This window comes from Sarcophilus harrisii, chromosome 4, assembly GCF_902635505.1.
Source record: "Sarcophilus harrisii chromosome 4, mSarHar1.11, whole genome shotgun sequence".
Taxonomy (NCBI): domain Eukaryota; kingdom Metazoa; phylum Chordata; class Mammalia; order Dasyuromorphia; family Dasyuridae; genus Sarcophilus; species Sarcophilus harrisii.
In genome coordinates this window covers 359961136-360082388 of record NC_045429.1, presented here as the reverse complement: position 1 = coordinate 360082388, position 121253 = coordinate 359961136, and the positions used below count along the sequence as shown (strand labels likewise).

At 36.0% G+C, this 121253-nt stretch overlaps 3 protein-coding genes across 5 annotated transcripts; 2 read left to right on the top strand and 1 right to left on the bottom strand.

Annotated features, from left to right (window-relative positions):
* Nucleotides 1–17870: 17870 nt before the first annotated feature.
* On the bottom strand, nucleotides 17871–50921 carry LOC111720942 (Fc receptor-like protein 4). 2 transcript variants are annotated; one of them, XM_031966825.1, is made up of 11 exons: nucleotides 50745–50921; nucleotides 34110–34355; nucleotides 32382–32636; nucleotides 31794–32078; nucleotides 30443–30730; nucleotides 28883–28990; nucleotides 23023–23050; nucleotides 22216–22295; nucleotides 21406–21474; nucleotides 19901–19932; nucleotides 17871–19818 (listed from the first exon to the last, which is right to left on the bottom strand). In XM_031966825.1, exons 1-11 carry the CDS (start codon nucleotides 50770–50772, stop codon nucleotides 19708–19710), a joined length of 1530 nt encoding a protein of 509 aa, XP_031822685.1. In that variant the 5' UTR covers nucleotides 50773–50921; the 3' UTR covers nucleotides 17871–19707. The 2 variants fall into 2 exon arrangements, with proteins under 2 accessions (XP_031822685.1, XP_031822686.1); XM_031966826.1 differs by having other exon boundaries at nucleotides 19901–19929.
* Nucleotides 50922–57336: 6415 nt separating this feature from the next.
* FCRL3 (Fc receptor like 3) lies at nucleotides 57337–86411 on the top strand. Of its 2 annotated transcripts, none has more exons than XM_023504026.2 (14): nucleotides 57337–57871; nucleotides 61488–61508; nucleotides 62662–62901; nucleotides 66708–66986; nucleotides 67314–67598; nucleotides 68868–69155; nucleotides 69877–70155; nucleotides 74365–74643; nucleotides 75250–75357; nucleotides 81257–81284; nucleotides 81862–81926; nucleotides 82981–83139; nucleotides 85651–85682; nucleotides 86058–86411. In XM_023504026.2, the coding sequence occupies exons 1-14, from the start codon at nucleotides 57634–57636 to the stop codon at nucleotides 86187–86189; spliced, it is 2433 nt and encodes an 810-aa protein (XP_023359794.2). In that variant the 5' UTR covers nucleotides 57337–57633; the 3' UTR covers nucleotides 86190–86411. The 2 variants fall into 2 exon arrangements, with proteins under 2 accessions (XP_023359794.2, XP_023359795.2); XM_023504027.2 differs by having other exon boundaries at nucleotides 57338–57871; nucleotides 83005–83139.
* A 4143-nt stretch (nucleotides 86412–90554) lies between these two features.
* Nucleotides 90555–121029, top strand: LOC105750602 (T-lymphocyte surface antigen Ly-9-like). The gene is made up of 4 exons (XM_012550213.3): nucleotides 90555–90558; nucleotides 116999–117340; nucleotides 118768–119097; nucleotides 119682–121029. The coding sequence occupies exons 1-4, from the start codon at nucleotides 90555–90557 to the stop codon at nucleotides 119972–119974; spliced, it is 969 nt and encodes a 322-aa protein (XP_012405667.1). The 3' UTR covers nucleotides 119975–121029.
* Nucleotides 121030–121253: the final 224 nt, after the last annotated feature.

Here is a 121253-nt window from a genome sequence, read left to right as displayed (position 1 = left end):
CATCCAGAAATCACCTAGCATGGGAAATCTGTCTCAAAGATTTACCCAGGCCAAGATTTAATCATATTGTAAAAGAAATTTTAAGTTTAGACAAATGGATGGATTCCTGTTTATTGGGTTTACCCAGATAGATCTGGAAAAATAGTGATTCTCCCTTTTGTCAAAGATGTATTATGGCAATTGATAAGTCTCTTTGACTAAGATTTGGATGATCCAAATCACATAGACCCTCGTTGTCATATAGCCCACCCTCTTATTGTAATATTCAGTATCTCATTAATTGTTAACCAATCAGAGTTCATTGCCTCCTTCAGGAATACTTACTCTTCCAAGGACGTATAAACTCTGAGCCCACCACTATGAGAGGCCCTTGAGAGAGACAACCAAATTACCATCCTTTTATTAACAAACATGATGCCCTTAATTCTAAATTTTTATTTAGCATATTATTTGCCCCAATTACATGTAGAAACATTTTTAATATCTGTATTTAAAACTTTGGGTTCCAAATTATCTCCCTTCCTACCCCCCCCCATCCCTCTCATTGAGAAGTCAAATAATTTGATATAGGTTATATATGTATAGTCATGCAAAATATTTTCATATTAGTCATATTATAAAAGAAAATGGACCAAAAAAAACCAAAACTTCAAGAAAAATAAAGTAAGAAAAGTATGTTCAATTTGTATTCAGATAGCATCAATTCTTTCTTTGGAGATAAATAGATCTATTATCATAAGTCCTTTAGAGTTGTTTTAGATCACTGTATTGCTGAAAATAGCTAAGGTATTCACAGTTGATCATCTCACAATATTGCTGTTACTTTGTGCACAGTACATTTCACTTTGCATCAGCTCATGGAAGTCTTTCCATGTTTTTCTGAGAACAATTTCTTTTTCATTTATTATAACACAAAGTATTTCATCATAATCACATCTCACATTTGTTCAACCATTCCCCAAAAAATGGGCATCCTCTTAATTTCTAATTCTTTGCCACCAGAAAAAATAAAGCTAATATAAATATCTTTGTATACATGGGTCCTTTTCCCTTTTAATATATATATATATATTTATGGACTACAGACCTACTGCTGATATTGTTTGGTCAAATTCCAAATTGCTCCAAAGAATGGTTAAATCAATTCACAATTCCACCAACAATGCATTAATGTTTCATTTTCCCCACAACACTTCCAACATTTGTAATTTTCTTTTCCATCATATTAGCCAATTGAATAGCCATGAAGTAGTACCTTAGAATTGTTTTTAATTTGCATTTCTCCAATCAAAAGAGAGTTAGAATATATTGGATTACTTCTTGTCTAGGGAAGGGGATGGGGAGAAAGGAGGGAGACAAATTTGGAATACAAGGTTTTGCAAAGTTGAATATTGAAAACTATCTTTGCATGTATTTTGGAAATTAAAATTTACTTAAAAATAAGTGAGTTAGAGCATTTTTATATGGCTTTTGCTAGTTTTGATTAGTTCATCTGAAAACTAAAAATCGATCATTATCAATTGGAGAATGTCTCTTCTTTAAATTTAACTCATTTCTCTATATGTTTGAGAAATGAAGCCTTTATCAGAGAAAGTCACTTCAATTTTTTTTTCATGGTTACTATTGCTAACTATATTTTCCCCTCTATTTATTTTTTTCTCTTTCTCTCCTTTCACCCTGTCTTTCCTCAGAGTGTTTTGCTTCTGACTACCCTTCTCCAATCCCTTCTATCAATCATCCTCATGCTGGTCTTATTAATAAATATTTAAATTATCCACCTTTTTTTATCAACCTTTTAAAATGCCACGGTTTCAGTCTGTGGTTGTTTCTAGATAAAGAATTACTGTCATCTCAAATTTGAACAGCCTTCCCTTGGAGAAAGATTTCATAATTTAATGGATAGAACACTGGACTTGGAATCAGGCAGACCTACCTTTGTGCCTCTCCTCAGGTACTTACTAGTTCTCTGTTCTCTGGTAAGTAATTTGACCTTTCTGGACCTCAATTTTCTTACCTGTAAAAAGAAGGCATTAGCCTCAAAAACCTCACAGATACCTTCCCATTCTGAATCTATGGTCCTGTAATTAAATCTAAAGAAATTCTTAAAAAATAAAAAAATAATAAAAATAAATTTAAAAAAAAAAAAAAGAAATTCTTTATCTTTAGCTCTTTTTATTTATACCATTCTGTCATTACACTTCCTTCCTTGTGGGGGAAATTAATTTCTGCTATTTCATCTCAGCTTGCATTAATTTCATTTTAAGATGATCTCTTCCCCTTTTTTGCATGTTTCCTTCTTGAATTCATATGCAAATTCTTCTGGCAAATCAAGGCCTCATGCTCTTTCTTATCAAAATAGCATTATTTCCTCAATCACCCGGGTTCAAACCTCAGGATTTCTTTTGATCTATCCCTCCTCCCTCTTATCTCCCTCTCCCTCCCCAAAGCAATCAGTAACCAAGTGAAGCATCTAGGTGGAATAAGAAATTTTGTTGTTAAATTTTTTTAGTATCTGACTCTTCATGACTCCATCTGATGTTTTCCTGGCAAACATTAAAATGTGACTCTGAACAAATCAAAACCCACCCAATTTATAAGGAATTTAATCCAAGAGAGAAGACTACTGTGCTCTACATGACTTCGGTGGTGATAAATTCTTTGATTGTACTGCACAAGGTCTGGGGTTATTTGGAAGTAAATTACAGAATCAAAGTTCATTAGAATACATCCAGCCCCTCATTGTAATATTCATTCTTTCACTAATTGGTACCCAGTCAGAGTTGATTGCCATTCTCAGGAACAACAAATTTTCTAAGGGAATATAAGGTGTAAGCCGCAGCTGTGATAGTCTTTGCCATTCAAGAGTGCCACTGACTCCTTTTATTAATAACATGATAGCATTATTAATAAGATGATTAATTATTCAGAAATCATGACTCTCAAACTGTTTAAATGTCATACAAAGAAGAGGACACTGACATTCTCTCTTCCCAGTGATAGAGAAAACCAAAAGATAAGACTCTTGTTTGGCTAGGACAATAGCATCATCACTTGGTTTTGTTAGCAGGGCTCAAAGAACTAAAGAATAGAAGGAACTGGGGTAGGATACATGTAGAGTTATTGGATATTCCACTTAAGCCTGAGGGAAAGAGTTCAGCACCCATTTAGACGCAGTTCTGTTCCCCTAAAACTCACTTAGAATAAAGACTGAGGTTGTCAAAATATGAATTGCCTGCATGCTGTAAATTGAGACATATTAGAGGTACAGCAGCCAGGAAACCACAATCATAGGGGAAGGAATCAGAATGTAAGCAATAGAGGAAAATATGAAGAAAAAACTGAAATTGCTAACAATTTCAGGAAGAAAAAAACAACGTAAAGACCTTGCACATGAGCAAATGGACCAACAAGGAAGATATTGAGATGTAAGAGACTGGAATATATCCTTTAGATCATCATCAGCTAAATGACCCCAGATATCTATGAATAAATATTGCAAGACAAAGAAAAATGAATCAACAACTAATGAGGCAAGAGGGCTTATGGATTGCCAAGAAAGTATGAACCTATAGCCAAATATTTCTTAAGATATTAAAAGAAAATATGCAATGTGAAAACAGAATTTATGGCCTACATGAGAGAAATAATTGGCAAAATTAAAAAAGCAAAACAAAACTTGAATCAATGGTGGCAAACCTCACTAAAGAAACAAAAGAGGAAATACTTGATTGGGAACACAAATATATGGAAATGAAAGATAGTATCTAGAAACAAAAGTGTTAAAAGAAAATATTGTTTCCATCAGGCAAAGCATATTGATTTTGAAGACAGGAGAGAACTTAAGTATTATAGACTTCCCAGAAGAACAAGAAAAGTCAAAAAAAACCTGAGCACCATAATACAAGAAATAATAGAAGAAAAGTGCTTGACATGTCTGAACATAGAAAACAAAGCAACAATCAAAATAACTCAAGATTATTTCCAGAAAAAAATTCAATCTTTTCTGCAACACCAAGATATATAATCAGAGATATGTTGGAAAATAGTTAGCAAACATCTCATTTTTTTTTAAAACAAATGTACAAGGCATACTTTTAAGTTTAATGAGAATTGTTAAAACTTTCTTAAACTGACAATCCAAAAAAGAAAGAAAAATCAAGCCATTTATAGCATTTGCCATTTCTACAGTATAATCACCCAACAACAGTCAACTCTCTGGAGCCAATTCAAGCTAGTTTCAGTTGACTCCTTTATGCACACTTAACAATTACAATGACAAGGAGATCATAGGTAAATTTGACAGAGGGATTTCAGCTGAATGATAAAATCAAAGCTGGTTTTCAAAAGATTTAGAATTTAGTGGAGAAGAAATGGAGGCCCCTAGAGATGACTGCTCACTTAGCTTCCATCTCCCTTCATTCCCTATTTATCTCTTGTCTGAGCTAATGAACTGTTCTTCAAGTTGGTCTCTCTGTCTTCAATCTTTCTTCACTCCATTCCATTCTTAATTTTCTCACTAGAATTTTCTCATAGTGGGAATGTTCTTCGTTGGCTTCTTAGTTTCTGTCTTTCCCTTATTTTTTTTTCCTTTAAAGACTCAAACTATAGACCTTTCTTGATCCTCCTTAGCTGCTAGTGCATTCCCTCAGAGATTACCTTCCATCTGTTCTCTATAAACAGATAATAATTTTCTCAGAATAAAAACTCTTTACAGAAAGGCACTGATTTTGCTTGTTTAATTTTTCTTATATTACCAGTACTTGGCACAATGTCAGAAACATGGCAAACTCTTAATAAATGCTTGTTAATTGACTTACTCTGAATTTGTCTTCCTGCTTTCAATCTGCCCATTCTCCAATCCATTCTTCCTTTTTAAAAAATTAAATTGCTTTAATTTATCTTACTTTTAATTAGTTTCAATTAATCAGCAGTTTTCTCTTCCTCCTACCTCATGTCCCTCACACTGGAAAAAAAATGCTACATTTATACTATAATAATAGCATTTCTAAAATGGACTACTCTGAAAGATTGTTTGAAAAACTCTGGTAAGGATAATAACCCATCGTGTTTCCCAAAGCATTCATGATGAAGCATAATACCCATCTCCTAACAACAAGTAAACTTGATATACAGAATAAAAAAATATGTTTTTGAAAATGCCAATGAAGGAACTTATCTCATTCTGCATCTTGGGTTTAAATCTCTCTGTCAGGAGGTAAGGGAAGCAGGAGGTGATTTATGCTTGGTCTTCTGGAGTCATAACTGGACACTGCATTGTTCAGAGGTCCTAAGTGTCCACGTTGATAATGTAGTAGCAATACAAATTGTTCTCCTGAATCTACTCCCCCTGTGTTGATTGATACCAGGCTTCCCAGATTTTTCTGAAACTGTCACCATGTTTTCTTCCAACACAATAAGATTCCATTATTCTTTCTCCAATCCATTCTTCAGTTAACAGCTGAAAGACTCTAAGGCACAACAATGATGTAAATTGTGTCCCCCTGATCTTTGGGGGTGGATGGACCTGGGTTAGAGAAACCCTAAAAATCTCAACCTCTCCCAACCTTTGGGAGGGTCCCACCCTCCTGTTCCTAGGGGAAGCTCCACCTACAATGGATCTCCATTGAGGAGATCCCCACCTACAATAAATTGGAGATCTTGATCTTGGGCATAATCATCACCCTTTATTAAATTGAAAAATTAGTCCCTCAAATTCATTTGGACATTGCTCCTTAGCCTCAGGCCACAAAAAACCAATATAATCAAAGGCTGAACCCCAAATCTTTGCTAAAAATACTTTCAGGATTTGGCCCACTGAGAAATTGTTTTTCAATGTAATAAACCTTTTTTTTTTTTTTTTTTTTTTTTTTTTTTTTGCCACAAACCTCACCTGCATTCGGTACTATGAATTCTTTCTCAAGAACCTGGGACACTGGCCTGGGAATCTCTCCCCCTCATTTCTCACACCTCAACAACTCTCCTATTCAAAAATCTTCTCAGAAGCTCCCTATTACTTTTAAGGCAAAATATAATTTCTTCAGTTTGGCATTCAGTATTCCCCACCATCTATTTCCTACCTTTCCAGTCTTGGAATTCCGTGAATTCTTCCCTCATAGCAAAACAATATGATTAAACAAACTGATTAATTGAAAAGTGATGTGCTAGCCAAACTTCATTACTCCATGATTTTGCCAAACTATGCTCCTAGTTTTACCCGTCTGGGACAGTTAACACTTGGATGATCTGGTGAAGTCTCGTGGTATAGGAAAAAGAACACTAAGTGGAATTAGATGACCTTGGAATCCATCCTACCTCTGCTACTAGTTAGCTATGTGACCTTTTAGCAAGTCATTTCCCCTTTGGAGGCATCAATAGCTTTACCTTGAGGTGGAGAGGGAGGTGAAAGAGGGAGGAGAAAATGGTGTTTATATTACCTGTCTCACAGAATTATTGTGAGGAAAGTGCTTTACAAAGATCAAAGTGCCAAGTTAATGAGAGCTTTTGGTGAGGGTGTGGAGTAGGGGGAGCTTTGTTTAATGTCAGAAAATCAATATAGCTGATTTAGGAAATGCTCATCATCCTAAATTTATGCATTTTTATTATAAAAATACTCAGGTGATGGGTAGTTTTCAACCATGTAAAATTGGTCTACAAAGCTAAGGAGAATGAAATATGATCAAGTTGAGGGCGTATTCCCAAGGATAAAATCATGGGATTTTGAAATCCTAAGCAGTGGTTCTCAAACTTTTGTTCTCAGAATCTTCATGTTGTTAAAAAAAAAAAAAACTATCAAGGATCTGTTCAAAGAGTTGTTGTTCACATGGGTTATATTTATAGCTATTTACTATGTTAGAAATAAAAAATAATTTTGAATTTGTAGACCCTCTAAAAGGGTTCAGAGACCCCAACTATTCTTTGGACTACACTTTGAGGACCACTGTCCTAAAGGATTGCTGTCTTCAGAAATCTGTTAAGAGCACTTTTTGATTGTTTGGCTTGTCTCAAAAAACAACTTCTACTTCTGATTACATGAAGGGGCTCAGAAAGGGCTTTTCTCTTCTTTCTAGAATCAGACCAAAAATTGGACTTTGATCAAACTCTTGACTGATTTAATCTTTCTAAATTGTTCTTCCTTCTACTATTTAAGTGCCTAGGCAGGAAAGAAGGCAGCCTGCTTTAAGGGACAACAGAACGATCATACTAAAACAGGAGGAAAGTAAATTGCCTAATTATAGAATTATAGAAAATTAGGGCTGGAAGAACTTTAGAAGTCATCTAATGCAACTTTCACAGCATTCCATCTGTGATTTTCACAAAGACAACCTATAAAATAGAGATATATTTCCAAAAATTAAAAATCAAAGCTCTGAAGTTTAGATAAGTGAAATTATCAGGGACTACATTCACAGGGACTCAGTGTGACTAATTGGCATTCTAAATAAATAAATGAATGAAAAAAATTAGCATTCACAAAATTATCCATGAAGTACAGGGTTGTTTTGAGTCCCACTTCAAAGTATTATGAAACCTATTTTTACTCAAGTCTTTTCATATCTCTGTCTTTGTAAGAGATGAACTCATTTTGGGAATTCTTTCTGGTCCAAATGTTACAAAAGCAGCTCTTTAGTAAATTTCCATGGCATCTTCCTTCTGCAGCTGCCATATTGTGTTCCCATATCATATGCTCTCCATCAAAATCCCATTCCACTGTGTGCTATGACTGATAGAGCTCTGACACAGATAAGAGACCAGGAGGTGAAAATAAGTAATAAAAAAGCATATCAAATTAATAAATGGTTGAATGAATGAGAAAGTCCAAAAATATTCCAAGACTGTTCTATGAAAGACACATGAGAGGAAATGATAATTTTAAAATTTTGTTGAGGTAACTGGGTTTGTTTTTCAGGATTTCATTAGAAATTATAAAATATAGCACCTAGTTAATAAGAATAATTAGTTAAAATAGAAACCTACCATATGTATCTGAAATCACTACAGTAATTAATTACCTTTCTCCCTCAACTGAATTTTTCTTAATTACTTATAGTTTTTACCTCATGAATTGTAAAGATAATTTGAAGACATATTTCTTACTGTTTTACCCAAATGAAAATTACTAATTATATTTAGTAATGAACAGTGTTTTTGTCATCACTCAAAAAGCAGCCTAAATGCAGAGAAACTAAATACCAGAAACTTATTTGCTAAATGATGAATGTTTTTTGCCCATAAAATGTGTTCTCTCTCTCTCTCTCTTTATGTCATCTCCTGAAAATTGATAAAAATCTATGAGAATAATAATAGCTGACAAGTATATGGTGTTTCAAAGTTTTGTGGTTACATTTTATAGATGAAGAAACTAAAGCCTAAAAAGATTGTGACTTAACAAGAAACACACAATTAATGTCAAAGAAAGGTTGTGATTTAACAATGATTAGTGTCAGAGATAGGATTTAAAGCCAAGTAAGACTCTCTTAGCTCCAAGTCTTAAATTCATATCCATTTTGTCTCATTTCCTCCTTAAGCACTACAGTATCTTGCTTATAGATATTATATATCTCTCTATATACAAATATATCTTGCTTTTATGATATTGGGGGATTCTTTCTACTCTCCATGGACTTAGAAACTTAGGTTTTTCTCAAACTGTGAGTACTTGCTCTTCTCAATTTGATTCCTTCCCACAATTTAAGTGCCTAGGAAGACAGGAAGACAACCTGACACAGCCATGGAGTAAGCATCAGAACAACTGGATTTGAGCCCTGGTTCTGTCACACAAGTGCTGTGTGATTTTAGACAATTTTACATCTATTACTGGGCCACATTTTTCTATTCTGTAAAATGAGGAACTGAATTAGCTAATTTCTGTGAACCTCTCTATCTCTGACAGATTAAATATATTATCTAATTCTTGAAGCTTCTGTTTTCTAAGGTTTTTCCTCTTAAACTTCCTGAAAAAACCCCTGAGCAAAATTCTGTTGTGGGAAATGCAGGGGGATTTCCAGATCACCAAAGTACCTTGTTTGTTCTTGGGCATCTAAAAGCTCCAAGTCCAGGTCACTCCAGATTCTCTATTACCTGGTCCCCTGGTATCCTCTATTTAAATTATTTTATAATTTTAAAAAATAGAGTGGAAAGCATTTTAAATGTCATGTAACCAAACTTTCATATTTTACAGATGAACAAACTGAGAATGAGAGAGATCAATGACTTTCCCTGAGCTAGTTAAATAAAAAATTAAGAACAGTGTATACCAATAAATGTTTAACATCCATGTCTATGGGAAGAAATACATACACACAGAGAAAGCCCATTTTTAAGTTTAATCTTCATTATAAATATTTTCTCAATCACTTTCTAAAAGTAGACAATCAACAAATAGTAAATTGAGCACTTACATGTAGTATTTGTTGATTTCTGAGGTATACATGTTCACATTGAAAATTTAACAATCAGCTTTTCTGAACCTGTTTGAGCTAACTCCAGTACATCCCTGGCTAGAGTTTGAACCCAAGTCCCCTTGCTTTAAGTCCAGTATGCTTTCCAGTGCTCCATATCCTCTATTCTAGAGAGACTCAGAATATAGAACTGAAAATGACATTGTTGAAGTTAGGGGCACAGCACCCTCATGATCTGGAAAAACCACGTGAAAAATTTTGGCCCTCCCTTCCTACCCAAGAAGAAGGCTAAATAATTATGGTATTAAAAGATAAAATATATTGGTGTTCTATAATACCATACATATATTTTATGCATTTCTGAATTTCTAACTTTTTCTGTCATCTGCTGGCCTTTATGTATTCTCCGTGGCATCTGCAAAACTCCAAAAAAAAAAATTTCCCATTTAATTTCTTATGCCATTTTGTGATATATGAAACCATGATAGGGAAAATTGCAATGTGGAAGGGATGACTATTCCAGCTTTCATAGCAGGACCAGTGATTCAGATAATATGGGAGAAAGTGTTAGTTAATTGTTATCCTTCATTCTTGAAGAGGACCAAAATGACACCACTATGTTGGAGTTAAGTTACATTGTGTCTGTGATCAGTGCAATATGGGCTTAGAATGCTCTCTGCTGGTTGGGCACAAATAGTCCATGTGAACATTTGGGGTGGATTTTCTAACTTTGTGCATCCTGGGTTTCTTTCCAGCTATTTCAATTCTGCCTTGTTCACAAAGCACAGCACATTCTCTGATGAGGGCACGTCATGCTGGGTAGTCCTGTGCCAGTGTGTCCCATGTCATACAATCAGTTCCAAAGTTCTTAGACTCTGAGAGTATCCTTGTATTGTTTTTTTTTTTTTTTGACCACCATGTGAGCATTTGTTCTGTGTAAGTTCTCCATAAAATAGTCTTTTAGGGAGGTATATGTCTGACATTAGAACAATGTGGCCAGCCCAACAGAGTTATGCTCTCTGCAGTAGAATGGGGAATGCTGGGCAGTTTTCTTCAAGAAAGAATCTCAATATTTGATATCTTATTGATATGTCAGATGGTCTTCAGAATCTTTCTAAGACTATTCAAATGGAAGCAATCCAGCCTACTGACATGGCACTAGTATATTATTCAGTTTTCACAGGCATACAGCAATGAAACCAGCACAACAGCTGCATTGACCTTCAGTTTGGTACTCAATCTAACCCCTTCTCTCCCACACTTTCCTTCAAAATCTCCCAAGCACTGAGTTAGCTCCAGCAATGCATCTATCAACCTCATTATTAATGGGTATGTCCCTAGAAAGTATACCACCAAGGTAAGTGAACTTATCCACATTTTTTCCATTTGCTGTTATCAATGGTTCCACTTATGGATGGTGTAGTGCTGGCTGATGGAGCACTTGTGTCTTCTTAATGTTACAGGCCAAAATTAGCACAAGCAGCTGAGAATCAATCCATACTTCATTGCATCTCATCTTCAGAGGCTGCACAATTACATGCAAACAAGAAATCACCCACCAACACTTCCTCCATTTTAGTCTTGACTTGTAGTCTTTGCAAGTTGAAGAATTTACATCAGTACTGTAGCTGACCTTGATGTCATGTATGTCCTCCATGAAGACATTTGACAAAATGATTGAAAATATCATCCTGTGCCCATCAATTGGAGAATGGTTGGGTAAATTGTGGTATATGAAGGTTATGGAATATTATTATTCTGTAAGAAATGACCAGCAGGATGAATACAGAGAAGCTTGGAGAGACTTACATGAACTGATGCTGAGTGAAATGAGCAGAACCAGGAGATCATTATATATGTCAACAACGATACTGTATGAGGATGTATTCTGATGGAAGTGGATTTCTTCGACAAAAAAACCTAACTCAGTTTCAATTGATCAGTGATGGACAGAAGCAGCTACACCCAGAAAAGGAACACTAAGAAATGAGTGTAAACTGTTTGAATTCTTGTTTTTCTTCCCGGATTATTTTTACCTTCTGAATCCAATTCTTCCTGTGCAACAAGAGAACTGTTCGGTTCTGCACACATATATTGTATCTAGGATACACCGTGACATATTTAACTTGTATCGTCTTGCCATCTGGGGGAGGGGTGAAAGGAGAGAGGGGAAAAAGTCAGAACAGAAGTGAGAGAGAGCGAGGGATAATGTAAAAAAATTACCCAGGCATGGGCTCTGTCAATAAAAAGTTATGATAAAAAAAAAGAAGAAGAAAATGTCATCCTGGCAAGCCTGACAGCAAGCACATGACCCTGTTTCCACTCCACTGGTGACTAGGAAAGTACAAGAACATTGTCCATTATCCAGAACTCAGGCAAGCATGTCATCATGAAATTGATTTAAAAAAAAAAACTGATGAACTTTTCCAGGCAACCAAATTTTGACATAATTTTCAAAAGTCCTCTTGACTAACAGTACCAAAGGCCTTGATTAGATTTACAGACTTCTATACAAACTTGTATCAGACCTCTATTCATCTGGCATTTTTCCTGGAGTTGTCAAGTACCAAAAATTAACCATTGATCATTATTCAGTCCTTTCTGAAGCCATACTGACTCTCTAGATAGATGACAATCTTCCAGGTGAAGGATCAGCTTTTTTTTTTTTTTTTCCTGAGGCAATTGGGGTTAAGTGACTAGCTCAGGATCACAAAGCTAGGAAGTATTGTGTCTGAGGCTAGATTTGAACTCAGGTCTTTCTGACTTCAGGGCTGGTGCTCTATCCACTACACCACCTAGCTTCCCTAAAAGATTGGTTTATTAAAGAAGGACTCTGGCAAGAATCTTGTCAACAGTGATTAAAAGAGAGATCCCTCTGTGACAGTCACAGAACAATTTTTCCCTTTGTCTTTACAAAGATGAATTCCTGGAGGATACCCTCTTCTTGCCATACAACCCAGAAAACTTTAGTTCACTTTTGTATGAGCAATGGACCCCCACTTTGTAAATCTTAGCTGGAATAGGATTAGTTTCAGATGCTTTGCCACATGAAAGAAGCCTAATGGCATTAAAAACCTGTTCTTCAGTTGGAATTTCAGCCAAGGAAAGATCGACTTCAGTTTGAGGTAAATGGCCATTGGCTTTAGTATTGATTGATGGTAATCTGTTGAAAACACTAAGGGGGAGGATTCTGGCAAGATGGTGGAGTAGGTTGATAAATTTCAAGCTCTTCAGATTTCCCCTACAAATAGAACAAATCAGTGCCTCAGGGAAAGAAAATCAAGAAAATTTGAGGCTGAACAGAGGTCCCCCTGAAACAACCTGAGAAGTGAAGAAAGACCCAGGGCTGAGGATTAACCCAGAAGTGCAAACACCTCTACACTAGCTCCATAGAAACAGCTTTGGGGCTAGCTGGGTGTGACTGGAACCTCAGAAGGATCGACAGAAACTTTCACCTCCTAAACTGTTTGTGAAGTTGGGGTCTGAGTCCGGGAAGACTGAGTGAACCTTGGGTAATTGGGAAGTACCAGGCCCAGCTGTGCTGCTGGAATGTGGCCCTGGGTAAGAAGGAACCTGAAAACTGGGTGAGTGCAGAGGCAGGGGGAAGGGGGGCGGGGACACTGCTGAGTGTGGGTACTCTTGGTTTGGGTTCCTGTTCAGAGAAACAGGGTCAGAGAGGAAAAGTGAAGTGAAGGCAGAAGCACCACACCCTACTGACTCCAGGATTAGAGGGGCTTACTCTGATACCTCTTAATCAAAAATTTAAAAAAATGAATTGGCAAAGAAGAAAAACCCCACCACATAAACATACTATGGAAATAGAGAAGATCAAGGTTAATTGAAGAAAAAAAATTTTAAACTATCCAAGAAAAATAAGATTATGAAAAAATTAACCAACTAGAAAAAGAGACACAGTCTCAAAGATGAAAATGTTTTGAAAATTAGAATTGGGCAAGGGAAAGTCAGTGAAGCTATGAGAGATTAAAAAATAACAAAAATGATTATAAAGAATAAAAAAAGCAGAACAGAATGTAAAACATCTTGTTAAAAAAAAACAACAGATCCGTAAAACAGATCAAAAAGAGAAAAAATAATAAGCATGCTTTGAATTATCATGGTCAGCATAAAACTGAATTTCATCGCCTACTTACTGAGCCAAGAATCCTGCAAATTTCTGAAATTCACTTGTACTTTACTTTGAATGGAATTAAATGCTGCCTTCTAAGAGATGAATAAACTATCCTGCTGAAACTCCCTACGGAGTTCTTATTTTTCATTTAGTAGCTTCTGAAATTTTTTATCATTTTTGTCAAACGAGGCTTGATGTTTGCAAATGTTTTGACCCAGATCAGCAAATACAACACTATACAACAAACCTCTGAAAGCTGCTCACTGCTTTTCTGCTCCACTGTTGCCAACTGTGTATTGGCTCAACATTCTCTCCGACACAGAGAAATTCTCTAATTTGTTGGCATAAATTCATCTGGTAGTGTGGTATTGTGTTGTTTTGCCTTGGGGTTGCTACTAGTTTGTTTGGAGAGGATAAGTGTTTGATTAGTTCAACACTCTGGACTGTCAGCACTCTCACATCCTGTCTCCTGGCACTAAGGTGCTATTAAGAATTTTACTCCTCATGAGCCAATATACAAATGTTAATGCATACTATATAAGTACAATAAATATTTATTGTATACTATGTAGGTACAATAAAATAAATATTTAATTTATTAGGGTGTTTTGTTTCTATGATTTTTGTTTTCAAAAGGCTACCATTATATCAATTCAATCATCTGTATTAGAGGTGTCCATATCTGCTGTTAAGAAATTATATAATGACTATTCAACCGAAATTCTTTTTTAAAATTCATTTATCAGTTTTCAGCATTTATTTTTTTTATTCTGAAAAAATTTTTTTTACATTATCCCTTCCACTCACTTCTGTTCCGACTTTTCCCCTCCCTCCTTCCACCCCCTCCCCCAGATGGCAAGCAGTCCTATACATGTTAAATATGTCCCGCTATATCCTAGATACAATATATGTGTGCAGAACCGAACAGTTCTCTTGTTGCACAGGAAGAATTGGACTCAGAAGGTAAAAATATCCCGGGAAGAAAAACAAAAATGCAGTTTACATTCATTTCCCAGTGTTCTTTCTTTGGGTGTAGCTGCTTCTGTCCATCCTTGATCAGTTGAAACTGAGTTAGGTCTCTTTGTCAAAGAAATCCACTTCCATCAGAATACATCCTCATACAGTATCGTTGTTGAAGTATATAATGATCTTCTGGTTCTGCTCATTTCACTCAGCATCAGTTCATATAAGTCTCGCCAAGCCTCTCTGTATTCATCCTGCTGGTCATTTCTTACAGAGCAACAATATTCCATAACATTCATATACCACAATTTACCCAACCATTCTCCAGTTGATGGGCATCCATTCATTTTCCAGTTTCTAGCCACTACAAACAGGGCTGCCACAAACATCTTGGCACATATAGGTCCCTTTCCCTTCTTTAGTATCTCTTTGGGGTATAAGCCCAGAAGTAGCATTTATTTTTATAAGATTTTGATTTCCATTTTTTTCTCCTTTTCCTTCCCTTCCCCTAGCCAAAACAGCAGTCAATTTGATATAGGTTATACATGTATAATCATATTAAACATATTTCTACATTAGTCATTTTGAGAAAGAAGAATCAGAACGAAAGGGGAAAGCCACAGGAAAGAAAAAAAAAGTGAAAATAGTATGCTTCAATCTGCATTAACTCCATAGTTCTTTATCTGGATGTGTATGGCATTTTCCATCATGAGTCTTTTGGAATTACCTTAGATCATTGTATTGCTGAGAAGAATAAAGTCCATCAAAGTTAATTGTTTGCACAGTGTTGCTGTTACTGTGTCCAATGTTCTCCTGGTTCTGCTCACTTCACTCAGCGGCAGTTCATGTAACTCTTTCCAGGTTTTTCTGAAATCTACCTGTTCATCATTTCTTATAAAACAATAGTATTCCAATACAATCAAATACTACAATTTGTTCAGCCATTTCCCAATTGATGGGCATCTCCCTGATTTCCAATCCTGTGCCACCACAAAGAGAACTACTATAAACATTTTTGTACATGTGGGTCCTTTTCCATTTTTATGATCTTTTTTGAGCTCACCTCCGTGAAGATATATTGGCATTGGAAAGTGCCACTGATCTATTTTATCAATAACATAGTAGCGTTATTAATTAATTATCCAGAAACTATGACTGTCAAACTTTTTAAATTGGGATTAACATTTTAGCTGTACAATCTTTTTGACTTGAAATATCTCACATTTGAAGATTCATTTTCCTGAGTTTGAATCTGATCTCAGACTCTTACTGTGGGAATCTGGGCAAATCATTCATGCTGTGAGCATGTTTCCTCATCTGTAAAATGAGCCAGAAATGGCAAACCACTTCAGTATTTTTGTCAAGAAAAATCTCAAATGTGGTCATAAAGGTCACAGATGAACAACAATATTTGTTATTAAGATATTTTACTATTTTTTTTCAAAATGTTTTCCCATCTATCATCACATTTGATACTCAAAACAATCTAGTGAGGGAGCTAGAATAGATAGCATTAATAATGCTGTTATAGTTCCTCATATGCTTCTTCACAGAAACTTATATAGCAGCAATTGATTTGAAATCTCCCTCTGGTGGCCACAAATAAGCTTTGTTATTTATGTTATGTTATGAAATGTTATGCTAATTTCAGAATATGAATGGAATGGAATTTTATTGTACCATAGCAAATATTCTATGTAAAGAATCCAGAGAAATATGGAAAGATCTGATGATGTAATATATAGATTGAAGAAAATAAAACCACAATATTCAAAATGACCACAATCATGTAAATAATAACTCCTCTGAAAGGAAGCTAAACACTAATGAAATGGCACTAACAATTTTAAATCTTTAGGACTGATCATGAAATAACTAGTGTTTTCAGGAGAAAACTATGCCTGTGGAATATCACCTACAATTAGGCACAGCCTGTGTTTATCTGTGTTAGCAAAAATGGGGGGTGGGGGAGGTTTGGTACAAGGAAGGATTCATAGACTTAAGAGGAAATTATTTGGGGGTGAAATAAAAGACAAATATTTTTTAAAGTATGATATTATTATCCTTCAAAGGCCACCTGATCAATGTAATGAATAATCACCATTCCAGAGGAGTTGTGATGAAACTTATCAGCAGCTCCTGACAGAGATATAATAGAAACCTTTGTGAAGTTCAATGGCAATAAGAGAGATTTTATTTTCATTTACTATGCATATTTGTAACAAGTGTTTTGTTTTTCTTTATTTTTCAAGGAGGGAGGAGTGGAAAAGTAGAAGGGAAAGAAGGTAGATCTTTGTTTATTGAAAAAATTAACTAGATTCTTAAAATACTAGAACAAAAGTTGCCTTGACAGCAAGCAATTCTTGTCTATAAGATGGATAATTCCTCTTTCGCCCTAATATTTTCCTTTATAATAGGCAAACAAACACAACAAGCTATTCCAAGCTGCTTCTATTAAGCATAGCTATTATTATTATTATTATTATTTCTGAGGAATTCTTTCTAACCACAAGAGGATATTGTAATAGTAGGAATAGGGAGGAAGAGGATGGTAACGGTGAGCTTCTTTTTTAGTCTTGGAATACCTCTTCAGCATATTATTTCACAGACACATACACACACTTTCACTTTCCTGCTCTGTAAATTGGGTATAATAATATTCATATTTTTTTATTTCAAAGGGTTGTTGTGAAAAAAAAAAGCACTTTGAAACTTGGAGACCTATGGAAATGTGATTTATTGTTATCTGGACACTGGGAATATCTTGGAAGTCATAGAATCATAACTGGAAGAAAACTTCCAGGCCATCTTGTCCCACCCTCTCATTTCATTGATGAGGAATTGAAGCTCAAAAAGAAGTGACTACCCTAAAAACATATAATAACAGAGCTGGATATAATTAGATCCCTATCAGTGATATTTCCATTGAATCATTCTGTCCCTGAGGGATTATCATGGACTAAGTTGGTCTTCATTGCTAGCCCTATGCTTCTTTCATAGCATCTTTTCTAGATTTAGAAGGCTAATTCCATGAGTGACATCAGACTATTGATCAACAATTAATAGCAGGTGCTCTCTAAATAGATAGTTACTTCCATGGCACTAAAAGATGAAAGCAAATCCAACACATAACACACACATATTCTAATGCAGTTAAATGAATAATAAGTTGTATCAAAGGAAATAAATTATTAACTAATTCCATCTCAGGCATGTAGATGGCACAGTGGGGAGAGTGCTTATTTCTCCATCAGGAACTCCTGAGTTCAAATCCTGCCTCAAACACTACTGTGTGACCTCCAACAAATTACTTAACCCTATTTGCCTCAGTTTCCTCATCTGTAAAAGGAGCTAGAGAAGGAAATGGAAAACCACTCAAGTATCTTTGCCAAGAAAACCCCAAAAAGGGTTACAAAGAGTCAGACACAACTGAAAAACTACTAACTACAAAAGCTTCATCTTGAATAAACAGCAAGTCCCCAGAACATGAATGCTACAAGCTCCCTTTATTGAGTGCTTTCAAATGAGGGTCATAGATCTTTTCAGATTGGAAAGTTTCTATTTCTCCACCAGATTTTTTTAGACTAAATATATGAACTAGTATCTGTGAGAGGGTCAAAGGACCTGTCTTTGGCACCAAAGCAACTTGAGACTAGATTGTTCTTGTTTACAAAGAGAAAATGCGCAATGGCTGAAGTCCCTTGCTTTTCATTTGCAAGGAATTTGATCAAGTGTTCTAAAAGATTTACAGATGCTAATCGGCCATGGTACCAGAGCCTGAGCTAAAGGACACTTTTTGAAGGGTTATTAATTGCCTAGGAGCCTAGGACACTTACAGACTCACAGACTTCCCCCTCCCCCCCCCAGTCTTAATTAGTCTTTGTGGCAATCTCAGTCTAGACTTATATTTCCGATTCTCTGTGACCTCAGCTGCAGGCACTTGCTAGAGACCTCCTTCCCATAATTAACCTTTGTCTGTAATACAATCAGTGACTTTGGGATGATCATCTCAAGATTGTTTATCTGCTCTGTTCTAGAGCTAATAAATAAACTGAAAAGAACCTTGACAAAAACTACCATTACCTTAAGAATGGGGATAGGACAGGAATTTTTACATAAATCAGGAGAAAGAAAAACCACCAGTTACATTCTTGGAAAACAAGTTTATGAGACTATAAGCAACTGTACTTCAAAGAAAACTATTAGCTCAGAAAAAAAAAATTATGATAAACCATTAAAAATCTATAACAAAAGAATTCCAATAAGCCATACGTAATACAAATATTTCTTCTGCTTTAAAAGAAGGTTCCCAAAATGGGAAGGGGGCAGCATTTATACTTTTAGTATCAGTATACAATAAATAATCATAATACAATGATGATGATGATGATGACAATAACAATAATAAGATTGGTCATTATTTTTACAGTTAAAAATTCATACAGCAGTAGTACAGTTCAGATAATTACAGTAATTCTTATCAAAGTCAAAAGAAGGCAATGGTTGATTGAGAAAATAGTTACCCAGAGCAACACAAATGTGAGGTAGGGAAAATCTGAAAATGATTTATATATCTATCGATATAAATACTACATATATATGCAGAGAAAGCTGGTTTGAATTGGTAGAAGGAGTTTCCTAATTTGGGAGTTTTCTGTATCAATGAAGTTTCATATCTAGGCTCTATATTATCTTATGGTATTTGCTTATTGTTATATGTGCCCATATATAATATGTATTAAATGTGTATGATTCTTCTTATTATATATGCTGTTCAGTCATTTTAGTCATGTCCAACTCTCTGTGAGACCATTTGAAATTTTCTTGGCAAAGATACTGGGGTGGTTTGACATTTCCCTCTCCAGTACACACATATGTACACATACATATGTACATATGTGTGTACATATATGTGTGTGCCTTTGTATCAGTTTCCCCAATGTGAAAATGGAGAGGCATTTCTGCCTCAATGCCTTCAGTCCTTCAGGAATACAAGGGTTCAGATACAACTCATAAAAACATGAAATTTTAAAAGTCATGGGCTCTCTCTGGGATACTAGACCTCCTGCCTAAATTTTCCCATAACTGTGCCAGTTTCTCCATGAAATAAATAAAAGAATCCTGAAAGAACTGGTAAAGTAAAAGATCTCTAAGATCTTTAAAGAATATGCCAAGCATGAACACGAAGCTCTGGATGGATCAAGAAAGTAGGACATTTTAAAAGCCATCTGTAGTATCTCTATTGCTCTCATTCATAATCTGGGAACTCCCAGTTGAGTCTCCTTGAGTTTCTGTCTTCTTCACTACCAAGTAGATGACTGAGTAGTCCTGGGAAACAAAATACAAATGTAAAGCACTAGAGAAGAGAGAGAAAGGAAATGGGAATGGGAAGCCAGGGAATATGACTCACCTTGTCAAGTGGAGGCTTTTCTGAGGCATCTGCTATGGAAAGAAAAGGGGAGTTAAGAGTAATGTTCAACCTTAGAGCTTATATTTAATCATCCAAGAGCCCAGGCTACCCCAAAACTTTCCATTGGTCATTGTCATCTCTTTTTAAAAGACTATTCCTTTCTTCCACTTCTGTTCTTATTTCAACAGATTCAACTTTCTGGCTTATTTATCCTTTATCCTCCAGCTTCTTAAACTATAGGTTGCTACCCAATAAGTGTCTCATAACTGAATGTGGGAGTCTTGAAATTATGATTTATTATGAATAAATGTTTTGTTTGTATGCATATTTTATATATCCCTATATCTGGAGTCATGTAAAAATTTCTCTGATGAAAAGGGGTCACAAGTGGAAAAAGCTTAAGAAGACTTGCCTTAGTTTACCTTTTTCTAAGTCCTTGACAAGATTTCATAGAGCAAATCTTCCAATAAAACTAGCAAAGTTTTTCTTCTCACGCCTGATTTTTGCCTTCACATCTTAGCATCTTATTAATATGAACATGAGAATTCCCTAACCAAAGTCACTTTTGATTGTTGCCTGTCAGTGTTCTCTACTAAGAGTAAAAAAGGAAAGAAAAAAAAAAAAAAAAACACCCATGATCAGAAACTTTCCCTGAAGCAAATTCCAAATACTTTGTATTATTTAGTTTGCCCATTACTACAATTCTATGGAAAGGGACTACAGTGATAAGGGGACAAGTTTGATTCTCTTCAATATACATCCTAAAAAATGGAGGCTAAATGGGATCAGACAACTTCTAAGTTCTATAATAGTTTTCCAGGAAGACAATAAAAAAGATAAAGAAACCTATGTGTCTAATTCCCTACCAAAGGGACCTGGAGGGAGCTTCACAGAAGGTCTAAAGCAAAAAATTCCATATACTAGAATCAATTTGGCTAATATGCAAATATAGACTTCACGTGTATAATTGATAATATATTGCTTGCCTTCTCAGTGAGTGGGAGATGAAGGAGAGGAGAGAATTTGGAACTCAATATTTTAAAAAATGAATGTTAAAATAAATAAAGTATATAGAATGAAGCCAATTCCTCAACATAGCAGAGATGGGACATTATTTCTGCAGTTCTGTGGGTCAGGACACAAGAGAGCAGTGAACTTCAGTAGTCCAGAAAAGTAGCTCTATGACTACTCTGCCATAAGCTAACCTCATGTTGGTCAGGCAGGGGATTTGTTACTTGTTCCAAGTGATAGATTCCCAGTCTGTGCTATCACATATAGCTTTGGATGAAGGGGTGACTGAGGAAGCAGGGAGGCAGGTAGGGTGAGGTAGCCACACAGAGATTAGGTAGCTCCTCTCAGTGCAGACCTGAGGACAGTTATCACATGTTCACACCATCAACATCTACCACTTTGAGAATCAGCTGAAGGATGTCAATATCTATTTATATAAGCTAGTACTCTTAAACTCCAACAAAATTATTCTATTTAGAGTTCCAGTATCTCACCCGCCTCTTCTTTTCCCTGCTGTGTACTCCAGACTTCTGAATAGATCACATCTTCAACAACTGGAGTCTCTGCAATAGAAGATGAGATTGTCTAAGATGCTACTGACTTTTTCCAGCCAACTCCCTAAAAATTCAAACTTGAGGTGGTTAGAAAGACCGTACAAGACTTAACCTCAAATTCATAGACTCTTATGGTTGAACATCAGGGATGTCTTTTTGTCCAACCCTTTACCTAATTGAAATATACCAAATAATGCTAGAATGTTATCTAAATCTAATAAGAGGACATTTAATAGGAAAGTAAATTTTACACTTTACTCCCCTATTAAAAAATGATATGGTCTGCCTCAGGAATAGGTAGGGTAGTAGGTTCCATTCCATTGGATTTCCTCAAATAAAATTTTATGATCATTTATTGAGTATATTATAGATAGGTTTCAGATTTATATTAGATTAGATACTCTCTGATGTTCCTTGTAATTCTGAGATTTTGTGATGTCCTCCGATGATGGGAATGTCACTACCTTTCAAGAAAATGTATGTTATTTTCTTTATACCTCTCTAACAGGAAGTTTTCGTTTACATTGGCTAAAAATCATCCACAGTATGATTTCTGCCCATTGTTTCAGGTTCTATACTATGGGATTATTGTACATTGGTCAATACTAAATGAAAGTCTTTTAAAGAATAATATTCCTTTGTCTTCCCCCCACACTGCTCAAAAAAGTTCCTCAGTTTCCCTTTTCTTTTCCCCTCCTTCTACTCTCTGAGCCAACCTTAGGAAGATATTGCTGATTGTATTAGCCTTACCATCACTATGTATTTCTTGCAATTTCAACTGTGTACATGCATTTGATTCCATAGTTCCTTGGATTTGGATAGGAAGACTCCTGTGAGACACAGAAAAGCATGTCATTTTGGGAAACAGTGACAGAACTAAATGTGGAGAGGGATTCCTGAGAAAAAAGGAAAATGAGAGTGACACAGGACTTTAGGGAAACAAGCAGCCAAGAAGGCACAGAAAATTCTGAATGACATGAGTTGACAACATCAAGTAGATTTTTTTCCCTTCATGCTAGAACTGGTTGGAGAAGATCAGGCAGCTTGGGACTGAAAACTAGACAGTGTACACAAATACAATGAAGCTCTTAGGAATGAAAGGGGAACGCTTTGTGGAAAGACATTAACTCAGCACATGGCTGGACTTCATCCTTGGCTGTACATGTTTAGAATTAAATACAGATCATACCATGGGTGATGAAAAGTCCAGTGTAATTATAATATTCCATGTCTGAGTCACTGTCATGGACAGAATATATATAAATAAACAGATAGCACTATATAAACCAATGAGTTAAAGAAATAAATGTTATAACACCAGTTGCAAACAGAACCCAGAAAATATATGCCCCAGAGACTGAGTGGGGGTGAGGGTGGAGGAAGGTGAGTTCAGGGAACAGCTTTCATACATCTAGAAGGGTGTTAAGAACAAAACATGTCCAATTACTGAGATAAACAGTAACTAAATTCCATATTTCTGAAGTGTATACATCTTTAAAAAAAAAAACAGTAGCAAAAAGAAAAGCAGAGGTCTGGGGAAGTCTAAGCATATCTCACCTGGGCAGGTCTGTAGAAAAATTTTGCCCTGAAAAGCAAAGTAGAAGAATATATCAGTAGATGTCTCTTTCTCTGGCAGATCTGGAACTACAATAGAGGAATTGGGGCTTTTTCTCAATTTAGGGAGACACTGAAGAAACCCACATAGTCTGTCAAGGTTGTGCTAGGTGCTGAAATATCTATATGTATATATATATATATCTGTGTGTATGTTTCTGTGTATATATATATGTGTGTGTGTGTGTATGTATATATGTGTATAAAATATAATTGGAAGACTCATAAATCTACAATCAGCTGCTTTGTCATGGTTCAGTCATGAGCTGCTTTGATGGTTCACTGGGTCCTGAGAAGTTTACAAACCAAATGAAGTTCTTAAACTATTAATTATTATATTGTTCTCTAATTGTTTCATAATCCTGAGTCTTGTCTCCTCAACAAGACTTTAAGTTCCCAAAGGCCAAAGGCTAGTTGCTACATGTGGCAACAATCTGGACATTTGTGAAGAGCCTGCTAAGTGCAAAGCCCTGCCCTAGGCTCTGGAGGAAATGCCAAGTTTAGAAGATCACTGTCTCTGCCTTTATGGAGTTTGCAGTTTATTAAGTGGATATGGCACATATCTATAATACAAAATAGTACATATTGATTACATCAGAAAGGTACATAGTACTATGGGAAACACAAAGATGGAAAAGTCATTACTGAATGGGAAAATATGGGAACGCTTCTGGAGAAGATACCATTTAAGATAGGTTTTGAAGGATGAGCAAGAATTTAGTAGCCAGGGAAGAGGGTAGCACAGCATTGTTGTGCCACAGCTCCCTTTTATTATTCTGCCTCAGTTTCCCTAATGGTCCTGACTCAGTTTCTCAATTGTTCTGCCTCAATCCCCCTGGTTGCAACACCACTCCTCCCTCCTAAGCATTAGAACTGATATAATTTAGGGCAGGCTACATTAGATTATAAACTGTAAATGTTTAATCCAGATAAGGAAAAAGACCTTCTCTCTTAGGCATCATGACCCCAGACTTTCCCTACTTACTAGAATGTCTGGTGCCTCCTCCCATTCTGTTATTGTTCTTCTTGATCCCAACTTATCAGAATGTCTGGTGCCTCCCCCCATCCTGTCAGAACTGGATTGATAGTCTGCTCTCAGTGCTCTGACTCTGCCCTTGCCTCGGTCTAGCCCTGTCACTTGGAGCTGTGTGTGTGTGTATATATGTGTGTGTGTGTGTGTGTGTGTGTGTGTGTGTATGTGTATATATATGTGTGTGTGTGTGTGTATGTATATATATATATGTGTGTGTGTGTGTGTGTGTGTGTGTGTATACATACACACACACACACACACACACATATCACGGGAGATTCACATTAGCTGCTGGATTCTTGGAGATGAAAGTTTCATTCAGCCCTGGGACCAAAACATGGATCCATTTGGCCCCAGCACAATCTCTCTCTCTCAAATAAAATGTTAAAAACTCTTTAATCTCTATTTTGCCTCAGTTTCTCCAGCATTATTACTACTACTACAGCTACTAAATAGTAGCATGAACAAAGGTACAGAAACAAAAAGGCATAAGGAGTAGTTAGAAATGTCAAGCAATCCAACTTGACTGAATGTAAAATTCATGGCAGGAATTAATGTAAACTTATGTCCAAGCCTAAGGCTTTCTTGTCTAAGTCAGGAAGTACATTGAGGACCCTGCCATTAATCATGTCATTATCTCAGAACCCACTGGAAACAGAAAAGTCATATAGATGCCATGAAAGGGCCAAAGCTTTAGGGAAATAAATTAGGTGTCACCATCACCTCCCCACATTCTAGGATCCAAAGATAACAGCCAACCTCTTCCTAAATCTCTACTTCTCTTACTGGTTTCTAGCTCTTATTTCAGCTCCTTGGATTTTGGTACCCTGAAGAAACCCTACTGCCAACATTTCATGACCTTTACGTCTGTATTTCCTTAAATCCTGATTTAGATATTACTCCTCTTAACCCCAGAAGAGATTTCTATTTCTTAATGTTGGTGATAGATAGAAAGTTAGAATGGAACCAGAATGAGGAGAAGCCCGAATGTCAATGAAAACATATTTAAATTTTACCTAATAAGGAGTCATTAAGCTAAAGGTTTTGAGGTTGTTGGGCTTTTTGTGTTTTGTTTTGTTTTGTTTTTTGAGACCTAGTATCCCAGACAAGAAGCACAACATTCACTCACAGGTCAATCCCAACATTGATAGACATGTAAGCCTGATTTGTGTTAGGTTGTTCCTCCTCAGGCAGCCTCAAGATACTCTTTTTCTAGGGGTGTATCATATTGATGTCTGACTTAATGTGGTACCCAATTTGGTATTTAACCTCCTATAACTCAGAATTCCTAAACTCTAGTAATATGCCTCTCCCCTTATCTTCCCTAGCAGCAATGACCACTTATACACATCACTATTTCCAGCTAAATTTTTATATATGAAAGATTATTGGAGTAGTGATATGGAAAAAGAGATTAAGAGAAAAATGTGGGTAGGAAGCCTTCTGGAACCTATCAAAATCACAAGGCAAGTAAGTGATAATTAAGATTGTGACCATGGGTTTAAAAGTATTTCTCACATATTATCTCATCTGATGTTCTCTACAATCCTGAGAGCTAGGTAATGCAAAACTGATCATTCCTATTTTACTGATTTAAAAAAAGCTAAAGTTTAATAAGGTGGTTTGGTTGGCTCAAGATTGCAAAGTTAAACAAGTAAATAGTAGAACCTGAACTCAGACCCAAATCCTTGTTCTCAAATGTCAAATGTCCCATCATACTCCCTGTCCACACAAAGTAGGCACCCTCTATATGTACGGAAACTTGAAAATGAGAAGCTGTCAATTTCACTATTTTTAAATTTCTAAACATAGGTACTAGACTTTGTGATTTCATTGATGTAGAGTCAATTTGTAGTCTTGGAGAAATGAGTAGACTAGCTGGCATCAAACTCAAATATAAATGGATCCCTGTGGTCCCATATTAACTTAGAAAATCACAAATTCACATTATCCATTGTGTTGTATTTTTATTTTATTAAACATTTCCCAGTTACATTTTAATCTGATTAGGCCTCTCAAGAATTTTGGGGCCTCCCAGAGTTTTACCCCCCTGGCCCTAGAGCATTGAGGTTAAGGTCACACACTCAATATGTGACAGAAATCACGTTTTCCTGGCTTAGGCTTATCCTTTCAGCTAGTTTCATCACTATGTGGGAAACTGAAGAAAAAAATCTATTTGGTGTTATCACCCCACAAATCACACAAATTTCTCTGTGCCCTCTTGGCTAAAGACTCCCCAAAGCCTTGTGTCACTACAATTTTTTTTTCTCTCTGGGTTTTTTCTCCTGATCTTTGCCCCCCAAAATGGCATGTCTTTCTTTGTCTTATAATACTCTCTCATCCAAAACCTCCCCAAATCCATGGAATCAAATGCTCCCACTCAGTCAGAATCACAAAAATATATGGTGATGGTAAGGCTCACATCATCAGCAAAGTCTTCCCAGACTGGGTTCAGAGAGCAAAGGGAAGGAATAAAGACAGGGAAATTAAGGAGCCTTGTTAAGGAAGGTTGAAATCTCTTTAGTTTAGACTCATTTTGAGATTGTAGTCTGCTTAAAAACCTAGATCTCTTTCCACTCTAGCTATGCCTACTCCATTCTATATTTTTAAAGGTGATTACTTGATTGCAAAAAAAAAAAAAAAAAGTAAAGATGATTACTTGATCACAAATTCCATCTAATTAGACCTGGTTCCTCATGTAGCCTGTCATGAGCTCTCTTATCCAATATGTTAAGTATTCCACCTCGGTATCTTATCATTTGCAATTTGACAAACATGCCATCTATAACTTCTTTGAACCATAAAAGTGTCAACAGTAAATAACCAAACACACATCTTCTTAATTATGTTATCATAACTTGTCCAACAATTTCCAGTTTCCTCCTTCCTCACAAAAATCCATTAAGTTGCCTATATTACTCATTTAACTTTAGTTCCCAAAGTAGATGCTAATTTCTCATAAATTCTTGGAAAATATTGAGGAAGTGAATTTATATTGAGGAAGTGAAATTAACTCTGAAGAACAAACAGAAGTTCCCAGAAATGACTGAGCTATTTTAGTACTATCTTTTAAGATGCAAAAATATTCTTTCACACCTTGAGGCAGAGGTTACCACACTCCCCAGATGTGAAGATTTCTTATGCATCTCTGATAATAGCTCCTGGACTGAGCCTCAGAATAACCAGTATTATCACTCTTCCCTTTGGGAAAACTCTTGTTGCTTAACTGATCACTGGGTAATGAAATTAATTCTTTATAATATTATCAAAATTCAAAAACAACAATAATGTCCTAGTTAAATTCATATTTTTCATAATTTGCATTTAAATTTATAAAAACATTTCTCATTGGAAAATTGGGTTATTTAGCATGTAATCTTGCAGTCTATGTTAAGATTTTTTTTAGCACAGAGTAACAGAAATGGAGCTTACTGGACTTCATATTAGAAGAGCCAGCCCTCAAGACTGACTGTGGTCTTAGGTAAATAACTTTTCTCGGTTTCAGTCTTCTCATTTGTCAAAATGAAGAAGGGGATACTAGACTAGCTATTTTCCAATTCTAATATTCTTTTAAATGATCACATTACAAAAAGGGGAAAATTCAAACTTAATTACAACTTATTAAAGGGAAGGTGAGGCTTTCAAAGAGGAACATGTGTTAATTATCACAGAAACACCAAGGGGTTGAAAAGGCAGCTAGGTACACAGTAGATAGAGTGCCTGCTCTGAAGTCAGGAAGACCCAAATGCAAATCGACATTTACTAGATTTGTGACTCTGGGCAAGTCACTTAACTGCTTGTCTTAGTTTTCTCAAGTATATAATGGGCACAGTAGCACTCTCAAGGGCCTGCCTTTTAGGGTTATTGTGAAGATCAAATGAGTTAATATTTGCTAACCACTTAGCGCTATGCTTGGCAAATAGTAAGTACTAGAGTCAGGGGTTCTCAAACTTTTTAAATAGGGGGCCAGTTCACTGTCCCTCAGACTGTTGGAGGGCCGGACCATAGTAAAAACAAAAATTTTGTTTTGTGGGCCTTTAAATAAAGAAACTTCATAGCCCTGGGTGAGGGGGATAAACATCCTCAGCTGCTGCATCTGGCCTGCGGCCATAGTTTGAGGACCCCTGTTAGATAAATGCTTTTTCTCCTTTCCTTCACGAGAAGAGAAGAGAAGAAAAAAGGAAAGGAAAACAAAGAAAGGAAGGAAGGAAGGAAGGAGGGAAGGAAGGAAGGAAGGAAGGAAGGAAGGAAGGAAGGAAGGAAGGAAGGAAGGAAGGAAGGAAGGAAGGAAGGAAGGAGGGAAGAAAGAAAGAAAGAAAAAAGAAAGAAAGAAAAAAGAGGAATATTTATGTAAAATCTACTACTGTGGACCAGGTATTTACAAATATTATTTGTGCGTGAAACTTGCCTAGGGTCATATTTAAGTGTCTAAAGCTGGTTTTGAACTCATGCCTTCCTGACTCCAGGTCCAGCAATCTAACGAATGTGCTACCAACCACCTCCAGGGGTACTAATTTGTTAAATGGTAAGGGCACTACATTGTAAGGAATTGGCATGGCTCCAATGTAAAGGAGCTAGGATTTGGAGTCGGGATACTTTTCTGCACCTTACTTCTTTCATCTCTAGTCTAAAGACTGATCCAGTGCTTTCATTGATATGGGCAACTTGTAAGTGTCAGAGCTGGTACTTAATTAAACCCAGGGCTACTAACATCTAGTTACCACACTTTCTCTGGCTGTGACAAAGATGAAATAACAGAGGACAACAAACCTGATTTCCTTTGATGCTTGAAGTAAACCAGAAGAGCAACAGCAATAAAACCAAGGACACTGCCCAGAGCTACGGTGATTACTGCTATAAATGAGCCCCTTCCATTCCCTGTAGGCACAGAGGAAAGTAGGAATTTTAGAGAAGAGCAACCCAGAGTCTAGAATTTCCTGGGGCAAAAAACCTATTGCTTCATCTGGACTGGCATAAAAAGTGAAACAGCAAATCTAAAAAATAGGCCATATTAGGGTCTCTTGGGCTTCTTAAGTATCAAATAGAAATTGAAGAAGGGATAAGGTTCTTGTTATCTCTGCTGTCCTGACTGCCATTGGAAGTGTCCCAAAGATATCTTCAAGTGAATCTACAGAGGATGAAAAAAATCAATTTAGGGATTTAAAATCATCAGATGAAAAATCTAAGAGCAGAAGATTAGATTGTCCTCTCAAGTAATGCAGAGAAAAGGAGGATTGGTTGAGAAAACAAGAAAGTCAGTTCACTTTGGTGCCACTACCTTCCTTCATAACAGTTCAAAATCTGCTTTTAGTAAACATCGTCTCTCCCCTCCCCACCCCAGGCTTTCTCCAATGTTCTCTCTGTGTCTGATGAATGTGACACTCTCAGTGTTTCCTGTTTCTGTCCTTCTATGGCTTAGTCCTTAAGGTAATAGGTTTCTATGTGAACTTTAGAGATAGTGAATCTTGGAAAAACATTATCCAATCTGTATCTCTTTTCTTAGAATCTCTTCATTCAGCTTATCCCTTGGGAATAAAGAAATTCAGAAAATTGGAAAAAACAATTCAATCTGGACAGAAAGATGAGTGGAGACCTAGAACAAAAAAAAATGGACAGGAGAGTTTAGTGGGAGCCCAATTTGGGCTGGGAGTAGAAGCAGGGAAGGAGGAAGGAAAATGGAAACTTTTGGAAGAACAGGGATGGCTCTGGATCAAGAATGAACTTGACTGAGGGCTGCTTAACAAACTTTTTCTCCCATAAGTTGGAGTTTTGTAAGTTATTTTCTGTATTTGTAATTACCAAGAAAAAAAGGAAGGAAGGAAGGAAGGAAGGAAGGAAGGAAGGAAGGAAGGAAGGAAGGAAGGAAAGGTACTAGAGTCAGGGGTTCTCAAACTTTTTAAATAGGGGGCCAGTTCACTGTCCCTCAGACTGTTGGAGGGCCAGACTATAGTAAAAACAAAAATGTTGTTTTGTGGGCCTTTAAATAAAGAAACTTCATAGCCCTGGGTGAAGGGGATAAACATCCTCAGCTGCTGCATCTGGCCTGCGGCCATAGTTTGAGGATCCCTGATGAATGTGACACTCTCACATTCATTGCTGTCCTATGGCTTGAAGGAAGGAAGGAAGGAAGGAAGGAAGGAAGGAGGAGGGAGGGAGGGAAGGAAGGAAGGAAAAGAAGAAAGGAAGAGAGGGAAGAAGGGAGGGAAAGAAAGAAAAAGAAAAGAAAACAAAGAAAGAAAGAGGGAGAGGGGGAGAAAGCCATGAGAAGAGAGGAGAGGAGAGGAAATGAAAAGAGACAAGAGGAGAGGAGAGGAATAGAGGTAAACTTACTTTTTACAGTAATGCTCACAGAATTACTGGGAATAAGGCTGCTATTGTTGTCAACTGTGCAATAGTATTTCCCAGAATCATTCTCCCTCACAGCAGAAATTGTGAACTCTGCTACCAAAGACTGCTGAATCTTCTTCTCCAGAATGGCTTCTGTGCCTTCTTTGTACCAGGAGAATGTGATAGTTCCTGAGCCTTCAGCTACTGAGCAAAGAAGAACCAGCTTCTGCCCTCCTATCACATGCCCTCCATGAGGTTGCACTTCTATGTGAACTCCAGTGATGGGGATTCCTGGGTGAATATATGACTTGTGAGATAATCTTCTACAGGGGATTTGGGGTTAGGAAAGAGACTGAAATCAATATTTGAAGTGCTGAAATAAAAGGTCAGAGTACATGAAATAGGAAATGTTTCAGGATCAGATGTTGAAGAATGAAAATTGAAAATAATTCCAAACCACTCCTAGGAAGGAAACAATACCCTCTCTCCTCTTTAATCAAGTTTTTAAAAACTAGCTAACTTTCTAACCTAATGGCAATGGCATCAATTGTCCAAGATTAAATAGGATTGGACTTCTACATGGAAAACTAGTTCCTCCAACAGATTTTCCTCTACTATTTTTGAAGCATTGAGATTGGCCATATATCAAGCCAAGCTTCTCCTCTACTCCTCTTCTAGCTCCCAGTGATACCTTGATAGGCAGAGATATTTAATAAATGCCTGCTGAATGTTGAACCCACTTATTTCCATATTGACTTGACCCTTAGCATATACTCCTTTTTTAAAATAACTTCCCAACTAGATTGTAAATATATTGAGGGGAAAGAAATTACATTGTTTATTCCTTTTTGTATTCCCAGTGCTTATCATGATGTGTTTCATATGGAAGGTCCTCAGATTGTTTATTCTCATTATAATGGATGTCCCTTTCCTAAATGTCCTTCTCCATCAACCTACCATTCTGGAATTTTGCTCATCTGAATAATCTAGCGTAATCTCAGTTTAGAATATGTCTCTCTCCCTCTCATCACATGCGCACATGCACACACATACACACACACATACACACACACACACACACACACACATATGTTAGGGAAGAATGTGTCTTTGAGACATTGTAAACATTGTTTCCACCTCCAGAAGCAAAATGCATCCATTGCCTTGGATTCTTATGGTTTTCAATCCATTCCTAATGCTCCACTTAAGCAGCAGAGCCCCATCTCTCTAGTAAGAGTCTCATTCCTATACTATGGACAGAAAAAATCATATAAAATGTGATTTAATGCCAAAAGTGATACCATTTACCCAGCCTCCCTTTTCTTAATTCCAGATCTCTCTCCTTCACACTTACTTCTTGCACTCATCATTATTGGGTGACTTTGTTTGTAAACCTGAGGATACACAGTTTCTACCTCACACCAATAAGACCCTGAGTCTTCCTTCCAGAATTTTGAGATCTGGAATTCTCCAGCTATAGAATGGCTCAATAGCATGATTCTGGGATCTCTGAAGAAGGAGAAGTGAAGTTGGATGTTTGATTTCTGTGGAGGGATCCAGATTTCACACCTCAGAGTCACCGCACTCCCCTCTATGGGCTGGGAATCTGTTGTTTCCAGCACTGGATGTGAAAACAGCTCTAGAAAGAAGAGACCAAAAAAAAGTGAACCTTGTTTTTTTTTTTTTAAACACCTGCTGATTCTTAGTCAGACAAAGAGATATACCCATGCACAGTCACCTCCCCAATCCTGTTTTCTCTTCCCCTAGTTGCTTTAACTCCTACTTTTCCAACTTCCTAAAGAAGGGAATTAATGGCCCAGTCTGTTTCCATTAATGGTCAGTCCATAAGATGTTCTTTTGTCTTGTCCATCTCACTCTACCCAATCAGTAATCCTGCCACTGACTATCCTTATTTCCTTCCCCATAATAATATCAATCATACCATGGATGTGTAGAACCGCTTCATTTGAAATAATCTTCCATAATTTATGTTTGACTGCAGTACAGGAATATCGACCCCTATCACTTAATCTTGCTTGTGGGATAAAGACAGATGAATTTTGATTAAAAGCAGAAAAAGGTTTTTTATTCTTGTAGTATGTCACCTGGGTCAAAGTACTGTTATCTTTTTCCTGGCACTGAAGAATCAGACTGTCTCCTTCAAATACAGGGTATGGAATCCGCATGATCAAAAGAACTGTAAGACATACACACATTCATTAGTTACTTAATCATCTCTAAACCTTTTGAGGTTTAATATATTCATTCATTTATAACAAAGGCCATCCTGCAGAATCTATGATGGTATGGACTTCTCTGTGCACTCAGTAGACCAATATCTACTGAGTGCAATGCAGAAGGAAGGAGGACCAGGGAATCCTTGGTATGAAGCTTTATTGGGATGTTCAGGGCTTTCCTGGGTAGCCCTGTTTCCTGTTTGCTTAGGTTAGTTAAGATTAATTCCCTGAGACAATTTCCCTCCTCTTCAAAGTGAGATGACTTCTCGCAAATAATGTTTGTCAACATATCTGTTGAGCCTATAAAGGGCAGGTTCAAAATTTTGGATTTGTGGAGAAGGAGAAAAAGTGCTCTACTTAGAATCAGAGTGGCTTAGTGAATATATAACTTGGAGTTAAGCAGAACTGGCTTCAGATATTAACTGTGTCTTTTGGAAATTCATTTAATTTCTCTGAACCATCATTTCCCTACTGGTAAAATAAAGATGATATTAATACCTATTTCATTGATTTTATATGAAGATCAAATGAGGCAATATATTTAAGATTAGAGGCTGGACCTCTGATTTTCATTGGTATAAGAATCCCAGGTGAGGAAATTTTTTTTATCAAACATCAGCACTCTCTCTAAAGTTATCTTCTTAAAGAGTTGTCTAAGCCCAAAAGTAAAGTTATTTAGCCATATCATACAGCCAGTATTTATCGAAGGGGAAACTTGAATGCTGTTCCTCCTGACTTGAAAGCCAGCTAAACAACTATATAAAATGGAAAATACTATCATTATCGACATCATCATCATCATTAATATCACTGTTATCTCATTATTCTTATTTTTTTGACTGTGTTCAAATAAAAATGATCTGGTAATATCTTAAGAATATACAGACTATACCTCAGAGTTACTAGTTTCAGACCACTGCAATAAAACAAATCACACTTTTTAAAAAAGTTTCCAGAGCATATAAAAGTCATATTACCCTAAATGGTAATATATTTAATGAAAGCCTCCCCTCTCCCATAGAGATACACTCAAGATTTTCTAAACAATGAGTTGTTGCTTCTCCTGGGCAAGACTAGAATTTTGGTTAGATTACTCTTGCTATCCTCCCTACATCCTGATTTTTTTCCCAGGTGAAAAAATTCAACTCATGCTCAACATGTCCAAAATAGAACCAGTTAGTTCCCCTCCCAAACCTTTTCCTCTTCTCAACTTCCATTTTATTATCAAAAGTGACAATATCTTCACAATCACTCAGGCTATTAAGCCATTTACATTTCTGGTCCTAAACTGATGTTAGAACTAGAGGTAATAAGGTCTTGACTTCCAGACCTAGAGAAGAACTGAGTTATGGGCTCTGAGTCCTGGGATTCCCAGGAAGAGAAAAATAAAGTGAAACCATTTTAATGTTTTTTTAATTCACCTCTTTTCTTACCTGGAGAAAAGGTCAAGGTTACAGAGTCACTAAGGGGTGAATTGTTGGTCGTACATTTATATGTTCCAGAACTATTAACCCTTATGTTGTTTCCAGAAGTTTCTTGGAGCATTTTCCCCTTGTGGTACCATTTTGTCTTTCCTGGTGCATAGAAATGTGATCCATTGCATGTCAGAAGCACCTTTTCCCCTTTGAAGAAAGTGGTCCATGGAGGATTGATAAAAATCATGGGTTTTGATGAAAGAGCTGAGTAACAGATGGAAAAAGGAAAAAAAGGAAAGATATATGCTGTTCCAACATTCAAAATTAATATATAAATGATAGAAAAGGGATTGCTTCACATAACTTAGGAACAATTTTTTTCAAGCATAGCTCACCTATCTATTCTCACATACTAATTTCAAGCTTTTTCTAAAATCTGGGTCTTCTGTCTTCTTTCTGATTACTTTCTTTACTTACAAGGGACCATAGGGCTCAGTATTTGACATTTTCTGCTACCAAATGTGTTCAGAGTTTGTTTGTTTGGTTTTTACTTTATAGACCACAGAAATGTTGAGATCACTCTATGAGAATTAGCTTTGGAACTCAAGACAATCACAATCTGAGGTAAGGGTCATCTCTTGTAGTCCTGATCTATATCTTGCTACTGGACCCAGACTCCCAGAGGAGAAAATGAAACTGGTGATTTTGCAACACCCTCTCTCATTTAAATGAAATTTACTTGTCTCTCATGACATTACCTCTCTGAAGTCTTTGAGAATAAAGGACAAACAACAATAACAGTTACAACCTTCCACAGGAAATTTATTCTGGTCACACACACACACACACACACACACACACAGAAAAAAAAGCTTATTCTGATCATATATGCATACTTTTTAGTGCTCTTTTGCCCAAAATTATTTTGTCTTTTATATTTAATTTTCTATGTATATGTTGCTTAAAAGCACCATTAGAGTGAACACTTTTTCACTTTCGTGCTTCTAGCATTGAGCAGAGGGTTGACATATAATATTGTTGCTATTTTTGTTTAGTCATGTCCAACTCTGTGACTCTATGAATATTGTCTGTGGGGTTTTCTTGTATGTCCCCATTTTACAGGTGAGGCAAATAGGGGCTAAATGGAATACCCAAGATTACACAGTTAGCAAATGTCTGATACAGGATTTGAACTCAGATCTTCCTGCCATCAGACCCAGTGCTCTGTCCACTGCCTGCCTGTAGAACACATGTTAATTTTAATTAAATTAATCTAAACAGTTGGGATAGAGGAAAAAAGTAGGGGAAGCAAGACTATAGACTGCCCTCAATTCACTGTAAGTGCCTTCCTCACTTGAAAGTACCAATAGAGCCTCTGAAATATCCAGGACTATCAATGGTTAAAATTGCATGGAACATTAGTCCCTTCAATTCTCCCTTTATTCTGTAGGCATTCTTCCTTCCTGTCTTTGGACATGTTTTCTTTATATGGCCTCTAAAGCCATCCCCTATTCTCAGTTATTGCTTATCAAAATCCTACCAATTTTCCAAGAAAATGCTTCTTCTGTCAAAAAGCCTTTCCTCATTACCCCTATTATTATTTGCACTAACTCTGAGCCATCAGGGCTTGAATAATGACCTAATGAGGCCTGAATTGGGACTTATTTTTGACTAAAGTATGAGAGTCAAAGTGATTTGGGTTTGAGATAGACATCTTAAGAAAGACATCTAGCCCATAAACCCCAAGATGTCATTCAAGATTTCAACAATCAAAATTTATATTTTGCAGAGCACCCATAGGTAAGGATAAAATTTCCTGTGCAGACTGAGGGATGGAGAGAAGGAAGAAGGGAGAGAGAGAGAGAGAAGGAAGGAAGGAAGGAAGGAAGAAAGGAAGGAAGGAAGGAAGGAAGGAAGGAAGGAAGGAAGGAAGGAAGGAAGGATGTAACAACCATGCTAGCACCCAGGATACCCCAGAATCAGCCAGAGTCAGGATAAGCAAAAGTCCTTAATCTTTATTCTTGGTCCCCAGACACAGGATTGAACAGGATGGAAGGCAGAATCTCCGCAAGGGCCTTCTCCCTCGTCTACTGCTGAGAGTGTGTCCCTGGCTAGCTTTTCTCCACCCCCTAGTCCCTCCTACAATCCTCTATACACTAAATCATTGAGCCAGTATGGATAGTGGAAAGGACCGTTTTCCAAGCATATGCCCATAGAGTATTGTCCAATCAGTAGTTAGCCTCAAGCGCTCAGCAGTCCCAACCTCAGTGCATCAACCTAATAGTTTCAGCCCTCTACAGAAAAGAAGGAAAGAAGAAGGAAGGAAGGAAGGAAGGGAGAAAGGGAAGGAAGGAAGGAAGGGAAGGAGGGAGGGAGAAAAAGAGGAAGGAAGGAAGGAAAGGAGGGAGGTAGGGAAGGAGGGAGGAAGGGAGGGAGAAAAAGAGGAAGGAAGAAAAGGAGCTGTGTTGCCCAACTGGAATTGCCCAGTTGGGTCTTCAGAGGGACAGCTCTACTGCTCATAGGTTGTTGTTTGTTCTTTCTTCTCTAAGAGGACCATGTCATCAGGAAAGTGATGCCATGACTTACAAGTAAATTGGATTTAAATGAGGGCGCTCTGTGAACAATCGCCATTCTTACTTTTTCTTCCAGAGTCATGTGGGTCCAGTGACAAGATATAAATCAGGAAGATAGAGATGGTCCTGGAAGTAATAGGAATCTCTGACCTTTTTAAGTTAAGGTCATTAACAGGTCTCAGTTTGACTGAGGCAATACCCATTCAGTAATTAAGTCTAGGTAAGAAATGAGGCAAAGAATGACCTCTTTTAGCTACTCCCCCACCAAAAAAATTTTATCTGGGAGGGGAACACCCTGAAGGTTTTTGACCAAAACAGAAAGAATTGCTACTTACACTCACTGAGAGCTATCAGGGTCCAAAACAATGACTAAGTTTATACATGGGTTAGGACCTGTTGTTGGCCAATGAGAGCCAGGTGACTTTAGTTTAAGACATGATCCTTAAAAAGAAATCTAATTTTAAAACGCAAAATCTTATGAGGTTTTAGAAATCAAAATTTATATGCCTTTATACAAAGAACCCACAGAGCTCTGGAGGAGAGAGTGAGGCTGGTGACTCTGCAAAGTTTTCCCTCACAAAAATTCAATTCACTTGCAAGTCATGGCATTACCTTCCTGATGTCATGGTCCTCTTCACAAAGAAAGGACAAACAACAACCTATAAGCAGTAGTAGCTACCCTTCTGGGGACCCAACTGGGTACAACAAAAGAACAAATAAAGAAGGACAAACAACAACTTCATCATCTCTGCTATAAGTAGTGTTTCCCTCCTCAAGATTCCATAGTCTGTATTACAGAATTTTCTATGCATTCTGTATTCTCATACCTAGCGGTAAAGGCTATATGTTATTTATCTTTGTATTCTCCCTCAGAACTTAGCATAGTATTCATAGTATTATCCCGTAATATTTAGCTTCTTTCACAATGGACAAGAAATGAATAGATAGGTCAAGTGTCTTTATGCCCTCTCACTTCTTACCAACTACTCAGACCCAATATTAGAAGATACAGAATAATGAGCCACAAAACACATTATTAAACATCTAAATTCTTTGACCTAATAATTCCACTGATTAAACCTATACCTAAAGATCTAAGAAAGAGTAGGATTCATATTATCAAAAAATATATATTTATAGCAGTTCTTTTGTAGTAGCAAAAAAAAAAAAAAACCCACAAACTAAAAGGGTGCTTACCTATTGGGAAATGGTTAAGTAGTGATGATATATGAATGTAATAGGATATAACTTTGCCATAAGAAATGTTGAAGGAAACTCAGAAGGCCTCTATGAGCTAATCCTGATCTAATCTCTCTTAATTATAAAGCCTTCCCTCTGTTAATCATTTCCTATTTATTCTGTATATAACTTGCTTTATATATATTTGTACACATGTTGTCACCACCCCAGTACATTGTAAGGTCCCTAGGGCAGGAACTGATTTTTTTTTTTACCTCTTTTGGTATTCCTAATGATTAGCACAGTATCTGGCATATCATACATGATTAATAAATGTTTATTGATTGATTGGTTGATCAGAATGGATGAGCAGAAGTAAGAGAATAATTTACAATATGACAACATTATAAAGAAAAAGAGACAGAGCAAGAGACAGAGAAAAACCATCATGTCAGGATCAAAACTTATTAGGGTGATTAGGAAGGGTTTTTCAAAGAGGAACCTTTATGTTTGGAACTCTAAGTCCCTTTAGAGATTTATGTATTTAGATTTTTTTCATATGTAGATATATGTGTATATGTGTATACATATATATAAATATGTAAATATACACATACATATATCTCTTTGAAACTAATGGTTATTAGATTCAAAAGCCTATATTTTGTTCTCTTCCTTATTTTATTGTTTAACAAAAATTGTTAAATTGCTAAACAAAGTAAGGAAGAGTAACCATTACAGCGACCTCCTATAATGTAAGATTTATTCTTTACTTGTACTCTCATGCCTCTATACTGAGAAGAATTAAGAGCATTTTATCTTCTGTTCTTTGCAGAGAACCAAGACAACCCAAGACTGGTTGTTAAAGGTACCCAGAGTTCAATTGCCTTTTACTATTCTTTTTGTTTCCCTTAATATTATCTTCATATCTATTGTTTCCTTGGTTCAGCTTCCATCATTTCATATGCAGATTGGTACAATGGGAAGCATCTGTTGCATTTGCAGTCAGAAGATCTGACTTCTGATTCTGTTCTGCTGCTTACTACCTGTGTGACTTGAGCATGTAGCTTCTCTCTGACTTCAGTTTTCTTACATGAAAAATGAAGTAACTGGAACAACTGACCTCTCAGTGTTTACACATTTGTCCACATTTGGGGGGAGGGGAAGAGAGTCTTTGTATACACAGTGCCTCCCACACAGTAAGCATTTAATAAGTCTTTGTTGTTTAATTGTTGTCTCAACATTCCAAGGTAATATCGGGGACTATCTATGTTATAAACTACCAAAGGTTTTTGCTAAAAAGCCCTAAAAAAAGATGGCAAGAAACATGGAGCTGTCACCTCCAACATCATGGAAAATGCATATATCCCCAATTTTTATCTTTTAGTATTATCCTTTAGAACATTGTCCTACCATAAAGTTCTGAGTATCTTTTATACCATTCAGATACCTTTATACCATTCTCTCTTTTCTATATGGGCCTCCCATGTAATGGGTGCCAAGAGCAATGCAAGGGAAACATGAAGGGTTTTTGAATACCAGTTGGCCAGAGATAATGACTACAAAGCAGCTCTGACTTTTTGACATTAGCATCATTAAAAGCAGGTGCTATTTTCATAGCCCTCAAGTTTTCACTGAAAGAGACTGAGGCAGGCAAGGCTTTTTTCCACAAAAGATAACAAACAGATCTTCTGGGTTGTGGAAATTACACAATTACTCAGAGACCCTGAAGAGTAAAAAGAAGAGAAACTCACCAAATTTTCCACTGACCAGAGCTGCAAGAGAGAGACAAAACCATGGGTTGATTGGGGCAAAACTTACTTCAATACTCTAAAGAACCTATAGGTATTTTCCCAAAGTAGCTAACAACCCCTCCATACCTTACAAAAAAAGGAAAGAAACAAGAATTCATTAAAAACCTACTTTGTGACAAATACTGTATATATATTATCTTGTTTTATCCTCAAAACCCTGAGAAGACACTATTACCATTGCTATTTTACAGTTGTGGAAACTGAGGTAAATGGAGACCAAGTGGCTTGTCCAAGGTCATATTTCTACATGTATGAGGCTGAGTTTGAATTCTGGTCTTCCTGATTCTAGACCCAGCCAGCATTCTGCCACAATGCCACTAGTTGCCTCAGCTAACTTAAGCACAAGTTTTTCATGAGTTGGATCATGTAGTCATAGATTTAGGGCTGCAAAGGGCCTTCTAGTTTATCTCCCACAGAGACCTCATTTTACAGATTAGGAAACTGAGGCTTACAAAAGCTAAATAGTCATTAAGTAGCAGAACTGATATTTAAGCAGAAGTTCTCCAGTTCCACATCAAGTGCTGGTTCCATTCTACCCCACTGTTAGTAGGGGTTAGGAGTTTGCTCCTAGAAATGACCATCTAGGATGTGTCTTGGTACAATATACACACATTCATATATACTAGAGCTGCCTTTCTCTAAAAGGTAAGGGGTGATAAATAAGAACAGACATCCATTTGTATTCCCTTAGATTATGGCTATTCCCTCACCATTCACCAGAGGATTCCATCCATTATAGGACTCTTTAGTCAGGAAGCACACTCCATCCCAGTCTGTCCTCTCCCCTCCCGGGCATCACCAACTCATCCCTTTGCCTGAAATGTCAACACCTCCATCTCCTTTATTTGTGAGCTCTGACTTTTCCTGTCTGGATTTGCACAATTTCAGAGTTGGAAAGGACTTCAGAATCCACCTGGCATAGACTTAGTCCAATCACAAATTCTCTCCATAATCCATCTCAGTGGTCATCTAGACCCCATTTTAAAAATTTGGTTGCTATCCTGATGACCTGCCTTCTGGCATTGAATTTCTCTGAACTAAGGTAGACAAGTATTTGAGTATGACTGTTGTGATGCCAAGTTTGTGATCAAATTCTTTTCAGTTTGGGAGCACTTAGCAGAAGTTGGGCTGTATGACATGTCTTTCACCCCTTGAAATCATAGAATGATAAGACAGAATCATCAGTAAAGAGTAGTTCTAGGACTTCTGGGGGTGGAGCCAAAATGGTAGAGATGACACATGTTTCTCTCTGACCTTCTCTTCCAATCCTTAGACTAATTAAGCAAATCCAGCCTCTGAAATAGCTCTGCACCAGCAGAACCCACAGATATCGGGAGTGCAACAAATTACTAGCAGGTAATAATTTTGAAGATCACCAGAAAATGTCTGTTTCAAATGGAAATGGGAGGGAGGCAGCCAGAACAAAAAGCAGAGTACAAACATCAGCACAGACAGCACAGAGACCTGGGACAATGCAGATTCCATGGGCTGGTGCAGACTCCCTCTGGCAGAAAATGTATGGGGAGGAAACAGACCAGAAAAGGTCCATTTAAATGGGAAAAGGGATGGAGGCAGCCAGCACAAGCAGCTGAATACAAACACCAGTGCAGACAACGCAAAATCCCAGGGTGGTGCAGACTCAACATGGCAGAGAATCTATGGGGAGGAACCTACAGCAGCAGTGTTGGCTACTCTGCCCTGGCTGCAAGCTAATAAATCAGCAGAGAAGTTAGAAAACATCCAACTCAAACACAAAGGTTAATGGTGAACCCCAACCCAGAATCTCACAGGACCTGGCCACTCCCACCCAGCACCAGGAATGAGTCAACATTGACCTAGTGTTGCCATGGCCACTCATAGAGAAAGTTGTTGCTTGTAGAGGAAGCTTGAAAAACCTCCCCTACCCTAAAAACAGACCTTAACTTTTTTTTTTTAATGAGTAAAAAAGTAAAGAGAATTCTGATGATAGACAGCTTCTATGGTGAAAGAGAAGAACAGATATCAAATCCTGAAGAGACTAAAAGCAGATTGCCTCCAGATGAAGTTCCAAAAGGTGATATAATCTGGTCCCCATCACACAAGACTCTCCTAGAAGAAATGTAAAAGGATCTTAAAAGAGAGAAGAAAAATAGGGAAAGGAAATGAAAACTTTGCAAGAGGGTTTAGAAAAGACATATAACTAATTAAAAGATAGATTTGATAAAATGGAAAAAGAAAACAATTCCAAGAAAAACAGAATTTGTGAAAGAGAAAAGGAAAATAATTCCTTAAAAAAACAGAATTTGTGAAATAGAAAAAAATTCCATAGAACAAAACAACTCATTTTAAAAATTCAACTGGACAATCACAAAAAGAAGTTAAAAAAAAGTAAATGATGAAAATAATTCACTAAAATTCAGAACTGAAAAAATGGAAATGAATGATTCGATGAGATAACAAGAATCAGTCAAGCAAAACCAAAAAAATGAAAAAATAGGAAAAAAAATGTAAAATACCTAACTGGGAAAACAACTTACCTGGAAAATAGATCTAGGAGAGACAATCTAAAGATTATTGGACTCCCTGAAATCTATGATGAAAAAAGAGCCTAAACACTATTTTTCAGGAAATCATCAAAAAGAAATGCCCAAATGTCATAGAATCAGGAGGTAAAATGACCATTGAGAAACTTCACTGAATACCTCCTGAAAGAGACCACAAAATTAAAAACCCAAGGAATATTGTGGCTAAATTTTAGAACTATCAGACCAAGGAAAAAATATTACAAGCAGTCAGAAAGAAACAATTCAAATACCAAGGAGGCACAATAAGGATTACTCAGGACCTAGCAGCTTCCACTTTACAGGATCGAAGAGTGTGGAATATGATATTCTGAAAAGGGTAGAACTTGGAATGCAGCCAAGAATAAATTACCCTGCTAAACTGAAGAGTTTCTTTCAGGGTAGAAGATGACATTCTATGAAATTGGTGAATTACATTTATTTTTGGTGAAAAGATCAGAGCTAAACAAAAAATTTGACCTCCAAATACAGAAATCAAGAGAAAAAGAAAAAGGTAAAAAGAAAAAAAATTCTTGAAAACTATTTCTGTTATGTATATATACAAAGAGAATACGTGTATAATCTGATTTTACTGTAATAATATGAAAAAGAAACTAGAGGTGGAAAGGGGATTGTAAAAGAAAAAAAGGGGAAAGGGAGGTAAAATGAGGAAAATTCCATCTCAGGGAGAGGCAAGAAAACCTACTATAAATGAGAAAAAGAAGGAAGGGTGATGAATATTGTGTGAATCTTACTCTCATCAGATTTGGCTCAAAAAAGAATTTTAGATATATTTGGTTTTACTGAGAAACCTCTCTCACCTTATAAAAAAAAGTGGGAGGGGAAAGGCAAAAAGGAAGGGGGAGGCTAAATAGAAGAGAAAACAGAAATAGTAGGGGAAAGGTATAAGAAAGGGGTAGGGTGTCTAAAGGGGGAGGACTACTTGAGGCAAGTAGTGCTCATAAGTAAAATACTGGGGAGGAGGGAAAGGGAAAAAGGGAAGAGAAGAGTAAAATTTGGGGTTAATAAGATGGCAGGAAATACAGAATTAGTAGTTTTAACTGTAAATGTGAATGGGGTAAACTCTAAAATGTAAGTATATAACAGACTGGATTAAAAGCCAGATTCCTACAATATGTTGTTTAGAAGAAACACAATTAAAGCAGAGTGATATATACAGAGTAAAGGTAAAAGGCTGGAGCAGAATTTATTATGCTCCAGGTGAAGTAAAAAAAAAAAAAAAAAAAAAAAAAAGCAGGGGTAGCCATCCTGATCTCCGATCAAGCAAAAGTAAAAATTGATCTAATTAAAACACATAAGAAAGGGCACTATATCTTGCTAAAGGGTACCATAGATAATGAAGAAATATCAATATTAAACATATATACACCAAGTGGTGCATTCCCAAAGGAGAACTTAAGAGAGTAGCAAGAAGAAATAGATAGCAAAACTATAATAGTGGGAGATCTCAACTTTGCACTCTCAGAACTAGGTAAATCAACCCACAAAATAAACAAAAAGAAAAGAGGTAAGTAGTATACTAGAAAAGCTAAATATGATAGACCTTTGGAGAAAATTGAATGGAGACAGAAAGGAGCACACTTTCTTCTCAGCAGTTCATGAAACCTATACAAAAACTGACCATATATTAGGACATAAAGACCTCAAAATCAAATGCAGAAATAGTAAATGCTATTTTTTTTCAGATCACAATACAATAAAAATAACATTCAATAAAAGACCAGAGGAAAATAGACCAAAAAGTAATTGGAAACTAAATAATCTCATCCTAAAGAATGAATGGGTGAAACAGAAAATCATAGACACAATAATTTCACTCAAGAGAATGACAATAATGAGACAACATACCAAAATTTGTGGGATGCAGCCAAAGCAGTAATAAGGGGAAATTTTATATCTTTAGATGCTTACTTTCATAAAATAGAGAAAGAGAAGATTGATGATTTCAGCTTGCAACTACAAAAGCTAGAAAAAGAATAAATTAAACCCCCCAATCAAATGCCAGACTTGAAATTCTAAAAATAAAAACAGAGATCAATAAAACTGAAACTAAAAAACTATTGCATTAATAAATAAAACTAAGAGTTGGTTTTATGAAAAAAATAAATAAATAAATCTTAAGTTAATTTGATTAGAAAAAGGAAAGAAGAAAATCAAATTGTTAGTCTTAAAAATGAAAAGGGAGAACTACCCATTAATGAAGAGGAAATTAGAGCAATTATTAGGAGTTACTTTTCCCAACTTTTTGCCAACAAATTTGACAGACTAGGAAATGGAGGAATATCTACAAAAATATAGATTGCCCAGATTAACAGAAGATGAAATAAATTACTTAAGTAGTCTCATTTTAGAAAAGGAAATAGAATAAGATATTAATCAACTCCCTAAAAAATCCCCAGGATCAGATGGATTTACATGTGAACTCTACCAAACATTTAAAGAACAATTAACTCCAATACTATATAAACTATTTTTAAAATAGGGAATTAGAGACTTCTACAAAATTCCTTTTATGATACAGACATGGTACTGATACCTAAACCAGGTAGGATGAAATCAGAGAAAGCAAATTATAGACCAATCTCCCTAATGAATATTGATGCAAAAATCTTAAATAAAATATTAGCAAAGAGATTACAGAAGTCATCCCAGGATAATATATCATAACCAAGTAATATTTATACCAGGAATGCAGGACTGGTTCAATATTAGGAAAATGATTAACATAATTGATTATATCAATAACCAGATTAACAAAAATCATATGATTATCTCAATAGATGCAGAAAAAGCATTTGATAAAATCCAACACACATTTCTAATAAAAACACTAGTGAGTATAGGAATAAATGGACTTTTCCTTAAAACAATCAGGAACATCTATTTAAAACCATTAGCAAGCATCATACGTAATGGGAATAAACTGGAACCATTCCCAATAAAATCAGGGGTGAAACAAAGTTGCTCACCATCACCATTACTACTCAATATTGTATTAGGAATGCTAGCTTTGGCAATAAGAGGAGAAAAAGAGATTAAAGAAATTAGAATAAGTAATGAGAAAACCAAATTATCACTCTTGCAGATGATATGATAATATACTTAAGAGAACCCCAGAGAATCAACTAAAAAACTATTAGAAATAATCCACAACTTTAGCAAAGTTTCAGGATACAAAATAAATGCACATAAAGCATTTTTATATATCACTAACAAAATCCAAAAGTAAAAGATACAAAGAGAAATTTCATTTAAAATAACTGTCAATAGTATAAAATATTTGGGAATCCATCTACCAAGGGAAAATCAGAAAATATATGAGCAAAATTACAAAACACTTTCCACACAAATAAAGTCAGATCTAAGCAATTGGAAAAATATCAAGTGCTCTTGGATAGGTCAAATGAATATAATAAAGATGACAATACTCCCTAAACTAATCTATTTATTTAGTGCTATGCCGATCAGACTCCCAAGAAACTATTTTACTGACCTAGAAAAAATAACAACAAAATTCATCTGAAAGAACAAAAGGTCAAGAATTTCAAAGGAATTAATGAAGAGAAAAGCAAATGAAGGTGGCCTAGCTGTACCAGATCTAAAACTATACTCTAAAGCAGCAGTCATCAAGACCATTTGGTACTGGCTAAGAAATAGAGAAGAAGTTGATCAGTAGAACAGGTTAGTTTGACAGAACAAAATAGTCAATGACTATAGCATCTAGTATTTTACAATCCTAAAGGCCCCAGCTTTGGGGATAAGAATTCATTATTTGACAAAAACTACTGGGAAAAATGGAAACTAGTATGGCAGAAGTAGGCATAGACCCACACCTAACATCATATACCAAGATAAGGTTGAAATAGGTTCATGATCTAGACATAAAGAATGATATTATAAACAAATTAGAAGAAAATAGTATAGTTTACCTCTTAGATTTGTAGAGGAGAAAGGAATTTGTGGCCAAGGAAGAACTAGAGACCATTACTGATCACAAAATAGATAATTTTGATTATATTAAGTTAAAAAGTTTTTGTACAAACGAAACTAATGCAGACAAGATTAGAAGGGAAGCAATAAACTGGGAAAAGATTTTTACATCCAAAGGATCTGATAAAGGTCTTATTTCTAAAATATATAGAGAATTGACTCAAATTTATAATAGTTCAATCCATTTTCCAATTGATAAATGGTCAAAGGATATGAACAGACATTTTTCAGATGAAGAAATTAAAACTATCTGTAGTCACATGAAAAGGTGCTCCAAATCACTATTGATCAGAAAAATGCAAATTAAAACAACTCTGAGATACCACTACACATCTGTCAGATTGGCTAAGATGACAGGAAAAGATAACAACAAATGCTGGAGGGGATGAGGGGACATTGATACATTGTTGGTGAAACTGTGAACAGATCCAACCATTTTGGAGAGAAGCTTGGAACTGTGCTCAAAAAGTTATCAAACTGTGCATACCCTTTGATCCAGCAGTGTTTCTACTGAGATTATATCCCAAAGAGATCTTAAAGGAAGGAAAGGGACCCACATGTGCAAAAATTTTTGTGTCAGTCCTTTTTGTAGTGGCAACAAACTGGAAACTGAGTGGATGCCCATCAATTGGAGAATGGCTGAATAAATTATGGTATATGAATGCTATGGAATACTATTGTTCTGTAAGAAACAACCAGCAGGATGTTTTCAGAGAGACTTTGAGAGACCTATATGAACTGATGCTAAGTGAAATGAGTAGAACCAGGAGATCATTATACACGGCAACAACAATATACGACGATCAATTCTGTTGGACGTGGCTCTCTTCAACAATGAGAGGATTCACACCGGTTCCATTTGTTCAGTGATGAAGAAAGCCATCTACACCTAGAGAAAGAACCATGGCAACAGAGTGTGGAACACAACATAGCATTCTCACACTGTCTGTTGTTATTTGCTTGCATTTTATTTTCTTTTTCAGTTTTTCTTTTCCTTCCTTCTTGATCTGATTTTTCTTATGCAGCAAGATAACTGTATAAATATGTATACATATTTAACAATAATTAGACTACCTGCCAGCTAGAGGAGGAAGTGGGGGAAAGGTGAGGAAAATTTGGAATAAAAGGTTTTGCAAGAGTCAATGTTGGAAAAATTACCCAGGCATACGTTTTTAAATTAATCAACTAATTAATTAATTAATTAATTTTTAAAAAGACAGAGTAGTTCTATCCATAGAAATAACAGAGAGGAAGAAGTGAGGAAAGAACAGGAGGTGTTCAATCATGTGATTGTAAAGAATTCCCAATGCATTCTCTATCTATGTATATCAACAGCTGTTCTACATTTTAACAGCTTAGAATTAAGCTGAGCTTAATCTGAGCACTCTGAGCTTAGATGTCTTGCCTAGAGTAACACAGTCAATATGTGTCAGAGAAAGTACTTGAAACCAGGATTTTTTAACTTAGATTAGCTCTGTATCCATTGTGATATGAGAGGCTGCTCCTCAGACCATGTAAACCCAGGTGCCTGTTTCCACCAGAAAGAAAATAAAATAGTCCCTGTCCTCCACGACTAAAACACTTTTTCTATTTTTTCCATTCAGGTCCAATTCAAGTGTTATACTCTTTGTTATACTAGATTGTATCACCTTAATTCACAATGAGCTCTCTCTCTGCCTATCAACTTTTATTGTCTCTACCATTAATTTGGTCCTGTTACAGATGACCTTATAATCAATGACACCCCAAACTCTTAATCTCCTTGCACCACCATATAAAAAACAGAATCTAACCAGACTTCTGTTGGAATCTTTACAAAGTGTTAAGTCATTAGAGTTGATAGAGACAATAATTATCTAATTTAGCATGGTTCAGTATGATTGATCTGATCCTAGGAGGAGATGTTATGGGCCAGAACTTGAAACAAGGTACTAAGTACAATTGATAGAAACAATGCTTGTGTTCACATCTTTAGAGAGCTCATATAAGCAAGAAATATTTAAGTACTCATTGGAGTTCACACATTTGGGAGATTTCAGGGTTTAGCATGAGATATCCGAATTCACACCTCCCTGCCTCCAGAAGGAGGAGTTAACCTTTGGGAGATCATATATAAAGAGGCTCTTAGCTTTGAGAGTTACTTCGGAATATTCCCAGGGGTCGGAGAGGAGCACTCTGGGAGGAAGCCCACAAGCCCTCTCTCCAAGGCAAGAGAGATTCATTGCATCCTCCATCTTGGTGCTGGCTGGAGGCTGAAGAAAGCGGAGGCAGAAGCAAAGGACAAAGCTTCAAGACCTCTTAGAACTAAGCAGAAAGATAGGCCTCCAAGAAAACTAACCGGGCTATATTGGAGACAATAAAAGATCTGAACTTTTATCAGCTGGCTGCATTTGGGTGATTATTACTTTTAACTGAAACTAAGGCTGCCTCCAGAAAACCTCCCCAAGAAACCTGCTCCCACAGAAAGAATCATCTTATATTTTAAAGAACAAGAACACCAACAGACTTCCTCATCATATCCCTGAATATTGATATCTCTGGGTGGAAAAGGTCCTTCATCCAGTCCCTTTGCTTCAAGGTTCAAGCAGAGCTAGGCTACATAAACCTCTGCATTTGCCTTGCACATGTGTGTATATACATACATGTGTACACACCCATGTATATTGTATATATGTGTGTATATGCACATATACATGCATATATGTATATATGTACACACATTTATTATCTCACAAATATTATCATTATTTGATTTTGTCCTCAGTTGAACAATTTTTAAAAATAAGCAAAATCTTCAAAGCAAACATTAATAGTCTAGCAAAACAGATTCACACATTGGTCAAGTTCAAAAATGTATGTCTCTTTTCACATATTCAGTTTCAAGTCCATTTCAGAATTCTCCTGTCATTATTTTACCTGGCAATGAACTCTTCTCTACCCTATAAACAGACACTAGTCCTAAATATTTATCAATGATTCCCTCCACAAAACATGTGCTTATCTATCTATGATATTGTTATGTTCATGTATTCCAATTTGTCTAGTCCTCAGATGATGGTCAATTACTTGGTCTCTGGTTCTTTTTTCCTTAAAAAAAAAAAAAAAAAAAAGAGTGACTTTTTTCAGCAATGAGATGATTAAGGTCAATTCCAATAGACTTGTGATGATAGAGAGAACCATCTTCATACAGAAAGAGGACTATGGATACTAAATTTGGGTCACAACATAGTATTTTCACCTTTTTGTTGTTATTTGCTTGAGTTTTCCTTTCTCACTTTTTTTCATTTTTGATCTGATTTATCTTGTGTAGCATGATAAATATGAATATGTTTAGATGAATTGCACATGTTCAATCTATATTAGATTACTTGTTGTCTAGGGGAGGGGGATGGAGAGGGAGAAGGGAGAAAAATTTATAACTCAAGGTTTACAAGGATAAATGTTGAATACTATCTTTGCATGTATTTTGAAAATAAAAAGCTATTATAAAAAAAATTTTTAAGTGTTACCACAAATGTTTTGGTGCACATGAAGACTTCCTTTCAATCATGATCTCCTTAAGGTATGTATCTCATAGTGATATAAAACCATTCTTAGGTTGGATGAGTACATAAACAGGCATGAATTTGGTCCTTGGGGAGTTTGCCACCCTGACATAAAGGACAGGATAAAGCTTCGGTAAGACTCTAATAAACATGGTTCCTATGCTAGTATATATTGGCTTTTTGCAATGCTGGGCAAAGCTGATAATAAATCATAATTTCATGCCCCCCCCCCACATTCAGTTCTGTGATCTCATGAGGGATTGCAAATCACAGTTTAAGAATCTTTGATCTAGCCCACATTCCAGTCTTTTCTTCAGAATAGCATAGTGTGAAGTGATTAGAGTGCTAGATCAGGAAATCAGGAAGATCTGAGTCCAAAACTATCCTCAAACCTTTTTTTGCCCTAGACAAATCACTTAATCTCTGTGTACCTCATTTTCCTTATCTGTAAAATGAGGCTAATAATAGCACTTATCTCCTAGAGTTGTTGTGCTGATCAAATGAGATAATATTTTCTTTTCAAAGTTGTTTTGTAAACCTCAAACTGCTATGTAAATGCCAATTAATATTATGATTTTGTCAAATGTTTTGATAAAGTCTAGATAAATAATGTGTTTAATATCCCTTTTATCTATCAGCATGGTCACCCTGTCAAAAAAGATCATAAAATTAGACTGGCAAGACCAGGTCTTAATGCTTTTTTGTGATCTCTTTGATAAGAGCATCTAGAATTTTGCCAGGAAGAGAAGTCAAACTATTTTTCTGTTGTATAATTTGTGGATTCTATTCTCTTCCCTTCTTTTTGAGATCCTAATATTTTGTTTTCCTGAGGTCCTACTGTATTCCTCCTGTTCACCATGATCTTTCAAAAATGAAATTCACCAATAAGATATATTTCAAACAGCACATCCAGAGACATCATTTCTGGGAAACCTGCAGGCTTCCATCCGTATCTTATCCCTGAGGACTTGTGTTAAGCTACCCTACTCACCAAGGGCCAGAATGAAGAATGGATCCATAGGGATAAAAGAAGAAATCAGACAAATTCAGACTAGGCACAGTCCACACCAGCATCCAAATAAGAGTGCTTGCTTCCTCAGAGAAAGTGAATTAGAAAAAGAGAACTAGAAGTACTTCTCTACTAAGCATGCTCATATCATGCTGATCAGTGCTTCCGCAAGACTAGGAATGACTTTCTTTTCTCAGCTCGAGGTTTTTATAAAGTAGCTGTTTAAGTCAGTCTAGTCTGTGTGGTCCCTAAAGACATCATTGCCCTTTCTGAACTGTCCTGAGTTCTTCAGCTTCTCTCTTCAAGGAATTTTCCCAATCTACTATTTCTGGGTCCAGGAAAAATACCAGGTTAAGGTCCCAAAGAGGTTTCACATCATCAGACCTGTATCATTCAGTTAAAATCATCCCTGGGTCTTATAGATGGAAGAAATTGTAAAGGCTATTAAGTCCAACATCCCACTTCATGTCAGAATTCTTTTTATAGCATCTCCTGTTTTGAGAAGAACTTAAACCCCTTCAGTTCTCTTTCATGTAAATTCTTTTAATCTTATCAAAGAACTGAAAACTGAGGAAATACACACCAGTTAAGAAAGGACTGAACAAATGATTACATAGAAAAGTTTTTTTGTACTATAAGGAATAAAAGGGATATGGTTTCAGAGAAACCTGGGAAGACCTGCATGGCATGATGCAGAGAGAGCACAATTTATACTATAGCAACAGCTTTGGAAGACTTAATCAGCTCAATTGCCAACTATGATTTGAGAGAACTGAAAAGTAAAGAATACTAACAATCTCCCAATAGAGAGGTGAAAAACTTAGGGTGCAGAATGACAGAGAAATGCAGATATTTGTGTGTGTGTGTGTGTACATGTGTATATATACAGAAAGAGAGAATGTTTTGAGACAATCTTCTGGCATAAAGGAGTCTCTCTTGGGAAAATGTAGGTTTTCCCTATTGACCCAGACTTTCTTCAACTGTACTCACATTTTCATACTCCCACAATGAATGTGTGGCTGTTAATAGATTAAATTCTTGTTCAGGAATCCAGTTTGTGTCTAAGGAAAGATATATGGTCAGCCAATGATGTTGGAGAAAATAACCCCTTAATGAGTTTAGGTGCTAACAATAGCATGTAAAAGAATGAGTATTAATTCAAGGAAAAGTTTTGTTGTGAGCAAAGGAAAGAGAAAAAAAGGGAAACCAAATACAACTCAGCAAACTCATTAACATGGAGTATAACTCATTCAAGGATAGTGCTGAGGTGGGGAGCATAGAGATACAAGTCCATTCAGCAAGTGGGGGCATGCTTCAATAGATAGGTGTGCTCCTGGAAGGAAGAGGGTGCTCCCAGAAGAAGGAAGTGTAGGCTCCAAAATGGTCTTCTTAGTGTGGCATTCTCATACTCTGATTTTGAGTGGCTCCTCTAAGTTGGTGAAGTTACATATCAGGGGTAAAAGTAAAATAGTATTCAGGGGAATTTGTCATCAGGGGAAAAAACAACAACCTGATGGCAAATAATATATTATTTGGGTGACCCAAAAGTACTAACCTGTGAAAAATATTATTGTCACTATTTCCCTATGGGTATGTTCTACAAGCTTACACACTCCCTTAAGGGAAGACTGTCATGATATCTCAAAACCATCAAGCCTAATGTCAAAGCTACTAGGCCTAATCTTATAACAAATAAAGACAGAGACAGAAAGAAGATGTAGAAGATAAAAGCACAAGTATAGATTTTGAGCATGACCAATGCAAGAATCTGTTTTGTTTGACTATGTATATTACAAATACTTGGATTCTTTTTTTTTTGTTTTGTTTTATTGGCAGAGAAAGATGGGAAGAATAGAAAATAAAATTTTGCTCTTTGAAAAAAATTATTTTATGAATGGATGCCCATCAATTGGAGAATGGTTAGGTAAATTGTGGTATATGAATGTTATAGAATATTATTGTTCTGTAAGAAATGACCAGCAGGATGAATACAGAGAGGTTTGGAGAGACTTACATGAACTGATGCTAAGTGAAATGAGCAGAACCAAGAGATCATTATATACATCAACAACGATACTGTATGAAGATGTATTCTGATGGAAGTGGATTTCTTTGACAAAGAGACCTAATTCAGTTTCGATTGATCAATGATGGACAGAAGCAGCTACACTCAAAGAATAAAACACTGGGAAATGAATGTAAACTGTTTGCATTTTTGTTTTTCTTCCCAGGTTATTTTTACCTTCTGAATCCAATTCTCCCTGTGCAACTGTTTGGTTCTGCACACATATATTGTATCTAGGATATACTACGACATATTCAACATATATAGGACTGCTTGCCATCTAGGGGAGGGGGTGGAAGGTGGGAGGGAAAAATCGGAACAGAAGTGAGTGCAAGGGATAATGTTGTAAAAAAGATTACCCTGGCATGGGTTATGTCAATAAAAAGTTATTATAATAAAAAGAAAGAGAAAAAATGCAAAAAAAAAAAAAGAAAAGAAAAAAAGAAAAAAATTATTTTAAAAGAAAAACAATAAAAAAATTTTTATTTCATTGACACAAATGTACCCAGCTTTTCAATTGTTATTTTTAGCATAGTTATTGGTATCCTTGTCATATATGCCTTTTAAGTGGGAAGGAAGCAAGAGAAGAAGAAAGGAAGAAGGGAGGGACAGAATGAAAGAAGGAAGGAAGCAAGGAAGGAAAGAAAGAAGGAAGGAAGGAAGGAAGGAAAAAAGGAAGGAAGGAAGGAAAAAAGGAAGGAAGGAAGGAAGGAAGGAAGGAAGGAAGGAAGGAAGGAAGGAAGGAAGGAAGGAAGGAAGGAAGAAAGGAAGGAAGGGAGGGAGGGAGAGAGGGATAAAGGGATGGAGGGAGGGAGAGAGGAAAGTGAAAGAAGGGAAGGAAGGAAGGAAAGAGTGAGGGAAAAGGAAGGAACTGGCATTTGTTAATACTATCTTATGTGCACCAGGCAACATGAGCTTATTTTCTTTTTTTTTTTAATAATTAAAGCTTTTTTATTTTTCAAACATATGCAAAGATAATTTTCAACATTTACCTTTGCAAAACCTTGTGTTCCAATTTTTTTTTTCCTTCTCTTCTCCCCACCTCCTCCCTTAGATGGCAAGTAATCCAATATATGTTAAGTATGTGCAATTCTTCTATACATATTTCCATAATTATCAGGCTGCACAAGAAAAATCAGATTAAAAAGGAAAAAGTGAGAAAGAAAACAAAATGCAAGCAAACAACAATAAAAAGGTGGGGGTGGAGAGGAAAATGTGATCCACACTCAGTCCCCACAGTCAGCTCTCTGGTTGCAGATGGCTCTCTTCATCATAAGATTATTGGAACTAGCTTGAATCATCTCACTGTTGAAAAGAGCCACCTCTGTCAGAATTGATCATCATACAATCTTGCTGTTGCTGTGTATAATGTTCTCCTGATTCTACTCACTTCACTTAGCATCCAGTTCATGTAAGTCTTTCCAAGTCTCTATGAAATCATCCTGCTGATCATTCTTACAGAACAATAATATTCCATAACATTCATATACCATACCTTATTCAGCCATTCTCCAACTGATGGGCATCCACTCAGTTTCCAGTTTCTTGCCACTACAGAAAGGACTGCCACAAACATTTTTGCACATGTGGGTCCCTTTCCTTTCTTTAAGATCTTTTTGGGATATAGGCCCAATAGAAACACTGCTGGGTCAAAGGGTATGCACAGTTTGAAAATTTTTTGAACATAGCTCCAAATTGCTCTCCAGAATGACTTGGATCCATTCACAACTCCATCAACAATGTATTAGTGTCCCAGTTTTTCCACATCCCCTCCAAAATTCATCATTGTCTTTTCCTGTCATCTTAGCCAATCTGAAAGGTGTGTGGTATCTCAGAATTGTCTTAATTAATTATTAATTATTATTAATTATTAATTAATCAATAATGATCTAGAGCATTTTTTCATATGACTAATTGATTAGATTTGACTTTATTTTGTGAAAAGTGTTTTGTAATTATATTCATATAGTTCCTGACTTTGTCTTGGTAAACTCCCCAATATTTTATATTATCTACAGTTGTTTTAACTGGAATTTCTCTTTGTATGCTGGACTTTCTTGCTAACATATAAAAATGCTGATGATTTATGTGGATTTATTTTGTATCTTGCACCTTTGCAAGATCTGCAAAAGTGCTGCAAAATGTTGAAAATTTGGTTTCCTCATTACATATTCTAATTCCTTTAACTTCTTTTTCTTCTCTTATTGCTAAAGCTAAATTTCTAGCGATAGTAGGCTACCTTGTTTTACTTCTTATCTCATTGGGAATGGTTCTAGTTCATTTCCATTACATATGATACTTGCTGGTGGTTTTAAATAGATGCTACTTATCATTTTAAGGAAAAGTTCATTTATTCCTATACTTTCTAGTGTTTTCAATAGGAATAGGTGTTGGATTTTATTAAATGATTTTTCTGCATCTATTGAGATAATCATATGATTTTTGTTTGGTTATTAATATAGTAAATTGTGCTCATAGTTTTCTTAATATTAAAACAGTCCTACATTCATGGTATAAATCCTACTTGGTCGTGGTGTAGTATCCTGGGGATATGAGCTTCTAATAGAGAAAGAAGACAAAATATAAAAGTTACCTTAAAATCAAAGGAGAGAGGTAGGTTTTACACAATTCTGAAATTCCAAAAGTCAGGAATAGAATCCCTTTACAAAATGAAAGCTTCAGGATGAACTCACCATAGGGAAAAGTGGAAGCTATGTATGGTATGTTGAATATCAGATATTAATTGATTCATAATGGAACCTGAAAGTGGTTGTATCCACTGCATATTGTTCTATAGACAAAAAAAAAAAAAAAATCAAATGTTTGTACAAAAATATTTATAGCAGTTCTTTTTGTGTCTAAGAATTGGAAATTTAGGGGATGCCCATCAATTGGGGAAGGGCTGAACAAGTTGTGGTATATTGTTTTAATACTACAACTTGTGGGGCAGCGAGGTGGCACAGTGGATAGAGCACCAGCCCTGAAGTCAGGAGGATCTGACTTCAAATGTGGCCTCACACACTTAACACTTCTTAGTTGTGTGACCCTGGGCAAGTCACTTAACTCCAATTGCCTCAGAAAAAAGCAAAAAAAAAAAAAAAAAAAATTAAACTAAAAAAAAAAAGAACACTAGAACTTGTTTAGCCATTCCTGTGCTTAAAAAAAAATGACAAGCAAGATGATTTCAGAAAAAAAAACCTGGACTTACATGAACTAATACAAAGTGAAGAAAACAGAACTGGTAAAAGACTGTATACAATAAGAGCAATAATAAATGATGAAAAATTGTGAATAATAAAGTCAACGTCAGCAATACAATGATCCAAGATGATTCCAAAAGATTCATCATGAAAAATGTCATCTTCCTCCAGAGAAAGAACTAATATTGTTTGAATGCAGATTGAAGCATACTTTTTCTTCCTCTTTTCTTTCTTTCTTTTTCTTTCTTCCTGATTGAATTTTCTTGTGCAAAATGACTAATATGAAAATTTTTATATGATTAATATATATGACCTATATCAGGGAGGGGAAAAGGAAGGGAGGGAGGGATAGAATTTTGAAAAAAAAACTTTTAAAAATATCATAAATCATTTTTACATGTGATAAGAGAAAAACTAAAATATTATTTAAAAATAATAAATTACAACTACAAGCATCCATCTAACAATTCAACAACCCTGTAGTGAGTCTAAGGCTATTATTAAATATATAGTTGAGGGTAGGACCTAGGCTTTCTTTCCTTCAAGTCAATGTTTTTGTTCCTCCTGTGTTATCTATTTCTCTAGGGAAATATTAATACTTTGGGTTTTCTGACTGCTTAGATCTTTTGCATAAAATATACCTATGGGACTCTGCACCGCAAAACCAGTAGCAGCTGCTTTCTTGACAACACTGCTTCCCTACTCCTGAGTATGACTATGTTAGATATAATAGGAACAGGACAAAAAGTACAGAACTCTTACATAGAGTAAGAGCTTAATAAAAGTTTGTTGAATTAAACTGGGGACAGCTGCTCTGAATTCTATCTTGTTATTTATGTTTCTTATATCTTTTCTTCCTTAGCCATATGCTTGGAAGAAGACATCTTTTACCTCTGCTTTGCCCTGCCCTACTCCTAATACATTGTGTCTCTCTTAACTTCTGGTGTAGTTCTTGTTTTCCACAAAGTTGCAGGTGCCTTAAAGCAGAGTTTTTCAAACTATGTGATCTAAATAGTTGAAAGGAAACTCCAATCTGAGTCTCTTAGAAGTCAATGATCTTTCCATTACATCACTGGGGGCTGCACTTACTATTTTCTGTGGTTCTTTTAGGGTCTAATAGCTTTTGACCATATGAAGGAGAGTATTGCCTTCTCAAACCTAAAACAAACATTTCAAACTAGGGCTCTTTGCTCAACTGAGGAAATTCTTCCAGCTCTCGTACCTCTGTGTTTTTTATTTAACTGATCAGGTAGGGGCTAACCTGTCCTTATTCCTTTTTGAACTTCCTGTTTAGAATTAGAAGACTTGAGTTGTTTAGAGGCACATAAATGATTTTTCTATAGCCGGACAGCTTTGTGTTTTTCTAAGGAGTAAGGGAGAATTATACACTAAAGTCATCAAGCATTTGCATATGTGAAAGTGAAGATCCTTTTAGCAATACAAAGCAAATTATATACAATTTAAGGGGAGTTCAGTTTGGTCCCAAATGCAGAGCCAGAGAGAGCTGATTTTGAGAGACAGCCAATTGGAAAATTTGACAAATAATAAGATGAAGAAAATATGGAAATCAAACTTTTTTTTAAGAAAGAGAGAGTAAAGAAGACAAATGTCAATCAAAAGGGAAGAAATTATAATTAGCACTGAAGGAGGACTTCTTTACTTCCCTTTTTTAACTAAGAAGGCCACTTCTGTTCTGAAAAGCTGCTTCCAAACCTTTGTCTTAATATGCACATTTCTGTTTCAAGGATCAGAAATGAATCTGTTTGCTACTGAAAGAACATTTCTCTTCCAATCACCCTTGGACCTTCTCCTCATGCTCCTGTGGGCATCACTGCTGGTAATTGGTAAGTAGGATTTTCAGAATGGGATCTGGGCTATAATGGAAACAAAGCCCTCTCTGAGTTGATCTCAGAGAAGAAATATTCGCCTGGAATAGTCACATTAATTGTTCATATTTCTTTCTTTTTATCTTTATTTCAAACAAGTTTAAAGAAAATTGGTTTTACATTACAGGAAATTTTTAGGGAAAAAATTAAACAAGTTATGAAATGGCCAAATCTAACAATATATTCAACATTCGGTCCTTGTTGTTCCATGTACCTCACCATGAGGAGAGTGGTCCATTTGATCCATTCTCTAGGATAACTGTTGGTAATTTTTTTAGTTAATCAGGTCTCAGCTTTCTACTAATAATATTTTCAACACACTGTATATATATATATATATATATATATATATATATATATATATATATATATATATATATATCATTCTTTGGGTTCAGCTTATTTCACTCTGCATAAATTCATTCAAATTTTCCTATTTTTTCCAACAATAATAAGAGCTAACATTTACTTACCACCTTCTATGTGAATGAGCTGGAGATAAAATGGCAATATCCAGTATCTGCCAAGAAGACCCCAAATGGGATCACAAGGAGTGGGACACAACTGAAATCACTGAATAACAATACAATATTTCTGGTATTCTGCTAAGCACTATCTCATTTGGCTTTCACTCAACCCTAGGCAATAAATGCTGTTATTATCCCTATTTTACAGAGAAGAAAACTGAGGCAAACAGTAATTAAATGACTTGACCAGCATCACACAATGAGGAAGCATCTGAGGCCATAGAACCCAAACCTTCTTGATTCAGATTTAATGTTCTATCCATTGTACCCCATGTCCTCTGAACTCACATTCATCATCTTTTTTAATCTAATTTTTTGTTACATTTTAAGTTTCAAACTGTCTCTCACTCTCTCCCCAAACCACACTAAAGAAGGCCACCATTTAACACAAAAAAATAAATATATGTAAAATCATACTATGCATACATGTATTTTTATCAGCTCTTTCTCCAAAGATATCTAACATTTTCCTTCTTAGGTCCTTTGGGAGAAACTCAATATTTCTTAATCAGTCATAATATTCCATTACATTCACACCTTGCACATTAGCTATAGGGATTCAGACATCTCTTAGTCCTACCTCCTCATTTTATGCATGTAGACCCAGAGGCCCACTGAAGTGACTTGCCCAAAGTCACACAGATAATAATTATCAGAGAAAACACTTGAATCCAAGACTTCTGATTCTAGAGTCTGTGCTCTTTCCACTCTACCATGTTCTGTTATGATATAATATATTCCATCCTTCCTTAATCAATGGGCATTCCCTTTGTTTCCTGTTCTTGACTACAAATATTTGGGAATATAAGGTGTTTATTTCAATTTTTCCCATCTTTAGAAAACATTCCTAAAGTGAGGTTTCTGAGTAAAAAAAAATATAAGCAATGTGGTAACATTTTTGGTATAATTTCCAAGTCAATGACAAGAAGGGTTGGAAGTCATAGTTCTATCCACAGGTATGTGATCCTTTATTCTCACACTTCTTCCAAAAGTAACTATTCATTTAATTAACTAATTAATTTAATTAACTATTACCTTTGCTATGCTGATGGATGAAATGAAAGTTCAGATAATTTTTCCTACTTACTATTAGAGATTTGAAGCATATTTTGCTTTGTATATTTTATCATCTATCATTTGCAATTCTTCTTTTGAGACCTTTTGGCTACTTACATATTGGGAATGACTTGGTCTAATATCTTTCTGTCAATTCCCTATATATCTTTTGAAATCAGACTATAATGAGTAATATTTGATATACATATTTTTAACAATTCCTCTTTTTATTATGTTTTTATTTTATTTGTATAAAAACTTTTTAATTTTGTATAACCAAAACTATCTTTTTCATCTTTTACAATTACTTCTCTGCTTATTTGGTTGAGAAATCTCCCTTTAACCACCGATATGAAAGGTACCTCATCTTGTTAACCACTGTAACTTATGGTATTACATTTTATATTTAGGCCACAAATTCATTTGGAACTTATTGTGATTTATGACATAAAATAATAATCTCTCTCTCTCTCTCTCTCTCTTTTTCTGTCCCTTCCCAATACTATGACATCACTTCTATATGTAATTCCTTTCTGTTGAGGGGACCAAATACTCATTTCTCCTTCTGTGACATTCCTCTCCCTTCTCCAATATTCTATCCCTACTTTCTTATCTTCTCAAAAGCAGGGAGAGAAATCTAAAAATTCCTACTTACACTAGAATTCTGATAAATCTTTTTCTGAATGCCTCTGTCCCACCCTTTTCTTCACTCAAAATAAAAATTTAACCACCACTAATGAGGAGTAAGATATTTTTGTCCCTGAAATATTTATTTCCCTTTCTCTTATTCTCTTCCAGATTATTCTCCATTATTCTTTTCCTTCTAAGATTCTTTTGTCTATTTATACTCTTTGGCTTTTCTTTAGAAGTCTTTAATCATTATCTAAATTGTTTAAGATTTTAGTTTCTATTTGGTGCATTTGCACATAAAATGCCTTGCTTAACTCTATTATTTTTATGACAATTTTTTTTCCTACAATAAATGTTAAGTGTTGTAGAAATGCTATTTTATTTATGCTGTCTGTGATGGTTTCCTTTTTTGGGGGGAAGGGCTGTTTTAAAGATTTGATCAATCCAGATGACAAAGGTTTGAGTAAATGGTGGGGCTTCATTGCCTCCTGAAGTATAAAAAGTCCTATCTTATAGTAAATAACAGTTAAGCAAAAATTATACAGTATGATTATATCTGCCCTCTCTCAGAATTTCAAACCAGAAATGAATGAAAGTTAATTTTTTGTCCACCTACCAAGAATATGGGGCTGTGCTACTTTCATGCTATAGAGAGTAAGAAGTTGAACAAGACAGTCCCAAACACAGCAGTGATATGAGTCAACCCAAGCTAAGTGTCAAACTCCTGATAATTGCAATAAAAATGGAGGAAGGCTATATTCATTTGGTTTGCAAAAGAGAGATTTCTGGGTAAGGCAGGACTTGAATAGTGCATTGTAAAATGAGTATGAATGGCTTAGGCAAGAAGGTGACAAGCATTCTAAGAACTTCACCTGGAGATAGTCAGGTGGCAATGGTATAGACTGGACTGGGAGTTAGAAGTCTTGCCTCAGGCACTTAGTGGCTCTGTAAAATGGGAATTTAAAATAGTCCCTACTTCAAAGGGTGGTTCTGAGAATCAAACAAGTTAACGTATACAAAATGCTTTGCAAACCAAAGTCTTATAAGAATGCTAGCTATGACAATGATGATGATGAAGAGGAGGAGACAACAGCAGCAGGAGAAGGAGGAGGGAGAGGAAGAGGAGGAGAAGGAAGAAGAAGAGAAGGAAAGAGTGTGAATAATGGTCTCATGGTGCAAGAAAGAACATCTTCCTCTTTTCCCTCTTTTTGTTTCCTATCATCGTTGTTTTTCTTTTCTTCTTTTTCTTCTTCCACCTTCTCTTTCTCTTCCTCCTTTTTTCTTTGTCAGGATATGAGGTATTAAATGAAAAGTTTTGAGAATTCCCACATTGAGTAATCTGTTTCTTGCCTCTCTTGCAGCTTCAGTCTGTGGACAATCTGGTGAGTTACATTTTATTTTTCATGGCAAAAGCCAAAAACTATGACATTAATCCTTTTCCTCAAATCAGCATTTCCTGGGATATTGCAACTATCCCGTTTCCCCTCTGCTCTCCTAAAAGAGATGTGTGTTGAAAAATGCATCAGGCATGAGAAATATGAGACTTGGATCCTGAATCAAACTCTGTCATTAATAATATATCAAGAATAGATAGATAGATGGATATGTACTCACAGTGCCTGGAACATAGTAGAACTTATTGATTGTCTACATACATACATGTGTAAATGTGTATGTATATACACACACACACACACACACATGCACACACACACACATATATATATACAGTAGAGTCAGAAAACCTGGATTCAAATCCCAGGTCTGTCACTTGTAACTATATGATCTTAAGTAAGTCATAACTTTGAGGTTCTTTAGTTTCCTCATCTATAAAATGGGGAACTTGGACTGAATGGCCTATTTCAAGTATTAATATTCTATGATATCTCTTTTTCTGGAAATGACAGTGTTTGAGACCCCTTTCCAGTAGCCATACATTTCTATTATGGAGTCAGAGAACTTTTATTCAAATTTGATTCCTTTTTTTCCTTGGGTTTTTTTGTCTATGTTTGCTTTCACAGAATGCTTTACTGGAAATGTGTTTTACAAGAAAACACATATGTAATTTATGTCAAATTACTTGTCTTCTCAATGAGGAAGGAGGGAAAGAACGAAGAGAATTTGAAACTCAAAATCTGATGACAAAAAAAATTGTTAAAATTGTTTTTCATGTAATTGGGAAAAAATAAAACATTAAGAAAAAAAGAGCTTATTTAGCCTTTTTTCCTTTCTGAGATCCTAAGACAGTTCTATGGATGTCCTTTCTTAAATGTTCTTTCATTGTTTGAAATACATGGACAGATTTCTCCCATCTGGTGAGCTGATATCTGAACGCTGGGGACAGTCTTTGAAAAGCAGGAACACATGGAGGACTGTGTGAGGGAAAGGGGAGGGATAGCATAGAGATTCCCTCTATGAACCCAAAATACATTGAGATAAAGGGACAATCATCTTTTTGTATTTTGTATATTAACTATTATGGCTGTAGTTGTGAGTTCTTTCAACTTTGACCCTTTTTTTCCTTCTTCACATCAGCTACACCGAAACCAGTGATTTTCCTCACACCCCCATGGACTACTTACTTCAAAGGGGAAACAGTGCTTCTAAAATGTAATGGATTTCACTCCTATGTAACAGGGAAAACACAATGGTACTTCAACCAGAAACTACTTGAAGAAACCCATAGCAGCATTAGTGTTCAAAATTCTGGACAGTACCAATGCAGGATCCAGGATTCACCCTTAAGTAACTCTGTATCCTTGTCCTTTACAAGAGGTAAAAGAAAAAACTTGGACCCCCCCCCCAAAATCCCTTTGTAGAAATTAGAATTGTTCAATATGAAATATTAACCTATAACACCAAACTTTTTCAATATGTTGATTAATTTTGCTGAATTTGTTTTTTTCTTCTTTCTAAATTCTTTAAATGTAGGTAATATAGAAATAGCAAATACCAATAGATATTTAGTAATTTCATCTTTAAAAATTGGTTTCAGTTCCTATAAGAGCTCAGGTCCTTCATTTCAGTCTTATTCTGGGCTGAGGAGTAAATCTTTATTACCTCTAGATTGAAGTTTTGCATGTTAATGTTTCCTGGACAGGGGATTGGGGAGCTGTTAGAAGTCTTATAGGACGATAATAGCATATCCCTATTTTCAGGACTATCCCGATACCTGGTCAGCCAAGCATCTATCTTCTTCTCTATCCCCTGCTTTGACTTTTGGGATATTAGTATTCACTTCCAGTTGGTTGTAGGGTAATATTTTGGTCTTCTACTTTGAATAAGCAGGCATAGAAAAAAATAAGAACCTTTGTGCAGTAATTATAAGACATTACCCTAAGTATTATGGAGCTATGGTATGGGATTCTATTTCTTGATTAAGTATATGAGAATTAGCATAATTACATACTATACTGGACCTTCATTTCTCTAGTAATGTCATGAAACGATGCTTTTAGAATGGGACAGTTTTTTCCCTCTATAACAACAAGCACAAATTATCACAGATAAATCCTACAAAGCATCCTCCTTTTTCTAGAAAATAAAATTATGAACTTATTGCTCCAAACCTTCTTGAAAGATTTAACAACAAAGCTGGGGGTAAAACAACAAAGCTGTTGAGCCAGAAAGTCATTAGTGTAGAAGGTCAGTATTGAATAAGTCCATGTACAGGAAGAGAGTCCAGTTCAGGTAATACTTGAGACCTGCTCTTTGTAAAGGCATGAAGTTCAAAGCACTGGTTCACAGTATCCTTGTGACAATGAATGAAAGACATGCTGTAGATAAATTTAGGATAATCTTGGTGAAGAATGCATGTAACAGAAACAGGGCATCACAAACTATATTATTTACAACTCTTATCATAGGTACATTGTTACTGCTAGTTACTGCTATTTATAACTCTTATTGTTACTGCTAGTTACCATTTAAAGTTAATGTCAAACTGAAATGTCGAAGTATGGTATATACATTAACCCTGAAATGTACATAGTGTCACCTGGAGACATCTGGTGTTAATGAAACACTAGCTTAATTCTGGTGTTAATGTAGCACTAGCTTAAAAAGTATATAAACTCTGGCTCTCAGATCTATTAATGAACTGCTTAGACACATCCTACCTGGCTTGTGTATTTTCATTTCATATTCACACTCATCCTATTCACTGGAACTGGATCCTACACATAATATCAGCCATTTGAACTTGAAAACGGTCTTAGAGATCAACTACAGAAAAGAGTGACTTGTCTGTGTGGGAAGGTTAGGATTTCATCCCATCATATAGACAAGCTGATCCAACAGACCCCATTTCCTATATTTGAAAGAAACTGGTTCTAAAATGCCAGAGAAAGGAAGGAAGGAAATTTATTGAAGTGACATATAGGAACAGAAGAACTCTTGCTAATTTCAAACAAGACACAGATTTCTCTATCCTGGAAGATTTATAATTGAATGGGGCCCCCAAAGGCTATCTAAAATAGCCTATTTTAGGCGTATTTTAGTATTTTAAAATCAGCCGGAGTCAAGAATTCAGGTTAAGGGAAAATCTTCAATCTTTATTCTCAGTAGAAGTGGAGAAGGATCGGAGGTAAAAGGAAATCAGAGGTAAAGGGAGATTAGCAATATCAGCAGCTGCGTCAAGAAGCCAGCTAGACCAGAAGCCACCAGACCAGAAGCCACCAGACCAGAACCCAGCCAGCAGTCTCTCTCCACCTCTCTTCCTGCCCCTCTGCCTCCACCCACCAAAATCGTCATTTCCTATACAACACATCAGGACTTGCACAGAGAGTGGGTGGGGGCCATTCTTTCTCCAAGCATATATATTAATAGAGTATGGTCCAATTACTATTTAGGCTCACCTGCTTGGGACCTCAGTGCCTCAACTCAAGCCTCAGCCCATTACACTAATCCATCTTATTCATTTTACAATTGAGGAAACAGTTCAAGAAGTTATTCAAAGTCAGATACTCATGAAGGGCAGAGCTGGAATATGAATATAGGTTCTTTGATTCCAAATCCAATGGTTTTATATTATTCTGTTTTAGATGTTGAGAACACATGTCAGTTGACCTTTCAAGTCAGTCAAATAGCATTTTTTAAAAGCCTCCTATACATCAGGCACCATGTTAAGCAGTATGTATCTTTCCTAATCCTCCATCCCAGCCAGAAGGCTGGATAGAAATCTTCCCATTGTTAGTGCCTTCCCTCAGATCACCTCCCATTTACCCTGTATCTGCTATGGATGAACATTCTTGTTTCCACATCATCTCCTCCTTTAGAATGTCAGCTCCCTAAAGACAGAAACTGTGTTTTTGCCTTTCTATATATCCCCAGTGATGAGTACAATGTCTAGAACACAGTAAGGAGTTAAGAAAGGTGTGCTAAGAAAGATGTCATAGATAATCTGTATAATATATGTATGTATTGCTATAAACATATATGTCAATGTGGATATATGTTTATATATATATGTATATATATATATGTGTGTGTGTGTGTGTGAGTATGTGTATCTATAGCTATATATAGATATATATACATATATTCTGAGTATATGCATATGTAGCAGTTAGGTGGGGCAGTGGATCTAGTGCCATTCATCTTCCTGAATTCTAATCTGGCCTCAGACACTTATTAACTATGTGATCCTAACCAAAACCACTTAACCCTGTTTGTCTCAGTTTCTTCATCTATCAAATGAATTGCAGAAGGAAATGGCAAAGCACTTCAGTTTTTTTTACAAGAAAACACCAACTGTTGTCACAGAGAGTCAAGAAAAATTAAAACAACTAAATTTTTTCATTCTTTAATATGATATGAGTTGATCAGGATTGTTCTCTCTTCCTTCTTATCCCCTTAGCAGTAACTTTGTGTGTATATATATTTGTGTGTATATTTATGTCCATGAGTGTGTGTGCATGTAGAAAGAAAGAGACTAAGGCTCAGCTCCATAGGCATAGGAAGGTGAGCTTAGAGAGATTTTTTTTTAAATAAGTTCACTCCAGAATGAAAGTGGAAGTGGACCTAAATAGAGATGAGGGAAGAATTGAACGAGATTTTGGTCCTCCAGTATTTTAGGTTTGGGATACAATACTAATATCTTTGGTTCTATTATTCTCTGAGGTTTTTTTCCCCTTTCAATCTGATTCAGTAGATGAAGCTCTAGAGTAAGAGGTGCTGGGTTCAAATGCCGTCTCTGCCACTTTTAGTATGATTTTGTACAAATTCTAGCTTCTCTAAGGCACATTTTCCTCATCTAAGATCTCAGGGTGTTGAACTAGATGGCTCCTAAGGTTTCATCCATCTTTAAATCTATGCAATCAGTTCTTATATTTAGAGAACCAGGTAGATCTCAGATTTTAAATCACTACACAGATGGTTCTGCATGTGTTTGGAATAGAGGGTAGTCACTACAACCTAGAGAGAGAAGACATCTGAGTCTTATGAGAAATATAGAAGACATTCTTAAAAACTGGGGCAATTACAGATTCTCAAGCCATTATTGGGGATAAAAAATCAAAAGACCAAAGGGAAAGGTATTATGGATAGGCTAAATGACTGATAACTCCTTCTTTCCCTTACAGATGAGCTCATTCTTCAGACCCAATATCCTGTGTTTGAAGGAGACACACTGGTTTTAAGATGCCGGAGAAAGAGGGAAACAGAACTTACTGATGTAGTATACTATAAGAATGGAAAAACTCTTAAAATTTTTAAAAATGGCTCTTTTAAAGATACAAATTTTTCAATCCCAAAAGCAAGATTAAGTAATAATGACCAGTATCACTGTACTGCAAAAAAGATACTAATTTGGAAGATGACAAGCAAAATAGAAGCTAAACCAGTAGCAATCCAAGTCCAAGGTAAAGACTTTCACCCTCATAGGGATGGGTTGGCACAGAATCTATGAAAACATGAGAGGGATGAATTGGCAAAGGGTGAGATGGGTAATTTTTGGATCTCATGAGCAGACCAATGATTTGAATTCTGGGTCAGCACAGAATTGACTCATTGGGGATCAGGTTAAGTGTTAATTGGATGGAAGAAACTAAGAAGGGAAAATGTACCAAAAGAATATGCCTTTTTTCTAATACTGGGTTTGCCATTTGTTTTGCTGAAAATCCAAAGCTTGTTTTCTCAGAATTTCTGAAGTGCACTTTCCTGAAAACTATATTATCTATTCTCTCTAGAATTGTTTTCATTTCCCATACTGAATAGTACAACTTTCGAGCCCATAGAGGGTACCACTGTGACTCTGAGCTGTGAGACCGAGCTCTCTCCAGAGAAAGCAAATACCCAGTTGTATTTCTCCTTCTTCAAAAATAGCATTATCAACTTGTCAGGATGGAAAGGAACCTCAAAATTCCAGCTCACCAACATCTGGAAGGAAGACTCTGGGTTGTATCATTGTGCAGCAAAAACAATGACATCAGAGGTCTGGAAGAAGAGCTTTTCAGTTAGGATCAAAGTGAAAAGTATGTATTTGAGAAAGATCTAATTGGTCTAGGGTTAATACGAGGGAGGCTGAGTAAATTACATCACGCATTTTGAGACCTTTACTGTACTACTTCCATTAATCATAATAATAATAATAATAACTATTCTTTATATTGTACCTATTGTATGTCAGACACTCTGCTAAGCACTTACAAATATCTCAGTTGATCCACTCAACCACCATGGGAGGCAGATGCTATTCTTATTCCTTTTTTACAGATGAAGAAACTGGGGCAAAAAGAAGTCAACTTGTCCATGGTCACACAGTCATTAAGTGTCTAAGGCCAGATTTGAACATAAATCTTCCTGACTCCATGTCTTGCAATCTACCCTCTGAACCATTTAGTTGCCCTTATAACTAAGCACATTATCCCTGTGACAACATAACAGCTCTCCTAGAGAGAAGAGCTCCCTATCAGTTGATGAACTAGGAGTGAAGTGAAAATGAAGAGTTTCTTTGAAAAAAAAAAAAAAAAAAAAGCTTCAGGAAACATTTGCCTTCCCATCTCCAGATAGCCAAGGTTTCTGTTGTCTTTTCATTTAGTAAATCATAAGGAGATGGAGTTTTAAGAACAAATGAACTTTATTTACATTTACTATTGTTCTTCCATGTCCCTTTAAAACAGAATAAGCTGCCCATCAGGACTTTCAGGGAAATGCCCCCAAACTGGCCAAGAATTAGTCTGCTCCTCTGTTGCTGGAGTTGGGAAAGAGGTCAGGAAGGAAGAATTAAGCTCCTGAAATGGAACTCTGTTAAACTAGATAAAATTTAAAAGATCATGAATCAGAAATATATATTCTCCTAAGTAAAGGATTTAGAATTTTTAAGGGCTCCTGGAGATTATCTCGTTTAATCCTCTCATTTTACAGGATAGGGAAAACAAGTCCCAGATTGAAGAAGGGACTTGACCCCTGTGTGTGTGTGTGTGTGTGTGTGTGTGTGTGTGTGTGTGTGTGTGTAGGTGAGAAATTGCAAAGCTAGGATTTTCACCCACATATTCTGATTTCAAATTCAGTGCTATTATATCCAGACCAGACTATTTTTTCTTTTGATTTTTTTAAACTCTTGACTTACATTCTAAGATCAGTTCCTTATAGGCACTGATCTGTTTTCAATAACTAAAATTCAAATGTCATTTATTTTATGATCATACAAGTAGCTACCGTTAGCCTCACCTTCCACAGCTTCCCTAAACCTGAAATCTATCAGGATCAGACTCCTTATTTGTTATTTCATTTTCACTCAGGAATCCCTGTCTCAGGAATCCATATGGAGATCCAGCCCCCTGGAGGGCAAGTGACAGAAGGGCAAACACTGGTTCTCCTCTGTTCAGTAGCTGGGGGCACAGGTGACATCACATTCTCTTGGTACAAGGAAGGCACTGGAACAGTCCTGAAGAAGAAAACTGAGCGGTTCCTAGAAGCAGAGTTTAAAATACTGGCTGTTAGAGAGAGTGAAGCTGGGAAATATTACTGTACAGCTGACAATACCAATAGTTCTCTATATAGTAGACTAGTGAGCATCTCAATAAAAAGTAAGTATTAACATCCCTTTCTTCTGCTCCTTAGTAATAATACATACTTACATTATATTCTGAGGTTTGCAACATACTTTCCTCACTCTAGCTCTGTAATAGAAGTAAAATGTTATCTTTATTGACAGATTGTTTGTAGACTTTATTTTAAAGATGAGGAAATCAAGACTTAGAGGAGCAGGGTAAATACAATACAAGTGAATAAATGTTGGCACTGAGATTTGAACCCAGGTATCCCAGTGCCAATGATAGGGCTCTTACTGCTAATTACATATCATGCTATTACTTTTCAATTAATATATTTTCATTGGTTTTTAGAGTTCAATTCAGAAATGAATCAGTAGTATATGGAATGGTGTCCAATGGTTTCACAAAAAGTAGAGCTTTGGAGGGAAAATAAATACTTATTTAGTGGTATCAGTTCCTCCTAACAAATTGTAATTTGTTATGGTAGGACAGGACATATGGGACAAAGAAGGATCATGGGGATGGCAGGGATGGTGATCAAATAATAAGATGAAGATTAAGAAAGGCTCTGAGCTGATGTCAAGGTGATTAATATTTAGAAATTCTCTTCTTAGATTTTGGAGAAAAACTTCTGAGGGAGCTAGATGCAGAACAAAAAAGATAGGAATCAGGATTGATGAGAGTACTCTTTCCTTGCCCCAGATGCACAGAGTCATGAGCCACAACCTGACTCTTGTCCTTATCTCTTTCTCAGTTCCGGTGTCTCCTCCTCTCCTCACCTTCAGCATCCCTAAGGCACAAATGTTTGTGGGGAAGATTGTGGAGCTTCGATGTGATGTCCAAAGAGGATCAGCCCCAATCTTATATCGATTTTATCATGAGGGTAAAATCATGAAAAACAGCTCAGCTTCTTTTGGAGATGCAGCATCCTTCAACCTATCCCTGACCAAACAGCATTCTGGGAATTACTTCTGTGAGGCTGACAATGGCATATCTGTACAATCCAGTCAGGTGCTGATGCTATCAGTCAAAGGTACGTTGACCCTTCCCAGAGGAGAGCCACATCTAGGGCAGATAGCACATCTCCAATATTGAGCATTCCACTTATGGGATCCAAGCTATCCTCTGGTGGGGTGGGATGGTATCATAATAGGCTCCTGGACTTCTCTGCCCTTCCCTAAGGGGTTGAGACCTTAGGAGCTCAGACACTGCTCTTATTTCTTACAGGTCCCCTCATAGCAGTCAGTGTAACAACAATTCAACAAAGCCAGTGATTTGTTGTTTTTGCTCAGTTTTCACCCAATTGTTTTCAGCTGCATCTGACTCTTCATGATCCCATATGGGGTTTTCTTGGCAGAAATACTGGAGTGATTTACCATTTCCTTCTCCAATTAATTTCACAGATGAGGAAATGGAGGAAAATGTTCTAGAATGTAACAAGAATTGCTTTATACCATAAGTGTAAATATTCCTCAGAATACAAATAGGTACAGATGGGAAATTGTAGATTTATAAATCCATAATTAGATTCAAAATAATAATAATTACTCATTTCTATTACACTTTGAGGTTTATAAAAAAGGTTTCATTTCTTCCTAACAATCCTGTAAAGTACAAAGAACAAGTATTATTTTCTCCCTATAACAGATAAGGAAATTGAGGCTTATAATATTACATGATTTATCCAGGATCATATAATTATATGATATGTATTATATCATATAATTGATAAGTGTTGGAGGTATGATTATAGCCCACAGTTGGAATTGGCTGGTGGGGGAGGGGAGAATGTTTTCAAGTAGAATTTTTAGTCAAAGGACCTAGATCCAAAATCTGGCTTTGCCATTTACCACCTATATTACTTTGGATAAATGATTGAACTTTTCTAAGTCTCAGTTTCTTCATTTGTAAAATACTTGTAAAATCAACTCAAAAGTACTTTACAGAATTAAATCTGATCCTGACTCCAAAGCCTGGGTTCTTTCCACCAGGAACATTTTCCCCCAATGTTTTTATGGTTTAGTTTCTCCTGGAAATTTATTAACTTAGTTTCTGTTCTGTTGTTTGAGTCATATATGATTCTGCATGACTCCATTTGGAGTTTTCTTGGCAAAAACACTAGGGTAGTTTGCCATTTCTTTCTTCAACTTATTTTACAGATGAGTAAACTGAGGCAAAAAGGAATAAATGACTTGCCCAGGATCACACAGTTAATGTGTCTGAGGTTAATTTAGTAGATATATTCAAAATGGTTATTAGAAACTATGTTGCTTCTAAAGCATGGTAAGATCTTGCCAGTTTCCTTTTTTGTTTTGTTTGTAACTTATGGAATAAAACAAGCATTACCATTACACAGTACAACTAAAAAGATGATTACATATGAAATTGAAAATCTACTATGTACAATTTGCTATTGCTTTCAAATATACAGTAAAATTACCATGTAAATTTCTTTTTTCCTTCCCTCCATGCAATCTAGAGATGGCTACCATTAGACACAAATAGATATGTGTATGCATGTTTGTGTGTGTGTATATATATATATATATATATATCATAAATATATAATTAGTCTTTATATAGCTCTACTTATCAGTTCTTTCTCTGAATTCAGATAGCATCATTCTTCATATATCCTTTATGGCTAATTTGGGTGCAATAGTCAAAAAACTTATTCAGTGAAAGTTCTTAAACAATAATGCTGTTATTGTATACAATGTTCTCTTGGTTCTTCTTATTTTACTTTTCATTATTTTATGCAAGTCTTTCATGTTTTTCTAATATTATTGAGTTTATCATTTTTTATAACAGTAATATTTCATCATAATCATACACCACAACTTGTTTAGTCAATTCCAAATTGATGGGTGTACTCAAAATTTTCAATACTTTACTGCCACCAAGAGAGTTGCTATAAATATTTTAGAACATAAACTTTCTTTTCCTTTTCCCCCAATGATCTTCAAAAATTGACTAAGTAGTAGTATTGATGGATCAAAGGGGCATAGATAGTTTAATAACTCTTTTGGCATAATTCCAGATTGTTCTCCAAAATGGCTGAATCAGTTTACAATTTCTCCAACAGTGAATTAGTGTCTCCATTTTTCCACATCCCCATCAATATTTGTCCCTTTTCCCTTCTATTATTTTAGCCAATCTGGTAAGTATAAAAAGGTATCTCAAGGCTATGTTAATATGTAGTTCTCTAATCTTGCTAGTTTTCTGATACTGATCAGGCAGTGTTTAGTTCTTCTACTGCCTTTATGTACCTTGTCACAAACACCAGCCTTAACAGTGGCTTTCCACTGTCCGCAGTGCCTGGGTATGCACCATGCCCCTATAATCCTATAAGACCACTGTGCTTACAACAATCATAAACTGGCTTCCAAAGATTAATGTGCCTTATTGGTAGTCAAGTTGACAGCTAGAGTGACCTATAATAAGCTTTGAATAGGAACTAACTCATTAAGTCAAAATGCCATAAAAGGATTAACTTTCCCCATTTCAAACACCTTTCTTCTTTTGTTTATATGTACTTCATATATGGGAAGCCAGTATATGGGATTAGATTTTGGGCTTTGAGTCAGAAAGACCAGGCCTGCAGCTTTCTACAATTCATTGAAAGAAGTGACATATGGTGGTAAAGAGAAATTCTCGTCTTTAATTTCTTTACCCTGAAGAGACCAGAGATTCTTTCCTTAAGGTATTCACCTAGAAAAGCTTCCCAAAAGCCATCTTTATTTGAATGTACCAGTGTATATTGTCAAATCTGTAAAAACAAGAAAACAGCCACCATCACCACCCAATACCACTGTCACAACAAAACAAAAACCCTCAGGAACTTATTTTAATAAACTGATTTTAACAATGTTAGTTTAGCACTACATTTGCTTATGAAGATCCATGGATTATTAGACCTAAAGGGGATTTTAGAGATAATTTAATCTGCAATCTTCTTTTTATGGGAAAAATAATTGAGTTTCAGAGGAATCAAGTAACTTATCTAAGGTCTCACAGCTAATTAGTGGCAGAATGGGAACTGGAACTCAGGTCTTGCAACTACACAACAGGTAAAATAGATTCTAGCTTAGATAATGAATCTTAAGAAGGAATCCCTTCATTCTAAATACCTCTGACCAACCTTACACACCTTTCCCATTCCCAGCCCCAATTCTTCTCTCCCTGATTCCCCAAGAAATTTCTTCTTGCTCCTTTCTTGTCATTCTTAGCTATAGTCCAGGCTGAGGCTCTCCTGTTCTCCTCACCCAAATAAGTCTCTTTCTTTTAGGACTCTATTCCTGCTTCTAACAAAGTTGTCATCCCTAACTATCTATAGAACAAATCATTTTTGTTTCTCCTGTTCCTAGCAAACAAGCTGACTCAGTGACTTTATTCCTTCTTCTAATCCCTCAATGATGACTTGAACAACTGGACTTCTTTCCAATCGGTACACTTTCCCCCTATTATTCTGCTCCCAGAATATTTTGTTACACAGTGAGGATTAGCACAGCACCACTGAGAGAATGCTGGACTGAGAGTAGGAACATAGGCTCAGGTCCTGGTATGGCAGTTCTTCATCAAGCTGCCTTTCTCTGTGTCTGTCACTTCAATTTTAAAAGGAGTAGAAAGATGACTTCTAATAATAGATGACATTTCTATGGTGCTTTATATGCACCATCTCTGTTAAACCTAACAACAAAACTGAGGGGTAGATATTACTACCATAACAGGTATTATACCACTACCACCACCACTATCACTACTACTATTACTATCATCACTACCTCCACCACTACCATTGCTGCCACCACTATCATTATTGCTGCTGCTGCTATTTCTACTACTATTATTCTCACTACTATTACTGCTGCTAATATTACTACTACTATTATTATTACTATTGGTGCTGCTGCTGCTACTACTACTACCATCCCACTTCAACTACCTACTGCTGCTGCTGCTGCTACTACTACTGCTATTGTTACTACTACTACATCAGAGATGAAAAACTAGAAAGATTTTGTGTATATATATATATATATATATATATATATATATATATGTTCTTTGTTATATAAGATGGCTCTCTATGAGAGGGAAGGATACAGGGAGGAAATTTGGGCAATGTAGGAAAAAGCGTTACTTTAAAATATATATATAAGGGCTTATTCTTGAGAGAAGTTATTGAAATAAAGGACTCATTTTCCAAAACTTACATATTGATTTCCAACCTCTATCTCAGTTCCAGTGTCCCGTCCTCTTCTGACTATCAGTGAAATCAAGTCTCAGGTCCCTGGACAGCACTTGGTGGAGCTTCACTGTGAAGCTGAGACAGGCACCAGTCCAATCCTCTATAAGTTTTTTCACCAGGGTATAATCCTGGGGAGTGTTTGGACCTACTTAGGAGAAGCTGCATTTCTCAACCTCTCTCTGAAAGCTGAGGATTCTGGGATCTACTCTTGTGAGGCTGACAATGGCATCAGTCCCCAACTCAGTGAAGGAGTGGAATTTTCTGTCACAGGTATCTAAGGGGGACTGGACCTGGTATCTTAAAGATGAACATCTGATATCCTCCCAAAAGAATGGGGGCATTTCTCATGATACCAGATCATGGAACATTGTTTCTGAGTATATATCATTTGGGAAGGTGCAAGGTTGAGTCCTTGGGGATCAGTATCATCCTGGGTGATATCACTATGTAGATAGTGGGAGAGGGATGGCTCAGCAACTGGCTGAGTCCCTTCTCTCTAAATCCCAAGACTACTATTCCCATGTGAGTCAATCACTTTACTGAACACTGGGCAAAAATACAAATGCTGCTGGGGATGGTATAATAGTATAATTGATCACATTCCATCCCTGGCTTCACAATCAGTCACCAGTTCTCAAACCCAATTTCAGGACTCAATTGCTCAAAGACAAAAGGAATATTTCCTGTATTCCTGAATATGAGCTAAAGCTAGATACCTTCCTAAATCTAAGACTAATTCAAAAAGTCCTCCCTTGTCCCCTCTTCTTTGGTCCATCTTCCCATATTCTGAGCCACCAGGATTATTGGTTCAGTAATTGTTAGGCCTGTTTTCCCATCCTGGTCTCATGCCATACTCTCCTTTCTCAATCCCTTTAGGGAAGCAAAGGGGCCTGTTTGCTAGAGGAGTCAACTTGGGCCTGCTTGGATTCCTGGGTCTCATTGGTGTTGCTCTTCTGCTATACTTCAGATCCCAAAGGAGATCAGGTTTGTAAGCCCTGTTCCATAACATTTACAGAATGTCTGAGCCCATTCTGTCTCATGCCCAGACTATCACCATGATGCTTCAGACCTCACTGAACAACTAGTGCAGCACCAGGTGAAGAATAGACCAGACCAGAAGTATGCTAGTAAATGTTTAGCTAGATCTCTGAAAAATAAAAAATTAAAATGTGTATACAATATATACTTTTAAATTTAATCAACATCTCCAACATTTTTTATCCAGACAATGAGCAAAACAATAAATTAAGCCCTAATTTATGTTTGTAGATTTCTGAAGTATTAATGTTCACACTAAAAATTTAACCATACCTCTCATTAAGAATTGGCTCTAGCATACCAGCAGAAATGTCATTTATTTGACTTTTTTTTTTGCTTGTTTTTAGAAGGCAATTGGGGCTGGGTGACTTGCTGAGGGTTACATAGCTAATAAATCTCTGAGGTCACCTTTTGACTCAGTTGTTCCTAACTTCAGAACCCATGTTCTCTCTATCCACTGTGCCATCTCGCTGCCCCTTGATTTTTTAATATATGAAAACAGCCGAACCTTATCATCCAGGCCTTGAACTCATTGGAAATTCAGGTTTTGGGTTTTTTCTATTGTTTTTTTTTAAATACATGGGCCACCCTATGGGTTTATGAACGTCATATGAGCTTAAACAAATGCCCTTGTGGTCCGCTACAATATAATTCTGTTTTATTCCCCTCCACATTTTCACCAATCAATCAATCAAAAAAAAAAAAAAAACTAATTGGTCTCAGAGAGCAGAAGAAAGAAGATTGCATAGAAAATGCAAATACACAGATTCCTACTTTTTACAAAGAAAATTTCCTAAAAAATTATAATTGGCCAAAAGTAGAATAGGAAGTTTGAGTTCCCCTTCAAAAGTCAAAGTCAATAAAAGTTTGTTAAAAACTTACCATTGGTGGCATAGTGGATAGAGCACCAGCCCTGAAGTCAGAAGAATCTGAGCTCAAATCTGGCCTCAGACACTTAACACTTCCTAGCTGTGTAACTCTGGGCAAGTCACTTAACCCCAATTGCCTCAGCAAAACAACAACAATTAAAAAAAAAAAAAAAATATGGTGCTAAGCACTGGAAATGCAAATAAAAATAAAGACTGTCCCCATCTATTCAAATCACTTTAATTCTTTGAAGAGAGGTTAGATGAGTATTTGTTGGATATTTTGGAGAGAGAATTCTTCCCCAGGTATGAATTAGACTACATGGAGTAGTGGATAGAGCAGTGGTCCCAAAAATGGCAAAGATCTGAGTTCCAAACCAAACTTGGACAGTTACTAGTTATGTGACTCTGAATAAATCATGTAATCTCTGCCTGACTCAGTTTCCTCATCTATAAATGGGAATAGTAAAATTCTTTGGATAAAAATCTTATCTTTGGGTAAAATGAGGTATTTATAAAGTGTTTTTGAAGCTTTAAATTGTTATACAAATGTTAACTATTATTATGGCCTCTGAGATCCCTTCAAATTTTGATAGTATATGAATCTGTTAACTATTTAGGTTTATCCTAGGTCAGATGAGTTCTATGAACACTTGCCAACTTGTCCAATGTGTCCCTATGTCTCCATTCTGTTACTGCTTGTCTCCATTGGCTGGTCCCTAACCCTATCCCACAGGTGTGTTCTCAGCAACTATCTTCTCAATAAACTTCAAAGTCTTCTTATCACCTTAAATCAAATAAAAAGTATATGTCTGGCATTTAAGCCTCTTCCCAACTTGATTTCTTTCTATCTTCCCAGTCTTCTTATGCTTTATTCCCCTCCACAAACTCTGTGATCCAGGTGATCCCTCACCTAATTGCTGTTCTTCAAATATGACATTCCATCTTCTATCTTCAACCCTTTGTAGTTTCCCAGGTCTGGAAAATTATCCCTCCTCACTCTTTTGCCTTCGGATCCCAGCTTCCTTCAAAACTCAGCTTAAGGCCCACCTTCCCAGGTTCTGTCCACTACTAGTACTTTCCCCTGTGAGATTACTTTCCATCTATTCTGTTATCTCATAAGTAAGTAGTTGTCTCCACTAGTAGAATGTGAGATCTTTAAGGACAGGATCTTTTTTCTTTCTTTTTTTTCATTTTTTCCCCCAGGGCTTAACACAATGTGCCTAGCAATCAATTTAATTAATAATCTTTTTTTATTAAACACCTATTTCCCCTTAGCATATTGCTTAATAAGTGCTTAATAAATGTTTATTGATTGACCTTTCTGTTAGTGGGTGTATACTTTATTTCTCAGCTTAAGAACATGCCATGAGATGGTTCTTTCATCCTCCTCCCTAGGAAACTAGACATTTGAAGCTTTTGACTTATATTCTCCCTAAACCCTTCAACTCAGAATCCAGCATACAAAGTTGGTTTTGGGTGGACCCTGAATTTCTGAGCATAATACCTCAAGATCTTTTGTGTCATTTCCTCACAAATCTCCACTCTGAGGCAAGGATTCCCTTGCTATTGACCTTACATGAAGCTAATCAGGGAAGAAATGCATCCTTGGTAAAAGTAGCAGCTAGGGGCAGCAAAGTGATGCAGTGGATAAAGTGCTACATCGGAAGTCAGAAAAACTCATCTTCCTGACTTGAAATCTGGCTTCAGACACTATGTGACTCCAGGCAAATCACTTAATCTTGTTTGCCTCAATGTCCTCATCTAAAAATGGACTGGAGAAGGAAATGGCAAATCATTCCATTATCTTTGCCAAGAAAATCCCAAATGATACTATGAAAAGTCAGACATGACTGAAAACAATGGAATAAAAAGCACCAAAGATCCAGTCACAGTTCCTAGATCTAGTCTTAAGTGACCAAAATCTGTATCCTTGTTCCAACAAGAGGATAATCAACATTTACTACCTCCTTTTCTGGTGAATGACAATCTGTGGAGAACATATATATGTTCTCTGGGCTTGCTAAAGAAAGAAATAGAATAAGGAAAAGAGGACAAGTTTAGGGAGCACTAGATGTGAATACTCCAAGTTAAATACCAGTTTTGTTCTATCACCTATTTTTAAAACCACCATTTAATCAGACTCAGAACTGAAACTCTAATTATTCATGGATTAGATTCAATCTTAGACTTCTCTGTTATCTTTTTCTTTGGTCCTTTCTCCTATTCAGTTTCACTTTAAAACATCTGATTTGCATTTAGGGTTTTATAACTAAAGTTCTTAATTATTATACTGGCTAACCCATATTTCTGTATGATATCCACAACAATAGCATAATCATAGCTAATAATAAGAACAATAACATTTTAGTATTGTGCTTTAAGATTTATAAATTTATGTGTAGATGTGGATGTGTATATATACCCACATCCCTATTTAGATAGATTAGATTGATGTTACTATTCAATTGTATCCTACTCCCTGTGACCCTATTTGGAGTTTTCTTGGCAAAGATACTGGAACATGCTAAAACAGAAGCAAAAAGGGTTAAGTGACTTAGCCAGAATCACACAGACAATAAGTATCTAAGATAAATCTTCCTGATTCCAAGCCTAGTGAGTGCTTTATTCATTGAGCTACCTAGCTGCCCCAAGATTATATATGTGTATATATATATATATATATATACACATATATATATATAATTTGTATATGTATATTTAGAGAGACACACATATATAATTTGTTTATGTATATATGCACATAGAATCATATATATAAGTTGTATGTGTGTATATACAGAGGCATATATATAATTTGTATTTGTGTATATATATATATATATACAGAAACATATATATATATATAAAATCATTATACATATATATTTATATAAAATCTCATTTGATCCTCATAATATCCTTATGGAGAAGTATTATTGTTATCTCCATTTTTACAGATGAGGAAACTGAGGCTAAAAAAAGTTAAGTAATTTACCCAGGGTCCCACAACTAGCAAGTCACTGAGACCACATTTAAATTCAAGTCCACTCAGGTTTGCTAAACCCAGAACCATTGTACTAATTAGCTACCTTATGGATGTCAGATGTTTTTGGTGAATTCATTGAAAATAGTAACAATAGCATTCTTGCCTTCTACAAATCAGTTAGCCACATAAAAGGAAATAAACTTCTATACCACCTCATGCAGTGTATGATCTCTCTTTTTTTTCTTTAGATTTCCAGTAATATATTATAAAATATACTCTATAGAATCTATGGAATATTTTATATAGAATATAATCTATAAAAGATATAGAATATATCATATAATATATTCTAGGATTTTGCCAGGAATAAAGATTAAGGTCCCTGGTTATTTATTTTCAAACATTCCCCTTTTTTTAAATAGTTGCCCTCCTCCAACCCAATGTTGTTGTCCTCCTCCCATTCTCCAGATCTTTCAAAGATCACTGAGAGTGGTTCAGAGTTCACACATGCCAGTTCTTTCACTAGCCAAAGATATAATTCTTCTGATTTACAGCCTAGATGTGAGAACTATCTCTGAATCAATCATTTTAAATGTTACATTGAAGGGAAGGGATGATATCTACAGTCAGAGGAGTTCTTACCTTAACAAAGAGTTAATCTTTAAAGAGAATTTAATATCTCATTAAGGAGAAACAACATAGATTCAATAGAAATATCCTAGGCACTTCTTGGGTATAGTCTTTACAACAGAACTAGGAAAATATATTGAAAAGGGCCTCAGTTCTAAGGTTAAAGGACAAGTGCTTTAATAAGCACAATAAGATGTTGCTTATGTACCTAGTTATATGACCTAGCACAAGTCAGATTATGATGATGATGATGATGATGATGATGATGATGATGATGATGATGATTGATGATAGCTAACATTCAAAAAGGATTTACATGTTCAAGGTCCTGTGCTAAGTATTTTGCCAATTATTATCTCATATGATCTTAACAACTATCCTGGGAGGTCAGTATTATCATTAATTATTCCCATTTTGCAGATGAGAAACTGAGGCAAACAGAGGTTAACTAACTTGCTAGAAAGTTAAATAATAGAGCTAGGAGGTATCTTCAGCTGGATTTAAAGTTAGTTTTTTTTTTTATAACTGCAGACTCATGACTCTATCAACTTTGCCATCATAATAATTATTATTATTGATAATAACAAATAGCATAAATAAATGGTATTTATATATGAGTTTAAGGATTTCAAAGATATAAACACATATATGTATATGTATGTATCTATATAATCTCATTTCATAATAGGTGCCTTCACTTTACAGAGAAAGGATAAGTGATTTGAATGAAACCATATAACTCATTCCGTATCTGTAGCAGGATTCTGGCTCATCTTCTTGATTCCAAGACCAGTGTTTTACTCATATGTAAAACCAGGAAACTGGTCTAGTTGGCTTCCATGCTCCCTTCCAAAACTAAATCTATAAGCCCATGATGCTATAACTTCCCAAGCTCCTTGAGCACTGAGACCACTTTTGTATTCCCTGGTAAGGCTTAACACAGAGAACTTTATGGAAGATGAGTGCTTACGACTTCGTTAAATGTGAATCGGGGTCTGTCAGAACTTTTAACATCTTAGGATATAATAATGAAGTCCACAGTCACATCTAAGGGCTTCATTCAAATTCCAAGAGTCTAGCAAGTGAAAATCATGCCTTTTTCTTACACTGTGTCATCTTGGTTTAACCTGGCACAAGGAAGGACATAAGTATCCATTTCCATATTTTGTGTAAGATTCCTACAATGCTGCATATTCCCTCCTGACATTCCCCAATACAGTGCAAGCTTCATGAGGGCAAGATATTTGTACTCGCCATTTTGTCTTCACATTGCCAGTATCTAGAACAGTGTCTGAGTTATATTTAATGACTGAAACAATATTTTCTGATTAATTGACATTAATCTTTCTTTTCTTTGCAGGAGAAAATTTTACTCCTGGACTCTCCAGGCAAGTTCTTAGTCCTTTCAGTGGCTGACTTCTTGTCATCTGCTAGAAGTCCACAATCCAAGAGCAGGAAAATGCCATTTATCCCTGAGAACATACTTATCCATTTCCTGATTTCACACACTTGGGATTTGTTGTTGTTCAGTTGTTTTAATGTTGTACAATTCTTCATGACCCCATTTAGGGTTTCCTTGGCAAAAATACTGGAGTGATTTTCCATTTACTTCTCCAGCTCATTTTACAGATTTGGAAACTGAGGGAAATAGGATTAAGTGACCTTACCCAAGGTCACACACTTAGGAAGTATCTGAGGCCAAATTTGAATTCAGAAAGATGAATCTTTCTGATTCCAGAACAAGTGCTTTATCCACTGCACCACCTTTTTGCCCTGTATACAAGCTTTGGGATGCATAAAGAAAAGTCACTCACCAAATATGCATTCCCTTTCTAGTTACTGATTTCCCTAAAACTCAGTGTTATCACACCATTTCCTGCAGGCCTCTCTCTTTGTTGATGTCATTAATGTATAATTAGTGTGGTTACTATGCCAGTAAATATGATGTATGTGTATATTTTACAGGGACCTTGCCAACCTAGGATTCCAAAACCCTACTGAAGTGGAGCTAGAGCCAACATATGTCAATGGTAACAACCTCTCCATTAAATAAGGGCTTCAGATCTGAGGTCAGGCAATTAGGAGGAGGAGAAGGAAACATAAATCATCTTATGGTTTAGCCTACCATCTATCCCAGATTTTGCTGAGCCTCAGAGAACAAGACTTCTTGAGTATAGCTTTGTAGGAAAATAGATTTAATGGAACGAATGATACACTTGGAACCAGGCAAGAGATCTAAATTTGAATTCCACTTCTGACTCTTGCTAGCTATGTGACCATCGGCAAATTAGTCACTCTGAGTTTCAGTTTTCTTCTCTGTAAAATGGGTTTACCTCTATCTATATTATCTACCTCACAGAGTTATAAGAATAAAAAGATATAATTTATATAAAGTAATTTTAACCTTAAAGCACTATATTAACGTCATTATTACTTTATGATGATTTCAATAATAAGGTACATAGGACCTAGCACTTTAGGTTCCTTATCTAAAAGATTGGATGATCAAAACCTTTTCAAACCTGTTTCCCATGGCTGTTGTAAGAAAGTGGTTTAATCAGCATCTCAGCCAGTAGAAAGCAGATATTACTTTCATCTAACCTTTTGTGCATCTTAGATCCCTTTGGTATCTCTTTATATCATCATATAACTGTGAAATATTCTTATGTGAGCTCACAACCCTAATATAAAGTGAATAGTATGACTTTTTAGAGAATGTAGAGCTGAAAGGTTTTCTAGATGAACTTCATGATTTATATAGTATAGTTCTCTCATTTTACAATTAAGTTTATTAAAGGGCAAATTTTAAAGATCTAAATTTCCGAATTTTGTCCATAGCCATATAGCTGATAAGTATCAAATCTAGCATCTGAACTCGGGATTTTGATAACAAAACCAATACTGTTTGTGCTGCCTTTCAATAAACATGGAATTTTTCTAGAATGCCCAATAACATGGCTGAGATGAAAGAGATTCTTGGAAAGAAGAGTCAGGGTGGGTGTGTGAGAGGATTTCATCTTCTGCTATAATGTAATAAATATAAATATTTAACTTCTGGCACATCTATCTGATCCTGCTTATAAGGTCTTATTCTCACTTCTGGCCCAGCACCTGCAGACACAGACCAACAGTCTAGAGCACACAACCCAGTCTTTGCAGACCAAGAACTTGCAGTGAATCCTGTCATCAGTGACATAGTATATTCTGAGGTTTGGAATTCGCAGCAAAAAAAAGAAGATGCAGGTAGGATAATAGGAATTGGTTCTTATATTGAGTTGTATACTGTCTTATTGTATGAGGTCCATTCCAAATTATGTTAGCCCACTCCAACATGGTGCCAGATTTTCTTGACCATCCTCTTCTGAAAACTTGCTCAGCAGAACTGCCCAAATGTTCTTTTTAAGACAATATTTTTTTTAATCTTTGCATCCTCAGCTCTTGGCACAATTCTTGATGGATTGTAGATGCTTAACAAATGCTTGTCAACTAATTGATACCCATATTTATGAGTGGTGGATTGGCTGCATGATAGATTCTTGTTGCTATTGACCTGTGGCAAAATGACCAGGACAATGAGGAAAATGTCTTGCAGATGAATGGCAGAGTTTTGCCCTAAAGAGGTTCTCCCTTTACTTAATCTTTGGCTAAACAAGTCTCTTAGCTTTCTGAGTCATGTGTTGCTAAATCATTCCCTTAATTAAAATAAAATAAAATGGATTAAAAAGAAAACATTTCCAGTGGGTAAGAGTTGAAGGCTGAGATAGATGAGAAGGAAATTCAGGTTTTTTTTTTTCCCAAATTCTGTTTCGATTCCAAGTTTCTTACTAATCTACGATCAAATAGTGGTTGTCAATTAACAAAAGTTCAGATTGGAACAGGACTTTTAGAGCCTCTGAGGCCCAGTACTCTGTATAGGGAAAAAGAGATTTACAGCTGGATGGTCAAATAAACCAAAGTTTCTTAAACTATGGGTCATAACCCCATATGGGATCATATAACTAAATGTGGGAGTCACAAAATTATAACTTATTACTAGTAAGTGTTTGATTTGTGTACTTATTTTATTTGCCTATATATCTGGGGTCAGATAAAATTTCTCAAGTGAAAAGGAATCATGTGTAGAATAAGTTTAAGAAATCTTACCTCATTTTTTTGGCTGAAGCAAATGAGATCAAGTACTAAGGTCACACAATAAGGTAATAAGTAAATAAGGTGACAAGATAATAGACAGGAAAGGTGGGCTTCTTTTTACCACAGTACAAAAAGGAACCCCTAAAAATTGCTTGGTTGGGCACCATGAAGTCAAGGGAATTTTGGTCCCTTTTTTTTTACTCCATATTAGCACCTTAATTGTAGTCTAGGAAAAAAATCAAATAAATCACAAAACTAGAGAATGCTAGAGCTAGAAGAGACCTTATGGGGCATCTACTCAAATCATTTGGGAAACTAAGACTGAGCAAGATCAGATGACCTATCCAAAGCCATGCAGTTAATTCTTATCAGAGCTAAAAGTGATATTGTCAGCTAACAATCTGGGTCTTTCAGTGTTTAGAGAACAAATGATAATATCATATTCTGGACCGCTTAGTCACTGTTTCATTGTTTCCTTTTCTTCCTGAACTGAAGAAACGATGAGTTATGTCAATAAGCCAAGGAAGTGTTCCCTGAGGGATACTTACAAGCTAAGGGACCCTGAACAAGTCAACCTCTGTATGCCTCAGTTTCCACCTCTGCTGTCTTAAGGATCAAATGATTTATTTGTAAAGCATTTAGACTGTGCCTCTTCCTCTTCTCTCTAGGACAACAATCCTCTTAACTTAGGATCTGTCAACTCCCAAAGGGTTCATGGCTAGATTACAGGTTGTCTATGAAATTGTTAATATATTTTGATAAGTTCTTTCAATATGATCAGTTTCCTTTGTAATCTTGGATGTTGTATTTTACCTTTAAAAGCATCATTCTGGAATTGCATATATTTAACCTATACTGGATTACTTGCTGTCTAGGAAAAGGGAAGGTATACCGAGGGGGGTAGGGATTGGAACACAAAATTTTGCAAGGGTGAATGTTGAAAACTATCTTTGTGTGTATTTTGAAAAATTAAAAATTAAAAAAAATATTCTGAGAAAGGGTCCATAGACTTCACCAGATTCTGCCCAAGGGGTGCATGACAGATTAAAGGCTAAGAAATCCAGGTCTAGGATACTTGATCCAGGAATTGGATTTTATGCAGGAACTCCTCCACTATATATCCACCTGTCTTTTTCCAGGAATTCTTTGACTTGTCTGAGAATTATTTCATTACTCCATTCTTTCTACACACACACACACACACACACACACACACACACACACACACACACTTGCTACTCTATTGTTTGGACATACCCCATGCATCATTACCTCTTCCTCTGCCTTTTCTGGAGTAATAAAATTCACTTTTCACAAAAGTACATAATAACCTTTTTTCCCCAAAGGTGCTTTCAAGAAGGTTCACTTCAATGAATGTCAAATTGAATTGAACTGTTATTAGAAGTTTTCAAGCAAAGGCTTGATGAACAACCATTAGGAGTTTATAAAAAGATGCCTATTCAAATATAGCTTGGACTAATTGACTTTTCAATTCAGCTTATCTAAAACTTTGTAAAGACACAAATGAACTGATGATTCAGGGTTCTAAGGTTTACAGTTTGGGGTGAGGTGAACTCTAAATAGAGTCATTGCCTAAAGCTAAACGCTTGCTTTCCCCCACAGATGGCTTCAGATCAATGCTATCACCCACCCAGGTGAGTAATCAATTCCCTCAGATCCGCTTTGTTTCTACAACCCTTTCCTTTTGGTTTCCCCCTGTTATTTTCTTTTCTCTTCCCTTCCCTTCCATTCCCTACTCTCCTCTCCTCTCCTCTTTTCTTTCCTCCTCTTCTCTTCTCTTCCTCTTCTTTTTCCTTCCCTTTCCTTCCCTCACATTCTTCTCTCCTCTCCTGCTCTCTTTTCTGTCCGTCTCCCTCCTAGACCTTCATCCATCTTTCAGAATTTCTCTCTCCTCTTCTCCCCTTCCCTCTCTCCCTTCCCTTCCCCTTCTCTCTTCATCTCTCTTTTCTTCTCCTTCTCCCTCTCCCTCTTTCTTTCATGGGTTTTCAACCATGTACTTTTTCTCTCAGGATTTCTCTGTTGTGTACAGTGAAGTGAAAGCAGAACAACCTCTGCAGGAGAGAAGTGGGATGACTGAGGCTACAGAAGAGACACGGGAAGATGACATAGGCAATTATGAGAATGTTCATCTTCATTCCTGAGCCTGACCATGTATGCTCCCTAGAGAAGCCAGGAGATTTCTCACCTTTCTGTACTGATGTGGAAATGGAAGGAAAGACAATAGGACAAGAAGACTTTTGGACTCCTGAGAAATGAGAGGTCAAGTTAGAGGAATTGTTCCTTCTAGGCCTCTGCTATCACCCTGACAACACAGACAACGAATGAGCTTCCTTCTTTGATGAAACAAGACAGAAAGGCCTTGAGTCTTCTCTTTCTTTGTATTTATTTCATTTTATTATTTATTACTAAAAATAACCCTTCACCATTTTATAGAAGTTTAAAATTTTGTAGTCGTTCTCCTCATAACAGCCATAAAATAATTTATTCATTGTTCTCCCTATTTTTTCAGAGAATTCAGAACTAGGATTCAGACCCAAATCTCCAGATACTGTTTTCTTTGTTTTTTCCTCAATAACTGGCATTTATATAATTCTTTAAGATCTTCATAATGCTTTAAATATGTCATCCCATTTGTTCCTCACAAAAACCCTAGGAGGTAAAAGCTGTTATTATCCCCCATCTGAGAGATCAAGAAACAGACTAGGAGAGATTAAATGATTTTCCCACATTTTTGCTCACATATAAGAAGTGTCTAAGGTAGGGTTTGAACTCAGATCTCCCTGACTTCAAGTTTAGCACACTATACATTGTATCACTTGGGTGCTTAGGCATTTTTACTGATAACTTTTATTTTATTTTATTGCACCAAGGCACTAGGCAGCTGGGTGACAAAGTGAAAAAAGTGCTAGGCCTGGAATCAGGAAAATCTGAGTTCAAACATGGCATCAGACATTTATTAGCTGTGTGACCTTGGACAAGTCACTTATCCTCTGTCTTGGTTTCCTTAATTGTAAAATGAGGACAACAAAATGTGGGTAACTACTTTGCAGAGAGGATCTAATGAGATAATAGTGGCAAAACACTTACAGTATCCAGAGATAGAGAAATTTATTTCCTTCCCTCTACCTTGTTCAGTTGTTCCAGTTCAGTTATATCCAACTTTTTGACTCCATGGGACTTGATCACAGAGTGTTCTTGGCAGAGGTACTGGAATAGTTTTCTTCTCCAATGTGTACTCATTTTACAGATAAGGTACTGAGAGAAAAGGGGGTTCAATGATGTGTTCAGAGTCACACAGCTAGTGTCTAAGACCATACTTGAATTCAGATCTTCAGGATTCTAAGTTCAGCGTTCTATCCACTGCCCCACTTACTTCCTCATTTATACTATGATAATTTCCTAATATAAATCCCAATAATTTTCCACCTTCCCTTGTAATTAACAAACACTGTTCATCAAAACCAACCAACATAATGATAATTAATAATATATATCACCACACAATACTGTCCCACTTCCCACTGAGAGATGTGTTTCATCATATGCCCTTTGGATTCAAGATTAATTATTATGTAATCTACATTCAGCTTCCTATTATTATATAACGCAGGCCTCAGGTTTGCATAGGACTCTGTGATCATTCAATATTCTGTGATTGCCAGAAGGACAGAGTTGGCAGGCGCATAGAAGAAAAGACATCCTGACGTTGGACTTCTCTCTTTAAGAAAAAAGACATGGAGTTACAAGACTCTCTTTAAAGAGAGGACTCTGGGAAGACTATAACATGTTGAGGCACCTTGATCATGTCCCCCATTTACGACACAAGAGACTTTGGGAGGTCTGGGACTCTGTCTCTCTGTTCTCTGCCTATCTTTGTCTCTGTCTCTTTTTGTCTCCTCTCTGTATTTCTCTCTTTTCTCTGTTTCTTTGTGTTTCTGTGTCTATCTCTTTCAAGCTGTCTCTTTGTCTGTGTCTCTTTCTCTGTCTCTGTCCCTCTCTCCTTCTCTCTCTCACTCTCTCTCTCTTTCTCTCTCTCTCTTCCTCCCTCCTCATATCCACTGAAATTTCTCATTTCGGATGGGAGAGCTCATTTATTCTTGTATGTTTCTGATATATATTCTTATATATATCCTTTCTCTTATTTCTGTTTTCCATTATTTTGGATAAATGGATTTATTTTCTAAGTATTATGTGTGTTCATTGTGGAACTAGTATTTGTTGGAAAGATTATCAAGCTTTGGGTATATAGCTGAGTATATAAAAGAGCACAACTTTCCTGTGAAAGGATAGTGATCAGGAGCTCAGCTTGAATTTATAGATTATTCCCCCAAGACTAATAATATTTAGGAGGTGGAGGGAGATAAATATAATCTCAGCCCAGTATCATTTCTCAAGGGAGAAGAGTGGTCAACCTCTGGCAACAATTTCCTATTTCCTCTCTTGAAAGAAATCAGTCTCTTTAGAGAAGGATGGGTGATGAAAACTCTAGAGATATCTATTAATACCATATCTAGAAGATTCATGTGTATATGCATGTCAACCCAAACAAAACATACATATATACTACATTTATCCTAGAACTATATGATTTTTTTAAAGTTTTACTTGTGTCTTTTGTTTTTTACAAGAGTCATTTCTAAATATAATCTTCCCCTCCTACCCACTCCCAGCATCAAAATTCCCTTTATACAAAGAACAATTAAGTAAAACCAACAGACATATCATATGATTGTATATTTAACACTCTGTACCTAAAGTCCCCCATCTCTCCTGAAAAGAGTAAAGTATGTTTGATTACTTCTTCTCAGGGACCAATTGGTCCTTAAACTTGACCATAGTTTTGTTTCCTTTTCATGTTCTTTTCACTGATTTTATTATAGTATTCTGTATGTTGTTACCATGGTTCACCTTACTTTACCCTGCATCATTTCAAATGAGCCTTTCCATGAATCTCTAAATCCTTCATATTCATTATTTTTCATAATACTCCATTATGTTCATATACCATGATTGTTCAGCCAATCTCCAGTCAACAAGTGCTGACTTTGTTTTGATTTACATAAGGGACCTTTCATTGTACTTTTTGACCTCCTGGGTATGCAAATTAATATGAGACCTTAGAGATAATTTTCCCAGTCTCTTTCTTTACATTTGAAGAAAGTATATTAGAAGGAACAGATGCAATACCCATTGCAGGACTAGAATTAATAGAATTTGTGAATTATAGCCACTTCATTGTGACAATTACAATGAAGTCTCCCTGAATTCAAGGAATTTAAAAATGAAAAAGATAATCAAGTTCTCCTACCCATTTCAATTCATCATTTGGAGAAACAGGAAAAGGAATGAGCATTTACATAACACCTACTATATGCCAGACTCTATGCTAACCACTTTACAAATATTATCTCATTTAATCATCCCAACAATTCTGAAAGTTAGATATTATTATTACACCTCTTTTATAGTTAAGAAAACATAAGCAAATAGTGGTTTAGTGACTTGTCGGGGTCATGCAGCTAATATATGTCTGAGGCAAGGTTTAAATTCAGGCCTTCCTGACTCTAGATCCATTTCTTGGTGCAGTGTACCACTTAGCTATCTCTAATAATAACATAAAATAACAACTTTGTAAAGACAAGCAAATTTGAAATACTAACTGATCAATATAATATCTAGCTACAACTTCACAGAATTGATTATTAAAGTGGCCATTTGCTAAGAGAGAGTGATGGACTCCGGCTGCAGATCAAGACTTTTGATAAGACATGAAATTGTGAGAATCCATTTTGCTTGACTATACATCTGTCTTACAAAAGTTTGGTTTGGGGTTATTTTTCCAGTAGTGGGGGGGGAGAAGGGGGAAGCTAAGAGAGAAAGAAAAGAGTTTTTTGTTCACTAAGAAAAAATTAACTTTTTTCAAAAGAAAAAGAAGTGGGACCAAGAAAAGAACAAATGATAACTAACACTTACAAATCACAAGGTAATTATTTGGCAAGTACCAGGAGACTAGTCTTGAGTTTTTCTCCCAAGTGAGGAATTCAAGCATCATAAGATGCTTGTGTTTGGTTTTGGTTTTGGTTTTGAGCTTCTACGTGCAATATTCTGAGATTCCATAAGGAAGGAGTGTAAACTTTCATATACAAAGATTTAATGAGGTCTAAAATTAATATAGCTCATTAACACTGGTGAATAGGTTAATAAAAATTCTTACTAATTAATACAGCTATAAAAAATTTCATAAGCACTAACGGAATAGATAGCAATCAGTATTCATCCAACAACATTCTTCAGGGTGATGAAATATAGTACTTGCAAGTACAAAATGCTAAAAAGGAAAACCATGTATATACATAAAACAAAAAGAGGCATAGAACTAGAGATCAGACACCATAAAGCAAAACAAAAAACAAACATTTCAGCAGTTAAGGATCTGACACTTGTGCCACAACTGATTAGATATGAGAAGTGATGGAGGTGAAGATTTAAAAAAAAAAATTTCAAACATGGGTAGGTGATAATGACATAGAAAGAAACAGCAAAACGAAGGGAAAGGAGAAATTTTGTGGGAAAATAATATTTCAAATCTCTTTTTAAGATTTTAAGGTTTGCAAAGTAGATTTCACACTAAAATCCTGTAAATGTATTATTTTAACCTACTTTACTAATGAAAACAGTGAGACTCTTAGAGAGAAAATTATTTATGTAACTCACATGGCTATTGTGTCAAAACTAAAATTAAGCTCAGGTCTTTCGACCACAAATCCACTTCTTTTTTCCATGATACTATTTTCAATCAATAAGCTTAGTTATGAAGATATGAGCAAGTTGAGTTTGAGGTGTTGGTGAGGGATGTTCTGTAAGCAGATGGAGATATAGGCCTGGAAAACCCAAGATGAGATGCGACTGGTAATAACAACCTATGAATTTTGTGTAGGAGTATGAATTCAAATAATGAAAATGAATGAAAAATTGGAACAAAAGGTTTGGCAATTGTCAATGCTGTAAAATTACTCATACATATAACTTGTAAATAAAAAGCTATTATTTAAAAAAAAAAAAAATGAATGAGATTCCCAAGAGAGAGAATAGCCAAGGATGGAATCTTGGATCATCCCATCTTAACAGAGAAAGGAAAGAAGGTGAGATAGGAAAGGACTAGTTAGAAAAAAAAAAAGAGGAGAAAGAAACAAGTGTGGCACTTCTAAAGTCAAGAGAGGAAAAATTATTGATGACAAGGAATGATCAACAGAAAATGTGAACCTAAAAATAAAATAAAAACTGTCAAATGATTGGTAGAAAAGTCAAGGAAGAAGAGAAGTGGGAAAGAAAGGTCATTGGGTTTATTGTACTTGGAAGCTTACTGGTGCTATTACATACCAGGAGAAGCATGGTGGCATGGAAATGGCACTGAATCTGCAATCAGACAAACTGGATTGAGATCTCATCCCCTACCACTTTCTATCTGTGTGTCCCTGAGCCTCAGTTTTCTCATCTGCAAATAAAACAAAAGGGTAAGGGAGAGATATGATAACACTCGTACTCCCTCCACCACAGTTATATCCTAAGGAAAGCATCTTAAATCATTGAAATATAATACTACTGTTATTTGTGGCCCCAAAATGAATCTAATCTTGGGAATTCCCCCCCCCCAAAAAAAATCAATGTATCCTTAGTTTGTAATGTTCGTGCCTAATTTTCCACAAATGTGAGCAGAAAAGGGTTCCTAGATCTTGTATAAATACTCAAAGTACTCAATGTACATAGTAGGTATGGGACTCTGTTTATTTCATCCTGCAGAAAATGTAAAGAACTCGAAATGTCCCATAATAATCGAGAAAATTCTCCCAAGTCTCAATGGCTTTAACTTTCTCTGATATTGTAAAAGTCCCATGTTACCCCATATTTCAGATTCCCTTTAGAAAGGAAATATACTTGTACCTATCAGACAGACAATATCCATCATTCTAATAATACTTTGTTTCACCACCATACCCTTGAGAAAATAGTGTTTACTATGTACTAAGTACACAGTACTTGCAAGTACAAAGTGCTTAGTAGTTTGGAATTACTGTTTCATTTGATACTTACTATAACTCTGAGTGAGAGTTAGTTGCTATTATTATTATTCCCATTTTAAAGTGAGGACACTGGTAAGTGAACTTGGGTCTTCCTCACCCCAGACATAACATTCTACCCATTGCACAACCTAGCTACTATTATGGAACTACTCTGAGAGCTTAGAATCCCCTAGAGAAGAAATGTACTTTGGCAAGCTCACTTGGAGCTGCTAGACAACCTACTCCTTTTCCCATTGTACTCCCACTATCTGAATAACTAGTTTAAAAACATACTTTAAAATCCTGGTCCTTTATTCTAAAATGTTTTTGCTTTAGTCCCCTGCCACAGTTTCCCTCAACTCATCAAGAGGTATGTAGATAAAAAGATACATAGATAAATGGATATCAAAGCAGTTACTAGCTAGGCTTTCTGCTAAATGCAAATACAAGCAGAAAGAAAAACAAGCCTTCAAGGAGCTTAAATTCTAATAGGAAAGACAATATATAATGGAGAGTTGAAAATCAGGGTGAGGAAAATATTTACCAATGTCAGAGCGAGTTAAAGAAGCGGGAGGAGTCAAGAACAAAAGAGAAAGAGAAGCCAACATGACTAGCTCAATCATTTTCTCCAATGCAAGTTCTGGGGAGGAACTTAGCTACCAAAGGATGGGTGGAGGTGTGTAAGGGTGGAGATGTCAAGGCTGGTAAAGCAGTCACATGACTCTGAATTCTGTTCTTAGACCCAATTTCTGATCCAAAGCCAAGTCCCTTTTGTGAGACATCTTACTTCTGGCTCATTGTTCTTGTGATTTGTCCTTCATTGTCAGAGAGGATCAAGACATCACAAAAATGAACAAATCTAAAGAGTCCACTTTTTATGGAAAATATTATATATGTTATTAACGGAAACAGAAGTTGAAGAACTTACCACAATATTTGGCAGACTAACTGACCACCCAAAGCTGGGAATGTTGTGGGAAGGTTTGGAGCTTTTTATTAGTCACTTCTTACTAAAGAATGCACAAACCCAAAGGCTGAAGAAGCCAGTTTACTTAAAGAAAGAACTGAATGTGTAACAAAATCTTTACAAGGAAAATCATCCTTAAAAATGTAATAATTGAGGGAAAAAGTCATGATTGTTGGTAAAACCAGAAAGTCTATAGACTTGCAGAGGCAGCATTTCTAGATATAAGAATTATGAGTGAGACTATACAAGAACTTATTTATTTTTAAATATCTTTGTTGTATGTGTATAAAGTATATTGGGTATAACATATACAGTTTTTATATTGAAAATGGTTTTCTGTTGCTGGATGTAATGAGACCTTCATACAAATTAAGAGTAGACCACTAGATGGTGTAATAACCATAAAAAAATTCAATGTCATTAGTGACTGGATCTTTTTTATTTAAAAAAATTTTCTCAATAAAATTATTTAAATTTTTAAAAAGACATCACAAAGGGAATGCTATGACTTGTAAGTGAATTGAAGTAAGGGAGAGCTGTGCTAAACCAACAGCCTCACTTTCTCTTCTAGAGCCCTCTGGGTCTGGTGTCAAAGCATAGATCAGGATGACTGGAGATGACCCCTAATATAGTGGAAGACATGGCCTTTTTAAGCTAAGGTCTTTCCCATGGCTCAATTTGACTGAGGCAATGCCCACTCAGTGATAAGGTTAGGAAACACATAGATGGCCTTCTCAAAGAATTTATCCACAAAAGGGGAAAAAAAATTAGAGGATTACATCTACACAGGATGGTGGGATCAAACAAGGATTTTTTGAGGATATGGGAAGCATAAGCATATTTGTAAGCAGTAGAAAAGCAGCAAGAAGAAAAGGAGAGATTAGCAGTGAGAGCAGGGATGATAGAGCTCAGAAAAACTGAAAAAGACAGATTTGGAATGGGGTCATCACTTGTAGAAGGACTTACCTTAGCAAGAGGAGCTACTTTATCATGAGAGATGTGTGAAGAAGGTCATGGTAGAAGGCATCTGTGTGATGAAATGAAGAGGAAGAGAGAAAAGAAAGCTCTCAGCAGAAGGCCTCAATTTTTTCTATAGAAATCAAGACCAGAAAGATTCTCAACTGAGATGTTGGGGGAGGGATAAAATGCTTTGGAAGAGCTGCTGTGGAGTGTGGAATCTAATTAGGGAAGTGGAAAAGGATTGGCCTATAGTATCCAGGAGCCACTTGAAATCATGCTACATAAATTTGTAATGGATCCAGTCAGCAATTTTGTGGTAGATCTACTACTCTTATAACACCTAGAGTATTATCATAAGGGCCACATTTTAAGAAGGACATTGGTAAACTGGTCACCACTGATGATCCAATGAGGTTCTGAGCTCATGATAATGCCAACATTGTAAAGAAAAACAACAAAAACTTAAGAATTCTAATTATGACCAACCATGGTTCCTGAAGACCAAATAAGCATACTACCCACCTCATGACAGAATGTTGGGTCTAACGTATAAAATGAGGTACACATTTTCTGACACAGCCAATGTGGGAATTTGTTTTTCGTTACTGAGTTTTTTTTTTTTTTTCCAATTTTTCCCCTTTTCTTTCCACCCCCCTCCTCACTTAGGAATGTGCAGTAGGAAGTAGAAGGCAGTTAGAAGTAAGATTGTCCCCTAAATTCTAAAGAAAAGGAAAGAAAAGTTGGGCACTGAAAAATTTCTAAATGCACGGAAATGGAGAAATGCCAAAAAGAAATATAAATTGTGTACAATGAATATTTGTGGTATCATGTACAATCATCTTTTTTTCTACTTTATATATGGGAAATATTTATTTCCTTTGTTAAATTTTAGGGGGGGTACTTTACTAGATACTTTACTAAAAGTAAAACATTTCATATAGAAGAAGGTGTTCCTCTTTTTGTCCCATCTTGCTCTAATCTAGAGGGCAGAGTTCAGAGAGATGGGTGCAAGGTGTGAAAGGAATTGTGTACATTTTTAGTTCATGGTGATTAACCAAATATTCATTTCTTCTAGAATCAATTTAATCCATTTGTCCAACAATCCAAACTAATTCTAGCCTTCAACACTCTTTCTTCAGCTTCCACTTCCAAGTTTTTGTGTTGATCATAAGAAAATTAGATACTGGAAAATTGAACACTGATTAAAAATATAGCTGTCTTTAATCTGATTGATAATTTTGTTTCTATGATCTACTTTCTCAATGTTCCTTATATATGCAGGTCTCTCATTTGTCTTTGTCTTTACAATTAACAAAAATCATCAAAATGCGAACAGAGCACTTCACTTACATATAGAACAGCACGAAAGAGTGGCTATTCTGGAAAAGTATTCTCTCCACAGCCTTAGCTAACTAATTTATCTTGAAAACAGTCTCTTCTTCCTCCAGTTATGGACATTTCTCTTCCAAAAGTCACAAAGGATGGTTCCCTTTCAACCAATTCACCTGCAGACATAATTAATCCCTAATATTTAATCGAAAATATTTTTTTTTCCTCTCAAAAACTTACTAATCGGTCCATAACTTCCTTAGGGAGATGCTTTTCAATATGCCAAAATCACCACTTTTTTCTCTTTTTTTTTTATTATAACTTTTTATTTACAAGATATATACATGGGTAATTTTTCAGCATTGATAGTTGCAAAACCTTTTGTTCCAACTTTTCCCCTCCTTCCCCCCACTCCTTCCCCCAAATGGCAGGTTGACCAATACATGGCAAATATGTTAAAGTATAAGTTAAATACATGTCCATACAGTTATTTTGTTGTACAAAAAGAATCAGACTCTGAAATATTGTACAATTAGCCTGTGAAGGAAATCCAAAATGCAGGTGGACAAAAATATAGGGACTGGAAATTCAATGTAATGGTTTTTAGTCATCTCCCATAGTTCTTTCGCTGGGCATAACTAGTTCAGTTCATTACTGCTCCGTTGGAAATGATTTGGTTCATCTCATTGCTGAGGATGGCCAAGTCCATCAGAATTGGTCATCATATAGTATTGTTGTTGAAGTATATAATGATCTCCTGGTCCTGCTCATTTCACTCGGCATCAGTTCGTGTAAGTCTCTCCAGGCCTTTCTGAAATCCTCCTGTTGGTCATTTCTTATAGAACAACAATATTCCATAATATTCATATACCACAATTTATTCAGCCATTCTCCAATTGATGGGCATCCTCTCAGTTTCCCGTTTCTGTTCACTACAAAGAGGACTGCCACAAACATTCTTGCACATACAGGTCCCTTTCCCTTTTTTATGATCTCTTTGGGATATAAGTCCAGTTGTAACACTGCTGGATCAAAGGGTAGGCACAGTTTGATACCTTTTTGAGCATAGTTCCAAATCGCCTCCAGAATGGCTTGATGTATTCACAATTCCATCAACAATGTATCAGTGTCCCAGTTTTCCCACATCCCCTCCAACATTCCACATTATCTTTCTCAGTCATTCTATCCAATCTGACAGGTGTGTAGTGGTATCTCAGAGTTCTCTTAAGTTGCATTTCTCTGATTAATAATGACTTGGAGCATCTTTTCATATGGCTAGAAATAGTTTCAGTTTCTTCGTCTGAGAATTGTCTGTTCATATCCTTTGACCATTTATCAATTGGAGAATGGTTTGATTTCTTATAAATTAGAATCAGTTCTCTATATATTTAGGAAATGAGGCCTTTATTAGAACCTTTGACTGCAAAAATATTTTCTCAGTTTATTGCTTCCCTTCTAATCTTGTCTGCATTAGTTTTGTTTATACAAAACATTTTCAATTTGATATAATCAAAATTTTCTATTTTGTGATCAATAATGCTCTCTAGTTCTTCTTTGGTCATAAATTCCTTCCTCTTCCGCAGGTCTGAGAGCTAAACTATGCTATAGTCTACTAATTTATTTATAATCTCATTCTTTATGCCTACATCATGAACCCATTTTGACCTTATCTTGGTGTACAGTGTTAAGTGTGGGTCAATGCCTAGTTTCTGCCATACTAATTTCCAATTTTCCCAGCAATTTTTGTCAAACAGTGAGTTCTTATCCCAAAAGCTGGTGTCTTTGGGTTTATCACAAAAGGTCATCTAGCAATTCACAAAATCAAAACTTAAATAGTGACTGAAGCTCAAATTGTTTTTTTTTTTTTTTTCTGGTTGAGAAAGAGATATTAGATAGAAGGCATAGTGTAACAGACTTTGAAACTTGCAGCACAAGAGAAATGTGGAAATAACCATGATTGACAAAATGAGTACAAAGTAAATCCAAGGAAACATCTAAATGTCTTCTCATTTTGTGACCTAAACTGTTTAGCTTTGCCTTTTTTCTACTTTTTCCCCCATTTTAGTTAAAGATTTTACCTAAAAGAAAATTAAAGGGATGCTTATCAATTTGGGGAGGGTTGAACAAATTGTATTACATAGTTATTATTGAATAATATTGTGCATAAGAAATGATGAACAGGATGATTTTTGGATAACTAATATGAATTCATGCCAAATCCAGTTAGCAGAATCAGGAGAATATTGTACACAGTAATAACAACATTGTAAAGATGATCAACTATGAAAGAGTTAGCGGCTCTGATCAAGATAATGGCCCAAAATATTTCCTAATATCCATGATGAAAAATGCTGTCCATCCCCAGAAATAAACTCTAAATGCAGATTAAAATATACTTTATGAAGGGAAAGGGACCTGTATGTGCACAAATGTTTGTGGCAGCCCTCTTTGTAGTGGCTAGAAACTGGGAACTGAGTGGATGCCCATCAGTTGGAGAATGGCTGAATAAATTGTGGTATATGAATATTATGGAATATTGTTGTTCTGTAAGAAATGACCAACAGGAGGATTTCAGAAAGGCCTGGAGAGACTTACACGAACTGATGCTGAGTGAAATGAGCAGGACCAGGAGATCATTATATACTTCAACAACAATACTATATGATGACCAGTTCTGATGGACCTGGCCATCCTCAGCAATGAGATCAACCAAATCATTTCCAATGGAGCAGTAATGAACTGAACTAGCTACGCCCAGAGAAAGAACTCTGGGAGATGACTAAAAACCATTACATTGAATTCCCAATCCCTATATTTATGCCCACCTGCGTTTTTGATTTCCTTCACAAGCTAATTGTACAATATTTCAGAGTCTGATTCTTTTTGTACAGCAAAATAACAGTTTGGTCATGTATACTTATTGTGTATCTAATTTATATTTTAATATATTTAACATCTATTGGTCATCCTGCCATCTGGGGGAGGGAGTGGGGGGTAAGAGGTGAAAAATTGGAACAAGAGGTTTGGCAATTGTTAATGCTGTAAAGTTACCCATACATATAACCTGTAAATAAAAGGCTATTGAATAAAATAAAAAAAGAAACATTAAAAAAAATAAAAAATAAAATATACATTATTTTCATTAAAAAAAAAATAAAGATTTTACCTGTTCTAACTTATATCATATTATTAAACCAGAAAGAATGGAAGTTGTGATCTGATCTGTCTGGTAAAGTCCCAGGTACCTTAGGTTTGAGCTTATAATACCTAGGATATGATTCTGAACCTTTAGAATTTCCTGGAAACAATTGCTCCATGGTACAGGGGAAACATACTGATAATGTCCTGGATAACTCAATGAGGTTGGCAGAGAAAGCCTGAGTACTGTTAAGATTACTCCCTGAGGCAAGCAGGAAAGGGCACTTATAGGGATCATTTTAAACCTATAATTCCACTCAGGTCTTAGGTAACCCCACACTACTGTATCTAGTCAGAAAGCCAAGTTATGCCAAACTCCTGAAGTTAAATTTGCTCTTTAAATCTGCCCATGGCCTGTGGCATCTTTGCTGAATCCCCTTTTTGCGTTAGCCCACCATGGGACTCTGCCGTGTGCTGTCTTTCTTCCCATTTGCCTCATAGTGTCTTTCTCCTTCTTATAGCTAACTAATTATTTTAGGGTGCTAAGCTGCTCTATGAATTTAGCCTGCCAGTCAATTTTGTACTCCACCTCATGGAGTATTTCCTTTCTCCTAGTTAATTGTAAGGAAAGGAACTTTTCTATTGTTAATTGTTAAAATATCTTTCCTTGCTAACTATATGCTCTCCCAAATCTATTTCAAATTTATCACTCCTGGTATCTATTTTACCTCTTCATTTTGTCTATAACATCTTCTCATAAATAAATCTACCTTTTACCAAAGAGATAGGCCATTGTGAATTGTGAATTGCTACTGAACATTTGGTGCCAAAACTCAACATGTAGTATTGTAATGCCGAAGAAACTGAGCAAGACAGAGATTAGAGACCAATTCAGTAATTTATTAAATGGAGAGAAATACTGGGACCAATGGATCCATATTGCTCCCAGGGCTAGATGAGACTGTCATCTCAGAGTCTAGCCCCAAGTATCGGGGCAGCAAACTTTTTATGGAATAACAAGAACAATGACATTACTGATATTCTAATGACATCTGAAATGGATAAACCTTTATTTTATCAAACATTAAGGAATATCTATAAACCTTTATCTCAAACATTAAGAGGGGACTGTTATAACCTAAGGCAGAATTACGAAAGAGGACAATTGGAGGAACTGGTCACCCCATTAAAAGGGAACTTTGGCATAAAAGTATCAATTGCTGACCTCAATCTCATCATTTGGTACTAAACCTTAAACTCATCAATATTACCTAAGTGGTTCCCTTTGGTGGACACTAGGGATGAGCGACAATCAGGGAGGAAAGAGAAAATGTAATTATTTAGAACTACAGTCTACTTTGATTTTACACAAAAAAACAATTTTCAACAAAAACAAGTCAGTCCGAGTTGTTTATATTGCAATTCCTTAAAACAAACCAATACTACAAATATTTTACAAAAAGTTCAAGTACTTTGTCCTTTGACATGTGGTGGCCTCCCCTGGTGAGGAGAATAAAAGATTTCTCTCTAGTCATGGAAGTTTGAAAGGGCTCAGTCATAAACAAAAATGTTCCCAAAATGTTCAAATGTAAAACAAAATGCTTTGGGAGATGGTGAGTTCCCTTTCTCTAAATGTGTTTGAATCATATCTAAGTGATCTCCTGTTGGATATTTCAGAGATTTTTGTTCAAGCATGAGTTCTAATTATAAGATTCTATGAAGTTGAAGGAAGTGGTCATAGAAACACATCTCACATTTTCTGTAGGTCTGGGAGAGGTAGCATTTCCTTCTACTCTGAAATGACCAACAAAACTCTTGCATTTCCTGTCTTGATCATCTATTTCCTTCCCTAGCCTGTGTACCTAATCAGCCTGGAGGTCCTACAATCCTGATCATACTGAGTGGGAAGAAGTGCTCAATGGTCGGGATGAGAATTCTCCAACTTCTTCTTTTTCTTCAATCCCAAATAGGTGAGTGAATCAGCCAAATTTGGTATTCTTCTGTATCCAGGGACTTAGTGCCTTAGTGCTCATCTTCTTGTGTGCTGTTCTCATTTAGAAAAGATACATCTGGTCTGGTCAAGGAGAAAGAAAATTTAAAAATCAACAATTGAATTTGGCAATCTGAAGCGGAATTTGAAGAGGCAAGGTGTTTTGAGTGGTAGAAAGGAAATCTGGACTATAAGGTGTTACAGAAGAGGAGGGGGAATTAGTTGAAGACAGACACTATTTAAAGGCAACATTTTTTGATATTCAGCAAAGAAGATGGCAGAGATGGGACAGGAAATGGACAGGATAGGAAGATTAAAAGAAGGCTTTTTTTTAGACGAGAAGATTGTGGCTCAGTATGTATGTGGCTCAGTAGATACAGCACCAGATCTGGAGTCCCCAAGACTCTGGTGACTCTGAAAAAGTCACTTAACTCTATTTACCTCAGTTTCCTCATCTGTAAAATGAGCTTATGAAGGAAATGACAAATCATTTCAGTATCTTTGCTAAGAAAATCCCAAATAGGGTCATGAAGAGTTGGACAAGACTGAAAAATGACTGAATAATAACAACAAAAGGAAGAAAAGGCTGAATATGTATAAAACAGAGAAGATAATCTAAAGTATTACAGGATCTAGTGTTAGAAGTCCTTTAAAGGTTCATCTACTCCAGGCCCTTCAATAAGGAAAGCAAGTTCACAAGAAAGTAAATATCTTACCCAAGGTCATACGGGTGGTAACTGGAGGCAATGGAACTCAAGCTCAGGTCTCTGACTCCAAATTTTATGCTCTTTTCATCACACTGTACCAACTTCAGTCACCCATCTGCTTCTCTAGCTATACAGAACAGCATCCCTCACCTTTTCTAGGGATAGAAATCTTTCCCTCTTCTTTCCCTTTATCTTTTCACCCTTCTCCCTTTGTTCTTCTTCCTTCTCTTCTGAATTCACTGGTGGGGCTGTGGGGCTAACAGTAAGCGGGGTAAGACAGGATGGGTAGGGGAACACACAACATCTCAGATAGGCCCCAGCATGTAGGGCCACTTGTAGGACTATCATCCTCAAATGTCTAGTTTTTCCATTTTTCCTAGCATATAATGGGAAGGAAACAACTATGGCATGTATATTATGCAATATCAACTAGTCATGCTAGAACGGTGGTGGTGGTGTAGTTGTGTACAACTCTTCATAACCTCATGGACCATAACTCCTCAACACTGTCCTTGGAGTTTTCTTGGTAAAGATTACTGGAGTACTATTTTCTTGTCCAGTGAATTAAGGCAAACAGAGGTTAAGTGACTTACCCAGAATTGCACAGTTAATATCTAAGGCAGGATCTAAACTCAGGTCTTCCTGACTCCAAGCCCAATGTGCTATCCTTAGTTGAGTCTTAGTTGCCTTACTGTATAAACTAGGCATAGATAAGCCACTTACGATAGTCATCACAGCAAAGTGGCCTTTTTTAGGCTCAACTCTGTGCTGGATGTAATAAAATCATTGAAAACAGAAAAAACATTCATGGTACATTTCAAATACTAAATTTGTAGTTAAAAGCAGAAAAGTAAAAATATTAAATGCATCCTTTTGAGATCACAATGAAATGAAAATTATATTTAATAAGGAACAATGGAAACAAAATAAAAACTAATTGGAAACTACTCAACCTAATGTTACAGAATGAGTGTGTTAAAAGAACAAATCATAAAAATAATAATTTCATAAAAGAGAATGACAATAATGAAACAATATACAAAAATCAGTGGAATATGTCAATAACAGCAATCAGAGGAAAATTTACATCTCTAAATGCTTATGTCAGTAAAATAAAGAACAGACTAATGAATTGGATATGCAATTTAAAAACTATGAAAAGAACAAACTAAAAATCCTAAATTAAATATTAAGTTGGAAATGCTAAAAATAAAAAGGTGAGAATAATAAAATTGATTGTAAAAAAAAAACATTGAATTAATATTTTAAACTAAGAATTAGTTTTATTTTTAAAAAACTCATAAAATAAATAAGCCATTGGTTAATATGATTTTTAAAAAGAGAAAAGAAAATCAAATTACTATTATTAAAAATGAAAAGGATGATTACCAATAATGACCATGAAATCAAAATAATTGTAAAAAGTTGCAATAAATTTAATAATTTAATGGAAAATGGAAGAGTATTTACAAAAATATGAACTGCCTAAATTAGCAGAAGAGGAAATAAAATATCTACATAGGCATATTTTAGAAAAAGAAATTGAACAAGCTATAGATGAGTTTTCTAAGAAAAAAGCAACAAAACTAGATAGATTTACAAATAAATTCTATCAAACATTTTAAGACCAATTAATTCCAGTATTAAGTAAACTATTTGGAATGACAGGCAAAGAAGGGGTCCTACCAAACTCCTTTGAAGCAAAATTGATACTGATATCTAAACCAGGAAGTGTAAAAACAGAGAGAAAAACTATAGAGCAATTTTATTAATGCATATGGTTTCAAAAATGCTAAATAAAATAGTAGATAGAAAATTCCAAAAATATATTACAAAGATCATACTATGATCAAATAGGATTTAAACTGGGAACACAGAGAAATTATTAACATAATTGATTATGTAAACAAAAATAACAAAAATCATGACTTTATCAATAGATGCATAAAGGGTTTTTTGATTTTTATTTAGCATTTTGTTTCCCCCTAGCTACGTGTAAAAACAATTTTTAACATTCTTTTTTAAAACTCTGAGTTCCAAATTCTCCCCTTTCTTCCCTTCTCATTCCCTTCATTTAGAAGACAAACAATTCATAAAGATTTCCATGTGTAATCATATAAAATATTTCCATAGTAGTCACGTAGTGAAAGAAAACATAGACCAAAAACAAAAACAAAACCTCAAGAAAAATGAAGTAAAAAAAAAGTTATGCTTCAATCTGTATTCAGAACCATCAGTTCTTTCCCTCAAGATGGACAGAAGTCCTTGAGTTGTCTTAAATCATTATATTGCTGTGAATAGCCCAGTCATTCACAGCTGATCTTCCTATAATATTATTATTACTTTGTATAGAATATGTTCACTTTGTGTCATCCCATGCAAATCTTTCCAAGGTTTTTCAAGAGTATTCTGCTCATTGTTTCTTATAGCACAATGGTATTTAGTCACAATCCCATTCTGTAACTTGGCAAGCCATTCTCAAATTAATGGGCATCTCCTCAATTTCCAGTTGTTTTCCCACAGAAAGAGCCACTATAAATATTTTTGTACATAAAAGTCTCTTTTCTTTTAGTTTTTTAAGGGTATGCATGGTTTTATAATTCTTTGGGATACTTCCAAATTACTCTACAGAATGTTTGAATCAGTTTACAACTCCACCAATAGTAGATTAATGTATCATTTTCCCCACCATTTATCACTTTCCTTTTCTTTCATATTAGCCAATCTAATAGGGATGAGGTAATATCTCAGAATTGTTTTAATTTGCAATCCTCCAATTAATAGTGAGTTAAAACATTTTTTTCAAATGTCTATAGATAGCTTTGATTACTTCATCTGAAAACTGTTCCAATCTTTTAACCATTTATCAGTTTGGGAATATTTATTTTTATCTTTATGTTTGAGAAATGACACTTTTATCAAAGAAAATTGTTTCAATTTTTTTTTCAAAATTACTACTGCTAGCTAAATTTCCCTTCGTCCTATTTCCCATTCCCTATTTATTCTATACTCTCTTTCCAATTACCTTATCTCTCCTCAAAAATGTTTTGCTTCTGACTATTCCCTTCCCCAAATTGTCCCTCTTCTAAAGCTCCTCTACCTACCTCCATCACTTTTCTTATCTAGTTTCCCTATTACTGTCCCTTAGAATAAGACAGATTTCTATACCCAATTTAGTGTGCATGTTATTCCCCCCCTGAATCAATTCTGTTGAAAGCAAAGTTTGCTTATTCTCCCTCAGCTCCCTCTTCTTCCTCACCATTATGTTTTTTCTTGCCTCTTTTATATTAGATAATTTACTCCATTCCACCTTTCCCTTTCCCTTTCTCCCAGTATGTTCCTCTTATCTTTAATTTTATTTCCTTAGATATCATCCCTTCATATTCAACTCACACCAGTTCCCTCTGTCTATACATAGTCCTTCTATCTGCCCCAATAATGACAAAGTTTTTATGAGCTGAGAAACATTTTTGTAAAGTAAAGAAATAGAATTTAAATTTAAATTTAAATATTTAAACCTATTTCTATTTAAAATAAACATTTGAAAGTATAGATACAAGTGGATTTTTTCCTTAAATTGATAAAAAGCATTTATCCAAAACTATCAGCAAGTTTTATTTGTAATGGGGATAAGCTGGAAGCCTTCCCAGTAAAACTAGATGTGAAATAAGGAAGCCCACTGTCATCAATATTATTTAATATTGTATTAGAAATCCTAGAAATAATAATAAGAGAAGAAAAAGAAACAGTAATAAGAGAAGAAAAAGAAATAGAAACAGAATGGAAAAGGAGATAATAAAACTCTCTTTTGCAGATAATAAGATGATACACTTGAAAAATCCTAGAGACTCAACTAAAATCTTAATTAACAGAATTAATAATTTTATCAAAGTAGCAGGATATAAAATAAATCCACACAAATCACCAGCATTCCTATATGTCACCAACAAAACTCTGCAAGATGACATAGTAAGAAATACCCAATTTAAAATAACTCTAGACAATATAAAGTACTTGGGCGTGTACCTGCCAAAACAAACCCAGAAACTATATGAACAAAATTATTTAAAACATTTTATAGAAATCATATGACTTAAATAATTAGACTAATGTTAATTGTTTATGGGTAGGAAAGTCCAATATGATAAAAATTTCAATTTTACCTAAACTAATTTATATATTTAATGCAATTCCAATTAAATTATCAAAAATATTTTGTTAGATTACAAAAAAATAGTAAAATCCTTTTGGAAGAACAAAAGGACAAAAATATCAAAGAAATTAATGGAAAAAATATAATAGAAGGAAGTTTAATATTACCAGGTTATAAACTATTTTATAAGGCAGTAATTATCAAAACTATCTGATACTGGATAAGAAATAGAATACATCTGTGGAACAAAGTAGGTATACAAATTACAGCAGCAAATTGCTATATTAAGCCTCTGTTTAACAAGTGCAAAGACTTATTTTGGGACAAAGTTTTCAGTGAAAAGCTGAAAAAATACCTGACTTCTTTCCACCTTCCCTCAGAAACTACAGTAAATCAAGTCTCTAAAATTTTCTGTAGAAGTCAAAGTTTTGATAAAGGCCTCATTTCCAAAATATATAGAGAATTGACTCTAATTTATAAAAAAAATCAAGCCATTCTCCAATTGATAAATGTTCAAAGGATATGAACAGACAATTCCCAGATGAAGAAATTGAAACTATTTCTAGCCATATGAAAAGATGCTCCAAGTCATTATTAATCAGAGAAATGCAAATTAAGACAACTCTGAGATACCACTACACACCTGTCAGATTGGCTAGAATGACAGGGAAAGATAATGTGGAATGCTGGAGGGGATGTGGGAAAACAGGGACACTAATACATTGTTGGTGGAATTGTGAATACATCCAGCCATTCTGGAGAGCGATTTGGAACTATGCTCAAAAAGTTATCAAACTGTGTATACCCTTTGATCCAGCAGTGTTACTACTGGGCTTATATCCCAAAGAGATACTAAAGAAGGGAAAGGGACCTGTATGTGCACAAATGTTTGTAGCAGCCCTCTTTGTAGTGGCTAGAAACTGGAAACTGAGTAGATGCCCATCAGTTGGAGAGTGGCTGAATAAATTGTGGTATATGAATATTATGGAATATTATTGTTCTATAAGAAATGACCAACAGGATGATTTCAGAAAGGCCTGGAGAGACTTATACAAACTGATGCTGAGTGAAACGAGCAGGGCCAAGAGATCATTATATACTTCAACAACAATACTATATGATGATCAATTCTGATGGACTTGGCCATCCTCAGCAATGAGATGAACCAAATCATTTCCAACGGAGCAGTAATGAACTGAACTAGTTACGCCCAGCGAAAGAACTCTGGGAGATGACTAAAAACCATTACATTGAATTCCCAATCCCTATATTTTTGCCCACCTGCATTTTGGATTTCCTTCACAGGCTAATTGTACAATATTTCAGAGTCCGATTCTTTTTGTACAGCAAAATAACGGTTTGGTCATGTATACTTATTGTGTATCTAATTTATATTTTAATATATTTAACATCTACTGGTCATCCTGCCATCTGGGGGAGGGGGTGGGGGGAAAGAGGAGAAAAATTGGAACAAGAGGTTTGGCAATTGTAAATGCTGTAAAGTTACCCATACATATAACCTGCAAATAAAAGGCTGTTAAATAAAAAAAAAAAAAGAAAAGAAAAGAAAAAAAATTTTCGGTAGAGACAGAGCCCACAAAAAGATGGAGTGAAATAAATTTCTAGTTTAAAATAACTTAGAAGGACTTTAGAAAAGGTATGTCTCATGGGTAAAAAAGGAGTGCAGTCCAGTGCAAACTGTGTCCAGACAAAGAAGGAGGTTCTTAGGCATAACACAGATAAGCAGATCTGGCTCAGCATATCAGTGACATAGCATGCTAGCTGTGAAGACTTCAGCCCTAGTTCAGAAGGCAAATTGCCAGCCCTAAACACCTAACACAAAAGGCACAACTAGCCTGGAAACCTCCCACCCCTGCCCTGCAGTGGGCAAGCTGCAAGCACCTAAAGTTCCAGCACTGCAAATAAGTGACTAGGTCCCAGCCCCCAACATAAGAATTTTAAAACAATGCTTCCTGCTATCTAAGAGCAGAGCTCTGAAAATTGATTTTTAAAATGAGCAAAAAAACAAACAAACAAACAAAGCCCTGAACATAGAAAGCTACAATGGCCACAGTGAAAACAAAGAATTGTGGGGGGAAAGAGGCAACATCATGGAAGAGGAAGCACAATAACTGACTGAAGAAAAAAATCTCCATTAAAAATAAATTAGAATTATAGAATTAATTTCCTTATTTGATGCCATGCTAATCAAAGTAACATAAAATTATTTCATAGAGTTAGAAAAATAATAGCAAAATTTATCTGGAAGAACAAAAGATCAAGAATATCGAGGGAATTAATGGAAAAATGCAAAGGAAGGGGACTAGCTGTAGTAAATCTAAAAATACATTATAAACTGGCAATCATAAAAACTATTTGGTACTGACTAAGAAATAGAATTGTGGATCAGTAGAACAGTTACATTCACAAGACATTTGTAGTAAATGACTATAGTTTGATAAACCCAAAGACTCCATCTGCTGAAATAAGAATTCACTCTTTGACAAAAATTTTTGGGAAAATTAGAAAACAACATGGCAGAAACTGGACATGAACTCACACTCTATACCAAGATAAGATCAAGATGGGCAAATGATTTAGACATAAAGGGTGATACCACAAACAAATTGAGAGCAAAAAAGAATCTATTTGTCATATCTATGAAGAAGGGAAGAATTTATGACCAAACAAGAGATAGAGGACATTATGAAATGCAAAATGGATAATTTTGACTACATTAAATTAAAAAGGCATTGAACAAACAAAGGCAAAGCAATCAAGATTAGAAGGGAAACAGAAAGCTGGGAAACAATTTTCACAGCCATTGTTTCTGACAAAGATTACATTTTTTAAATATATAGAGAACTGAGTCAAAGTTAAAAGAATACAAGTCATTCCTCAATTAAGAAATGGTCAGTGGATATGCAATTTTTAGATGAAGAAGTTAAAGCTATCTAAAGTTGCATAAAAATGTTCGAAATCACTATTGATTAAAGAAATACAAATTAAAACAATTCTGAGATATCACCTCTCTCCTATCAGAGTGGATACTATGAGTGACAGAAAAAGAAAATGATAAATGTTAAAGAAAATGTGGAAAAATTGGCACACTAATACATTGTAGAATTGTGAAATGATTCAACTATTCTGGAGAGCAATTCATCCAAAGGGTTATAAAATTTTGCATATTCTTTAATCCAGCAATACTACTGCTAGGTCTGTATATAAAGACCTAATAAAAGACATTATAAAAAAGGAACTTACACGTACAAAAATATTTATAGCTTCTCTTTTTGTAGTGACAAAGGATTAGAAATTGAGGTCATGTCTATCAATGGGAGAATGATTGAACAAGTGTCGTATGTGAATATAATGGAATATTCTTCTCTAAGAAATGAGGAGCAGGCAGATTTCAGAAAAACCCAGAAAAACTTACAGAGACTGATGCTGAGTGAAGGAAGTAGCAACAGGAGAACATGGTACACGTGATAACATTATGTAATTATGTGATAATCAACTCTGCAATGCAATGATAAAAGACAATTCCAAAAGACCCATGATAGAAAATGCTATCCACAAAGAAAGAAATAACTGTGGAGTCTGAATGTAGATTAAAATATCCTATTTTGACTTTTTGCAGTTTTTTTTTTCTTTCTCATACTTTTCCCCCTTTTATTCTAATTCTTCTTTCACAACATGACTAATGTAGAAAAATGTTTAATACAATTGTACATGTATAACTTATATCAGATTGCTTGCCATCTTGGGAAAAGAGGAAGGCAGGAAAGAAGAAGAGGAAATGAAAATCAAAATCTTATAAAAGTGAATATTGAAAATTCTCTTTATATGCAATTTGAAAAAATAAAAATTTTTAAATATGTGTGTTCTAAAATATTTATAGTAGCTTTCTTTGTGGTGACAGAAAAATGGAACATTGTGGAAATTCCCATTAATTGAGGAATGACTGAACAAGTTATGGTCTATGGTTGTGATGAAACATTACTGTGCTATGAGAAATCAACTACCCAGCAAAACTGAGCATAATCTTTCAGGATAAACTTGCACAAAATAATGAAGATCAAAGTGAACAGAACCAAGAGAACACTGTATACAATAGCAGCAATATTGTTTTAAAAACAATCTTGAGTAAATAAGTCCTTTAAACTATTACAAATACAAAAATTAAATACAAAGAATCCATGAAGGAAGAAATTATCTGCATCCAGAGAAATGATGTATAGAATGATAAATAGAAGTATATATGGAATATATTTGTATACATATGCTACAAATATTTGTGTCTAAAGGTAGTCTCTAGGGTGGGAAGAGGGAAAGGTGAAAAAAAAGTTATGTGATAATTTTATTATGTGGAATTATATAGAATGGGATAATTTTATTACATTGAATAGTTTGTTATATGGAATAGTAATACATTTGTATTTTCATATGCAATCATCTCTTTTTCTATTCTATGTTTATGTTATGGAAATACTTGTTTTATTTCTTACATTCAGAATGAAAAAAATGAAGAGAAAAAAGATATGGTGGGGAAGGAAAAAAGGAAGAAGGCTAATTCTATATTTAGCAATGAAGCAACACTGAGAAAATTCCTTCTCTAACTTAATAATTATATAACCCAAAGCAAACTTATTAATATGTTTAAATCACTGTTTCTTTATCTATAAAATGGAAATTTAGAAATACTTTCTGATGGATGTGAGTGAAACATAAGAGTTGAATTAATTTTATCTTTTTTGGAAATTTTAGAGCATTCTAATATATCTTTATTGATAACTTGCATTTCCTTTTTGAAAACTAGTCACACATTCTTTGACCACTTAGCTATTGGAAAATGGATATTGATCATGTGTGTCCCAATCAAATCTCTGTCAGTTATAATAAATACTTTTACTTTCTACTGCATCACTACATAAACTACCTCCTATACTTTTTGCAAGACTCTATGGGAAAGACAAGAAGTACAGAGAAGTGAGGATGAATGAATAATTCCACAGTCTTTCAGGCAGGGATAGAGAGAGGTTAGATTTTTTTTTTTTAAAGTCAAGGGATCAGTACTAGTAATAAAACTGAGGTCAGGAAGGTGTCCAGGGGTGAAGAAGAGACCTGTAGGTAGCCCAATTGGCACTAAGTCTATCAGGGCTCCCCAAGATGTTCATGGGCTCTAGGCCTAAGGTGGGAGAGGTGCCCTATCCTTGGCACTAGCTCTGAATCTCAGCCACAAGGAATATTAGCCTAAGGTATTTAGGTGAGATTATAGCACCACAAATCTAGACCCTAAAAGACCCTCAAATTCTAAAAGGGACCTGGACCTCAGAGAACATTTAGTATAACTTCCACTTGTTATAGACAAGGAAAATGAAACTCATAGAAATTGAGGAATTCATCCATTGTTACAGAAATAGAAAGTGGGAGAGCCATCTTTGGACCTTGGGGGCAGATGTTCTGCTTCACAATGCTTCACAATGATTTGAAGAGGGCTGAATGTGGAGGTGGAATGACCAACTGAAAGGGCATGAAACAATTCAGGGAAGAGGTAATTAATTAGAAAGTTAAAAGAAAAACACCAGAAACCACCAGAAAATGCAATAGAAAGAGTGAATCACAGAGATATTTCAAAGAGCTGAGGAACAACCTTTCTTTAGAAAAATTTGTAAATCTGCAAAAACATGGTTAATGAATTCAGCATAAGAAAGGAAACAGCTTTTTATCAAATTTCTCTGATAAGCTTTTGGTAAGCAAAGTATATAAATAAGAGATCACAATAAATAATTAACAGTTTGTTGTGTTATATGTATATACACACACATATGTGTATATATATATTTTTTTCATTCATTTATTTTGTTGTTGCTGTTCAGTCATTGTAGACTCTTCATCTCTACATGACCCCATGCATGGTGTTTTCTTAGCAAAGATACCAGAATGGTTTGGCATTTATTTCTCCAATGTGTCCCTATTTCACAGATGAGAAACTGAGGTAAATAAGGGGTGACTTGGCTAGGGTCACAGAGCTAATAAGTGTCTGAACCTCAATTTGAACTCAGATCTATGTGACTCTAAGGAAGTATTTTGGCCACTTTATCAACTAAATGCCTACGTGTGTGTGTGTGTCCACAAATACATTATATATATATATATATATATATATATATATATATATATATATATATATATATAATCTCCAAAAGCCATTTCCCAATAGATTAGTGGTCAGAGGATATGAATAAACTGTTCTTAAAAGAAAAATTGCAAAGTATTAATGATGAGGTCTAGACATGGGGTACCTAAATGAAATTAGGGTTTAGTTGAGGTCTAGTGGCAGGTTTGGGGTACAGGGAATCAAATGGAGTTCCCCTACAACCCCTTTGGATTCAGTGCAATGATACGGCATTATATGAGGTCTAGTAGCAGTGTGAGTCCCCAATAAAAGCATTTATCCACCGAAAAGTTAGATTGATAAAAGAGGTTTATTATGGGGTTTGGAAGTAAGGAAATAGGTCCTTTCCTTTAGAGAGAAGGGCACCGGACAGAGGATCCAGTGGACAGAGGGTCCTGACATGGCTAGCATGTTTGGAACCTCTGCAAAGAGGGAGTCCCAGCGTGGCCCCTTTTATAATGGGAGATTTAGCTAGAGGGGCCTGTGGGTGTAGCCCACAGATGCTCAGATCTGGATGGGGGCTGGGACAGGTCTGGATCTTCGATTGGAATTCAAAAGGACCAGGATTTGTGAATCAAAAGGTCCTGAATTGATAATGCATCAACTAAGGGGTTGGGAGTCAGAAAGAAAGGAATCTAAAAGGGACCATACCCACATCATTAGCAACCATAAGAAAGAATGCTCTAAGTCACTAATAATAATCACAGTTAGCATTAAGATAGTATTTTAAGGCAACTTAAGAGTAGAGTGGGAAAAGTAGTAGGGTTGGAGTCAGGAAGACATGAGCAGAGATATATGCCAAAGTGCTGATCCATAATAACCATTTAATAAATATTTGTTCCTTTTTCTTAAGATTTGGAAAACATTTTACAAATTTTATCTCATTTTATCCTTACAACAACCCTGAGAGGTAGGAGTTGTTATTGTTCCCATTTTACATAAGGGGAAACTTAAGACAGATGTTAAGTGACTTATCCAAAGCATAGACAAGATTTTAACTCAGGATGTCCTGACTTCTAGTCCAAGGAGATATCCACTGTGCCATCTAGCTACATGTAATAACTCTGAGGTTTCACATCACACCCAGCAAATTGAAAAAAAACAAAAATGACCAAAAATGGAACTAGTCAAAGTTGGAGGGAGCTGAAAAGATTGACATATTAGTGCATGGTTGGTGAAATTGTAAATTAATACAAACATCTTGGAAAGAAAATTAGAATTATGCAAACAAAATGACTGAAATACTCATAAGTATTTGACCTAGAGATTCCATGATAAATCCTCATACAAAGGAAAATATTTATAGCAACTCTTTTTGAAATACACCCTACTAAAAAGGTGGAAGGAGCAAAGTAGATAACCATGGATTGAAGACAGGCTAAAAACAAATTATGATAGTGGAAGCAGGGGTGGAGGTAGTTATTGTTGTTATTGTTGCTGTTAAAGAGCAACTAAGTGACATATTAAATAGAATGCCAGGACTAAAATCAGGAAGGCCATATTTCTGAGTTCAAATCTGGCTTCAGACAGTAGCTACATGACCCTGGGGAAAATCACTTAACCCCATTTACCTCAGTTCCTCATTTGTAAAATGACAAGTATGTTTCACATATTATCAGAATTTTTCAATGTATTGATCAGTTATACTGATTTTTTTCTCCTTTTTTTTTTTTTTTTTTGCTTTTAAAAGTACTGATTGTTAAAAGGTACAATCCTCTGGGACAGGAAGAGGAAAGGATAGTGGGGGAAATTATGATGTTGAAAAAAGCAAAATTGGTTTTAAAACTAAAATTGAAATTTGAGATGATAGGGTAGTCTCACTTCTAGTGGTAGGCTTGACAGTTTCTATTTCTTAGCCACAAAGTTTGCCTCTTTGGGTAGAGACTTCCTGGACCTGTGGGTCACCAAAGAGATGAAAAAGATAATTTGGAAGTGAGGGCTACATTCAAAAAGTCCATTGCAACCCTCAAATACTATGTAACTTCCAGCTTCTGAGAGACAGCTTGAGGGAGTACATAGCAAATCAGCCATGGAGTCAGATCTTCATTCAATTGCTGAATCTGATGCTTACCAGTTATAATACAGAGTAAGTCACATACTCTCTCAATGCCCCAAGCAACTCTCTAAAGATACACAATGCACACTGGAAATTCCCTATACCAAGGAAATCATAGGTATAACCCAAACATGCATCTCCTTATTGTAGGATGTCCATCTCTGGTTCCATTGTTGTTTTTTAGTTCAGTCTGCCTCTTTGGGGGTTTTGTGGCAAAGGTACTAGAAATTTTTGCCCTTTCTCTCTCCAGTTTGATGCTATTAGTGACAGTGCAGAGAGTTGTGAGAATTGATGTGAGAATCCCCTCTGGTCTCAGGTCAGGTCCAACATGAAACACCATGAACCTGAAATCTCAGTGGCAAAAAAAAAAAAAAAAAAAAAAAAGAAGTTTTGTTTCACTAAGAAGCTCTCTCTTAGCAGACAAATCTCTTAATGAGGAGATTTGCTAAGAATGTGTTGACCAAAACCTATTTTATGAGCAAATCTTGGGGGCTAGGGGAAGTCTGAACTGACCAAGATCTCCCAATTGAATGAAACCATTTTGAAGGCTTTTTCCAAAATTTGGAGTTTTCTGAATGAGGATCCAGCTACCTGAAAGATCAGCGGAAGGGGTGGGGGGGAGGGGGTTATTTGCCCAAGATTTCCAATTGAATGATGCTGCTTATCTTAGAAAAGTCCTGCCTGAAAATATGGCCCTTCCCAGACTCTTAGAGTCCAGGAGACCCCAAATCTCCCTTCTTTTACAGATCAAAGGGGACACAGTTTCAGAGTGATTGTTTTACAGATTCATAGTTTACACTCTCCCCAAAATTCATTTTACAGATGAAGAAACTGAGGCAAATAGTGGTAAGAGTCACACAGCTAATCTGAGGCTGGCTTTGAATTCGGGAAGCTGAATCTTCCTGAATTCAAGCCCCATATTCTATCCACTGTTCCACCTAGCTACCCTTAATCTGCTTTCTAGTTGTATTTATTAGCAAAGAAAACACAACTCATCTAATTCTTAGATTACCACCTATATTTTTAAAATTTGATGAGAGCTATGATTATATCAGTGTAGAGGGATTAAATGGGTTGTTCAAATAGCCATTATACATGTCTGAAGGACATGTATATTTCTTGATTCCAAAGATAGCTAAGTTTTTTCAAACTTTTTTTTTTTTTTAGAAGTCAATGCTTCAGCAAACTTCCTCAATTCCCTTGGTTATTGCTAAAGAGCCCTGTGAACTGAGGAATCCAATGGAGTTCTGAATTGTGGTATAGGTTTTAGCTATTAATGCTTAAAACTACACTTTTAGGACATCCCATATATCAACAGTTATGACTTGGGTACCAAAATAAAAAAGAATAAAAGGAATTGAATGGCTGGGGGGGGAGGGGGAAGGGAAGGAATGGGGCCAGGGGGAAGTGGCTCAGATATGTGTCAAAATTAATTCTAAGCCTGCACAGGCACCCACAGAAGGTCTATAAGAATAACTTTGGGTATTTTGTGTGAGTCTTCTCTGGGGAATTTGTGGAAGGACATTGTAAAGAAGGAGGAAACTAAATGGTTCAATGGATGGAGCACCAGTCCTAAAGTCAGGAAAATGAGTCTTCCTGAGTTTAAATCTGACCTCAGATGCATACTGTGTGACCCTGACTCTTTTTGCCTCAGTTCCTCCATCTGTAAAATAGACTGGAAAAGGAAAAGACAAACCATTTCAGTATTTTTGCCAAGAAAACACCAAATAAGATTATTAAGAGGAATACTAGACTGAAAAACAGTAGAACAAATGGACAAGAATCTCCCAGGATGAGAAAGGAAGGCTGTGTGGTCTCCATCAACAGAGTACCTATATATACCTATATAATGGCTATGTCAATAAGGTCATTCAATTACTGACATCTTAAGCTTTGAGAGGCAGCTGGTATGTAAAGAAAGGAGGGCTCTAGAACCTGGATTCAATTCTCAACTCTATTAACTACTCTGTGACTTGAAGTAAGCCACTTGTTCTTTCCAGTTCTGTTTCCTGACCTATAAAATAAAGTGTTTAGAGCAAGCATTCACTAAATCTGCTTCTTTTGAGGTATGAAAAATAAGGGTTGAGAGATCCCCTGGCCAGTCACAGGCAATGAATGAGGTGAGGTTTGTGGCAAAAAAAAAAAAACAAAAAAAAAAAAAGAAAAAAGGAAAAGAAAATGGGTTTATTACACAAAGAAAACAATTTTGTTAGCAGGCAAAATCTTATTAGGACTTTTGCAAAGGTTAGGTACACAGCCTTTGGTTATATTGGATTTTTGTTGCCCCAAGCTAGAGAGCAATTTGAGAGACTAATTTGCAATCCAATAGAGAGTGGTGATTATGCCCCTGGCCAAGATCTCCAATTGAATTGGAGGAGATTACTATCTGGGAATTTCCCCTATGAACAGGAAGGTGGGACCCCTCCCAGAGGGGTTGGAGATTTCTAACCCAGGACCTTCCCCCAAAAAATCTCAATTTACATCACTTCCAGCTCTAACTATAATTTTATGATCCTGAAGGGGGAGTAAAACTGTGTTCCTTTAAAATTATCACTCTGAAACTGTGTTCCTTTTGACTCTCAGGCCTTCCTGAGAAAGCATATCTTCCCAGACATGTCATCTTTTGGGGATGTCAGACCCTTTAAATTCCAATTGGAGATCTGGACCAGATACTGATAAGCATCTAGGTCTAGGAACTTTAGCTTTCCTTTCAACCTGAAATCTGGAACCTCAAGATCCCTTTTAAAGGGCAATTTCCAAACTCACTCTTTGCAGAAGGATCAAAGAAGCTTGTTAGGATCCTACCCACTGAGAAGGTATTCTCAGCCTCTATTTCCCTAATGGACTTTGCCACTAAAGAATTCAGTCTCTTAGCAAAACTGGCTTCCTATCCAACAATAAACTTTCATTTTTGCCAATTAATATTTCGAGTTCCTGAATTCCCTTCACAAAGAACCTGCACTGACTTAAAGGGGATTTTAAAACTCTCTGACTGCCACTAACCTCATCAATACTGCAATTTAAATGGTGTACTTGTCTATGTGTTATGCCCTCCAAACATCTGATACAATTCACAGAGTACTGAAGTCAAGAAATCTTAATTGAGTCAAAGCTCTGTTTCAGAGGCTTACTAGTTGTCACTTCCCCTCTCTATGACTCAGCTGAAAAATGGGGCTAAAACTTACACTACTTCCCAGGGTTGTTGTGAGGATAAAATGAGACAATATATACCTTGAAGCTCTATATAAGTGCTAAATATTATTTCTAGCTCCATGCAGCCAAGAGCCATGTTTTCTTTATTTTTGTAGGTTCCCCAGTGCCAAAGAGCTGCTTTACACATGATGAAAGTTTTATCAAATGGCTGTTGAATAAATTAGTTCCTTCTGTGTAACTCTTTTGTCTTCCAACACAGGCGCTCTGAAGAATGAAGCCAGGAGCAAATCTTACCATAAAGTGGATGGGGTTGTTGGGGGAGATATCCTGTTCCCACTGAATATCTCCCTAGAGGCAAAAATCCAAGAGATTGAATGGAGATTTAAATCTGAGATGCTTCAGCTACTCTCCCTTGGACCTGGAAGTCATTCTTTTCTTTGGTACAACCCCTTGGACAGATACAAAAAGAGGCTGGATGCCATGAAGGATGCCTCCCTCATTATTAGGAATGTGACTCTCAAGGACAGTGGATTATATGAGGCTCGGATCATATTCATTTCTGGAATGTTCAGTGTTTGGTCTTTTGCCCTTTCTGTCTATGGTAAATATGACTTCAATAGCCAAGAAGCATAGAATCATAGCACCCCTGAGTTGGAAGGGACCTCATGGGCATCTAATTCAGTCTTGAAACTCAAGGATTTCTTCTATAGTATCCCGGGCAAGGAGTCATTCCTCATCACAGAACTCATGAGCATGTCCTGATTTGCCCCACGATAGCCTGGGCTGTGTTCAGATAGCTCTATTGAGAAGTTTCTTAAAGGCTATCTAAACCAACCCCTTCCGCATTTTGCAAAAGAGGGAACTGAGGGCTAAGAGAATTAAGTAATTTGACCAAGATCACACAGATAGTAAAAACAAACACGGTGGGTTTTGCTTTCCTTTGTGGTTGTTGTTTTGTCTAGTTTGAAGTAGGTAGGTGGCACAGTGGACAGAATCCTGAACTTCAAAGTCAGAAAGATATTTCCCAACTGTGTTACCCTACTGATATTGCTATAATTAATTTTTCTTCTCCCCCCTTCCTCTTTTTATTCTCCTATTCTCCTTCTTTTTCATCTGCTTCTGTTGCCTCTGCTGCTTCTGCTGTTGCTTCTCCCCTACCTCCCCCTTTCCCTTCTCAAGAGAGAGAGCTTATTACAGCCAACAGACTCAGTTATCCTCTTCACTCATAGAAACAAGCTATTCCCCGAGCCTTCTAAAGTAATCTTTCCTGTAATCCTTCTAAAGTCCATTGTCCAAACCAGTCTGTGGAAGGGAGTTCAGAAAGGGTAAAGAAGGATTCAATTTGGAGCATAACTCCCAACTTCCTCCAAATCACAGGATCCTTCCTATTTCCAAGATAACTCATCTATAAACATCCCTCCCTGCCCCATGTCCATTTACCCCAATTCTAATGTTTTAAACCCCAAAACAATGACCAAAAAATACACACTCAGTTCCTAATTCCATGTTTTAACTCAGTCTTTAATAACAAAAGAGAGAAAGCAGGATCTAAAAGAGGATTTCTAGACCTCTGTGACCAATAGGATGAACCTTTTCTCTTGCCTGGCCCTTATTTCCTCCTCTGGAAAAATGGGACAGTACTTTTAGAATAGGTTATCCAGGGATTTGTTTCAGAACACCAAAATTGAGAGTAAGCAAAAATTTTACACACATGCTCCTTCAGAAGTATAGAAGCCAGTTTAATAACGAAATCTCCCACATATTCAACTAATTTCCCTCAATTATTTGTATTTTTTCACATCATTAATTACAATTTTTATTGAAAATTACAATTGGTGTTTCTTTTCCCTGGGGTCAAATTTTCTTAACTGGATCTCTTTTCTATCTGTGCTTGCTATAAAGGAATTCCTATAAAGGATTCCTTTTGTGAAGCAAGACATCCTGTGAAAGATGAAGCAGCAGGAGGAGTGAAGACTTCTGATATTTCATTCCTTTGCCCTAATTTCTCTTCTTCTCCTTTGACCCTAGAACCCCTCCCTGTCCCTCAGATCCGTATCCAGTCACAACGTCTCACACCACTCTGGTGCAACATCACCATGGATTGTCAAGTCTCAGGATCGAGGAAAGCTATAACAATGACCTGGAAGAGTTGGAACCCCCTGAATCAGCTGAATCTATCAGAATTGTCAGAAGTATCTCCCGACTCCAGAACCCTGAGTCTGTCCTTACCTATGAGTCAATCTAACTCCTTGATCACATGCTTGGCCAGCAATCCTATGGAGCAGAGGAATACCACCATAAATCTGAAATACATATGTGCTCTGAGGGACATCTTTGCTTCAAACAAAACCCTAGAAGGTAGGTGTGATGGATCCCAGAAGTAGGAGGGAAGTAGTGGAAGACAAAGTTTTAGGTTAAATGGGAAAGATAGGTAATTCTTACTACATAAAAACTATGGAGATAGAAATTTAACACAATTGCTCAGTCTTATCCTTTCATTGGAACTAAGGGAGATATTCTCTTGCCCCATATCTTAGGTTCTTCCCCTAGCAAAGTTTTTGAAGGCAATCTAATCTTTCCTTACTTTTTCTAGGAGTAGAGAGTGAGGGATGGGGCTTCAGGAGCAATAAGGGATAACGTTTATGTCAATGGAAATATTTCCAACCTACTTTGAATTAGGCCCATCCACAGACCTCACATTTCACCATTAAAAGTAGTATAGAGAAGGTAGCATAGTTTTATCATAGCTCTAGCCCTTCCCCTCAAATGACATCTATACTCCGACCCTATCTCCACCTAAAAGTTCTACTGAATGGTGTAGCATTCTGGGAATCTGCACAACCTCTTGGGAGAAAGTTGCCCAAATTAATTCCTACCCACTATTCCAATCAAGCTGAACTATCATATTTCATGAGACCAATTCTCTGTTTCTTTTCCAGTAGAATCTGTGAATGTGTATTCCTACCCCTGGAAGTGGATTCTTCTGTGGAAGGGGCTTCTTCTCCTTGGGATCCTCTTGTGGATACTGGGTATGAGGTTTACTGTGGACAAGAAACAAGCCACAAAGGGACGAACTAAGAAGCTCAAGTTTAACAAACCCCGGTCATGTCAAATAGGAAAAGATATGTCATTGTCTGACAAAGAACAACAAAGCCCTTACCCTATCCTTCCAGTTTCTCAGTCACTGATGGAAAAGAAATCAACACGCCAACCAACCAAAATCCTCCAGTCATAAGTTCCATGCTTATTGCATGATAGATTGTCACTGCTCTTCCCTCTATCCATGCCAGGACTAACAAGAAAGGCTGAGAAATTCTCCTTCCCCAAATGTGGCAAATGTACAGAATGAATACTGTTAGAAAAATTGAGGAATTATCCCCTAGGCTGCTGGAATCTCAGTCTATGGGGAGGTGTCTCTGCCCATAAGAGAAAGCTAGTGAGAAGAGTAAAGTCAAAACTGACTTTTTTCTCCATTGAACCTTCTATTTTATATGTGATTTCTCTTCTGTCTTTGTGTCATAGGACACTTTTTATATGTCCAACTCACCAAATTATATTTTGTGTCTACACAATGATTGGACAGTTCTATTCATGTACCAGTTTTATTTCTCTAGATTCTCCTAGAAGTCATCTTGCTGATCTCTGTGTCTCTGGACAGAGACACTATATCAGCATGTTTCTCAGAAAGTGGAAGATATAGTCTATGAAGTGATCTTAGCAGCCTTCCATAATTAAGCTATTAACTGACTCTATGATGGCAGCAATCTATATTACCTTATTTTTGTATATTATCAAAAACCCACCACAGTACTCTGCACATAATAGTCACGTAATAAAAGTTGATCGATTGACCTATCTGGATGTAATCTCTCAAAACTTATAACAGGTGCTAGCTTTTTTGTTGTTGCTTTTATTGTTGTTCAATCACAGTCACATCCAACTTTTCATGACCCCTTTTAGGGTAGTTTTCCTAAAGGGCAAATCTGCCTAAATTATTCCATTACACAGTAAACTGCAGTGGTTTTGTATTACCACCATTATATATTAGTTTCTCTGTCTGGCACTTAAAGACCTTTACAACTTGACCTCCTTTCTAGTCTTCTTAGGCTTTACTCCTCCCTGAGTACTCCAGGATTCACTGTCTTTAGCCTTGTTCTTTGCACACAATGCTCCCTCCTGACTTTGTCCAATTTCAGAGGCTCTCCCATGCCTTGAATGCTCTTCTTCTTCACCTCTTCCTCCTTGCTCTTCTGACTTCCTTCAAGCCTCAGATCAAATGCCACCTTCTGTGCGCTCTCTCTCTCTTTCTTTCTCTCTCTCTCTCTCTTTCTTTCTCTCTCTCTCTCTCTCTCTCTCTCTCTCTCTCTCTCTCTCTCTCTCTCTCTCTCTCTCTCTCTCTCTCTCTCTCTCTCTCTCTCTCTCTCTCTCTCTCTCTCTCTCTCTCTCTCTCTCTCTCTCCTACTTTTAGACTTCTCTATGAGATTACCTTTCATTTCTACAATACATCTTATATG

Bases quoted from the DNA above. Each gene is read 5' to 3' on its own strand.
- LOC111720942 (XM_031966825.1), bottom strand. From the start codon at position 50,772: ATGGATCCATTCTTCATTCTGGCCCTTG. The intron at 28,991-30,442 runs GTAAGTTTACCT...CTGTGCCTACAG, and splicing joins TGTGAGCATTACTGTAAAAA to GGAATGGAAGGGGCTCATTT. The intron at 19,933-21,405 runs GTGAGATACTGG...TTCTTTCCATAG, and splicing joins GCAGGGAAAAGAAGAGGCGG to CAGATGCCTCAGAAAAGCCT.
- FCRL3 (XM_023504026.2), top strand. From the start codon at position 57,634: ATGTCAATCAAAAGGGAAGAAATTATAATTAGCACTGAAGGAGGACTT. The intron at 70,156-74,364 runs GTACGTTGACCC...CCTCTATCTCAG, and splicing joins GCTGATGCTATCAGTCAAAG to TTCCAGTGTCCCGTCCTCTT. The intron at 81,927-82,980 runs GTAACAACCTCT...CCTGCTTATAAG, and splicing joins AGAGCCAACATATGTCAATG to GTCTTATTCTCACTTCTGGC.
- LOC105750602 (XM_012550213.3), top strand. The intron at 117,341-118,767 runs GTAAATATGACT...CTTTGACCCTAG, and splicing joins TTTTGCCCTTTCTGTCTATG to AACCCCTCCCTGTCCCTCAG. The intron at 119,098-119,681 runs GTAGGTGTGATG...CTTTTCCAGTAG, and splicing joins TTCAAACAAAACCCTAGAAG to AATCTGTGAATGTGTATTCC.